General features: G+C 39.7%; 2 protein-coding genes and 1 long non-coding RNA gene across 4 annotated transcripts; 2 read left to right on the top strand and 1 right to left on the bottom strand.

Annotated features, from left to right (window-relative positions):
* Positions 1 to 13,240: 13,240 nt before the first annotated feature.
* Fabp2 (fatty acid binding protein 2) lies at positions 13,241 to 17,800 on the top strand. The gene is made up of 4 exons (XM_070022513.1): positions 13,241 to 13,323; positions 15,636 to 15,808; positions 17,038 to 17,145; positions 17,488 to 17,800. Exons 1-4 carry the CDS (start codon positions 13,257 to 13,259, stop codon positions 17,536 to 17,538), a joined length of 399 nt encoding a protein of 132 aa, XP_069878614.1. The 5' UTR covers positions 13,241 to 13,256; the 3' UTR covers positions 17,539 to 17,800.
* A 17,565-nt stretch (positions 17,801 to 35,365) lies between these two features.
* Positions 35,366 to 44,918, top strand: LOC138827016 (uncharacterized). The gene is made up of 2 exons (XR_011371924.1): positions 35,366 to 35,575; positions 42,991 to 44,918. It is a non-coding gene; the product is annotated as an uncharacterized lncRNA (long non-coding RNA).
* Positions 44,919 to 45,878: 960 nt separating this feature from the next.
* On the bottom strand, positions 45,879 to 108,919 carry Usp53 (ubiquitin specific peptidase 53). 2 transcript variants are annotated; one of them, XM_070022511.1, is made up of 16 exons: positions 108,708 to 108,919; positions 92,102 to 92,773; positions 85,957 to 86,049; positions 81,380 to 81,514; positions 77,899 to 78,012; positions 77,739 to 77,821; positions 74,622 to 74,727; positions 71,939 to 72,085; positions 70,943 to 71,092; positions 68,067 to 68,229; positions 67,474 to 67,626; positions 65,103 to 65,249; positions 62,785 to 63,514; positions 61,288 to 61,364; positions 50,784 to 50,889; positions 45,879 to 49,727 (listed from the first exon to the last, which is right to left on the bottom strand). In XM_070022511.1, exons 2-16 carry the CDS (start codon positions 92,243 to 92,245, stop codon positions 48,776 to 48,778), a joined length of 3,300 nt encoding a protein of 1,099 aa, XP_069878612.1. In that variant the 5' UTR covers positions 92,246 to 92,773; positions 108,708 to 108,919; the 3' UTR covers positions 45,879 to 48,775. The 2 variants fall into 2 exon arrangements, with proteins under 2 accessions (XP_069878612.1, XP_069878613.1); XM_070022512.1 differs by lacking the exon at positions 92,102 to 92,773.
* Positions 108,920 to 111,449: the final 2,530 nt, after the last annotated feature.

Below are 111,449 nucleotides of genomic sequence, written 5' to 3'. Positions count from 1 at the left end.
AGTCAATAGATTTCTTTGAGGTTTGTTTTATTGTCGAGTTGGCCAAACTGACCCTTTGTTAACAATAAACTCTTTTTTCCTCCAAAATATACATTCATGCATACATACATACATAGACTTATATTCATATGTATATATTATATGTATATACACATATGTATATTTTTTATTCACCCTCCATTGTAGGGCATCTAATCTGTTTCTATAACTTGACCAGCACTGAGTAACATAGCAGAGAAAATGGAAGTGCAAATGTCCACATTTTTCAAAAACGCTGATACTTGGGCTTGAACTCAGAGCCTCTTGCTTTTGCACAGTTGCTGCTCTAACACTTGAGACACCTCTGCTGTTAGGAAACTGAGTCCCAAGTGTTAGGAAAGATTGAGCTGAGAACGAAAGGAGAAGAAGGCAGACACCTCAGCAGACCAGAGCTGGCTTCCATCATGGCTGCAGAGGGTCAGAAATAGAGAGCCAAGGGAGTGGGAGGGGTTTAGGTTTTTTATATTCTAAGTGAGACTCATCTTCTTTGGAATTTCTTTGTCCTGTCCTGTTGTTTGGGACCTATAGGGCAAACTGTCCTGTTGGGATTTTATGGTGGGGGTATCCTCCTGCCTCTGAAGGTCTTGAACTTTCAGGTAAGATCAGGAGTGGAGTTTCCTGAGAACAAGGAGGGGGCCTGGGGAAAGGTGGTCAATGGGCCCTGGGTACAACATGGACTCTTGAGCAGATTCCCATCATCCTCTGTTCCAGATCTGTATTCTTGTGCTTTAGATGATAAAACTGGAGCCCAATGGGGTTAGATTCCTTTTTGCAGGTCATCTAATGAAATACATGTACAGGAAAAGCTACAAATTAATACAATCATGTTCATCTTGATAATGAAGGGAGAATATTTGATCAAAGAATGTCTTAACAGGAAGTGGTGCAGTGGCTCAAGTGGTAGAGCACTAACCTTGGGCTGAAGAGCTGAGGGACAGAGCCTAGGCCCAGAGTTCAAGCCCCACGACCAACAACAACAACAAAAAAGAATTCTGATAAGCAAACATAAATGTTTTACAATTGTAGGCCCAGATTAAATTTCAGAAAACGAGAAATAAGCTGCACACTGGTGGTTTACACTTGTAATCCTAGAGATTGAGGCTGGAAAACTGAGGTACAAAGCCAGCCCAGGCAGAAAAAAAAATCACAAGGTTTTGTCTCTGATTAACCAGAGATATTCCAGATTAGAGGCCTGGTTCGAGTGGTAGAGCATCAGCTGCAAGCAAGTAAGCCAAGTAAGAGCATGAGACCCTGAGTTCCAGCCCCAAATGAGAAATAATATGTTTAGTTTGGATATGCATCATAGTAGATATGGGGTAGGATAGAGCAAACTATAGGAGTTTCAGTCAGCACCAAAGTTTAGAGCAAAATAAATCCTCTCCATGCTATCTCTTTAATGGTCCCTGGGTGGCCTTACACACAGTCAGCTTTCTGTAGTTAGAAATAAATATAAACCTTAATATGCAAACCCTATTTCCACAGTTTCTCCCAAGTGACATGCGGGGTATTGAGGTAGATAAGAGCTTTAAGAAATATCCAGAGAAAAATATATTTATAAAGGTGTAATTTTTCATATTCTTCCATAAATTAAGATCATAGATTTTTTTTGTATCAAATGGGAAAGGATCAGCAACAGCTGGGGATGGGTTACTTGAAAACTAAGTCTTACTACTCAGATACAGGAAGCCACAACTTACTTCATGGGAAAAAGTATTCACAACATATCAAATATGTGACAGAAGGAGGAGAATTATAAAACATAATTGGAGCATCATCCTACTTTTGTGGGAAAAAGAAAACCCATGACTCAAATCTCAAATCTTGACAACTTTACTGTAACCTGGTCAGGACCCTGGTTGACAAGAGTCAAGTCACCATTGTGACTTGAAATTTGGTTTGGAAATAGCTGGATATAGTCACAACTATGCAACTCACCAGGACACAGTCCCTACCTACTGGAGATATCTGGTAATATCTAGAAGAGGAGGTAATTCTTGGTATCTCTGATGTCATATATAGAGATCAAGAATGCTATATAGGGCTGGGAAGGTGGCTCAGTGGTAGAGTGCTTGCTTTGCATGCCTGAGGCCCTGGGTTCAATTCCTCAACACCACATAAGCAAAAAGAAAAAAGCCAGAAGTGGTGCTGTGGCTCAAGTGGTAGAGCACTAGTCTTGAGCTGAAGAGCTGAGGGACAGTGCCCAGGTCCAGAGTAAAAGCCCCACGACTGGACCCAAAAAAAAAAAAAAAAGAATGCTGCATAGTGTAAGACTTTTATATTTTTACCATGTGTGGGGTAACCTTTTTATAAAGGCATTATTTGCTCTAAAATATTAAAGTACCATGTTTTTAAAAATCTGTGTCAGGTGCTGGTGGCTCATGCCTATAATCCTTGTTACTCAAGTGGCCAAGATCGGAGGATCGTGGTTCAAAGCCAGCCTGGGCAGGAAAGGCCAGGAGACTCTTCAATTAACCACTGAAAAACTACAAGCAGAGCTGTGGCTCAAAGTGGAAGAATGTTAGCTTTGAGCAAATGAGCTCAGGGACAGTGCACAGGCCCTGAGTTCGAGACCCAGGACTAGCAAAAAAAAAAAAAAAAAGTATGTAAAAACCAAATCAAGACAAAATTTTAAGTTTTGACGAGTGCAGAAACAATGCTGAAAGCGCTACTCCAGGATGATGTGCAATCAAAATCAGAATGTGGGAGTAAACTTCCTGTGCAAGTGTCACGGAAGCCCATATCCCCTGCTTGTGTTGTACTGGTGCTTCTCCCAGTTAACACTTGGGGCTGTATTTGGGTAGGGGTCATAATGGGGTAGGCAAAAGCCCCTGCTTCAGTGAGGGTGAAAAGCCAAATATGTGAGTATGAGCTGGAAGTATAAAGATGGGCTTAAAATACAATGGTGAAGGGAACCCCTGATAGAAAGCACTTCAGCGGGTATGCCTGGCCACCCACTGCTGCTCTCCCAAACAAGTCCAAGTGCCTAGGTGCCCTGCAATCGGTGAGATTGTGGCACCTATACACAATAGAATTCCACACAGCCATGAGAAAGAATACGGTGATGTCATTTGCTAGGAAATCAGTGGACCTAGAACAAAGCATGTTACGTGAGGTAAGTCAAGCTCAGAGAGATAAACGGCTCATGTTTGCTCTCCTATGCGGAAGCCAGATCTGAAATATACAGGGACATAATAGATTATGAAGGCCTCTAGGCATTCACACACAATGAACCTGAAGGAGGATACTGATGGGAATCTGCTCTGTTCTCATAACTCCATGTTGCTTCCATGGCCCACGGATCACCTTTCCTCCATGGACCCCTCCTAGTTGTCAGGAAAACTTCACACCTGACCTCATCTCAAAGTGCATGATGCTGGTGTCAGGTGGAAACTCCCACCATTAAACCTACCAAACTGAACCGTTCATTCAATAAATCCCCAACAGGACAGGCAAGGAAATTCCAAAGAAGCAGAGTTTCACCCTAGAATGTATAAAAATTAACCCCCCTTCACCCCTGACCAACACACACACACACACACACACACACACACACACACACACACACACACACACACACACACACACACACACTCCCAGCTTTTTGTTTCTGACCCTGCTCCGTGTTACATGGAGTCCCTCTGCAGCCACAATTGAAGCTTACTCTGTCTGCTGAGGTCTCTGTCTTCTTCCTCTCTTTTTATCCACTTGATCTTTCCTAACACTCAGGACTCAGTTTCCTAACAGATTCTCTTAGGTGAGGACCACAAAGGCACAGTGTCTATGTGCATCTGATCATACAAAATAATATTTATTGAAATGAACTCCAGCAAATGGAAAAGAAGAGATTTTTATTTTATTTTTATTTTTTGTTTTCCTTTTGTCCTGTTTACTAATTTATCTGTCTTTGGAGAGAAATGGGGGCACAGGAATAGAGGGGAAAAAGGGTAAACAAATGCAGCAGTGGTATTCACTAGACACTACATTGAAAATGAACTATACAGGGCTGGCTGGGAATGTGGCTTAGTGGTAGAGTGCTTGCCTAGCATGCATGAAGCCCTGGGTTCAATTCCTCAGAACCGCATAAACATAAAAGCCCAGAAGTGGCACTGTGGCTCAAGTGGTAGAGTGTTAGCCTTGAGCAAAAGTACAAGAAGAACAGTTCAAACTCTGAGTTCAAACACAAGGACTGGCAAAAAAAAAAAAGAACTATACAACTTGTGGTTGAGGACTTGAGGGAAAAACTGGCAGAGAGCAAGGGAAGGGGTGACATCGTCCAAAAAGAAATGTACTTATTACCTGACAACCTCTCTGTACATCACCTTTATAATAACAATTTAAAAAATTAAAGAAGAAGTCTAAGTGGAAATCCATACAGCCTATGTGTGTTTAACACCAGCCACAAGCAAGCAATTTGAGTAAGGGTGAGGGTTCCAGGCAAACAAGCAAAGAAGAGTTTAATGCACACAACTCCTTTAATTTTACCTGTGAATTTGTGTTTAGGGCCTGCTTTGTGAGGGAGACCTATTTAGTAACTGTAAACCTTTTCATTTCACAGTCATTAGTTTAGTTGTTGTACTAGATTAACCATTAGCACTTGAAGATTGTCTTTATTCTCCTTCAAACTCAGTGGTTAGAAACAGATAGATAGATAGCTGGATGAATGGATGGATGGGTGTGTGGATGGGTAGATGGATGGAAAATTGAATTTGAAGATATAAAGTCTGAAAGTCTGACTAAAAAAATTTCTCCCAGCAAAGGATTGAGACAAAAATTAAGACAAAAACAAATAAAACCATAATAGTACTCACTCAACTTATGATTCGAGAAAGATGAGGGAAGAATGAATACAAGAATGAACAGATAATGGAAGGTCACTTTAAGTTATTAAAGAAAGTACTTCTCTTTAACTTAATCCATTTCCTTAACAGGAAATTGATCTGAGCAGCAAATTCCTGTAGAAAACAATGCAAACATTAACTGCTAGCAGATTCCACTGATGGGCTGATGCTCTTCAGACATTTTATCTGTATTTCAAAGGTTGATCGCCTACATAGATGAGCTAACTGAAAGTGACCAATATGCCCGATGCCCTTGGAGATACAGAACTCATCTGCAGAGGTAGCATCTGCCCTCAGGTGGGTGAAGTCACCTGGGGCATTGCCCTCTGGGGTTCCCTTTCCACAAGCCTGTTTGCACCATGTAGGTTGGTCCTCAGTTCTCAGTAAGCTATAGTTACATCTTATCATCCATCTCTTCCAATGTCTCTTTTTCCTCAAGGACAAAGCCTTCTAAATTACAAACCAGACCCAATGAATACATGTATGTGAGTATCTCTACATGCAGATGCATTTGCTTATTAATATGTAATTGCACATCTATAAATGGACATGGCACATGTGGAAGAATAAACATACCTTGCAACAGAATAATCATGCAAAACATACTGGAGTTTTGTCTTTACACCATTTTACGTTTGTTAACTTGTCTGCATTGACTGCTCATTAGCTTGTAATTTACTTCTTAAAAACATAGGGGAATTTAAAGTGAATGTGAAAATGTGGATACCATTCTTTATTTCTTTGTGTGTATTAACATGTATTTATCCGTCTATGAATATCATTTACATAAAATGATATACATGTGTATACATACCATAAGGTATATGTATATGAGTATGTATATATACACTTTACATATATACATATATAAACATATACATATAACTTCATAAATACATATATAAACATATATACCCATAGACACCTATAGGTACATATGTATCTAAACATATATATATATATATATATATATATATATATACTATGAGGTACCTATATGTATATTTATACATTTAGAATTTATAAATTCCAGTTTTTTAGGTGGTGAAGACAGATAATTTTCACTTTTCTTTGTGCTTTAGATCTATTTTTCAAAACTGTCTACAAAGACTATGTAGGCACATGGTAGCCTCGCTTTTAAGTTTGAATCTCTGAAGCAAGAGCATAAAGATAAAGGGTAGAGCAAAGCCAGTTGATGCTCTTTCTCAAATTAGTAATATGTTCTTGTTCCTCATGAGATTACGTCTACCATGCCTAGAAAGTAGCACTTTGACAACATCATTCTTTCATTTCAAGACAGAAATCTGCTTCATTTTCTCAAAGAACCAAAGTCCTCTTTTTTTTTCCTTTTAGCATCCTGTCAAACAGATGGCTTTTTTTTTTTTATTGTGAAAATACTGTACAGAGGGGTTACAATTACATGGGCAAGATAATGAGTACATTTCTTATCAAGCATCGTAGCCTCCTCCTTTGTTTCCCCTTCCCATCCCAAACAGATGGCTTTGGAGCCAGTTTTCTGCAATAACTTTTTGGAGCCAGTTTACTACAATTAACTTTTTGGAGCAATGAGCCTGCAAATGATGGCTTTTCAGTGAAGCTGCAAATCGGACAAAGGGCCAAAATTCTGCACTGGGGAAAGCCAGGTTCTTGCGCAATGGAAGAGAGCAATGCTCACTTAACTTCTTCAGTAAGGTAAAAGCTGACATTCTGCTCCCAAAGTAGGAAAGACTCCATTCTAGACAAATAAGTAGGTGAAAAAAAAGTTAATAGGAGTAGAGAGGTTAACTGCAAATAACTACGCACCTGAGAAGGCAAGTGTTGAGGGGCTGTCGTCTGCTGTTTTATTCCTCCTCTGAGAGCACCCTGCAAACCATCCGCCAAGGACACTGCCAGAAGGCTAGCATGGAATGATGAAAGCTATGGCACTGTGGGGAACCCAGCAGAAAATGGCTGAGACAAATACTGTCTTGCCAGGTAGGGCAGATGGTCAGGCTGGGACTAGACAACATTGAATGTGTTGTGGGCAAGACAGAAAAAAAAAATCAGAGCTTTGTACAGGCAAAATGACATTGGTTGGGTAGAGAAAAAAGGGCGGCCTCCAGTTTGAGGAGGAAAAAATAGAGGCAACAACTAACTAAAGTTCTTCCAAGAGGATAAGTGAGAGAGGGGAAAAAAGGGGAACTAAGAGGATAAGAAGCTGTGACAGAGACTGTGTGGGTATAATGCAGAGGGAACACTCAAACAACATGGAGTCACTGGGTAAAGTGAGTAAAGTGTGGAAATAAAAGCAGGTACAGGGCAGGTGGCATTGACCTAGGAGGTCAGAGTGAGAGGTGACTTTCCACATGGACTTTGAGGTCACCAGGATGTGACCTGGAGGATGACTAGAGGAGACAGTCTTGCAGTGATAGATGGCAGATAAAGCCAGATGAGGCCAGTTGCTAAATAGCCATGGTGAGATAGGATCGCAAGTGATATAGCCAAATGGGATTAGACTCAAAGGAAAAGGTTCTCTTTTGTTGTTGTTGTTTAAAGGCAGAAATAAAATAAGAAAAATAAGAAAAGAGAGGGAAAAAACCTAAATATTAAATTTTAACATCAATGGCTTGGATGTGTGGAAGGGTAGCTGTGATCATGAAAAGTCATCTTTTCTCTTCCTGTTGGATAGAAGACGAGTAACTTTCTATCTATATTGCCCAATGGCTGGACTTAGTCCAGCCATTGGACTATGATCACACAAGGAGTCAAAAATCCTTCAAAAAGATAATTCAGCTAGGTCAGGTATGTGGGTTATACCTGTAATCCTAGAGCTTTGATAACTGAAGTAAGAGGATCTGGAGGTTGAAGTAGGCCTGAGCTGCATAAGGAGACCCTGTCTTTAAAAAAGAATCATTCAGTTGGGTGCCAGTGGCTCACACCTGTCATCCTCGATCCAAGGATCAAGGTTTGAAGCCAGTCTGGACAGGAAAGTCTATGAGACTCTTACTGCCAATAAATTATCAAAAATGCCAGAAGTGGAAGTGTGGCTCAGGGTGGTGGAGCACTAGCTCAGAGCAAAAAAGAAAAAAAAAGCTCAAAGACAGAGCCTAGACCATGAATTTAAGCCCCCACCCCCAGCAAAAACAAAAAATTCAATTGACACACCTGAACCTCCAATATTGCTATTGTTAATGAGAACCATCAAATGATGCCCACCATTGTATGTGAGACACTTGCACACACCTAAATTCCTATAAGATGTGTGTGTGTGTGTGTGTGTGTGTGTGTGTGTGTGTGTGTGTGTGTGTGTGTGTGTGTGTGTGTGTGTGTGTGTGTGTGCCAGTCTTGAGGCTTGAACTTGGAACCTGGGCTTTTTTGGTGCTTAATTGGAGATGAAAGTTTCATGGGCTTTCTTGCCCAGGCTGGCTTTGAACCATGATCCTCCTAAGGAGTTAAGATTATAGGCATGAGTCATTGTACTTGGCTCTTCTATAGTTTTTTTTGACAGAAAACTGTCAGTCAGTTCAGGTATAAAGCCTAAAACACAATTGAACAGGTGCTAAAATTTCCATAACCTAGACACTAATTATTAAAACAGAATTGAGTATACTTTATTGGCAAACTTTAGACTGCTTTTCAATCTTCATTTGCTGCTAGGGTTTTGCCAGTAGCTATTCTAAGGCTTCGCTCAAAGACCTCTGCTTTTCTTTGACATAAAATCTGAACAACTTGCTATTTTAAAAAATAGGGCATGTAGTGTGTGTGTGTGTGTGTGTGTGTGTGTGTGTGTGTGTGTGTGTGTGTGTGCTGTCCTGGGGCTAGACCTCAGGGCCTGGGTGCTGCCCTTGAGATTGGGTGCAAAGCACTCTACCACTTGAGCCACAGCTCCACTTCCAGCTGTTTTTCCAGAGGAGGATATTTGTGGGAGATAAGAGTTTCATGGACTTTCATGCCTATTCTGGCTTTAAACCTAATCCTCAGATCTCAGCTTCCTGAGTAGCTAGGATTATAGGCATGAACCACCACTACTGGAATTTTTGAGGAGACTTAATTCCCTAAAATGCTATTTTCCATTCATAACATGTAAAAATAATATATTAGAAAAAATATTTCTTCCCCTCATACAGTAATCCTAAAAAGCTTATTCATTTGCAATGAAATTTGAACATCCTTTTGCCCTTGCTAGTATTGTCTCTGGACTTCATGATAATATCCCTTGCTTATCATGAATAAAAGGCCAACTGTGTCTTCTGAGCTACATACATTAAGACCTTTATCCCCTGGGGAAAGGCTGTCTAACACACCCTCACAGTTTAAAGCTCTTATTAAAGTCCTTCCTGAGCACGCTGAAGCCTGAAACAACAGAAGAATGGGCATGCAGAGGACTGGGAATTCAAGCAGTTTAAGATCTAGGTGTTGGAATGCACAGTAAGGGATGGGAAAAGAATGAATGCAAATAGTAATTTTTGGAAGCCAGGATAAAGAATATGGGTTGTACTTTTTCTTGGAGAAACAGCAAAGCCATCAGCAGGGGTTTTAGCTGATTGCTTTTTTTCTCAACTGCCTCATTGATGACATGGATGAGAGTCCCCAGAGTTTGTCCTGTACCTGAATCTGCAAGCTCATGCACATATATACTCCCCATACTGCAGGCCTCTACAGTGCAGGCATACTGGAAGAACAGGAATAAAACTGTCAGACTGTCTGTGGGGAAAAGGTTCTATTGCATTGTCAGACTGTCTGTGGGGAAAAGGTTCTATTGCACTATAGATTTGCATTATCTTCTCTAGATAGAGCACAGGTCAGTGATAAGAACTAGAGTACACTCCCACCAACAATGCAGTAAGGTTCCCTTCTGTCCACATCCCCACTAGCATCTGTTCTCATTAGAGTTCTTGCTTATAGCCATTCTAACTGGGGTGAGGTGGAATGATTTGCATTTCTTTTATGGCTAGGGAGGTTGAGCATTTCCTCATGTGTCTATTGGCCATCCTTCTTTCCTCTTCAGAGAATTTTCTCTTTAAGTCTTTAACCCACTTATTTATTGTCTGTTGTTTCTTTGAGGATTTGTTGTTGGGGGATTTAATTTTTTAAGTTCCAGGTATATTTTAGATATGAGACCCTTATCCGTTGTATGGCTAATGAAGATCTTCTCTCAATCCGTAGGCTTTCTACTGATCTTGCTAGCTATGTCCTTTGCCATGCAGAAGCTCTGCAATTTCATGCAGTCCCATTTGTCCAACCTTTCTTTAATTTGTTGTGTTTCCGGGTCTCTATTCAGAAAATTTCGGCCTGAGCCAAGGAGACCTAGGGTTTCTCCTATTCCATCCTGTAATGTTTTCAGAGTGTCTGCTTTGACTTCGAGGTCTTTGATCCATTTGGAGTTGATTCAGTTTCTCAAAAGACTCCACATAGAGCTCCCCTATGACCCAGCAATCCCACTTTTGGACATTTGCCCCAATGATCACAAACAAGACCATACTAAAGCTACCAGCACAACTATGTTTATTGCAGCATTATTTACCATAGCTAAGATATGGAACCAACCCAGATGACCCTCAGTAGATGAATGGATCAAGAAAATGTGGTATATATACACAATGGAATTCTATGCCTCCATCAAAAAGAATGACATTGTCCCATTTGTTAGGAAATGGAAAGACTTGGAAAAAATTATATTAAGTGAAGAAACATAGTTCCCATGGTTTCCCTTATTTGCAATAACTAGTATATGTCTGAGACAAGCAAAAATGGTCAGATAAGTTGATGTTAGGTAAAATGAACCCCAAGATAAGGATTCAAATGTTTTTTCTTTCTTGCAATTGTTTCTAACATGTAAGATTATTTTTTTGTTGTTTTGCATGTCCCTCCCCCATGGTATAACCCCTGTTTTCACTGTATTTGATGTTGGTATTGGTATACTTTGTGGAGGAGAAGAGAAAAAACTAATTGTTTAAATAGAGATACAGGTGGCCCCTTGCAACAATGAGATGTACAAGACGTTATGTCGAAAAATGACCTTTATAAATTTTTTTTGGGGGGGTGGAAGATGGGAAAGATGGAAAGGGATTGGAAGGGGAAACAAAGGAGGAGGCAACAATGCTTGATAAGAAATGTACTTATTGCCTTGCCCATGTAATTGTAACCCCTCTGTATGCTATTTTCACCATTTAAAAAAACTGTCCCATTGGAACAATGAGATGCACAAGACCTTATGTTGAAAAACAAACACTACAACTTTGGCGGGGGGGGGGGCGGGGGGGGAAAGGTGGGGGGGCAGGAGGGGAGATGGGAGAGCAGGGATGGGAAGGGGAAACAAAGGAGGAGGCAACAATGCTTGATAAGAAATGTATTCATTACCTTGCTCATGTAATTGTAACTCCTCTGTATGGTATTTTCACAATTAAAAAAAAACTTATTAAAAAAAAAAAAAGAACTAGAGTACAACTGTAACTGTGGCACCTGTGGCTCACGCCTATAATTCTGGCTACTCACGAGGCTGAGATGTGAGGATCACAGTTTAAAGCCAGACCTAGCAAGAGACTCTTTGTGCCCACTAACCATTAAAAAAGCTGGAAGTGGAGCTGTGGCTCAAGTGGTAGAGCACCATCCTTGAACAGAAAAGTTAAGTGAGAATGTGAGGCCTTGAATTCACCAGGCCAAATTTTTTAATGTCAGTGAGCAGATACTCCTAGTTTTAAATTTAGAAAATTGGACCCATCACCCAGAAGTTTCTCATGTCATGAATGATTACAAATAATAGATTCTCTAAAACTATTTAGTCATAGGCTATAGAGAAATCATAAACTCTATTTCCCTCCCAATTCAAAGTATAGGAGGGATAGTTCCCAATTAATGTTTCATTAATCTTTGGAAAAAGAGAGAAAAACACACACCAGGGAGACAAATATATAAAGGCTAAAGTTTTGAAAATATAGAACTGCCAATCTTTCCCCTGTGTGTCTTGAAAGCTTTTCTTTAGTAAAATGATGGAGCTAGGAGAAAGCAGTTTTATTTGTTTGTTTGTTTGTTTATTGTCAGTTCTGGGGCTTGAACTCAAGGCCTGGGCACTGTCTCTGAGCTTTTTCACTCAAGGCTACCTCTCTATTATTTGAACCACAGCTACCCTTCTGACTTTCTGGTGGCTAATTGGAGATAAGAGTCTCATGGACTATACTATCTGAGCTGGCTTTCCTCAGATCTCAGTCTCCTGAGTAGCTAGGATGACAGGCGTGAGCTGCCAATGGCAGCAGTAGTTTCCTTTTTAATGTGATTGCTTGATAAAACAGAAAGAGGAATGCCCAAAGCACACAAAATTTTAAAACATGACTCTGTCCCACATGGTTAATAGTCTTCTCAACAATTAACATGTGACATTAAACATCAAGACTGTGTACTTCATACTTAGTTCAAGTTTTCACGGTGCCAACTTCCAAGATGGCAGTTAAGGAAGGGAAAGGAATGACCTTCTCCATTCACTTTTCTACTCACCCCCTCTCTCTACCCCCACAAGCATATTGAACTGTGGCTTCTGAGTTTCCACTATTGGGGAGGAGAGAAAGGAGGAAGAGATTCAAGCAAAGCAATGGCTTAATTGTTAATATGGCTAATGGTTGGCTTTTGTTCTTTCTGAGCATGGGATGTTTAATGTTGATTCTTTCTCTTCTCAGAGCTTTTGTGTTATCCAAGATGGGCACTGGTAGCTCATACCTATAATCCTAGCTAGAAGTAGAGTTGTGGTTCAAGTGGCAGAACACTAGCCTTGAACAGAAAAGTTCAGGGAGAAGTGCCCAAGCCCCTGAGTTCAGGCCCAGGACCAGCATCCCCCAAACAATAAATGAATAGATAAATACATAAATAAATCACCCATATATTGAATTTATTATTTTATTTTAACTTAATAAAATAATATTTTAAAAACAAACCTCAAAATGGAAGTAAAAACTCAGCCTCAATAATGATTCTAACTTTAAGGTTTTAATTGTTGTTTGACCTAAAGTTGTACTTCACAAAGTAACTGCTACCATAAAATAAAAAAGGAAAGACCATTAACAGTGTCATGTCCCATATGAGTTCTACTCACTCCAATACAATATGTACTTCTAAACTGTATGTAGAAAACTGTCGGAAGTATGTGTTTTAAGTCTTAACATGTATGCTCTCACAAATTGTGGTTTCAAATAGAGTAAGTATGCTTATCAAGTTTTAACTCAGTTGAATCTTGGAAGAAGTTGTCAATTATGCAGAAAGAAAATTCAAGCATGAGAGTACTTAGGTAATCTCTTGAACTTTAAACTTCCACATCATAGTACGGGGTTCGATCTAAGATAAGACATGGAATAAATTCCCGTCTAAGATAAGACTGAATCAGTTTGCCTAGAGGTTGACACAACTGAGAACATGGCTTTTGACGGTAGCTGGAAGATAGACCGGAGTGAAAACTATGACAAGTTCATGGAAAAAATGGGTAAGGACTTTCTTCTTCGCTGGCTCTCTCTTTGCATGCCTCACAGCTGTTCTGGCTTAGAGACTGGTTCTGGGTCGTAGTGCTTCTGAGGAGAGGAGGGAAAACCAATCTTCTAGTCTCTTGCATTAGGAAGAATGCATTATTTCTCTAGGGGAAAGGAAGTTTCTCCCAGCACCTGTGAATGCACAGACATTGAAAGATTAATTAGACTTTGCCAGAGAACCAGGCAGACATACAGGTACAGAGAACAAAGAAAGGTTTATTGCCAGGAAAGGGGGCTGGCAAGACTGCTTCTCACAAAGGAGAAGTGAGAAGAAGCACCTGCTATTGTCTATGGTGACCTATATAAACTAGGAGGTCTAGGAGGGGCTAGAAGGGGCTAGGAGGTGGAGACCCTGGTGTGGACCTGTGGGCCAGGGGCTTCATCATGGCAGACTAAGATTTATGGTTGCTATTCAAATAGTAGATAAGGGTCCTGTAGCTGCCTGAACCAGAAGGTTACTTTAAGGGGCTCTTGTTGCCTTCTACGGTGGTAGCTGCCCCAAAGAAGTGCTATCCCAAGGTAAAGGGGGTTGGAAGTTGATTATTTACTGCCTTTACTATATGGACCTAGTGCTGCCTAGGAAGGGAGCATGTTAAGCTGTGGAGAAGGGAAGGAATGGACTAAGCTACGGGAAAGGAACTCATTCGCTAACAGACATATTCAGATATGTTTCCTTCATTCTTTTTGTTTGTTGGTGGTGACAGTCCTGGGGCTTGAACTCAGGGCCAGGGTACCATCCCTGAGCTTTTGTGCTCAAGGATAGTGCTCTTTCACCTGAGCCATAGCTCCACTTCCTGCTTCTTCTTTTGATAGTTAAATGTACATAAGAGTCTTACACGGCTTTGAATTGCAATCTTCAGATCTCAACCTCCTGAGGAGCTAGGATCACAGGTGTGAGCCACCAGCACCTACTGTTTCTTTCATTCTTTAACTACTGGTGGTACCTATGAAATTGAAAACTAATGTTTTGTTTAGAGAAACAAAATGGTAGTACCTAGTGAAAATTTCCAGATTTTTAAACAAGGTTTACAGGAAAAGCAAATACTATATAATAAAATAGTAGAAGTGTGTTCTATAAAAATTCACTTTAGGGCTAGGAAGGTGGCTCAGTGGTAGAGCGCTTGCCTTGCATGCATGAGGCCCTGGGTTCAATTCCTCAGCACCACATAAGCAGAAAATAAAAAAGCCGGAAGTGGTGCTATGGCTCAAGTGGTAGAGCGCTAGCCTTGAGCTGAAGAGCTGAAGGACAGCGACCAGACCCAGAGTTCAGGCCCCACGACCGGACCCCCCTCAAAAAAAATTCACTTTAAATAAATTAGATTTTATACTCTTCTCTGTTTTAGAAAACTCTCCGAAACAACCTCACAAAGCTATATATGTATTTTTTTTTGAGGAGGTTGACTTTAACTTGTATAAGTGTGCAATAATATTCTGGTATAAGTTGGGCAAACACATCTGTCATTTCCCCTAAGTAAACATCTGCATTTTTTATAGCCTATAGCTTTGGAATGCCAAAGGTTAAGTTTATGGAATTTGTATGTTCATGTAATAATGAATTTGGCCATAAATGTACTAAAGTTTCTGTTTGGAGTCCAGTCAGAAATTCCTCAAAAAGCAGATAATTGAGAAATTTAAACCCTAAAAGCAAGTTGGGTATGGTAACATACACCTGCAATTCAAGCACTCACAAGAATGAGTACATGGACAGAAAAGTGGTATGAACAAAAGAACATAGTGAATGTACAGAAGGAGTGCTGTCACTTTACAAAAAAGTAAACAGCTTTTACTACTTCATTTGGCTCTCCTGAAATGTGGTTTACTTTATACGGAAACAAAAAGTTTGCTGGCATTGGGGCTTCAACTTAGGGCTTTACACTCCTGATTTGGTTTAAGGCTGACATTCTATCATTTGCACCACAGGGTCAAAGATGAGCCTCACAGACTTTTTAGCCCTAGGATCTTTGGATCTCAGACTCCTAAGTATCTGTCTTACAGGTGTGAGCCACCAGCCCTCAGCAACTTTATTAGTCTTTATTAAAATTACTCCACTATCTAAGAGGATTTGTTTGGAAGAGTGCCTGGGATCAGTTCTGATCCAACTGTGCTTAACTTTTCCTCCACAATCTAGCCAAAGCTGAGGCAAAAACAATACTAATGGGACTTCCTCTCCACTCTCCAAATAAAATTTAACAAGAGTTTAAAATAGAGCTCAGAACACATGTTCTGTGGGATTTTAACGTTTTTGTTCTCTATCTCTTTCCCTTTATAGGTATCAACATGGTGAAAAGGAAGCTTGCAGCTCATGACAATTTGAAGCTGATAATTACACAAGAAGGAAATAAATTCACAGTCAAAGAATCAAGTACTTTTCGAAACATTGAAATTGTTTTTGAACTTGGTGTCATTTTTAAGTACAGCCTAGCAGATGGAACTGAACTCACTGTAAGAAGTGTGTGTGTGTGTGTGTGTGTGTGTGTGTGTGTGCCGATCCTGGGGTTTGAAGTCAGGACCTTAGCTGCTCAAGGCTGGCACTCTATCACTTGAGCCACAGCTCTACTTCCTGCTTTTTGTTGGTTAATTTCTTGCCTGGGTGGGTTATGAACCATGATTCTAAGTAGCTAGAATTACAGGGATGAACCAATGACTAGAAATTTTTATAAGCGACATATTCTTGGATTTTCCACCCAACACCAAACCAATCTGCTTTATTTCATTGGGTGGCTTAATTAGTAAAATCTGATGAAGCCAATGAAGTCTTTAAGTTTATGTTGCATGGATTCTTGGCATATTTAAATACAGTGTTTTTATTTCCATTTCCATGTGAAAAGAATCTAGAACAAACAAGAATTAGGAAAATTCCCTTCAAAGATCTGATTGTAAACCGATTCACAAAGAAATTTAAATATTTTTAACATTATATTCTGGTAGCAACAAAAAGCTTCTAGGATAACTACATAAAAGTTTTGTATGCCAGGCGCCAGTGGCTCATGCCTGGAATCCCAGCTACATAGGAGACAGAGATTAGAGAATCATGGCTTAAGCCAGCTAGGGAAGGAAAGTCCATGAGATTCTTCTGTTCAGTTAAACCACCAAAAAGCTGTAGGTGAAGCTATGGCTTGAGTAATAGAGCACAAAATCTCAGGAACAGCATCTAGGCTCAGAGTTCAAAACTCAGGACTAGCACCATTAAAAAAAAACAACTCAGCAGATGGCAATTATGGAGGAAGTTGTACAGAATGGTTGTACTACATGGATTGAAACCTGTCATCCTCACAAGATGGCTTTGAGTAAATTACTCTGCGTGTGTTTCCTTGGCTATAAAATGGAAGCAACAGTATCACTTCACAAGGTCAATGTGAAGGTTAAACAAAACATTAAATATGGGCTGGGAAGGTGGCCTAGTGGTAGAACGCTTGCCTTGCATGCATGAGGCCCAGGGTTTGATTCCTCAGCACCACATAAGCAGAAAAAGCTGGAAGTGGTGCTGTGGCTCAAGTGGTAGAGCAATAGCCTTGAGCTGAAGGGCTGAGGGACAGCACCCAGGCCCTGAGTTCAGGCCCATGACCAATAAAAAAATTAAATATGTTATCTATCCATATATTTATATGACTCAAAACAGCCTCTAAGATGCAGGAGACCCTAACAAATGCCACCATCTTATTACGGTGTAGGGGAGCTGGACCATTGAAGGAAACAAACTTGTTGGAAACTTCCAACGCGTGGACAACGGGAAGGAGCTGAAGGCTGTTCGGGAAGTCATGGGCAGTGAGCTAGTCCAGGTGAGCTATGAGAGGCAAAAAATGTTCCAGAGGTAAAAAGAAATGACACAATAGCAACTATTGTATCATGGCTGACTGACAGAGTTAGTAAATAGACGGTTACTTTTGTTCTTATAATACATACTGCTTTTGAAAAATAGAAACTTTTCATGTGTATTTATGGAAAAGAATTAGCCATGTAAATTCATATGTGTGTGTGATCCATAGCAACACCTGTTTTAACTACCAATCAACATTTTTAATGAGAGTATCCAGTACATGCCTAAAAATCTTCCTATCAAGTACAAGGACAATAGATCTATATTTTAACAGAAAATTCTTTTGTTTGTTTATGCTTCTCAGACTTATACATATGAAGGAGTAGAAGCCAAGAGGATCTTTAAGAAGGAATAAGCGTGGTTCTTGGGACACAGCTTAAAATACAAATTGGACAGAAGATCTATTTTGCACCCAAACTGCTTTTCACTCTCCACCAAAAATAAAGTTACCGACTGATTAGTCTTTTAGCAAACATTGGTATACTTCCAGGCTTGTCAAAGTAAAAGAAGTAAAAGTTAATTTGGACTTAATTTGTGTTAAATGGACATTTTTTGGTGCTTTCAAAGAATTTGTACCTCTTTTTAAAAACAGAGAAATAAATGTTATTCTCATACTGCTTTACAAGTAGCCTCTTGTTATAAACAAGCAGCTAAGCATGGTGTTGCACACTTGTAATCACAGCTATATAGAAGCATAAGTGGGAAGCCTGCATTGCAGTCCCAGGCAGGTTGGAGATCTCCCTACCTGCAAAATAACTAAAGCAAAAAGGGTAGGAGCGTGCTCCTGGGTTCATGCATGCTTGCCTGAGTTCAAACTCCTATGCTGGAAAAACAAAGAAAACAAAAAGCTTTGTGATATCAAGCCTATGTTCAATGTTTTCATATTTGTTTTTGTTTTCATATGTGGTAATCTAAAAGCGTAATTGCCTCTGAGTCTTCTCAACTGTGAGTGTCCATGATTTCCTTGGTAAGATCTATTCTTATAAAAGTAATATGTAATGACCCTCAGTAGATGAATGGATCAAGAAAATGTGGTATATATACACAATGGAATTCTACGCCTCCATCAGAAAGAATGACATTGCCCCATTTGTTAGGAAATGGAAAGACTTGGAAAAAATTATATTAAGTAAGTCAGGCCCAAAGAAACATAGGTCCCATGGTTTCCCTTATTTGCAATAACTAGTATATGTCTGAGTCAAGCAGAAAAGCTCAGATAAGTTGATGTTAGGAAAATGAACCCTAAGATATGTATTTAAATTTTTCTTTCTTTCATGCAATTGTTTCTAACACATTTGTAAGATTATTTCTTTGTTGCTTTGTATATCCCTCCCCCATGGTATAATCCCTGCTTTCACTGTATTTGATGTTGGTATCCTTGGTGGAGGGGAAGGGAAAAACAAATCATTTAAATACGGATACAGGTGGACCCATTGCAACAATGAGATGTATAAGTCATTATGTCGAAAACAAACTTTACAACTTTGGTGGGGGGGAGGAGGATTAGGTGGGGGGTGGGGGAAGGATGGGAAGGGATGGGAAGGGGAAACAAAGGAGGAGGCTACAATGCTTAATAAGAAATGTACTCATTATCTTGCCCATGTAATTGTAACCCCTCTGTACAGTATTTTCACAATAAAAAAAATAATATGTACTCAACCAAAAAATCTTTAGAAATAAAAGCAAATCCAAAAAGAAGTGTGTGCCTACTTGCACAATTCAAAGATGTTAGTCATTCTGATAGAATAAAATTTTTAGCCCTGCACCAGTGGCTAATGCCTTTAATCCTAGCTACTCAGGAGGTCGAGCTCTGAGGATCGAGGTTCAAAACCAGCCTGGGCAGGAAAGTCCGTGAGACTCTTATCTCCAATTAACCACCAGAAAATTGGAAGTGGTGCTGTGGTTCAAGTGGTAGAGCAATAGCCTTTGGCTGAAGAGCTGAGGGACAGCACCCAGGCCCAGAGTTCAAACCCCCCAACCAACAACAACAACAACATTTTTTTGATAATTTTGTCCCAGTCATCTTCTCTGGGTGTGAATTTTCCCAGTTCACACCATGTTGAATAAGATCATGGGACTCATATGTTGAGCTACATCAAAACTTTGTCGGACCAAAAGCCACCAAAGAAAGTCTGGTATCACATGGAGGCTGAACAACACACTGCTGAATCAAGAGTGGGTCATGGGGGGCTGGGAAGGTGGCTCAGTGGTAGAGCGCTTGCCTTGCATGCTCAAAGCCCTGGGTTCGATTCCTCAGCACCACATAAGCAAAAAGAAAAAAGCCGGAAGTGGCGCTGTGGCTCAAGTGGTAGAGCGCTAGCCTTGAGCTGAAGAGCTGAGGGACTGCGCTCAGGCCCAGAGTTCAGGCCCCACAACCGGACCCAAAAAAAAAAAAAAAAAAAAAAAGAGTGGGTCATGGAAGAGATTAGGAAGGAAATTCAAATGATCATGCTATTCAACAAAAATGAACACACAAATTACCAGCTCCTCTGGGACACAGCAAAGGCAGTACTCAGAGGCAAGTTTATAGCTCTGAGCTCCTACATCAACAAATTGGAGAGATCTGAAACTAGCAATTTAACGACACATCTAAACCTCCTTGAAAAAGAGCAGCAAGATAAACCCCAATCCAGTAGACGGAAAGAAATAATCAAAATTAAATCAGAATTAAATGAATTAGAATCCAAAAAAACTATAGAAAGAATCAACAAAACAAAGAGTTGGTTCTTCGAAAAACTTAACAAAATTGACAGACCCCTAGCAAATCTTATCAGAAAAAGAAGAGAACACACCCAAATTAATAAACTCAGAGATGAGAATGGAAACATCACCACAGAAACAACCAAAATTCAGAACATTATAAGGGAATACTTCTCAAAACTTTATGCTAATAAGTTTGAGAAATTGACAGAAATGGACCTTTTCCTAGCAAATATTGACATGCCAAAACTAAACCAAGATGAGTTAAACCAGCTCAATGGGCCCATATCAAGCATTGAAATAGAAACAGCAATAAGAGACCTCCCAGCTAAGAAAAGTCCAGGACCAGATGGTTATACAGCGGAATTTTACAAGGCCTTCAAAGCAGAGCTCACACCAATACTCCAACTCTTCAATGAAATTGAAAGAGAAAGCTCACTACCAAACACATTCTATGAAGCCATCATAACCCTCATCCCAAAACCAGGCAGGGACTCATCAAAGAAAGAGAACTATAGACCCATTTCTTTGATGAACATTGATGCAAAACTTCTCAACAAAATTTTGGCCAATCGACTTCAACAATTCATCCAAAAAATCATACACCATGATCAAACAGGATTCATTTCAGGGATGCAAAGCTGGTTCAATATACGCAAATCAATTAATATTATTCATCACATCAACAGGAGCAAGAATAAGAACCACATGGTTATCTCAATAGATGCAGAAAAAGCATTCGACAAGATCTAACACCCCTTTATGATGAAGGTTTTGGAAAAATTAGGAATCCATGGAACATTCCTCAATACAATAAAGGCTGTATATGACAAACCTACAGCCAGCATTATACTCAATGGTGAAAAACTAAAGCCATTTCCTCTTAACTCAGGAACAAGACAAGGATGCCCACTCTCTCCACTTCTCTTCAATCTAGTATTAGAATGCCTAGCTACAGCAATAAGACAAGATGCAGACATAAAGGGGATCCAAATAGGGAAAGAAGAAATAAAACTCTCCCTCTTTGCAGATGACATGATCTTGTATTTAAAGAATCCCATAGACTCCACTCCCAAATTACTCAAGGTGATTCAAAACTTTGGCAAAGTAGCAGGTTATAAAATTAACCCCCAAAAATCAATGGCTTTTCTGTATGCCAACAATGAGAAAAGTGTGGCTGAAATTAGGAAAGCAACTCCATTTGTAATAGCCCCACAAAAAATAAAATATCTAGGAATTAACTTAACTAAAGAAGTGAAGGACCTCTATGATGAAAACTTTAAAATCTTAAAAAAGGAAATCAACACAGAACTTAAAAAATGGCAAAACCTCCCCTGCTCCTGGATTGGAAAAATTAACATGGTGAAAATGGCAATTCTTCCCAAGGCTATCTACAAATTCAACGCAATACCTATCAAAATTCCAACCTCATTCTTCAAGGAAATAGAAGAGGCAATCCAAAAATTCATATGGAAAAATAAAAGACCCCGAATAGCAAAAACGCTCCTCAACGGAAAGAACACTGCTGGAGGAATATCAATACCAAACTTCAAACTCTACTATAAAGCCATAGTAATCAAACAGCTTGGTATTGGCATAAGAACAGACCTCAGGACCAATGGAATAGAATTGAAAACCCAGAAATGAACCTACAGACCTATAGCCATCTAATCTTCGATAAGGGAGCTAAAACAATAGAATGGAAGAAAGACAACCTCTTCAGTAAATGGTGCTGGCAAAATTGGTTAACTACATGTAGAAAACTTAAGCTAGATTCTTATATATCACCCTGCACCAGAATCAACTCCAAATGGATCAAAGACCTTGAACTCAAAGCAGACACTCTGAAAACATTACAGGATGGAATAGGAGAAACCCTAGGTCTCCTTGGCTCAGGCCGAAATTTTCTGAATAGAGACCCGGAAACACAACAAATCAAAGAAAGGTTGGACAAATGGGATTGCATAAAGTTGCAGAGCTTCTGCAGGGCAAATGACATAGCTAGCAAGATCAATAGAAAACCCACGGATTGGGAAAAGATCTTTACTAGCCATACAACGGACAAGGGTCTCATATCTAAAATATACTTGGAACTCAAAAAATTAAACCCCCCAACAACAAATCCTCAAAGAAACAACTGCCCAATAAATAAGTGGGCGAAAGACTTAAAGAGAAACTTCTCTGAAGAAGAAAGAAGGATGGCCAATAGACACATGAAGAAATGCTCAACATCCCTAGCCATAAAAGAAATGCAAATCAAAACAACATTGAGATATCACCTCACTCTAGTTAGAACGGCAAAAATCAAGAACTCTAACAACAACAGATGCTGGAGGGGATGTGGACAGAAAGGAACTTTACTTCATTGTTGGTGGGAATGTAAACTTGTTCAACCACTTTGGAAAGCAGTATGGAGGTTCCTCAAAAGACTTCACATAGAACTCCCCTATGACCCAGCAATCCCACTTTTGGGCATTTACCCAAATGTTTACAAACAAAACCACACTAAAGCTACCAGCACAACTATGTTTATTGCAGCATTATTTACCATAGCTAAGATATGGAACTAACCCAGATGCCCCTCAGTAGATGAATGGATCAAGAAAATGTGGTATATATACACAATGGAATTCTATGCCTCCATCAGAAAGAATGACATTGCCCCATTTGTTAGGAAATGGAAAAACTTGGAAAAATTATATTAAGTGAAGTAAGCCAGGCCCAAAGAAACATAGGTCCCATGGTTTCCCTTATTTGTAATATTTAGAATATCTATGAGTCAAGCAGAAAAGGTCAGATAATGTGATGTCAGGAAAATGAACCCTTAGATGTGTATTTTAATGCTTTTTTCTTTCATGCATGTGTTTCTAACGCATTTATAAGATTATCTCTTTGTTGCTTTGTATGTCCCTCCCCCACAGTATATATAACCCCTGCTTTCACTATATTTGATGTCAGTATAACTTGTGGAGGAGATGGGGAAAAACCAGTTGTTTAAGGATACAGGTGGACCTGTTGCAACAATGAGAAGTACAAGTTGTCATGTCCAAAACGAGCTTTACAACGTCGGTGCGGGGGGGGGGGGTAGGGGGGGCGAGGGGAAGGAGAAGGATTGGGATTGGGGGGAGGGGGGAGGCTGGGAAGGGATGTGAAGGGTAAACAAAGGAGGAGGCTGCAATGCTTGGTAAGAAATGTATGCATTATCCTGCCCATGTAATTGTAACTCCTCTGTACAGTATGTTCACAAATAAAATTAAAAAAAAAAAAAAAACTTTGTCAGCCAGTTACAGGTGTAACCCTAGCTGTAACGCTAGCTATTCAAGAGGCTGAGATCTTTGGATTGAAGTTCAAAGCCAGCCAGGGCAGGAAGTCCGTGAAACTCTTATCTTCACCTAACCATAAAAAAGTTGGAAGTAGAGCTGTGGCTCAAGTGGTAGATGGCTAGCCTTGAGCAAAAGAAGCTCAGGGACAGCGCCTAGGGTGAGTTCAAGCCTCAGGATCTGCACAACCCTCCACCACAACCCTCAAAGTTCAGTAACAAAAAAACACTCTGCCATATTTTTCTACACCACCAGTGATTCTCAAAAGTCACCGAAGGACAGAAAGTGTTTGTGTTCTTAATCTCCCCCATCATACTCCTAGGTCTGAGTCCTGGAAAGTAAAACCAAGAAATTCAGACAACTTTCTGGTGATTTTGATGTTTGCCTGCCCCATTTCTGTCTTTGGGAACCGCACATCTATAAAACATCAGATACTACTTCTAACTTCCACAACCTCTTCTCTATTTTTATAAACACATACATTGGCCAATTTGCCAGGACCCCAAATGTTCATTTTCCTTTTATTTCTATGGGATGCACTATTTCATGGGCTTCAAGTAGGAGACTCTGCATTAGAAGGAAATGAAAGAAGGGCAAATTAGAAGAACGAAAGGACAAATTTTTAAGCATTTGGAAATCTGTGAATCTGTTTGTTTGTCAGGTCCTGGAGTTTGAATTCAGAACCTAGGTGCTGTCCCTGAGATTATTTTGCTCAAGGCTAATGCTCTACCACTTAAGCCTCACCTCTACTTGCAGCTTTTAATGATTAAGTAGAGATAAGAATCCTATGGATTTTCCTGCCCTTGCTGGCTTCAAACTGTGATCCGCACATCTCAGCCCCCTGGATATCTAGGATTATAAGTGTAAGCCCCCGTCACCCAGGTGAATCTCTGTTTGGACAATAGTTAAGATGTAATTGTTCTACTATGTGCCAAGCACAGGCTTTGTATAGACATATGAGAAGGACATTATGAGAAGGGAATTAAGAAACTGGAAAAAAATGTGATCTTTAAAGGAAATAAAAAACTTAAATCCACTGTTCATTTTTTGACTTAATAAAAAAATCTTCAGATAAGAAATACTAATTAAGAGTTAGGAATGTGGGGGCTGGGAAGGTGGCTCAGTGGTAGAGTGCTTGCCTTGCATGCATGAAGCCCTGGTTCCAATTCCTCAGCACCGCATAAGCAGAAAAAGCCAGAAGTGGTGCTGTGGCTCAAGTGGTAGAGTGCTAGCTTTGAGCTGAAGAGCTGAGGGACAGCACCCAGGTCCTGAGTTCAAGCCCCAGGACTGGAGGAAAAAAAAAAGAAATACTAATTAATTACCAAGATTTTCACATGCTTCTTTCTTTATACAGTTTCAATGTATTGTCATGTCTCTCACCTTGTTAGTCTTGCAAATGTGAAACAGGAGAAGTGTGGGTTTTATCTCATTTGCAAGTAGAGAAAGTGAGGCACAGTTTATTCGCTTATGTCTTGTAGGCCAAGATGAACATAAGAACCAAGTGTAAGTCCTAACTTTCAGTCTGATGCATGGTGATATAATGCCATGACTCCGTCTATTTTGGGGGTGGAGGGGGTCCGGTTGTGGGGCCTGAACTCTGGGCCTGGGCACTGTCCCTCAGCTCTTCAGCTCAAGGCTAGCACTCTACCATTTGAGCCACAGCGCCACTTCCGGCTTTTTTCTTTTTGCTTATGTGGTGCTGAGGAATCGAACTCAGGACCTCATGCATGCAAGGCAAGCACTCTACCACTGAGCCACCTTCCCAGCCCCGACTCCGTCTATTATAAACAAAAATATCTTAGGGAAAATTTTCTCTTAATTTATTAGTGGCACCCAACAATAGCACTGCAAATAAATCAGGCCAAACTCTAACATAATGGCCATCCAATGGTTAATCATTTTTCTATTTCTAGCATCATTGAAGGCTTTCTTTTCATAATTTGTGTCCATTCTAGTATTAAATTTCCACTATTCATTAATATTGGAGAGCAGGAAATCATTTACATACTTCTCTTTAGGACAACTAAGCTTTGCATGGTGCCTCCCTGTTTGGCCAAGAGAGGGCGCCTGATCCAAGAGCAATCCTCATCTAGCCAGTCTTTTTTTCCTTGTTACTTAAAAATTTTTCTTCTAACGATGACATACAGAGGGGTTACTGTTGCATAAATCAGGTAATAAGTATATTTCTTTTGACCAGTGACACCCCTCCCTCATTTCGCCTGCTTCCCGCCCCCCTACTCCTCGACCCCCACCCCCAAGTTGTATAGTTCTTTTCTAACAGTGTCTAGTGTGTATCACTGCTAAATTGGTTCACCCTTTGTCCCACAATTACTGTGCCTCCTCTTTTCCTCCCCAAATCAAATAAACTTATGTACAAAACAAAGGGTACAGAAATAGAAAAGCGACAAAAGGAAAAAGGAAATAAAAAAGAACTGCAAACAATCTATAAGCAAAACCAATGGATAGTAAAAGACAAATAACTACATGATTAATTAAACAACACTCTAAACATTCACACAATAAGAACAAAGGAGAATATTCTTAAGAGAGGATCACAAGGGCTCCGTAGCTATGTGCAGATGATCATACAAAATGATGCTTATGTCACCAGTTTTAAGCTTTGGGAAAGGCACAAGACCTGCTCATTGAACCTAGAAGAATCTCTTTTTCAGAAGCTTGAATTTGAGAAATACCCAGTAGGCAGCAGGCTAGAAGAGGTTTTAAAGAGAATAGACAATAAGCATGTGTCAGCAATATGTGACTTGGAGCGCAGATACAAGCAGGGGTGTGTGAAAGCCCGTACTTTTCTTGGTATGTCATTCTCTTGCTTTGCTATCAAGAGTTCTGGCATCATGGAGTCAGAAAGTCTCCTTCATTTCTATCTTTTGGGGTGAGTTTAAGAAAGACTGGTATATATTCCTCTTTAAACGGTTAGCAGAATTCACCAAAGAAGTGATCTGGACTTGGACTCTTTGTCAGGAGGATTACTGATTCGATCTTCTGGCTTCTACAGAGATTTTTAAAATTTATTCTTGAGTCATTTTAGGTAATGGATATTTCCCTAGGAAAATGTCTATTTCATCCAGATTGTTGTAATGTCACAGTATTCTCTTCTGTTTTATTTCTATATGATTGATAGAATAATTAAAATTTATTTGAGTTTAGTTATATGTCTTTTTATTTTTTTTCAATCTAGAGAAGTATGTTTGTCAATTTTGTTGATTTTTTCCAAGGACAATTTTTTTCCTTTATTCTTTATTGTTTTTCTATCCATCATCTCATTTATCTCTGCTCAACTCTCTAATATCTTGCCTTGTCTAATAGTTTTTAAATTGGCTCCTTATATTTATTTAAGAGATAAAGTAGCTGATTTAAGACTTTGCATGTGTGTTGTACAAGCATGTGAGTGTGTGTATGTGTGTGTGTGTGTGCAGGTGTGCTCAGGGCCAGGGTGCTGTCCTGAGCTTTGTGCTTCATGATAGTGCTCTATCGCTTGAACCAAAGCTCCACTTTTGGCTTTTTTTTTTTTTCCTTTTGGTGGTTAATTGAAGAGTCTCAAAGACTTTCCTGCCTGGGGTGGCTTTGAACTGAGATCCTAGGTATTACCCTCCCAAGTAGCAAGGATTACAGGTGTGAGCAACCAACACCCAGCAAAACTTACCTTAATGTTCATTTTAGCATTGATTTCCTCTGAGTACAGTTCTTATTGCAATGAATCAAGTCTTGATACTATGCATCTCCCTAGTTTATATCCAAGTGTTCTCTACTTTTCCTTGCTATGTTTTCTTTGGCCTACTCGTTATTTTTAATTAAGATTTCCACATAATTGTGAATTTGCCGATTTTCCTTCTGTTATTGACTTCTGCTTTCATTTGACTGGGATCAGGGAAGATATGTTGTATAATTTCCGTCTACATTTAAAGAAACAGTATTATGGTCTAATATAGTTGATCTTAGAGAACGTTCCATGCACATTTGAGAAGAATGTGTATTTATTTGACTGCTGTGAGGCAGAGAGTTCCAGTGTATCTGTTAAATATAGTTGGTTTATAGTGCTGCTCAGATCCTCTGTTTTCTTACTGCTTTTCTGTCTAAATATTCAACCCATCAAAAGTGGAATATTGAAGTTGCAAAAATAATTTGTTTCTTTCTTCAATTCAGTTGCTTCCTATATTTGACTTCAGTATTTTCTTAGCCATTGAACACTTTAGTTTCTTTGAAAGGACAGGAGCTTGGAATTGTTATTCCACAATTTTGAACATGGTCACATTTTTACAGTTTTGGCAGTGCAGAAAAGAAATTTTCAGCGATACAAACACAAAAGCCACATTCCCTTTTTCATTCCACATCTGTCCTTGATAGTCCCTGGGGAAGCATAGAGCATAGAACTTCATGAAATTTGATTTGAAAAAACAAACCCTGGTTACAAACCATTAAAGAAAATTCTTGATATTCATTATATTTGTGATATGCTGTAAAAATGCTTAGAAAATTTTAGATTATATCTTATTTCCCAACTTGTTTTTTCTTAAATTTTCTTAAATTTTCTTAACTACCTGTAGTGAATGAATTTTCAATGAGAAAAATTAGAAAATATAGAGAAGCACAAAGAATAAAATTATGTGTGATCCCATTTTTCTAGAGCTCAACTGTCGTTAATAGACTGACATTTCTCACACTTAAGTATTACTAATTGTGGCCAATATTTTAGATATAGGAATTATCACCTTAACAGTCATTTTCTTATTCTAGATCATGCCGGTGCAAATGCTGTTTTATTTGTTCTTCAAATCTAGTATATATTTCCAGGATACATGGCAGGGCATGTGTTGCATAATCTTCCAGTCTCTCCTCTCAAGGCCAACAGCCTTCCATAAAACAAGTAACAGGTTGACTATTCATGATTAGATTGATTATTACCATCAGATTTCAAGATATTTATCTGTGCCTACCAATTAAGCTTTCAGCTACTGAAGTTGTTTTTAAACTTATTGCAGTATTATTTACCATAGCTAGGATATGGAACCTTGGAGTGGGTAACAATGTTCATTCAACCAGAAATATAGATAGATAGATAGATAGATAGATAGATAGATAGATAGATAGATAGAGATATATATACCTTACTCATGTATAGCATCTTTACAGTAAAATAAACTTTTTTTAAAAAGTAGCAAATGCCATCTTTATTTCAACACAAAATCTTATATAAAGCCTTAAAAAGTAAAAAACTGAATTCCTGTGGTTGAAGTGTGTATAAATAGAGGGAATAGCCCATAGTTCACTGCAAGCTCTGTTCAGCCTTCCAAACTCCCAGTTCACAATGCAGAATCTCTCAGCTTTGACAGAACTAGAAATGCCACAGCTCTGTTAGATTGCTGAGCTCAACCAGTGCTTCTGATGAGAGCAATATCTTCTGTACTTGCATCTTTTATGGCTCAACAGGCAGCGCCTGACACAATTTAGGTATTCAAAAAGTATTAATTAAATAAGGGAAACTTAGCAAGGAATAGATTGGCACATATTCCTTACTAGTACTCATGACAATCTCCTAGGGGCTGGGAATATGGCTCAAGTAGGAAATTACTTGCCTAGTAAGTGTGTGGCCTGAAGTTTAATCTCAGGCACACACACACACACACACACACACACACAACAATGATAAATCAGTAGTAAAGTGTTAGATCCTTATGGTATTATTGCACTATTATTATACTTTAGCAAGATAAATAAAAGAAATATTTTTCCCCAGTCCTGAGGCTTGAACTTTAGGCCTGGGTGCTGTCCCTGAGTTTTTGTGCTCAAGCCTAGCACTATACCACCTGAGCCACAGCTCCATTTCTAGGATTTTTTTTTGGGGGGGGGAAGGGGTATATTAATTCAAGATAAGATTCTCATGGACCCGCCTTCCCAGACTGGCTTCAAACCACAATCTTCAGATCTTAGCCTCCTGAGTTGCTAGAATTATAGGTGTCACCCTGGCTCCAAAAGTATTTTTCACCATAATTATGCTAGTGGTAATAAAAGATAACAATATATCATTGAATAAATATTAGATGTCTTTTATTTTCAGGGCATTGTTTGGGGGATGTAGGAGCTGCAAAGATGGTAGCATTATAATCCCTCATACAAAAGAATACTTAATACTCTAATAGAGAAGACAATTAACATTAAATTGATGCGAACCTGGCACAGTAGTGCACACCAGCAATCTCAGCCCTTCGGAGGCTAATGTAGGAAGATCAGGGGGCAGCCTGGGCTACACAGTGAGACACTATCTCAAAAAGAAACCAAACTGAAGATCTGAGAGTCGTGGTTCAAAGCCAGCCTGGGCAGAAATTTCACAAGGCTCTTACCTCCAATTAACCACCAAAAAGCTGGAAGTGGAGCTGTGGCTCAAGTGGTAGAGCACTAGACTTGAGCATAATATCTCAGAGACAATGTCCAGGCCTTGAGTTCAAGCCCTGATGGGTGTCTGAAATTCCTAAAATGCAAAAGTCCAGTCTCCCACCCCTCCTGATAAGAGGCACTTGAATTCCCTAAGCAGACCACACCTGGCTGAACCGGGACCTTCTCAGTGGGCTTCACAGCAATCTCCTGCAACCAGGCCTGAGTAAATTACTTCAGGCTGAACCCACAAACTTGCAGAGCACATCCCGACACTTTTTGTACTTTCTGACCACCTTCAACCCTACGTAAGTGTCTCCACCCCTGCCCCCATTGTGCCATGCCTTGTGTCTCCTGACTCTCTTCAGATCACCATGGTGTCCCTCTTCAACTCTCCATTAAAGTTGATCTAGTCTGTTGAGTTCACTTTCTTCTCTCTCTTTATTGTAATGCCCTCATGAGTCAGTTTCCTAACAAGCCCCAGGATTAGCACCCCAGAAAAATGGATACAAAGCCAGTTTGCCAGACAACATACCAGAAAATTGCAAATTTTTAGCTATAGAACTTTTTTTTTTTTGGTCCGGTCGTGGGGCCTGAACTCTGGGCCTGGGTGCTGTCCCTCAGCTCTTCAGCTCAAGGCTAGCACTCTACCACTTGAGTCACAGCGCCACTTCCTGGTTTTTTTCTTTTTTTGCTTATGTGGTGCTGAGGAATCGAACCCAGGGCCTCAGGCATGCAAGGCAAGCGCTCTACCACTGAGCCACCTTCCCAGCCCAGCTATAGAACTTTTGACAGATGTTCAATTTAATACATAGACCCATCAACAAGCAGGTTGTTGTGAAAAAATGCAGAAAAAAACAGGCGGTAAAGGAAATAAAAAACTATCAAACAAATATTTCTCTCCCTTGATTTTAAGAAAATAACCCAAGAATAAAGCACCCAACCTGTGAAACACCTGAAAATGAGTTACAAGTGATGTTTTTCCAATGGGTACATTAGACCAATTGGAATTATGTTATGCTAAGGGAAACTGTGAAGTTGGCATTTGACATGAGACCCAAAGGAAGGAAGGATCAGACAGGTGGGGAGAACAATTAACACTAAAGCACAGATGCTAAGAAAAGAGAACACCAGCACTGGATCACAGAGTCCAGGAGAAGAATCCCCACCAAGAACACTGAAGTAAGCAATCTAGATTAAGCAGAGGGCATTTGCTGGGAACCAGTCCAAGTTGAACATAAGAAGAAGCTATAGTCTAAAAAAAGGATGCCAGTCTGCTCAAATAAAGGAAATGATCATAGAACAATGATGATGACAGAAAAGTACAAATGGCTAAAATGACCCCGATGATGAAGACGAAACTATCACCAGTCAACAGGATGACTGGTGGGACACATACCCATCCAATTTGGAAGAAGATGAAAGAAAGATGAGAAATATATGATCAATTGCGCCATCTCAGCAATGTGTGGAACCATGGTGGCAGCATAATAATTCAATCTGTAGTTTCAGTTGAATGTATGGTTCAGAAAGATTCAAGAGGATTGGGAAAATGCAGAACTCACATATAATAATGTACTTGAATTTTTGTACAGTACTTTTTGTATGTGCATGCTGGTACTGGGGCTTGAACCCAGGTCCTGGACTCTGTACTTCAGCTTTTGTGCTCAAGGCTAGCATTCTACCACTTGATCAACAGCTCGCTTCCCTTCTGGGTTTTTTTGGCCGTTAATTAGAGATAAGAGTCTCACAGACTTTTCTGCCCAGGCTGGCTTTGAATTGCAATCCTCAGATCTCAGCCTCCTGAGTAGCTAGGATTACAGGCAGGAGCCACTGGTGCCCCACAGTACTTTTTAAAAAAATAACTTGTTTTAATTTAGGGACATAACCAGTACTCAACAAACTCCATATTCATTGCTGTCACGTAACCAGTGAAACTTTTACAAGGGAATCAATGGGACTCTGAGAGTGAAGTCTGAAGGATAGGATCATTCAACAGAATTTAATTTAAATGGCTTCCTCCTGGGCAGCCGCTAGTGACTCATGCCCATATCCAAGTTACTTGGGAGGTTGCTATCAGAAGATCAGGAGTCAATGCTAGCCCTGCAAGCGGTGGTAATAAATTTTTCTTGGACAATAACTGGGTGTGGCTGGCATTCTTCTACTTAGGATTAAGTTTCAGGGCTGGGAATGTGGCTTAATGGTAGAGTGCTTGTATAGCATGATGGAAGCCCTGGGTTCGATTCCTCAGTAGCACAGGAAAAAAAATAAAAAGCCAGAAGTGGCGCTGTGGCTCAAGTGGTAGAGTGCTAGCCTTGAGCAAAAGAGGCTCAGGTACAGTGCCCAGGCCCTAAGTTCAAGCCCCAGGAATGGCAAAGAAAATTGTTTCAGGCCAGCCTACGCAGAAAATGTTCACAAGACTTCATTTCCACAGAAGAGTCTGGGTGTGGCTGATACACCTGTCATTGCAGCCAGAGAAGGAAATGAATAATAGGTTGAGATGATATTCCAGGCACGTCTCTCCAGAGGAAACATGTCCCTACTTTCAAAGAAACCAGTCAGTACTGAAAGACCTAGAAATGTAGCTCAGTGGTAGAACACTTGCCAAACAAGTTTAAGTCCCTGGGACAGAACTCTAAACAAAGGACCAACCTCTAATTGCACTCCCAGTGCTGACAAATGGTCCTGGCTCAACAGATAAGACTTCGAGTACAAACAATTCTCCACATGTGGGACCCTGTGCCAAGCATAAGTTTCAAAACAGTTGAGAATGTTTTGAACTCAGCAAAAACCCAATGATGGATTTTTATCTCGCCAGTGAGAATGTTTCCAACTGTAGAGAAGCAGCAGTTTACTTACTCTTCTTTGTTTATGTAAAGTCTCCTAGTTTCAGTGAAGCCCCAGGGGCTTTTGAAATTTGCTAACAGCAGGTAATCTATAGTACAAAGAATGTATATATAATGAAATAATTAAAAAAAACATATACCTATCTTTGCCTTTAAATCTGACGGTAAATCAAAACAAGTTAGGCAATTTATTTTAGCAACCTAAGACAATTTGTGTCTCATTTTGTAAATCTATAAAATGGAGTAAATCCTCAGCTTAATTTTTTGGAGACTTAAGACATAGATTAAATGAATACCCAACTGCACACAGAGGCACTCAAGTGTGTAGATTTTTTTGGGGGGGGGGGTCCAGTCATGGGGCCTGAACTCTGGGCCTGGGCGCTGTCCCTCAGCTCTTCAGGTCAAGGCTAGTGCTCTACCACTTGAGCCACAGCGCCACTTTTGGCTTTTTTACTTTTTGCTTATGTGGTGCTGAGGAATCGAACCCAGGGCATCATGCATGCAAGGCAAGCACTCTACCACTGAGCCACCTTCCCAGCCCCAGTGTGTAGGTTTTTTTTTAATGCCATTATAAAGCTACAGTTACATAAGTAACTCTGGCAATGGTTACTATATGCTTTTATCTTCCGAGTAACACATCTTGTGGCAAAACAAGAGGACATTTGACATTGAGCCACTGGGTAAAAAACCTGTAAGTCATTTTTGTTCTTTGAGCATTCCAATCTTGCTGAGGCTCAAGGAGTAATAGCAAACTTGCATTATTCTTTGTTTTTGGTGCTGGTCCTTGAAGTGGACCCTGAGATGGGGCCCAAACTGGTATGATTCCATTTTGAGCTTTGCCTTTGTTTTAGGGATTTCAGACTTGATGGGCCTAGTTCCCAGAAAGAAAAAAAATGCATCTGGTTCCCCTCTCTTTAACAACCTTGATTGTTCAGTTAAAGACTGACCCATAAACAGCTAGATTTAGCTCCAACTGGCCATACCACATGCTTATGGTAAACCCTGACTTTTGCACATGCTTATGGTAGACTCCACCTTTTCCCCCACCAAAAGGTAGAACCATTTTAAACCAAGGTGATAGGCTGGTTTAAACAGCCATTACAAACTGTAACCTCATTGGCCACCTGCGTGTGGTCTGGTATGACTGTACAATCCTTTGTGTGGGTTATGATCCCATTGGTCACCTGCGCGTGATCAGGCTTGACCTCATGGATTTTGCCTTTAAACACCAAAGCGTGGGGGCCGCTTGGAGTCAAAGTATCACCTCCCCAGCTTGTGTGCTGCGGCCCTGGCTGGTCAGTGTAGGAACCTTCTCAATAGAGTTGCTTCTTTGTCAACAGCTTCCTTGTGTGGGCTCTGTCACTCCGGACACTAGGGGGGGTCTTGCCTGCCTGAGTAGGGGTCTTCCTACTACAGCCCCTGGGTTTAAACTCAAGGTCTGGGCGGCCCTAACTTTTTGCCCAAGGCTGTCACTTTACCTCTGCAGCCACAACTCCACTTCTGAAATTTTGTAGTTTACTGGATTCAACCCTCATCCTCAGATCTCAGCCTCCTGAGTAGCTGGGATTACAGGCCTGAGTGAGTCCTTGACGCCTGGCTTTTTGAATTACTCCTACATTTGCTCCAATGAGGTACCTATAAGACCAAACACACACACACACACACACACACACACACACACACACACACACACACATCATCATGACCACACACACACAATCACCAAGACCACACACACACCACCAAGACCACACACACACACACACCACCACCACCATCACCATGGCCACACACACACAATCACCAAGACGACACACACACACACACCACCACCACTACCACCACGACCACACACACACACACACACACACCACCACCACCACCACCACCATGACCACACACACACATCACCAGGACCACACACACACACACACACACACCACCATCACGACCACACACACACACATCACCAAGACCACACACACACATCACCAAGACCACACACACTCATCACCAAGACCACACACACACACCACCACCACGACCACACACACCACCACCACCATGACCACACACACACATCACCAAGACCACACACACACACCACCATCACGACCACACACACACACCACCATCACGACCACACACACACATCACCAAGACCACACACACACACATCACCAAGACCAAGACCACACACACACACACACCACCAAGACCACACACACCCGCACACACACACCACCAAGACCACACACACACGCACACACCACCAAGATCACACACACGCACACCACCAAGATCACACACACACACACACCACCAAGATCACATACACACACACACCACCAAGATCACATACACACACACCACCAAGATGACACACACACCACCAAGATCACACACACACCACCACCATCACGACCACACACACACACACACACCAAGACCACGCACACACACACACACACACACACACACACACACACCACCACCACCACCCCCCCCCCCCAACCAGGCGGACCTTCTGGGACGCGCTGGCCCAAGTATCCGGAGGGAAGCGGTGGCGGGAGGACCAGACCGCGACCGTCACCGGACCAGAAACCGCAACAGGGAAGTGACTTCCGGTCGTAGGAAGCGCTTTTCCCCCCCAAACCGGACGAACCCGCCTCGCATCCTCACCGAAGCGGCCGCGCCTTACTTCCTGGTCCGGGCCTCCAGCCCTGCTGTCTGTCACGGCGGCTGGGCGCTGGAGCGCCTGCGCGCTGGGCGGGGCTGTGGGGGGGGTCGTGCGGAGCCCACGCACGACGTAGGCGTCTGGCTCCACCCGGTGCTGCGCGCGGCGCGGGGCGGCAGGTGCGAGCGGGGCGGCAGGTGCGAGCCGGGCTCGGCCGCGGAGGCAGACGCAGCGCGGACGGCCGGGCGCGATGGAGCGGGGCGCGGCAGCGGCGGCGGAGCGACCCCACGGCGCCCGGGAGCGGCGGGGCCCGGGGGCCGCGGCCGGAGCCCCGGGGCTGAACCACCTGGAGCGCCTTCCGGCCGGCCCCAACGGCGTCCCGAAGCACTCGTACTGGCTGGACCTGTGGCTCTTCATCCTCCTGGACGTGATGCTGTTCGTGTTCTTCTATCTCTTGCCCTGGTGAGTGTCCCCAGCACACGCGGGAGACCGTGTGCTCCTTTATTTAGTGTCCTCCCTGAAGATTTCTGGGGCGCCCCGGGCTGCCCTGGTGGAGGTGGTGCTGGCCTTGGCGGGGTTTCGGGGGGACGGTGGAGGACCCGCGGGGAGGACCTGCCCCCCCCACCCCCCGAGTCTCCGGGAAGGCATCGAGAGCGAGCGAGCTCGGCTTCATCGTGATCGAATTAATAGTTCCCGCTGCAACCCCCTGGGAATGAGTCTCTGCACCACCAGGAAGGCACTGGAGAAACGATCCATTATTTTGATCCGGCAACCCAGACCCGCAAGAGATCGAGACACCTTTTTAGAGAGGATAAAGGACATGTATTGCCAGCGACCCGAACCAGGCTAGCGCCAGAAAGCAGCTCAGTTCCCTGGGCTTTATACCGACTGGTCACAGAAACAGGTGATTAGTCAGAAAGGCGATGGCCAGACGGGATGACGTCCGCTCCGAGCCAGGTGTGCAATTTCTACCTCCCTGGCTTTCTGTTGTGATCCAGATACTCCTACCTGGTGAGCCTGACACCCACAATCCGGTGGACAGCCCCTCACCTAGCCACTTCGCAGCACTTTTCTGGGAGCACAGTTCCTCAGGATCAGATTCCCTGTAATGTATTTAGTTTAATTTTATTTTACTTAGGGAGCTTGAACATGCATTCTTCCTTGCCTTTTTTTCAAAACTCAAGGCTGGCATGCCCTATCACTTGAGCTGCAGCTCTACGTCCAGCTTTTTGCAGGTTAGAATAAGGAGTCTCATGGCTTTTCCTGTCTGGGCTGGCTTCGAACTGCAGTCCCCAGAGCTCAGCCTCGCAAGCAGTGCAGCACCACACAGTTTGGCGGGCAGGTGAAATGTTAGCTCAAAGATGCGGCATTTTGATGATATGTAAGATATGTGATTGCAGCACATCCTCGAGATTAGCAGCTACCAGGGCATGTGTGGCTTCATCAGTCACAACATTGCCTTCTGCCAATCAGTGAAAGAGAATGTGCTCTAATATGACCCACATAACAGGGACAAGTCCTTTTCTGAATCACTTGTAACTGATGAAACAGGACATGGCTCTTCATCTGTTGTTGGACTAATCAGAGCCATTTCAATGGTTAATAGTACTTGATGCAAATACTATCAGAATAAAGATCAAAGGATGTGGTAGGAAGCAGGGAAAAGGCCAAAGTAACCAACTCAACTCTGCACAGAAGTGGACAGAACTTCATTAAGGGCAACAGTTCCTTCCTTGGATCTGTCCGTAAACACTGTAAGCACAGAGGGCAGAGGAGAGAAAAGAATTATTTTTAGGAAAATAAAAAGTGTAACCTTAAAAAAATTGCAATAGTTTATCAGGAGGATAATGAGAAGAAAGAAGGCCTGTGAAGGCTGCCAGGGCCATCTGCCAAGGCTGTGAGGATTCATAAAGCCACTGCACCTGCAACTGAGTGTGAGGATGAATAGCAAGGTCAGTTGACACTAGTTGACACAGTTTCTGCTGGCCCTTCACCATGAGCTTGCTAATTAAATGGTGATGAAGTAAAAGGACATGAGTTCCAGGTACAGGAAGAAACAGCCACTCTATGTTGCCAAAGAAATCCATGGGCATATAATCTGTGGGTAAAACAACTAGATAGATAGGCTCAATATCATCAATTCAAGTTAAATGAGTGCCATGCATTCTTGGTTAAGTAAGGCCTTGTGACCTTCTGGTGTCAGCTCTGGTTTTGGAAGTAGGATCAGGTCCCCAGAGCATGTCAAACAATGGCTTAAAGTCACCGATGGTTAACTTTAGATTAAGTCTAATCCAATTTCTGTCTCTCAATTTTTGAAAATTATTTAAAGTTCTTAAATGATTAGTTTTTAATACAGGTATTTATTACAGGTATCTGAGGGCGCATTGTTGTTTCAGATATAATATGACCCACATAAGAAAAGGGAGATGAAACTTGAGTTTTTTCATCAACAATACACAGGCCCACAAAACAAAGATGTTGCTTTAAAACTGTAAAACAAACCCTGATAATTTTGGATTCGAATGAGTCAGGAGAATATCATCCATGTAATGCAGGAGAGGCTTCTCTAAAAGGCTGAAACACAGCAGCAATAAACTTGTCACAAAGTGGGGCTAAGCTATGCCCTGAGGCAAGACTTTGCAATGGTATCATTGTTTGTGTGCTTGACAATTCATGCTTGAAACACTAAAAGCAAATTGAGGGCAATCCTTAGGGTGAAGAGGAATAGTTAAAAAGCAAGCAAACAACAACAACAAAAAAAACCAAGTATTTAAGATCAATAATAAGAAAAACTTCAAGGGAATAGCAGTTGGAGATGGCAAACCTGGCTGTAAGGGACCCATTATTTTTATTATAGTATTAATTGCTCTAAATCCTGTATAAGTCTCCATTGACCAGATTTGTTTTTTTTTATTAAGCAAATAGGGTTATTCCATGGACTACTGGTAGGTTCCATATGTCCTGCTTTTAGCTGATCTTGAACTAATTCACGTGTAAGGGACCACTGGTCCACCCACACAGGTTCCTTAGAAAGCCAAAGTAATGGAATCAGCAATCAAGGGTTGGATGGCAGGAAACATCAGGGCTCTTCCTGAAAACTTTCAAGCCTAATCCCAATCTGTTGGTCTTTTGATCAAACAGGAAATTTTCTGCTTTGGCCTCGTTTGCCCAGTCCTTGTCTAGGATCATAGTTCCGTTTTAACATCGTATTTTTGACATCAGTGGGGTTCATAGGCAGGACTTCCATTTCCTTCAGAATGTCCCTACCCCAGAGATTAACAGGCAAGCCAGGAAGAACATATGGGTGGGATATTTCAGTGTGCCCCTCATCTTCTTTCCAAGGAAAATATTGAGCGCTTTGTTGAGGCGAGTTACTTTGTCCTATCTCCTATAACTGTGTGACAGCAGGTGACAGCAGCCATGCAGCTGGCCAGTGATGGCTGGAAACAATGGAAACCATCGGTTATCAAGGGTCTCTCGAATGCCTTTTCATTACGGTGTAAAATCAGTTCAGGGGTTCCTGTCTTACTTGCTGAACCCAATAATCATGGTCAGAGGATCCAGAACCTCGAGTACCCCTCTTAGGTTTTATACACTTTCCCTGTATTAGGTATAATGGTCATGGAACTAGTTGAGCCAATATTGTCTTGGGAGAGATGGTCATTATATTTTTAATAGTTTGTATCACTATCTTCATTTCACCCTCATAGTCAGAATCTATTAATCCAGGAAATACTTGTAAGCCTTTCATGGTAAGTCCCGTTCTCCCTACTGTTCCTACAGGCAGCGTTATGCTAGGACTGCTTTCTTTCAGCCTGCTCAGCTGCCGGTTCTGATTTCCAAAGCAGAAAGACATCACCAAATAAGCAGGCAGGAAGCACGGTCCTCTAGTCGGCCCGGGGCAGGGCGTCCCTGGCGAGGCCTCTACAGCCCCCAGGAGCTCTGCACCAAGCCTGGCCTTCTCAGTTCTTCCCGAGTCTCGAGGGGAACTGGCTTGTGCAGTCTATCGTCCTGCTGGTCCTGCGCTCATGCTGCCTCTCTCTTCCCAGGTGGTAGGGCACTGCAATCCTTTGATCTGTCCTCTGTGCCCCTATGGCCCCCTGCCTAAGCCTTAGGTAAAGCTGTTTGCAAAGGGACATCCCGGCTATAGGGCTAAGACGTAGAGAACTCCTTTCCCTCTTCTGTGCTCCAAGTCACCGTCCACCGCAGCAGAGACACATTCCCCAGGATCAATGGGGGACAAGGCCTCTGCGCAGCCTCACCTATCGAAAACCTTTCCAAGCTCTCAAGAGAGTGGTGGAGGCCTCCTTCTGAAGAGCCCTTTGGATAATTCAAGTTGTGGAGGTTCAAGACGATCCTGAATTATATTGCACAAAGAGCAAGGTTTAGTAGGCACCTGTAGAGGACCCTTGGCAGGACAGCGAGGCTGGTCACAGCGCCACCTTCTCCCAGGTGTCCAGGCTAGCAGTCCCCTCCTCTGAGAAGCAAGGACAAACAGTCTGCCCATGACACAGTGTGAGGTCAGAACTTCAGTGAAGAGTTCCCACCCCCTGCTCGCACTTTGCCCCATTCTTCCCTCCAGCCCTTACCTTCTCAACTCACTCACTCACGCATCAAGTGCAGGTTTCTTCAACTGACTCCTTTGTATAGCCTTGTTTTCATGTCCCACTGGCGGGATACAGACTACTCCAGAACCTGGAAGAGACTGGTGGGGAGGGAAGGGAACAAAAGACAAAACATGGGGTTGGAAGGACCAAGTAGGCTGGCTGATAAACCAATGGCCAAGATCTTGGTCACCCAGTTTTATAGTCACACAAGCAGCATATTAACTTCCTCAGAAAACACAAAAGGTCAGTAGCAGCTGAAGATGACTTTTGGACAGTGGTTTTTCTGAGTACAAGCACATGTCACAGCTGTGGTTAGAACCGAATGTCTGCTTTGGTGCAAAGCATACCCGCCAGCACAGGTATACTGAATGAGGAAGAGAAGGTGAGCACTGCGAGAGTTGGCGCCTGGCCTTCCTCAGCAGCTACAGGACCCTGTCTGCAGCGTTAGCACCCACCCATTTGCCCTTCTTGATGGACAGTTGTGGTCTTCTCTCTCCAGCCCCTACATTTTGGGGAAGAATTTTTTTTGGTACGTTTTTTTATTGTAAAAATACTGTACAGAGGGGTTACAGTTACATGAGCAAGGTAATGAGTACATTTCCTATAGAGCATTGTTGCCTCCTCCTTTGTTTTTCCCCTACCATCCCTTCCCTCCCACCTCCACAGCAATGCCCCCCGCCCCTACCAAGGTTGTAAAGTTCGTTTTCATCATAGTGTCTTGTACGTCTCATTGTTACAATGGGTCAACCTGTATCCCTATTTAATCGTTTTGTTTTTTCCCTTTCCCTCCCCAAATTAGAGAAGTGTATATACAAGATGCAGGGTACCAACATCAAAAACAGTGAAAACAGGGCTTATATGGTGGGGAAGGAACACACAAAGAAACAAAAAATAATCACAAGGTACATTATAGAAACAGTAGCAAGAAAGAAAAAAAAAATTTGTGTCCCTATCTTGGGGTTCATTTTGCTTAACATCATCTTATATGGTCATATGTACATAGCTTTTGACCTTTTCTACTTGTCCCAGATATACTAGTTATTGCAAATAAGGGAAACCATGGGACCTATATTTCTTTGGGCCTGGCTTATTTCACTATGATATTTTCCAAGTCTTTCCATTTCCTAACAAATGGGGCAATGTCATTCTTTCTGATGGAAGCATAGAATTCCATTGTATATGTATATACCACATTTTCTTGATCCATTCATCTACTGAGGGGTATCTGGTTTGGTTCCATATCTTAGCTATGGTAAATAATGCTGCAATAAACATGGTTGTGCTGGTAGCCTTAGTATGGCCTTGTTTGTGATCGTTTGGGTAAATGCCCAAAAGTGGGATTGCTGGGTCATAGGGGAGCTCTTTGTGGAGTCTTTTGAGGAACCTCCATAGAGCTTTCCAAAGTGGTTGAACAAGTTTACATTCCCACCAACAATGCAGTAGGGTTCCCTTCTGTCCACATCCCCTCCAGCATCTGTTATTAAAATTCTTGATTATAGCCATTCTAACTGGGGTGAGATAGAATCTCAATGTTGTTTTGATTTGCATTTCTTTTATGGCTAGAGAGGTTGAGCATTTCTTCATGTGTCTATTGGCCATTCTTATTTACTCTTTGGAAATGTTTCTCCTTAACTCTTTAGCCTACTTATTTATCCGGCAATTGTTTCTTTGAGGATTTGTTGTTGGGAGATTTAGTTTTTTGAGTTCCAAGTATATTTTAGATATGGAACCCTTGTCCATTATATGGCTAGTGAAGATCTCCCAATCTATGGGCTTTCTATTGATCTTGCTAGCTATGCCCTCTGCCATGTAGAAGCTCTGCAGTTTCATGCAATCCCATTTGTCCAACCTTTCTTTGGTTTGTTGTGTTTCTGGGTCTCTATTAAGAAAACTTCGGCTTGTGCCAAGGAGACCTAGGGTTTCTCCTATTCCGTCCTGTAATGTCTGCTTTGACTTCAAGGTCTTTGATCCATTTGGAGTTGATTCTATGCAGGGTAATATAGAAGGATCTAGCTTTAGTTTTCTACAGGTGATTAACCAGTTTTGCCAGCACCATTTACTAAAGAGGCTGTCTTTCTTCTAGTATTTTAGCTCCCTTATTGAAGAGTAGGTGGCTATAGGTCTGTAGGTTCATTTCTGGGTTTTCAGTTCTATTTCATTGGTCTTCTGGTCTGTTCTTGTGCCCATACTAAGCTGTTTTGATTACTATGGCTCTGTAGTAGTTTGAAATTTGGTACTAATAATACTCCAGTACTATTCTTTCTGTTAAGGATTGTTTTTGCTATTCAGGGTCTTTTATTGTTCCATGTGAAGTTTTGGATTGCTTCTTCTATTTCCTTGAAGAATGAGGTTGGAATATTGATAGGTATCGCATTGAATTTGAAGATAGCCTTGGATAGTATTGCTATTTTCATGATGTTTCCTTCCAATCCAGGAGCATGGGTGGTTTTTCCACTTCTAAGTTCTGCTTTGATTTCCTTTTTCAGGTTTTAAAATTTTTCATTGTAAAGGTCCTTCACGTCTTTAGTTAACTCCTAGATACATTATTTTTTTGTGGGGCTATTACAAAAAAAAGTTGCTTTCCTCATTTCAGCCGTGCTCTTCTCATTGTTGTCATACAGAAAAGCCATTGATTTTTGATGGTTAATTTTATACCCTGCTACTTTGCCAAAGTTTTGAATCAGCTGGAGTAATTTGGGAGTGCAGTCCTTAATGGTGAAAAACTACAGCCATTTCCTCTAAACTCAGGAACGAGAAAAGGTTGTCCACTCTCTCCACTGCTCTTCAATTTAGTATTAGAATGCCTAGCTACAGCAGTATGACAAGATGCAAACATAAAGAGGATCCAAAAAGGGAAAGATGAAGTAAAACTCTCCCTCTTTGGGAAGAATTTGAGTAGCTTAAGCATCACTGTCCATGAATTCCTTGGGTGGTATGGTAGAATAGAAGGCAGAAGGTTGAATTGGGAGGGCAGTGAAAGGGATGAGTATTTTTATAAATTTCTCTTTCAAGCCATTTTAGTTTTTACCTCCACCTCATTTTTTGGTAGAGACAGAGATCTTGAATGATTTTTTTTTTTTTGATGACCTGATCTTTTTGTTGTTGTTGTTCTTCGTAAATAATACAAATGTGAAAAACATGGTCAAAGCCTGTTATTTTCCCTTCTCATCTGTGTCAGTCCTTTAAGGGTACATCAAGTCACCAAGATAATGAAGATTTTCAAACTTTGGCATAAGGGTTCCAATGTTCATAAATGCTTGCTTTTTGCAGACTGGCTTGCTGTTATATCAAGATGTCTCAAGAAGTCAAGCAAATTCTGGAAACAACAAACTTCTTGCATGAAGAAGGATTTCATGGCAGCAGAATTTCACACTCCGAGGGAACTTGTATGCATTTTGTTCACTCATTTGGAAAACAAACTCTCAAATGAGTAATAACAGGACTCTTTTTCACAGCTACATTTTTAAAATTAGACCCATTGGTTCATGTTTAAAAAACTCTTCAAATATCTGATGACTTTCCAAGGCACCAAATTAAAAAAAAATTTGTACTTAGAGGTTTGATATATTCATTAAAAAGTATAGTTTTTCTTTTAACATTTTAAGGGTTGATCAATGTTTTCTCTGTGCAAATAATACGTGCATTGAAATGAGGTATTGAAATATTCAAAAGTAACTTGTTCGAAAGCAAGTCAAATATTTTTGAGAGAGGAAACCAGTATTGTAGGTTGTCTAGAAATTTATATATAACCTCTCGCTATCTAGCTATATATAAATAACACAAAAGGTAACTGCAAATAGAGGCCACCTGTGTTCACTGTAGTGATCTCTGACATTGAGACTTGGGTAAAAAACAATCTTGGTTGACGGTGAGATATAGTCATTGAGAAAGTAATAAGATTTATAGTAGTGGAAAACTATGGAACGTATCCTCATACCACAGTCCCTTCCTTTAAACCTCCTAAAATAGCATTGTATGTTTCTAACCCAGTTTACCTTTAAAATTTTTCTGATCCCTGTGCTTGAACTCAGGGCATAGGTGCGGTCCCTGAGCTTTTTTTGCTCAAGGGTAGTACTCTACCACTTGAGCCACACCTCTTCTAGTGATTTTGTTTTGTTTTTTAAGTTTATTGGAGATAAGAGTCTCTTTAACTCTCCCAGACAAGAGTCTTTTTAACTTTCCTGCCTGGGGTTGGCTTTGAAGCCGAGTCTTCAGATCTCAGCCTTCTGAGTAACTAGGATTGTAAGTGTGAAATCATCACTGCCTGGCTTTTATTTGTATCTTAAGTATGCTTGTAGTAAAAATATTTGCACAATGCCTTGTGGTGTTTACTCATTCCACTCATTCCATATCACTTCTATCCAATCCCTGCCTTCATAAAGTTTACTTTCCCACTAGGTATTTTCTTTTTACAATTGAAAAAAAATTTTAACAAGAAAGAATTCACATTCCTGGTTAGTCAGCTAACATTTAATCAGAAGGGCCTCACTCCCAAAGAAGCTTCTATAAACACTTTGGGAGTTATTTCTATTGGCCCTGAAGGTTTTATACAATGGCTTTTGTAGTTGAAATCATAAATATTTGAGAGCTATTCCTTTACGATCAAGGCATAAGATCCAGTAAACTGTACATTCCCTACCTTTCCAAATGGCTCATGGCTAGAATCAGGTCTGAAATTTATTTTGGAGGATATTTTTTCTTTTGTGGCACTGGGATTTGAACTCAGTCTCAAGCTTAATAGGTCAGTTCCCACCACTTAACCAGATACCAAGGTTTTTCTTTTGCCGGGGGGGGGGGGGGGGGGGTCTGGTATCAGACCTTGATTCTCTTCTACCCAGCTGGCTGGGGCCATAAACACATACCACCACCCACGCTTACTTTTGAAATAAGGTCCCTAAGTGGGCTGTCCTTGAATCTGGATTTTCCTGCTTGTATTTCTTGAGTGGTTAGAATTACAGGTATTCATCTGTACTGTACCTGGCCGTTTTGCAGGATTATAATTGGCTTACTGACTATAAGCAGCTTAATAATGTCTTTATAGTATGGTTGCATTTGTCAAGAGAACCTTTTGTGAAAATTGTGGCTAAGAATCTAGACTCTAAAGCAACTCTAGAGCTGGAGTTAACCAGATTGTGTGGCCTGTTTTTGCATTGTTTGCTGGTCATTTCCTCTAATAAACTTTGGACTTATGTACTGTAGCTGTGTTTGGTTTTATTCTGTCATGTGGTGAAAGGTAAATTAGTAGTTCATGCATAGCTTATTTTTTGTGTGTGCTGCTCCCGAGGCTTGAACTAAGGATTTAGGGCACTATCCCTGAGCATCTTTTCTTTTGCTTAAGAGTTAGTGCCCTATCACTTGAGCCACAGCTCCCATTCCAGCATTTTTGGGGGGTAGTGTATTGGAGAGCCTCACAGACTTCTTGAGCTGGCTTTGAACCTTCGTCTTCAGCTCTCGGTCTCCTGAGTAGCTAGGATTACATATGTGAGCAATGTGTACCTGGTACACATAGCTTTAAAAACTTTAAAATAGCTTTAAAAAGTTGTACTGCCATTTGAGGTTAAAGTCAGCCCCAACTATCAGAGAGTACAGTGAAGATGTAGAGTTTGGGCTAAGGGATCAGAGAAAGCTAGTGAAACATTTATATGTAGGTATTTCCATGAGAGTGTTTCTGGAAGAGAGCAGAAGATAAGCAGAACCTAAAAGTGCAGAAGAGATGCAGTCTTCAGTATGGGTAAGCCTCATCCAATCATTTCAGGGCGAAGTTGAAATAGAAACACACAAATTCTTTGAGCCAGGATGCCTTTACTGGTTCTCTTGATTCGTGGGCCTTCAAACTTGGACGGGAGCCCTGATTCACAGGCATTCCTGTTTCCAGGGCTTCTGGCTTACAGTGGGCAGAACAGGGACTTAGGAACCTCAATAGTCACATGACCTCATTCCTTACAATTTCTTTTTGTGTATATATCCTGTTTCTCTGGGGAATCCTCACACATAAATGGGTGACTGTAAACCGTAATGGTGTGACTGTTGGATCTTTTCCTGTGCCATCGAACTGGGCCACTTTTTAGTGAACTGTTTACATTGACTATACTTTTGAAGGCTTTTAGAAGTACCTGAATGAAAACAAGAAAAGATAAAAACTTGTGACAACAAACATCAAGGGTAATTGAAATGATTTTAATCAGATAGATTCTGATAGAAATTTCACATACTTGATTTCATATAGATGAAATAATATTTTGAAATGAACTGGCATATTAGCAGTTGTAAGGAACAGTTTTTAGGGGTATATTAACTTGAAAGGTTTAGAGCTCCAATTACTCCTTAAGAGACAACGTGGGACTCCATCAAAACCAGATATTTATGTTGTGTGTTAAATGTAAATTGTACTTAAGACAAAATCAAATCAGGGCTAGTGGGCTAAATTTGGCTCAGTACCTTCACCTTTCTTTTCTTGCACTGGTACTGTGGTTTGAACTCTGAGCCTGGTAATGTCCCTTAGCTTTTTCAATCAAGGCTGGCATCTATCACTTGTGACACACTGTTTCTTTGCTTCTAGCTTTTTGGTAAAAAGCTAACAGTCTCACAGACTTTCCTTGCTAGGATTACAAGCATGTGTCACTTATGCACAGCATTACCCATATTTTATAAGGCAGGACTTTGAAAAAGAATGGTTTGTGTGTTTTGAAATGATTGGGGGAAAAAAAAATCAAGGCTTTCAGAATATGTCAAAATTACATGCAATCCAGATTTCAATATTGATAGTTTTACTAGAAAAAATACAGGCTCAGTTACTTACATATCCTTTAAGGCTGTTTTAATACAGCAGAAAGGTAGACATGAGGAATGCTAAATATTGTACAGCCTATCTGTCTCTAAAAAGTGTCAATTTCTTTAGGAGCTACAGTTTAGACTCAGAAGGGGCTTAACTCTTAATACCCCATGACAATGTTCTATGATCAGTGAAAGTTCAAGTAGGAGTGGGTCACAGTTTATGAACAGAAAGAAAAGGTCAACTATAATTCACTTTAATTTATCTTAACTGAACCAGAAGAAACTCATTTCACAGGAATATATTCCGAAGTTTTTGAAACAGAACAACTGTTGGTTGCATTATTTAAAAGGCTGAAGTTTGTAACAGATGGCAATAATAAATAAGCACCCTAGAAGTACAAAAATGCAGTTTACATATAAATGACAATCTACTGAATCTGTATTTGGAGTGTTGAAGCAACATTAAAAAGAAAATGGTCAGTTTCTACTTTGTGTATGCATTAAATTGCATAATTCAGGAGGCTTTGACCTGGAAAGGCAAAATCAGACATTTCTACTTTATGTGGAATTGAAGTGATAAATTTATGAAACAGCTGTTAAACATATAATTTGTTGAAGTGTTTCAAATAATGCATTTCCAACTAGACATAGTGACCAAACAGAAATGAGAAAACAAAAATCTACACAGAAAGTTTCTGAAAGCTAATAAAAATACCTGATGCCTATATTTTCTAGTATTTTACATTATGAAAGTAACAAAAAACCAGACATTTCAAATAAAATTTTACAGACTTTATAGTATTTACAAACTCTGTACTAAAAACTGAAAAATACTCTTAAAAGATAAAATTTAGCTGATGCTCAAATAATTCTAAATTAAGAGAATAAAAACATAATCACCAAGTGTTAAGAATTAGAAAAGGCTAGCAAAAAGTTAAAAGTTAAAGGTAGGTTAAAGATAGAATTTGGCAAGGATCTGATAGCTGGGGGAGGTTTATAAACACATTTTGGGACATTTGATCACCGTTTATGGAATTGAAGATACTAAATTTATTAGTTTATTGATTACAAAGTTATACTTATGAAATTTATCCACATTGGAATGTAAAGAAAGCATTTATCCTGTAGCTTAATTCTCTGGAGAGACATTATAAAACTATTGTAAATCACAATTTATCAGTCTATTACAAAATAAAATGAGAGTTATTGAATTAAGGCCATTTAAATGACATTTTCACTGGTAAATTCTCTCTGTGAAGGTAGTTGGAATAAAATAGTGATTTGTTTGAAGGAAAAAAATGTGAAAGAAGTTTAAATGAATTAAGTGTTTAAATAAAGCTCTCTATAAAATTTAACGTAGAAAATCAAATAGTAAATTTAATTGACAACCTTTAAGCAAATAAGACTAGAGCAGAGAAAACTCAGGCAATTTCTGAGTCAATCCCTCAGAGGACCCAAGATTGATTCCTAACACTGGTAAATATTAGCAGCCCAAAGTAAACCAAACCAAAATAAAAACTTTTACATTTCATATAAAATTAGAAAAATAATGTAACAAGATAAATAAATACGTTAAAAGTATTTTGACCTTTTAGCTTACATGGCTGAAGTTATATTTGTAAATACATATTGTCAAAGGCCTAATTTATGTTAACTAGATATTCTAAAGAAAAAAGTAGGAGCAAACACAAGTTCTGTCTAACATGGTAGTGTTGTTAATTTAGAAATTGTTCATCATTAAGGCATTCCTTCCCAAAAGCTATAGATTCCATGGGTCCACTATTTTTTAAGACACTTGAAGGGGTCATGTGATAGACTCTCACAGAAGTCAAAAATAAATGGGTACAGCCCTCTTCTGGTTACCCATTAGAAAGTGCTCTGCAAAAAAGCAAATACTGCTTTGACTAGACAGACAAACCAGGTTCCACCTAGCACTTTTCAATTAGTGTCATTTGCCAACCTACATATGGGTACTGGCTAAATATTTATAGATCTCTTAGCCACATGACAGGGGGGACAAATGTCATTTTTACTCAGCTATTCCATACAGCAAACAAATTACAATATACTCCCTGATTTCCTATTTTGTTTTGTTTTTTTTCAAAGCATGCCAAGATACTCAGAAAAAGTTTCTAAAATATCCCATAAATGGATCATCAACTATCTGTATATAAAGTGATCAAGGATTTTTTAAATGCCATGAATTTGATTTTGTAAATTACTAGATTTGGTCAGTTGGTATAATGGCCTTGGAGCAGCAGATGCTGGCCGATTTGATCATTTATCTATTACAATGTATGCTAGGTGTATAGCTTTGCTCAGAAGGACAGCTTGAACCAAGACTATTACGCAACACAGGTCCTTCCCTGGAAGGAAGTTCTGGAAAACAGAGCTTGGGTCTTTGATGGTATTTCAGTCTGTATGTATCAGTCATGCAGCTATCGACGGAAAAATAGGTGGTTAATGATATTGTCTCATTTGGGCATGCAACTCTAGAGTCTAGTTCTGGTTGGCAAAAGGCATCAACGGCTGCACCCGAGTTTGCCTGAAAGTCACTAGCTGAAGAGGCAGAGGAGTGGTTGGTTGTGTTGCTGCCACCCTGTTTGGATTGGATTGTTTCTTGACATCTTTCATTGTTCTTCTGTGAACTCACTTCAAAGCTGGTTTCTGAAGCTGTATGTAAACTGTGCGTTGAAAGATGAGAGGAATTTGCTTTCAACCCCTCTGTATGCTTCACATCAGGTAGAGACTCGTTTTTGTCTGACTGTGGCACAATGGGTATAGTGTATTTTTTTGGTGGCAAAGGGGGTGGTTGATTCTGGCAAAATTTTGGCATCTGAGCAACCTCAGACCTGCAGGTTGAATGAGTTGTGTGTTCCTTGGAGACAGAGTTCTCAGCAGAACATGGTTCTATTGTGTTTTGTTGTAGGACAAGGGGAGCAGTATCTGGCTTTAGCCCTACAGTTCTCAAGTGTGCAGAACACAATGAAGATGGAGACACTCTTTCACTGCTGTTCACTCTCTTTCCAGGCACAGAACCATCACCAACCTGGAATGGCAAACTCGTTCTCTCAGAGTTTTCTGTAGGAAGCCATTCAGAAAATCTGCTTCCATTTAGTTTTTCCAGTTTCTGTTCCTCTGGCTGGTGGACATGTTCTCTCACAGCAGGGTCCTTGAGGATGTGTGGACTGTATGAAGGAGGTAACTTCTCACTGGTTTCACTGGTGGGTGGCCTGGTATGTGAAAATAAAATAAAGCTAAAATACCAGATGCAAAGAGGCAAAACTGGGGAAAGCAAACACTTGACTTGTACTTTGATTTTCCCAATATGTGGTTTATATTATTTCTTCATCGTAAACAGAAATGGGAAGTATTTTGTAGTGACTAACATGTTCAGCTTTCTCTCAACCAAACATGGCTGCCAGGATACACAAATGTATCATACCAGAAACATTATTATTAGAATCATAGCTCATCGTGTGTGTGTGTGTGTGTGTGTGTGTGTGTGTGTGTGTGTGTGTGTGTGTGTGTGTGTGTGTGTGTGTGTGTGTGTGTGTGTGTGTGTGTGTGTGTGTGTGTGTGTGTGTGTGTGTGTGTGTGTGTGTGTGTGTGTGTGTGTGTGTGTGTGTGTGTGTGTGTTGCTGAGCAGTGAGTCCGTGGCCTTGTGTCTGCTAAGCATGTGCTCTACCACAACCAGAGCCTTCCACATTTCAAATCCAGTAATTGCAAATGGAATTTAAAAACTTATCTCAGATGAAAAATAAAACCCTGAAATTATACCTCTTTGTGGTAAAATATGGCATAGAATGTAAGGGAAATGGTACAAGCAAACAAGTTAATCTCCTAAAACATCTCCTTACCCACATTACAGTGTTAAAAGGCAATGGAATAGAGTTTGGTGTCACATCTCTAATTATAAAAGTTGTGGCCACAGAGAATAATAAGTGCTGGTTGGAGAAAACATCAAATTAGTGTACGTAGAGATGATGGGAAAACTCCATATAGGGCTTAGTACACTGTGCCTTCAGGCATCGATTGGATAGTTGGAACACAGTCCCTCCTGCTCTGGACAGTGGAGAGACCCCTTCACTACTACTACATTGTTGTATTACAACAGTGAGTTACTGATGTGGCCCTTTGTAGATTCTCTACCCTAGGGGCCAGGTCCTATTAATGACTGACAGCAACACAGACTTGATGAGACCATTGCTTTCAGGGTAGTAATTTATGCCCTTCTGATCAACAGAGTTCCTATAATACCAGAGTATTATGAGTATGTCTATGGTTACCTTTTTGTCAAATGATTTATTTGTAGATGTGATTCTGGGTGGAGCTCATGAGATTTACAGCTAATCTCCAAGTCTTTCAGTTCTTTTCTAAAGCCTGGGGTGGACACTGGGAAAGGAGAGGAAGAAAACAAAATCATTTCAATTATCTTGTAGCACTTATTCCCTCCTTTCTTTTCTCCCTCCCCCCTCCCTCCCTTCCTTCCTTTCTCTCTCTCTCTTTTTTTTTTTTGTGGGTCATGGGATTTGAACTCTGGGCCTGGTCACTATCACTCAGCTCTTCAGCTCAAGGCTAGAGCTCTACCACTTGAGCCACAGCACCACTTCCGGTTTTTTGAGTGGTTTATTGGAGATAAGAGTCTCATGGACTTTCGGGCTCTGGCTGGCTTTGAACCGCAATCCTCAGGTCTCAGTCTCCTGACTACAGGATTACAGGCGTGAGCCACCAACATCTGGCTCCATTTCTATTTATAGCTAAACAGTTTCCTGCAAAAAGGTGATTCTCTTCCAACTGAAAAATAAAATTTTAATTTTTCAATATGTAATTGACAATAACAGCCTTTAAAAACCTTTTTTGAACCAAAGCCTTTTTATACAAGATGAATGGTTCTCCATTTTCTCATTTTTGTGAGGGTGTCAGCCTTGCCAGGATGTGAGCATATTCTTGCAGAACTATACAAAACATGCAGCGAGGTAAACATAGATGGGAAGGTATAAGGGCAATATAGAATATATACACTCTTAATTAAATTATAGTTACTAATCACTCAACTTGTAAAAGGTTGTATTATTGCATTTAATATTCACAACAAACTTACACAGAAATTACTATCACCTGTATGTTTTAGGTGAGCCAACAGAGGTTTAAGAAGGTCAAGTAACTTCTCACAATGAGAGCTAGCAGAACGCGGTCTGCATGATTCACAAGTCCTTGCTCTTTGGGGAGATAAAACCCAGTGCCTCAAGTCTTGTGTCCTTTCTTTATTATTTAGCTTATCCTTAACAATAAGCACCAGTGAATTTATTTTTACTAAAAGACTTTTGAGAAAATTATGCTAATTTATAGTCTGTCCCTTGTTACTTCCAGGTCTTGGAGACTGTAAAATCACAGATTCTCCTTTCCACTCTTGCCCACTTCCCTCCTTCTAGGATTACAGCCTGAGGCCAGTATGGTTCCACATAAAGGACAGTCTGCTTCTATTTTCTCTGCAGACTATTTCTTGGACAGTTCATTGGAAGATCCTCAACAAGATAAATGTTTGGAGTAAAACTTCTGCAATATGGACATTTCCCTAAAAATGTTACTTTAAAGTAACTCTAATAGAGGGGGTAACAATGTTTGAAAAGAAATGTACTCATTACCTTACTTATGTAACTGTAAACCCCTATGACATTATCCTTACAATAAAGTTAAATTTCAAAAAAAATAGCTCTAATAAAAATGACTATCCCCCTCCAACTTTTAAAACCTCTTAAGGAGATTAATTTTCTGATTATAACTGAAATAGGCCCAACCTAAAAAGAAAAACCATAAAAGTTAAAAATTAGTTCACAGGATAAAAACTAAGAAAGGGGAATCAAGATGTATGCATTTTTCTCTTTCTCTCCTTCCTTCTCTCCTTCCTTCCTTCTTTCCTTCCTTCCTTCCTTTTTTGGTTGGTCACAGGGTTTGAACTCTGGGCCTGAGCACTGTCCCTCAGCATTTTAGCTCAAGGCTAGCGGTCTACCACTTGAACCACAGTGCCACGTCTGGTTTTCTAGTGATTTATTGGACATAAGAGTTTCACAGCCTTTCCTGCCCAGGCTGGCTTTGAACTGCCATCCTCAGATCTCAGCCTCCTGAGTAGCTAGGATTTCAAGCATGAGCCACTGGCGCCTGGCAAGACATATGTATTTTTACAGCAACATATCTAACATCATCCCAGTTTTTCATAGTCCCTCAAGGGAAAGCAAATGCTTTCTATATCTGAGAATCTGAAATCTACAGGAAACTTTCTCCTTTGCTAATAAGCAAAAGGGACCTGAGCCTCCACTACGCTGATCTCTCTCAAGCACTAAGGTACTGACAGAATACAGAAGCAACTTTGGAGTTGGCAAATCACCCTCTGAACAGCGCACTACCCACCCATTTTTTTTCACTCATGTCTCTACAACAACAAAACTACAATTTTCAGAATGTCCATGTGTTATTGTTCTACTTAAGTAGTTTTATGTTAAGGAAGTTCTGGAGGTCTCTTGAGACCTTTCCAGAGGGTCTATGAAGTCAAACTATTTCATAACAGTACTAGGACATAATTGATCGTTTTCAGTACGTTGACATTTACATTAATGACATATAAAACTGTTGGCATAAATCAAAGCTGTGACCCCAAATGTGCGTGTGTGTGTGTGTGTGTGTGTGTGTACTAGTCCCGGGGCTTGAACTCAGGACCTTGGCACTGTCCCTGAGCTGTTTTCACTCAAGTCTAGTGCTTTACTACTTGAGCCACAGTTCCAGCTCCACTTTGGGATTTTTGTTGTTGTTGTTTGCTTGGTTGGTTTTTGGTGCTTAATTGGAGATAAGAGTCTCATGGGCTTTCCTGCCCTGGTTGGCTTTGAACTGAGGTCCTCAGATCTCCTGAGGACTTCCTGAGAAGCTAAGATTATAGGCATGAGCCACCGGCACCAAGCTAGGACCTGTATTCTTGATTGACATAAAATCAAAGTTAAAAAATGAAGACTCAGGGCAGGTAAAGCCGAGTGACCATGGAGGCCTGAATGTGGTCACTGATGAGGTTCCCCATCAAAGGCAGTGAGGCTGGGGATGCCATCTACCTAGTCTACGACCATGACCTTCTGGAACCCAGTGACAAAAGCAAGGCCATTCTGAGGAGGGCTGAGGAGGTAGGGGTTGCCTCCAGCCATGTACCAGGTCAGCTAGTATGTGTGCCAGCAGACCGGCCGGCAGTTACCCCTGCTCCCAGAACCTCCAAGGATTAACTTTCCCATTGGAGAGTCCTGGAATTCAGGCATTGTCAAGGTGATGTCTGCCCTGTCGGGGGCCCCCAGCAAGGCTGCGAGTATGTGAAGGCTTTCACCACTTAGCCGGTCAGCAGAACAAGAACATAAACACCTCAGGCTCAAGACCCCACAACTGGGACCTCACTCACAACAGCTTTGCTGGCCCAATAAAGGACTTTGGAAGTAGGAAAAAAAGACTCAGTTTAAGTGTTTGATGAGGCAGCAAAAAAGATTTACATATCTTTTTATTATTTGGTATGAGGAAATGAGAAATATGCCTCTGCTGACTGACATTGATCAAGGTGTACTGTATTCATAAACTGATTTGTTGAGTGGTAAATCCTTTGTCTAACTACTTTCATCCTAGCTACTTAGGAGGCTGAGATCTGAGAAACATGATTTGAAGCCCTCCAGAGCAGGGAAGTCTGTGAGATTCTCCAATCAACCAACACAAAAACCGTAAGTGAACTATGGCTCAGGTGGTACAGTGTTAGCCTTTAGCAACAGAAGCTGAGGGACACTGCCCAGGCCCAGCACCAAATAAACAAACAACTAAATGAAAAATGTAGCAATAAAAAATAAATCATTCTTTATTACTCAGGCATGCTCCTGACGGGCAGCAGGCGGCAGCAGAGGTTGGATGGATCTGCCTTTAGCAGGCACTTAGCCAAAGGCTTTGACTTCAGAATTCCAACTTGCTTAAAAATAGATGTGTTATTTTCTCTGCTGCTGACACAGACATTCATGTTCTTTACACGGCCTTTTGGTTCCAAGTTCTTTGTAAATCTAACACAGTCCAATTTTAACAATTCTCACACAAGAAAACTCACTGTGCAAAGCAAGGAACTTGAATGCTAATTCTGATACTGTATTTTTTAAAAATCGGTAGGATAGTATTTGAGAAACTGAAATATTTCATTTGAAAAGATGACCTAAGTTTAAAACTCTCAGAGCACAATAAAACCCACTTGTGGGCCTAGACAATGCAATCTTCACTCAATTTCAAAATTATAGTGACAACCATTACAATTTTTATTCGTATAATGATCAATCCTAATTATTCAATAGCAGTAATCACAGACCTTGTTTATAAATATAATACATACAAGTAAAATTTACCTCAGAGAAGTCGTGAAACTTGGCTAAAAATAAATATTTCTAGATACATGGACCATATTCCACAAAGAACGGAGAGAGAATTGAACATATGATAATCTAAAATGTCTGATACCTCAATTTGGGGATGTTACAAAATAAAAATGCCACAAGTCATAACTTCTTGCCCTTGGTTGGTTTGGGAAGAAATGCGGTCTAAAAAATAGCTATAGCAGAAGGGCAGGGGGCACGGCTGTGGGAGTAAGGTGCCTACTTAACAAGGCCATGTTCAAATACCAGTAGCACCCCCTAAGTGTCCATTTTTCTTTTCTTTTCTTTTCTTTTGTGGGGGGGTCCGGTCATGGGGCCTAAACTCTGGGCCTGGGCACTGTCCCTCAGCTCTTCAGCTCAAGGCTAGCATTCTACCACTTGAGCCACAGCACCACTTCCGGCTATTTTCTTTTTGCTTATGTGGTGCTAAGGAATAGAACCCAGGGCCTCAAGCATGCAAGGCAAGCGCTCTACCACTGATCCACCTTCCCAGCCCCAAGTGTCCATTTTTCAAAAGGTTCAGTAAAGTTTAAAAGTTAAAGAAAAGCCGGGCACTGGTGGCTCATGCCTGCAATCCTAGCTACTAGGAGGCTGAGATCTGAGGATCGCGGTTCAAAACCAGCCCGGGCAGGAGAGACCGTGAGACTCCTATCTCCAATAAACCACCAGAAAACCGGAAGTGGCCCTGTAGCTCAAGTGGTAGAGCGCTCGCCTTGAGCTGAAGAGCTGAGGGACAGCGCCCAGGCCCAGAGTTCAAGTCCCACGACCGACCAAAAAAAAAAAAAAAAAGTTAAAGAAAAAAAAAATACCAAGAATACTTAAAGGTCTTTTGTCCAGAATAACCTAGTTTAACATTCTCCTCTTCTTTTCCTAAACTTTTTAAGAGTTAAGTTTCATACAATTTGGCCTTTTACTTCTAAATACTTCAACTCTACCTCAATTTTGTTTCTATTTCTAATATTCTTGGAATGCTGGTTTTACTAGATCACTGATGACTTACTTTTTTTATGACTTACTGTGAAATCAAACCGATTGATGCTTTATAAAAATTGGGTAAGAATTTAAAATGATTATTTACTTGTGAGTTATAAAGGAGATTGCAGAGGGGTTACAATTACATGAGTCAAGTAATGAGTACATTTCCTTTGTAGAGTGTCTTCTTGTACAGTAATGGCTTTTACTATGTTATTTCCACACATATACATAATGTATTTTGATCATATTCTCCACCTCTTTAAACTCCTTTTTCTAGTTCACCTTTGGTCATTCTTTAGCTTAAACCTCTCCATTTCTGGTTTATCTGTGTAACTTCCTCTCTTGTATTTTTATACCTTCCTGGCTATTCATATCTTTCTGTAGTTGCTTCTTCTTTCTAGCTTTGGCTCACCACCCTTCCTCAGCCCAGTTTCCCTATTTTGTCTATTTTTGTTCAGTGACTTCCATGGGTGATCTTGTCTATGTCCGTGCATTCAATTCCCCTAGGTGTTCATGGTTACCAAACCCACAATCGTTCTTATCTTCACGACTTATGTTCCTGATCACCCAATAAAATCTACTCACCTAGATGATGAATTTAACAAATTTAACAAACATAGCACCTATTCCTATTTTGGTAACTGGTGTATCTAGCTATGGAAGGCCTAATTATGGCCGTCCCTGTTTCCTTCCTTTCCCTCATTCCAACTGATTCTCAACGGCTTCTCTTTCCCTTGTATCTCTTTCCTTTGTGTTGCCTTAGTCCATGCCCTCATCCTTTCTCTTCTAGGTTTTAATAGTCATCTACCTCAGTATTTTCCTACTACTCAAAATGTATCCTCTAATACTGCCATTGTCTTTTCTAAGTTGTAGAGTACGCCTCTCTCCTGGTTCTTTGATGCCTCTCTACTTCCTGTAGGACTAAAAAACAGCACAAAGTTTCACTGTCATTAGGCTTCTATATTCCTCTTGGCATCATTTCTTGACACCCAGGTTTCCATGCCAGACTACCGTGCATCAGAATGTGCCACCTGCTCCTCCCCATGTGCTTCTGAGCCTGTCATTTCTTCAGTCACACCGCTTCTAACTTCTTGCAATGTAAGGCATTTGCAATTCCTTTCATTAGAAATTCACTAAAAGAAGAGCTCCAACATTTCCAATGGTGCGATGGCAATTTCACAATATGTCCTCCAAACAGCTCTAGGCAGTGTGAGAGTAGTGCCACAGGCAGACAAGCATACATAGAAATCTCTATTGTTGATAAAAACAAAACCATTACAATAGCATCATTATAAATTTTGTTTTTTTTTCATCAAATGTACTTGTATAGACTTGTATAATGCTTGTTGTTGATACAGCTCAGCAGTAGCTTAGGCAAGGGTCTATGTTCAAGTCCTTAGCACTGCTGCCCCTCCCCTAAAAACCCTGAAGTGTCAAACAGTATATGGAAAGAAAAGAAATCTAAAGTCTTGTACTTCCTGATAGAAAATGATTCTATGAATGGGTAGTGCTAGTGTACACTTAGTTAGTGAATGAGAAATGGAAGAGAACTGAAAGAAGTACATGCAAGTCAAAAAGGTTAAATTTTGTTTCACAATGGGTGGTAGGGACTAGGAACACAGGGCAATTTTGTAATTTTACGTAAAAACTACTGCTTTTCCACATTTTCCCAGTCCTAGACTAAGGAAGAAAAAGGTCTTAAGGCAAAGAATGGCATAGAAAAGCACAGGAGACTATGTAGTTTATTAAATTAAAAAAAACTTTAAAATAATGTATTTTATATAGTTGGGTTACCCAAAGCCATTATAAAAGACTTGAAACAACCAACCAAACAAACAAACAAACCATAACAGTACTGGTAAAGACAGACACATGGGGGCTGTTGTTTGGATGTAACAGCATACTGTTGCTGTCAAAAACCATGTGATGGTTCCTTAGAACATGAAACAAAGAACAGGCACAGGGTCTGGCAACTGCACAGCTGGGTAAAGGCAAAGATCTGAACAAAAATTTGCAAGCCAATGTTCACCACAGGCAGAAAGTAGCAACATTCCCGTGTTATCACCAGATGAGGAGATGAATAAGCCAGAGTGAAGCTCTGCAATGTCCTACAACATGGATGGCTTGTGAGGTCAGTATGCCGAGTGGAATAAAGCCAGATACAGACAGGATAACTATTGTATGATCTCACCTACATGAGGCACTAAAGCTCAGGGACAGAAAGAGGACTAGTGACCAGGGTTTGGGCGCAGAGGAGAGTAAGTGGTTTAATAAGTAGTTTTGTCTGAGAAATAAAATAATGCTGAAGTTCGATGATGGCGGTCATACAACAATGAGAAGTCATCAAACTGCAAACTTTAATTAGAATGAGCTGGATGTGACAGCTTTGTAATCTCAGCACTCAGGAGGTGAGACAGGAGGATTGTTAGTTTGAGACAAACCCAGGATACACAGTGAGTTTGAGGCAATTCTGGGTACATAGTAAGACCCTGTTTCAAAAATAATGGTTATGATAATAAGAAAAAGAGGAGAAAGAGATAGAAAAAGGAAGAGGAGGAGACAGTGATAAATCTGGTTATATATATTTTACCACAAGATAAAAAAAACTAAATGCATTATGTACCTATGTTTTTATACTAAATGCAAACACCCACTGAGAAGCTCTTGATAGCAATGCACTCTTGACCATGAAAGTCTTTATGACCTTGTGTTTTTACAAAGATCAGGAAGCAAGAACCATTTACTTAGCTTGCAGTTATTGTTCAATCTCCCGGGTTTCATCTGTGATTTCTGGCCAAGCCTTTACTCTTTCCTGTAATACTTGGTTACTGACTTTTATCAGGTTTTTCAAACAGGCGAGCGATTTTAATATTGGAAAGGAAAGTTACTTCCTTAATCTAAGTGTTTCCTTCTGATATTATACATTTGTTGGGAACAAAATAATAGTCACACTCAATGTCTGCAACCTGAAAAATAATCTCTTCAAGGATGATAAAGGCTAAAAATCTTCCCTATTCATAAGCTATTTTTTCCTCTGAACTCTAAAACCTAAAAATATTGTTTTTTTGTTTGTTTCTTCTTTTTGTTCCTTTTGTTGGTCTCAGGACTTGAACTCAGGGCCTGGGCATTGTCTCTGAGCTCTTTTGCTCAAAGCTAGCACTCTACTACTTTGAGCCACAGTGCCACTTCTGGTTTTCTGGTTGTTAATTGGAGATACTTTCCTGCCAAGTTGGCTTTGAACCAAGATCCTCAGATCTCAACCTCCTGAGTAGCTAGTATTACAGGGCATTGGTCATCAGTGCCCAGCTGAAAATATTGTTTTTTGATAACCTCTTTGTTGATTCTCTCCTCCCAAATTTCTCAGTACCTCTTTCCTTTCTTTTTTCTTTTTCTTTTGTTGTTGTCAGAGACTAGAACTTGAACTCTGTATCTGATGCTATGCCTCCAACCCCAACCTCCTTCCAATCACAATCCTGTACATATTTAAATAAAAAGTTTGCTTTGTTGACAGGCTGTGGTGTGTTGGTAGCTAACCACCTATAATAATGCCACACCCCTACACATGTATTATTCCCAACTAAACTTTTCTAGGAAGTTGTGTTATCAGTCTCTCTTAGTATGTGCTAAACCCTAGGGTAATTACTGGAGTTATTCACACATACCTGGATTCCCTTAGAGGCATTGGTGAAACTGCAAGTTCCCGCAGTCCTTGAGATTAGTTCTGAATAAAGACTTGTCATGGACAATGGGGGTGTGAGTGGAAGGGAATGTGTCAGTGATGCTATGAAGCTGTAAGAGCTTTGAACCTATTTTCTATGTTGGATCCTCCATCAAGTCCTTACCACTACCACCCCATTGTAGGCTTTCCCTGACACCTAAAAAGATGCTTCATCCTGACTGCTGCTGGACAGGTACTGTGAACAAGAAAAAAACTTGTGATAAGACACTGACCTTGGTCAGACACTGGTGGTTCACGCCTGTAATCTCAGCCACTCAGGAGGCTGAGATCTGAGGATATGCAGTTCAAAAAGCAAGCTGGGCAGAAAAATTCGTGAGACTCATCTCCAATTAACCATCAAAAAGCCAGAAGTGGAAACTTGGCTCAAATGTAAGAGTGTCAGCCTTAAGTAAAAAGCTGAGACAGCCCTAAGTTTAAGCCCCAGGATCATTAAAAAAAAACAAAAAACCAACAACAAAAAAGACACTGATCTTGGAAGTTGTTATGATTCTGTTATTTACCTCAGCTGATACCAATCTTCTCCTCTCACTACCTGAAGTAGCTCTTCCCATCCTTTAAAAACTTTTTGAGCATGAACTCAACTTCCTTTCCTCAAGTATGAATTACTCATCAACTATCAGTAAAAGGACCATTATCTACTTTATTCTTACTTCAGAAAAAAAAAAAACACCTTTTCTGTGCCTATTTCACAGCTCTGTTATTTTTTTTTAAATGGGGGAAGTGGGACAATTTCAGAAAAGCCAATAATCTACAGAGCAGTTTAGGAACTATGAGAATGTGACCTTTTTCTTTGCAAATATAGAAATGTACCACATCTTAAGTTAAAGTAAGTGTGAGCAAGATGCCACAGGTAGATATTCCTGCCTAGTTTGGTCCCAATTCACTGTTGTTAGGGTTAGTATAAAAACCATTGTGATTGCCCAAGGGTCTCTCAAGTAGAAATGCAAGCTGCTACTGGGGAAAAAAGATTCAGAGTTCAACATCTGAAAAAAGTAAGCATTATAAAGCTATTAGTAACATTATATTATGTATATATAATTATATAGTGCCTTACATACATATATATATGTGCTTTGCATGTATATGTACATATGTATTTATATATACAAAGCACATTTTATATATATGCTTTATAATAAAAAGTTACAAACTTAAAAACACGTTTAATGAAAGTGAAATACAAAACTAATGATAATTTTGTGAAGTAGACATGAAAAGTATAAATAATATACATATAAAAATGGCTGATCACTTGCTATACTTTACTACAAGATGTACATATTAACGTAAAAAGAAAATTCAGTTACTGATATTTTAAAGTTATTTTCATATTCATAGGATGTCTTATGTACAACATAATAAGAAACAATAAATTACTGTAATTCTTTTTTTTTTTTTTTTTTTGTCAATTGTGGGGCATGAACTCTGGGCCTGCGTGCTGTCCCTCAGTTCTTCAGCTCAAGGCTAGCAATCTACCACTTGAGCCACAGCGCCACTTCTGGCTTTTTCTGCTCATGTGGTGCTGAGAACTTGAACCCAGGGCCTCATGCATGCAAGGCAAGCACTCTACCACTGAGCCACCTTCCAGCTCCTGTAATTCATTTCTTACTAGCAACTATTATAGCATATTTAGAATAGAATATTTACCTTCTGAGTGGTTTTTGCTGGGATGGGAGGTATAGTCCCCAAGTCCTGTACTCAAGTTATTCATCCTAACTCGATCACTAGAAATTAAAAGAAAACACATAGAAACACATTAGCTATTATGGACTGTCTTATTCTAAGTGAAGGGAAATAATACTGTTTACAGCTTACTGTATCTAAATTTATATCTCACAATACTTAAAAGTAGATTTGATCCTCACCTCACAATACGAGAGTAAAACTTTGAAAGTCAAATTTATTTGCCCAATAATTAAAATTCAAATCTATTTGTTTACAAAGTCCTGTTCTTTCTATAACTGTAGGCTTCTTGCTTTTAAGAAGTGTCATGAGATTACACTGCCAAAAAAAAAGCTTCCTTAATTCTTTATGGAAACTACTTTGAATAAAATGTGACCAGCTCTCTTTTGCAAATCTAGCTTTTTAAAAACAAATAGGGTCAAGAATCAACTAATATCAAGTTAAAATATTTTAGGAGGACCAAGAGTTAAAAAAGTGGTAAGATTGACTGAGGAAATTAGCTAGTATGCTGTGCACATATTTTAGAGATCACACAGAAGTCAAAAATTATTGCAAACAGTAATATAAGTTCACATATTCAGAATTAACTGAATACAAACTTAGTCATTTGAATTCTTCTGTTTTTGCTAAATATTTAGAACACTATCTCTTCCACAGAACTGGATGGTGACCATAGGTAATAAACCTAATGTTAAGGTACAAAATAGGACACAAATCTAAGATCATGAATCACACAGACTGCAGAAAACTGGTAAGAGATATATGTCTACACTTTCAAACCTGGAATAGAAATCAATGGCTGATACTTATGGAAACCATGGCAATATGCCCCTGTTCTTTTCAAATTTCTGAAGAAATTAAACCAGTTGCTACTGTTAAGAGTCAGGGAACAGGACAGTGCTGGTGGCTCACACTTGTAATTCTAACTATTCAGGAGGCTGAGATCTGTGAATTGCATTTCAAAGTCATCTTGGGCAGGAAACTCCATGAGACTCATCTCCACATAACCACAAGAAAACCTTTTGGGGAGCTGTGGCTCAAAGTGTAGAGCATTAACTTGAGCAAAAACACCCAAGGATTTTTTTTTTTTTTTTTTTTTTGGTCTGCTGTGGGGCCTGAACTCTGGGCCTGGGCACTGTCCCTCAGCTCTTCAGCTCAAGGCTAGTGCTCTACCACTTGAGCCACAATGTCACTTAGGCTTTTTCTGCTTATATGGTGCTGAGGAATCGAATCCAGGGCCTCATGCATGCAAGGCAAGCACTCTACCCCTGAGCCAACTTCCCAGCGTCAGCCAGAACTGATTTAAAAACAACAACAACAAAAACAGGATATCTGAAATATTGAATAAACTACAACCTCCATGTTTCTTTACTCTAAGCTCATGATGTTTCCACTATACATAAAGGAGCCCAAAGTTAAAAGATTACTTCAGTTAGGCAGAGGATGCTGAGTATGTATTACCTGGAGGATGCCAATTCTTTACTACTGCTCGTATCCATTCCTGTACCACTTCCCTCGATGACGGGTGAGTCCAAGTTCGCAGACCCGTTACTGATATGGTCACTGCTTTCATACCCAGACTCCGTCCTTTGCATCTGCCAATTGTCACCATGACCTTTACCCTCCACGAGGCCTTTTGCTTTCTCTGCTTTCCCATTTGACTCAAGGGAAGTTCTGCTTCCTATTTCTTGCTTTATTTCATCTTCATATATGGTCATTAAGCTTTTCTGCTTCGGATTTTCTTTGGGCCAGTTATTCAAACTCTGATCTTTGCCACATTTAGGTTTGTTGGTGAGACACGCCTTGTGTCTTGGGCTATGCTGCCTCTTCTCACTCTCACTAAAAACACTATCCACATTTAACGTTTCCCTCATAGGTTTCCAACCTCGGTTCCGGCTTTTACTGCTATTGAAGCTGCCTCCTTTCTCCCTGGAATCTTGGCTGCTGTCTGTGTCGTACCCAGTGGCACTGTCACTCTTAACACGGCCTAGTATTTTCTCTCCTGGATTAAGAATGTGGGATTTGCCTGAACTTGTTTGTCCAGAAGCTCGACTTTGATGTGCAACCCGGTCATGTTTGATGGGTCCTTTTCCTTGACTATGATAAACATGTGGATTCCCACATTGCCTGAAACCATTTGGGGCAGAAGGTGATCCGGACTTCAAGTGTGAGAGGTCTTCATCCATCAAATCTTAAATACAGTAATAATAATAATTAAAGATACAATAGAACCACTCCTCAGAGCAACCTGGTAGTCATAAGTTGAACAACTTGTGTAAGAAGAAATGCTAAGTAGCATAGGTAAACAATAATAACAAAAAAAAAACAACTAAATTGTGCTGGGTGCTGGTAGCTCAGATCTGTTATCCTACTTACTCAGAAGCCTGAAATCTGGGGACGAAGGCTCAAAGCCAACACAGGCAAGAAAGCCTATGAGACTCTTACCTCCAATTAACTACCATAAAATTAGAAGTATAGGTTTGGCTTAAATGGTAGCTGCACTAGCTTTGAGAAAAGAAAGTTAAGGGGCAGGGTAGGGTCCTGAGTTCAAGGCCCAGTACTAGCCTTGAAAAAAAAATTTTTTTTTTTTTTACTGGGCAAAAAAAAAAAAAAATTAAATTGTATCAAGTACTGTCTTGATTTTGAAAAGTGTTTTATCTGTCCCTACTTACACTTAATTAGAGGCCTTTATAAATGAAATGGACTTTTAAAAAGCATCTCTAAGGTATAAGTTTATCTCTAAAAGTGTTTTGTTTTTTTTTGTTTTGTTTTTGGGGTCCGGTCATGGGGCCTGAACTCTGGGCCTGGGCGCTGTCCCTCAGCTCTTCAGCTCAAGGCTAGCGCTCTACCACTTGAGCCACAGTGCCACTTCTGGCTTTTTTCTTTTTGCTTATGTGGTGCTGAGGAATCGAACCCAGGGCCTCATGCATGCAAGGCAAGCGGTCTACCACTGAACCACCTTCCCAGCCCTGAAAGTGTTTTTTTTTAATAAACATGCTATCTCATTCATAACTAACAAAATCCCTGTACATATCATGTGTTCTTCATGTTTTAGGTTGTTAAAGATTTCAGTTTGCTAAGTCCAGTTAGTGCTGAAGTAATCCTATGGTCATGGTGGTGGGACAGGCTCATTTAGTCTTTCAGAGCTAAATCAAAAGTAGAAATAAACAAGCCCTGTTCAGTAAGTTCTCTGGAAGAGTTTTATGCTATTCTTGTACATAAAAAAAAATATTCAGAGGTGTATGTGAAAGGTATCCTTGCAGCAAAAATATCAGGTCAGTGTGTAAAGGCTACGAGATCAGTTACACCATGTCCATAAAAAGGCAGGAAACTATAGAAAGTCATTGTTAGGATATACTGAGAAGCTCCGTGTTAGGGAAACTCAGAAGCTGAATGGAAAAAAGCTCATCACTTCCTTCTATACCCAGGAATGAACCTGGGTAGACCAGATGAACCCACTGTACTAATAAATGAAAGGTAAGTGAAAATATCAAAATGTACACACTAGTATCCCAGGTTAGAATTAAGTGGGAACCTGGCAATTGTTTACATTTATTATATTTATTTTATCTAAAAAAACTAATAAATCTAAAACATTTATCTAATTTAATAAAAATCTATCTAACAAATCTTTCTAATGAATATATTTTTTTAGATTTAATTGTGTTAAAGAAACAACATTGAGAAAGGTGTAAGTACATAAAATATAACATTTAATTACATTAAAGCTATAAAACTCCATGAAAAATATGAATTTCAAGTAAATGCTCTGAACTTACCTCGGTGTCGGCCTACATCTTTCCTTTGTCCCTTTTCTAAATCTTTCCTTTGTGAAGAAAGTAAATTCTTCTGTTCAATGGCTTTCAGAGCACATTCTCTGGAAATGTCCTTTATCTTTTCCCTCTGGTCACTGTGGCTTAATTTAACTGTTAAAAAAATTATTCATACAAGGGTGTAGAATACCTCTATAATTTTAAAAAGCAACATAAAGTATATAATGAACTTCTTTTAATGTGTACTAGATCTCAATATGGTGTTTTCCTTGCACTGGGAATATTGTTGTTGTTAATCCCTAAAGCATGTTGGGAACAGAAAGAACCCTGCTGCCAAAGCAGTAAGAGGTAAGAGTCACTGCATGGTTGCTATTTACCAACCACTGTTGCCACTGTCTCTAAGATGGGTACAATGATTATTTACACTTCAGGTAAGGAAACTGGGGCTTTAGAAACAAGCTCAAGTATACACTGCTTCTAAATGTAGAACTGGGCAAATGAAGCCAGCTGTCTTGTTCCAAAGCATACATACTGCTTCTGTATTTAAAAGTAAGCATCTCTGACAAATATAAAATTTCTAAATCGAATGACAATATTAACAGCTATTATATAAGACAGAAAAAAAAAACAAAATACAGCATTTCATGAATTTTTTTTTCTCTTTCTCTGCAGTGCTGGTGACTGAACCTAAGGCTTGTGGATGTTAGATAAGTACTCTTCAATGAGCTACCTGAGCTACAACTCGGCACTAATGTAAATCTTTATTGCAGTTCTTTGTTAATAATTGTTCATTCTGGCTGGCTCTTAATGTTCTTGACTAAGCAGATTACTTTATGGTTAGATATCATCTAAGTACCATTTTTAAAAATTGCTGGTAAGTTATCTTGAACACCTACACAATTATGAGTTTTGTATATTTTTGAACCATAATACCCACAGTACTAAGATATCTCACGTTGTGACTTGTGAACATTAAAAAGTCATGGGATGACAATAACAGGAGTTGAATAAAAAAATGAGGTTAAGAACAAACTATAGGTAAAGCAATTTTGAACCAATTACTGGTGTACTCATGAAAGATGAATTTTGGCACATAAGCCAAATTTATTAACATGTTTTTCTAAGTTGATTATTAACTTCCCAAAGGAAAATCCATTATAGCTTTCTTTGGCAACAATCAACACATAGCATGAGTCCTATAACAGGTCAGAGTGCACAAGGAAAGTCAACTTATCAAATCCCATTAGTCAGTGCTCACTAAATCACATTCATCAAAAGACTATTTTCTCAGGTGCCAGTGGCTCAAGCCTGTAATCCTAGCTACTCAAGGAGGCTGAGGTCTAAGTATCTCAGCTTAAAGCCAATCCAGGCAGGAAAGTTCATGAGACTTTTATCACCAATTAAACACCAAAAATGAAAGAAAAGAAAAGAAGAGAAGAGAAAAGAAAGAGAGAGAGAGAGAGAGAAAGAAAGAGAGAGAGATAGAAAGAAAGAGAAGAAAGAAAAAAAGGAAGGAAGGAAGGAAGAAAAGGAAAGAAAAGAAAAGAAAAGAAAAAAGGAAGGAAGGAAGGAAGAAAGGAAGGTGTAAGGTCCATTCCTGGATGGCGAACAGACCTCGCCCAGTACCTGCGTTACCTAGGCAACTGGGACACCTGGAAGAGGTCACATCTGCATCCGCTGAGGTCGCATCTGAATTTGATGTGGCCACACCTTTCCCCGCCCATACCCTATATAAGGCCTAGCCCAGGCCCAGATGCTCTCTTGCTGCTCTTTTCTTGCACCCTCTGTTCTATTCTAGCTCTCTCTGTTCTTTTCTTGCTCTCTCTCTTTCCCAGCCACGTGGAGTGCCAACCTTGCCTAGTCCCAGCAGGTCTACCCCTTACCTGAATACCACGTGAGTGCTACTGTTCTTACCCCTCTCTCTGCTCTTTTCTGGCTCTTTTCTCTCTCTTTCCTCTCTTCCCAGCTCTCTCTCATTCCCAGGCCTTTCCCAGCCACGTGGGGTGCCAACCTTGCCTGGTCCCAGCAGGTCTACTGAATAAACCTACCCCTTACCTGAATACCACGTGTGTGCTGGTGCAGTTCTTACTCGGCTACCTCTTTCTAAAAACCTAACAGAAGGAAGGAAGGAAGGAAAAGAAAAGAAGAGCTGACAGTGGAGTCATGGCTTAAGCAAAAAACTCTGGGACAGCACCCAGGCCCCAAATTCAAGCCCAAGGACTGGCACAAAAAAACAGATCATTTTCTTTTCCTGGTATCAAGAAAAGCTAGTTAAACATCCTCCTTTTGTATGGGTCTGACCCATACAAGTTTGGGTTTAGTAACTGCAGAAAAAGCACTGCTTAAGGACAATGTAAATAGTAATTTAAACACAAACCCGGTCCTCTCCCTCCACTTGTCTGAATGTGGTTCCGACTGAATGATGGAAGGTTATTGGTTTGAAGTTTTTGATTTTCCTTCTGTTTTGCTTGATCACTGAATCCATTTTCTTTGGAATTATCGGCTTTATAAACTGCAGACTTTTCAAATCCTTAAAAAGATGATAAGCAAAACCACATCATCCTCTTCCTTTCTATTAGGTGAGACCTGTGAGTCATCTTTGCAGATGTTTTAAATATAGACAAATTACTTACAACTTGGGGTCAGACATCACTTAAAGCTTTCTACATGCTGCTTGTAATGCACCCAGTATTAGCCTGGCTGCTTCAGACTTTTACAGTTTACTAAACCATTTTAAATTCTCAAAGCTTACTGTTGAAAAGAGCTACCAGACAAGCAGCATCTTTGGGGCTGTGTGACTGTGAAAGGTGCTTCTCAGGCCACCAAACATTACTGCAAAATCTTCCTGAATTCCACTTTGCCAATATTATTATTTTTTATTTTATTTTTTTTCCTCAGCATTGACTTTTATATTCAGTTTAACAACTCCCAGTTAATTTAATAATAGGGAAAAAAACACAAAACAATTACCGATATTTTCTGCCACCGATTTGTAATGTGACCAGTGGACAATCTGCCTGAGCGCATCCTCGGTAGAGACAGCTGTGCCATCTGGATTCGCATAAAACAAAAGCAGAGGCTGGAAGTGACATCGGACACACTTGGAGACCACATCTTTCCATTTAGTTCCCACCTTAAAACAAACAAAAAATCACAATGAATAAAAACAAGTGAAAATCTGGTAATCAATGCATTGTATATACCAAATTAACCTGAATTTTAGTATTTTTAAATACCAAGATGCAAGCTGTTCAACTATCATATTACATGGTTACTTTTACTTAATAACTTAGTCTAAAAACAAACTTATTCACATATTGTTACAACTTTAAAAAGTGATGGGCAAAAATGCTAAGTCTTCCTGTAAGGAGATTAATTACAGAATTTTTAAAAAAGCGTTCTACATACTTGGTTGACTGACTCTTGACAGAGATTCAAGAACAATTCAGTGAAGAAATATAAGAATCTATAACAATGTTGCTGGAAAAACTGGAGAGCTAAAATAGAAAAATAACTTTCTCCTCATTACCTATAAAACATAAAAATTAACTCAAAATGAGTCTTACATTAAAACCTATAAAATATAGAAGAAAATCTTTCAACTTTGAAGAAGGCAAAATTTCTAAGGATACCAAACAAACTGTAGAAGAAAAATTAACTTATGAATTTCTTCAAAATTAATCAATAACTTTGCTCAATCAATAACTAAAAGGTGAATTCTAGGTGCATTACAAAGCAGTATATAGAAAGCCTTAAGTGATGTTTGACTCCCTAAGTTTTAAGTAATTTGTCTACAGTATTTAAAACATCTGCAAAGATGATTCACAAGTCTCTCCTAATGGAAAGGAAGAGGATGATGGGGTTTTGCTTATCATCTCATGATAGTTCTAAATAAGCAACACAGATGTGGTAAAGGAATAGTGAACAAAATAAAGAATTTCTACAAGTTATAAATAAGAAGAGAATTCAATTTACAACAGTAGATAAACATCTGACTATACATACACACACAAAACACACACACCAATAATGGCCAACATGCACATTCAAAAAAATGCTTGCAAAAAGTATATGACGTGTAAAGGAAAAGCAAAACCACAGTGAGATATTAGAACACATCCACTACCAGAGGTAGAAGTGAAAAGACTGTAGACATGGAATGCTGCTGAGTATGTGGGATAATAGGAATTCTCACACTCTGATGGTAGGGAGGTAAATGAGTACTACTCTGAAAATGAATTTGAATTTGGCCATTCCCTGCAAAGTTGAACATCCCTTACCACAATCTGAGTACTAGAAGAGCAATAAAAAAATGCTTTTTTTTAAACCTCAATAGATGAAAGGATAAATGTTTACTGCTATAACGTGAAGTAACAATAAAAATGGATATTGTGTTGAGGAAGCAAAATAGCAGTAACAGTGATTTGCCTGGCTCAGGGTAAGAAGGGAGACCTTATAACACAAGCACAGGAGACAATTTTTCTAAGATTGTAGAATATTCTCTATATAGGACTGGGTGTAGCTCTGTGTTGGAATGTTTGCCTAACGTGTGCTTTTGAGTTCCACCCCAGCAATGCTAATAAAAAAATTCTACATACTAATTATGGTAGTTATTTACATGTATATATTCATTAAAATTCAAAATGGTACATTTTAATGTTTCAAAATTATACCTTTTTAAAATTGACTTAAAAATAAAAACAAAACCAACTAGCCAATCAGATAACACATAATCTTCTAACATGATGATTTCTGCAAGGAAATACCTTTTTTGAAAAATTTCCAAGAATCTTTTCTAAACTACACATACGGGTTATTTACCTTCTTTGCCTAGAACTCTGAAAATATACCAATTGGCAAACAAAAAAATCTCACAGATTAACATGCTTAATTCCTCTTCCAAATTTTGACGATTTAAACGATGTAAATACAAAGTATGAGCTCTAAAACCTTGCTGCCTGTGAACTTAAGAAAGGACTTCTCAAAAAATTCCTACACCAGGGGCTGGGAAGGTGGCTCAGTGGTAGAGTGCTTGCCTTGCATACGTGAGGTCCTGGGTTCAATTCCTCAGCACCACATAAGCAAAAAGAAAAAAGCTGGAAGTGGCACTGTGGCTCAAGTGGTAGAGGGCTAGCCTTGAGCTGAAGAGCTGAGGGACAGCGCCCAGGCCCAGAGTTCAGGCCCCACGACCGGATCCCCCTTCCCCTCAAAAAAAATTCCTACACCAAAGCACTAGGTAATTCAAGCAAAGTGCAAGACTCCAAGTCTGAATGTCAGTGCCATAAAAAAATCAATAAATTAATGGTTTTCTTTACAATATAAAAATGGTTGTAAAAAATTTAAGATAAAACATATATATTTAATTTCTTATAGCACATGTAAGTTTTATCTTTTGAAAAAAAGGTACATTAAAAAAAAGCATGTTTTCATCATTGCTTACACAAAGCAACTGTGAATCATCTACAAGGAGTTGTAGAGAGTCACAGTGATCAGAACACAGGGAATATCACTGATAGTTATAGTGATGCACTTTTTAGTCATTTTCTTTATTCTAGCTTTGGGATATAACTCAGTAGTGTATGCCTAGCTTATGTGAGGCCTTGGGTTCAATCCCTAGCACTGTTTCCTGCCCCCCAAAAACAATTCTAGAAATGGATTTGCCTTAAAAATGACTTCAAAAGAAGTCAAATTTCAAAAATAAAACCTGTGATTTAATGAGGCTATTTTATCTTTACATTCATTGCAGCTTTATATAGTTGTATCATTTCATCTATTAGCATATCATTTATTCCTAAAGAACAAAGAAAAGTTACAATGATTGTTTCAGTTAATGAAGTTTCACTTGCCTCTTTCACATTTGCATCATCAAAAAACACCCACTTGGAACTCTTAGTATGAAAGGCAAAGGCACAATAATGTCGGCTGGTATAGCAGATCACACCAACAAGGTGAAGTTCACTATTTTTGGCATTTTCATCGGTAACCCTGTAAAAAAGCTGTTCAAAAGATTAAAAAAGTACATTTAATACTGTATCTTAAAACATGAGGAACAGTGGTATGATGAATCATGTGTCTGACTTATTGAAAACCAGTCAAAAGCACAGTGCTCCCAACCCAGTATCATGGTGCTATTACTGAAGATTCTGCTGACACTGAACCCTTAGCATTTCTACTTTTAATTAGTCCACAAAACTTAAAGACCAGTAAAATGAATAAATTAATTATAAAATAGAAAAGTAGTACAACGTCTCTAATGGCACACGATTGATACCCTGTAACAAATACTCAAAATGTGACATCAATTACATATTTCTGATACACCTCTTTTGAATCACAATTTGAATATACATTAGATTATTATCTAAAGGACAATATCTAAAATCTCCAATGTAATATAAATCAATTCAGAACATTAACAATTAAGTACATCAACAGAACTACAAATTAATGCTAAATCTTAAACACTTATACAGATTAAATATCATATATACTTATGAGAAATGCTATATGTATATATATACATACAATACATGTACAATATATATATATGTATTATATACATAATACATATATACACATGTATAAAAACCACTCTGTCATTATCATCACTGCCGAGTGAGAAATAATGAGATAGTCTCTCACTGACAGATGATGGGAAAAGCATTCCACTTAGCCTGGTCTAATTAAATTCATCTCGTAATACAGAACACCTGAATATTATTATTATCAAATTAAAAAAATTAGGCTCTGGAAAAGAAAAGCTACATGTATTATAACATATGGAAGTATCTCAAAGAATTTTTAAATAAAAGGAAAAAAAAGCATGCAAACAGCTAAGATACCCCAGGAAGATAGAGATGTGTTGCCAGGTTCCGGACCACATCTTCCGTCAGGTCTGAATGTTCGGAATCCCACACTAAACCAATTGTGACGATCTCTGGGCAATTCATTAAAACACGGCGGATTTTTATTTTTTGACCACAGTTACTCTACAGAAAAGCACAAAAGGCAAGTTTTGAAATTATCCAAACATCTACCACAGGTAAAGCTTTGTACAGTTAAAACAAGTTTAAGATATATTGGGAATGTGTTTCTTCAGTTTATCAGAAATTGACTTCTAACCAGCTATTTGTCTTAAATACTGCTTAAACAGTAAGTAGTCAGTCGCTTAAACAAATTAGTCATTGGGTTTATTTATTTTTTATTGTGAAAATACTGTACAGAGGGGTTATAATTACATGGGCAAGATAATGAGTACATTTCTTATCAAGCATTGTAGCCTCCTCCTTTGTTTCCCCTTCCCATCCCATCCTCTTCCCGCCCCCCCCAACCCTCCTCCCCACCCCCCCACCAAAGTTGTAAAGTTCCTTTTCGACGACTTGTACGTCTCATTGTTGCAATGGGTCCACCTGTATCCCTATTTAAATGATTTGTTTTTTCCCTTCCCCTCCACAAATTATAACAACATCAAATACAGTGAAACCAGGGGTTATACCGTGGGAGAGGGACATACAAAGCAACAAAAAAATAATCTTATGGAGGTTCCTCAAAAGACTCCACATAGAGCTCCACTATGACCCAGCAATCCCACTTTGGGGCATTTACCCAAATGTTCACAAACAAGACCACACTAAAGCTACCAGCACAACTACGTTTATTGCAGCCTTATTTACTGTAGCTAAGATATGGAACCAACCTAGATGCCCCTCAGTAGATGAATGAATCAAGAAAATGTGGTATATATACACAATGGAATTCTATGCCTCCATCAGAAAGAATGACATTGCCCCATTTGTTAGGAAATGGAAAGGCTTGGAAAAAATTATATTAAGTGAAGTAAGCCAGGCCCAAAGAAACATAGGTCCCATGGTTTCCCTTATTTGCAATAACTAGTATATGTCTGAGTCAAGCAGAAAAGGTCAGTTAAGTTGATGTTAGGGAAATGAACCCTAAGATATGTATTCAAATGTTTTTTTTCTTTCATGCGATTGTTTCTAACACATTTATAAGATTATTTCTTTGTTGCTTTGTATTTCATTGTTATTTTTATAGATCTATTAAAACAAGAATCCATCCTTTAAAAAAGCAGAAAGCACCAGGCACTGGTGGCTCAAGCCTATAATCCTAACTACTCAGGAGGCTGAGATCTGAGGATCTCCATTCAAAGCCAACTATTGCAGGAAAGTCTATGAGACTCTTATCTCCAATTAATTACAGAAAAAGCTGAAAGTGGTGCTGTAGCTCAAGTGGTAGAGTGTTAGCCTTGAGCAAAAGGAACTTAAGGACAATGCCCAGGCCCAGAGCAAAGCTCAGGAGCAAAAAAAAGTAGAAAGCTCTTGAAATAATTAGCAATTATAGGTGAGAAAAGAGTATTATTCATCATGAGTATCTAAAGAAAAAAAAAATACTTAGGAGGCTAAGATCTGAGGATCTCTGTTCAAAGCCAGCTGGGGAGGGAGAATCTTATCTCCAATTAACTACCAGAAAACCACAAATGGTGCTGTTGCTTAAAGTTGTAGAGTACTACCCTTGAGTGAAAAAGCTCAGGGACAGCACCCAGGCCCCATTCAAGTCCTCTACTGACCCAAAACCCTACAAAATCCTTGTTAGTTGATACATTTCAGAATACTGAAAAAAATTCAATCAACATAAATAAGCTTAAATCCCTCACAAATTTATGAATTTTCGTGTGTGTGTGTGTGTGTGTGTGTGTGTGTGTGTGTGTGTGCCCGTGTGTGCCCGTGTGTGCCCGTGTGTGCCCGTGTGTGCACGCGCTGGTCTTGGGGCTTGACCTCAAAGCCCTGGGCACTGCCCTTGAGTTTTGTTTTTTGGTTTCTTTGTTTTTGGCCAGTTCTGGGACTTGAACTCAGAGCTTCTCTTGCTAAAGGCTAACACTCTACCACTTGAGCCACAATGCCATTGCTGGCCTTTTCTGTTTATGTGGTACTGAGGAGTCGAACCCAGGGCTTCATGCATGCTAGCAAGCACTCTACCATTAAGCCACATTCCCAGCTTGAGCTTTTTGGTTTAAAGCTAATGCTCTACCCACTGAGCCACAGCTCCACTTAAGGCTTTTTTGGTGCTTAATTGGAGATGAGTCTCACAGACTTTCCTGCCCAGCTTGGCTTCTAACCACGATTCTCAAATCTCAGCCTCCTGAGTAGCTAGGATTACAGGCATGAGCCACCTGCAACCAAATATTTTGTTTTGTGTTTGAAATGGGGTCACATTATGCTGAGCAGGCTGCTCTTAAACTTGTATGTTCAAATGATCTTCAATTCAGCCTCCCAAGTAGCTCAGACAAGAAATAGATACTACTATCCCCAAATAAGTAGGTGTTTTTAAAGAAGCACTGCTAAGGTAAACAATTCACATGGTATAAAGCTACCCAAAATAACATTAAGAAAATATAAATCCTGAAAGTTATTTCTACATATAAAAATAATATTTACTGATAATATCTGAGTGCCTATTTTCAAATTTACAAACATAAATTTATCCTAGTATTTTCCAAAGTATACTTACAGGACATTTCCTGTAGTCATCTGTTGTATTTGCTGCTTGAAGCAGTTCTGCAAACATTTCTGGTTTAAAGCGTTCATGCCTTTCCATCATTCTCTCAACTTCATTGCTACCAAAAAAATTTTAAAAAGCAGTCTCAATATAGGCCACGAACTTAAAAACAAGTCTAATGAATTACACGTGAAAACATTATCAATATATATTAATAGATTGCCTCACTTCTTCTGGTTAAAACATGACTATATCTGAAAAATTAACTATAAATCGACATAAAGTGAAAAATTAAGTTTGGCAGGCATATGATGAAAATGTAGTACAAGTATAGAATAACACTGCAATTGTGCTTTGGTTTGGGACTACCTGAATGAAGGTAATATGTCCTGTCTGAAGCAAAGGCATGAAGCAAATGATTCTTTTATTCAATTACTTAATAATTAGAGACTTGAATGTGAACTCTCTACTCTAAAAAAAGGAGGAAAAAAATTGTAGGACAGGTTTTTTTTCTCTCTGGCTCAAAGTTCTCAGAAGTTTTGATTTCTTCTAGAATTAAGTGCAGAAGTCACAGCCAAAGTTATTCAAGATGGACTTGTGCCTTTGTTCCTATTACGTATGCCAATTATTGTTCTAGAGCAGAGGCTGCATTTTGCACTCATTACTGGGGAACTCTGTCACTCTATTCACTTCCCCAAGAGTCCCACTAGTACACTTCAAGGCATTAGAAACCTTTAAACAATGACTTAAAGATTTTCAAAAGGAAAGCTGAAACACAAATTGCCAGTCTAGAAGTCCTGCTTCTGCTCAACAGTAATGTAACTGTCCTGGATATGTTCAGTAGTGTAATAGTTTATCTATAGAATTCAAAAAGTATAAGCATCCTCTGACACACTTCACACTTCTGTTAGAACGCACCAAATCTGATGATCTCAAATAGCATTTCACAGAATATTTTTACAAAATGGAGCATGGGAGCACTGGTTAACTAGACCGACAGTGCAGTCAATCCAACTTGGATTGGAATCCTCATCCAGACAAGGTAGGGATATCTGGGCCTTGAAACCATTTGGTACATAACAGAACAGACATGCTTGTGTCTTGTCAGCTGTCCACAGACCATTTAGCTATATTGATAATTCTGTATGGCCTGCAAATGATGTTAGAAATATCCAAAGGGCCCTGAGCCCTGAAATGTCTTCTGAGATCATAAAACCTATTTTCTTTTCTTCTTTGTACTGGTCCTGGTGCTTGAACTTAGGGCCTAGGCACTGTCCTTAAGCTTTTGTCTTCCAGTGCTCTACCACTTGAGCCATAGCTTCACTTCTGGCCTTTGGGTGATCAACTGGAGATAAGAGTCTATGGGCTTTCTGGTGTGACAAGGTAACTTTGGAGAAAAAAAAATATATGCATATATATCTCACTCCACATATCTCACAGAGCTATGGGGAGCAGCCACATTGAGAAGGTGCTACTGTTCAAGACTGTAAATCCCTGACACTTGAAACTTAGGTGTGTTCATGGCTTAGGTAGTTTGGGTGAGAGGCAGCCATGAATGGAGGCTGTACAGAGGAAGAGGGTCTGATGAGGATCCAATGAAAGGTTCAAGAAGTGAGATCGTGGGCAGTATAGAATTCAGGGTTCAGTGGCCTCTACCTTCCCAGACCGGTTAAAATTCTGCAGCTGGCTATCCGTTTCAAATACCATCCCCACTGCCATATGAATTGAAAATAAAAAGTAACAGCTGATTACACTTGACTGAAATTTAGAATAACATTAACTCCACACAATGGTTATTATACAAAAATCTTTACAAATAGGGCCTGGTATGGTGGCTATCACCTTTAATCCTGCAAAGGTAGGAGAATCATAGTCTGAGATCAGCTTACAGTCAAAAAGCATGGGACCCTATCTGAGAAGGAAAGCAAAAAGGGTTGTAGATATGGTTCAAGTAGTAGTGTGCTTTCCTAGCAAATGTAAGAGCCTGAATTCAAAACTCAGTACTGAGAAAAATAAAATGAAAGGAAGGGAAAGAAAGAGAAGGATAGGGGAGGAGAAGGAAGAGGAGAATGGAGAAGGAGAGAGGAAGGCAGGGGAGATAAGGAGTGGGATGGGATGGGAAGAAAGGGCAGAAAAAGGAAGAATGTTTCAAATTTTTTCTTTCTTTTCTGCTTATCCTAGCTTTTATCACTGTGAAGGGACTCAGGGGAGCTAATAGGAAATCCAGCCACTTATAAAGGGAACATGGGGTTACAAACTAACAAGATGAATTTTCCACAGCTCCATTTACATAGTCTCTCATTTCAAGCTCCACAGTCTATGCCTAAGTAGAAAATCTGAAAATTTGCACCATTTTGTACTATTTTGTCCACTTTGCAAATGTACAGGTTAAGCATCCCTAATCTGACATTTTAAAGTTTGGAATGCTCTGAAATGTAAAACTTTTTGAGCACCAAAATAATATCACAAACAGAAAATTCCAAACCTGAGTTGATCACATGGGGCATGGTCAAAATTAAAACACAACATGAAATCACCTTCAGGCAAAATGTACAAGTTATGTATGGAACACAAACTTTATTTATTTATTTATATTTTTTTGGGGTCCAGTCGTGGGGCCTGAACTCTGGGCCTGGACGCTGTCCCTCAGCTCTTCAGCTCAAGGCGAGCACTCTACCATTTGAGCCACAGCGCCACTTCCGGCTTTTTTTTTCTTTTTGCTTATGTGGTGCTGAGGAATCGAACCCAGGGTCTCATGCATGCAAGGCAAACGCTCCACCACTGAGCCACCTTCCCAGCCCGGAACACAAACTTTAAACCTGGGTCCCATCCCCTGAAGAGCTCATTATGAATATGCAAATATTCCCAAATCTGAAATTCAAAACACTGTTCCTCCTGAGTGCTTTAGACAAGGAAGGAATGATAACCTATGTTAAATGACACACATGCAACCAATTCAGACTACTGAGATAGGTATCTCCTAGGACCCTTTTCAGAAGGGTATTTGCAGGCCTCAAACAGTGAAGGGGAGAAATTCCTACATGTTCTTGTTTTACAGAAAAAAAAAATGCTCCATGTGCTTAAGTGTGTGAATAACATCTGGGTTAAATACACTTGGTCGATTCTTACCATAGGGCTGTTGTAGAAATGTAGCGTACAAACTCAGTAAAGGGGAGAGGGTCTGATGACGCCCCACAGCTACGACACACACACTGCAGGTAAAAGCAAACATTTAGTCCACTGTCCACCAAGCATGAGCAACGTCTCAAAAATAAGTAAGCCTCTTCACCTGTTCATACAGGGTCATAGCAAACTTCTGGTGAGGGATACAGGATTTAGAGGTACACATGTCTGCATCTCTGCTTGGCACTAGGTGAAAGTGAATCCTTTCCAATATATTTTCCTAATTCAAAATAAGAAACAAACAAAAGAAGAAATGAATTGCTGATTGTGCAGAAAATACTTCATAATACATCTTTTCTTTACTGAACATTTTGCCACATGTACATTTAGGAATGTTACATGTACTATTTGCTTTTCAGTTTTCTGCTGTAATCAACACTTAAAATGGTCAACTATTCAGCTTTCTGCAGTGCTAGTTAAAAAATACTGTTTAATGCAAGAAACATAATGTAACAGGAGTTACCATAAGCAGAAATAAAATCATGATTAGATATTTTAACAACATTAGGAACAATTAATTTTCAGGCACGGTAGTGTTACTGTTTTTAGACCCTGTCTTAGTAGAGGTACTTATCAACTTAGTTGTGGATAAAACTAAATAACCTTAGAGTTGCTTTAAAATCTACTTGTGGGTACAGCAAAATTGGGGAAAGAAAACAGAGATGAACCAAAATTGGTCATACATTCATAACTACTAAAGGTGCATTATAGGATATGGAGGTTCATATTCTATGCCCACCGCTTTAAATTTTTCAAAATAAAGCTTTTAAAAGAGTTTTAAAAATAAAACTATTATACCTAGTTATACCCTTGAAATATCTGAAGGACTATTATGCTTAGATTGGTTAAATACCTATCTTTGTCTTGAGACTTGTTAGTCAGAGCTCAAAGCAATGAATAGTGATTAAAAAGAAGCAGAACTTAGCTTAGGATGCAGACATCTAATGTTACTAAAGCCGCCTGACAATGAGATGGAAACGTGAAGAGAGAATCTGCTGCACTTTGCTACAGGGGTTCAAACTGAAGTCATATGCTCACTTGAGGATGCAACCGAGGTATCAAAACATTGGATGAAAGCAGGGCTAGGGGACAGACCTGTGATCAGCATTAATTTTACACTATGTTCAAAAAAGTACTTTGCAAGGTAATGAGTATAACAGAGAAAAAAAAATCCTCTCTCAAACCAGTCCTCAGGGGCTCATATCTACAGATTAATATTAGGAAAAATAGTTTCCTATATTCTTATACCAAGAAAAAGACAGTAACTTCTTTAAAATCCTGCTTAAACCAACTAGATTATCTAAACTTAAAATAGCAATGATATCCAAACTTAAATGATAGCTAAACTTAAAATATCTAAACTTATACTATACTCCAGAGAGGATCCTGCATTATTTAACAAACCTCAGACAATTTCAGATTTGAAATGCAGACCAATAGGGAAAATCAATTTCTGAATAAACCTTTTCTTAGCAGAGTTTAACCAATAAATTCTATTTTATTCTTATTTTTTTTAGCAATAAGAGATTGAACTTGGGGCCTTGACACTTGCTAGTCAGGTGCTTTACTACTTGAGCCCAGCCCTTCTCCCTTTAGTTATGTTTTTGCTTTTTGCCCAGGCCAGACTTGAACTATGACCCTACTCCCAGCCTTCTGCTGTAGGTGGAATTATAAATATGCACTATCACACCTAGTTTGCTTATACAGGGTCTTGCTAATATTTTGTCTGTACTGGCCTCAACTAGCATCCTCCAGACCTCTGTCTATTAAGTAGCTTGGGTTACAGATCTGCAACCACTGTGTCAGCCAACCAATGGATTCTTTTTATAACTTTCCCCTTCTCTGCAACAAGACATTTCAAATCACTGTTATTTAAGTCTGGATGTCAAGGTATTTTATGAAGTATAATTAGCACACATGAATACATTTCATTTAAGTCTAAGTAAAACTATAAACTTCAGAACTGGGAAAAGCACATGTATGTTTTAAGCAAGAGATCAATCATAAAGAGAAAAAATATGAAAAATGAATCGTATGAATGTATGTGCTGCTACTGGCACATTCTAATCTATACAGAAGTATGCCAAGCAATGTACTAGAGTCAAGGAGCTTTCCAAGTTCAGAAGGAAACCATAAAGATACTCATTACATAAAATATTGCTAATAATGCATAATGTCAAGTAAATTTTACAGACTGAATTCTACGGAAAGCCAGGGAACTAACTAGAGCAGTTTGGTCATACATTACCTGATGGAAATGACTTAATTTGATCCTTGACAAAAGAGTAGTTTGAAAAGTTTTGAGTATTTCAGAAACTTGAGCAAAGGCTGTTAAGCAGAAATACAAAAGATGTGTGAGAAACAGAATGGCAACTATCTCACGATGAAGGAAAATTCAGAAAGGAAGCAAAGAGATACATTGGAATTTAACTAGAAAAGGGCCTTAGAGGTCAGAATAAAAAGTCTTGATTTGAATCACCACAATATTTGGAAGATCAACCAAACATCAAGAAGAAAATATGTGAATCTGGCAGACAGATTAGAGACCCTAAAGGCACAGGACAGATGGACAATAGTCAGGAGTCTTACAGATGCTGAGAGCAGAGGACTAAAGTAAGAAGAAATGGAGGTAAGGATATAACATGAAAATGTAGGCGGGCGCCAGTGGCTCATGCCTGTAATCCTAGCTACTCAGGAGGCTGAGATCTGAGGATCATAGTTCAAAGCCAGTCCTGGCAGGAAGAGTCTGTGAAACTCTTATCTCCAATAAAAACCACCAGAAAACTGGAAGTGGCGCTGTTGCTCAAGTGGTAGAGTGCTCGCCTTGAGCTGAAGAGCTGAGGTACAGCGCTCAGGCCCAGAATTCAAGCCCCATGACCGACAAAAAAAGACAAAAAAGAAAATGTAAGAGGGTTTGTGACAGAAGAAGTTAATTTGCTTAGTAGAAACAGCAGCAAGAGAAAATAAACAGCTGTTTCTTCATGTACTGAGACACTGAATAATCAACATACATAGCTAAGCAGGACAAAGTATCAAGGGGATATTCCAAATTGATTTGTATAGCAGTGACACCAGGCCTGGCAACACCAAGCCTTGATTGTCAAGCCACTGCTCCTGAGCTCTCACCAACCTCTACCCATAACCCCTGACCTGGAGACTGCACGTAAAGAAATGCTACAGCAGGGTCTGGGGTGCACATGGAGGACTTGTGGAAACAGAACCCTGAAATAAGGGATAAAATTTTAAAGTCTTTGGGCCTAACAAATTTTTGTTGTCCAAGATGCCATAAAAACTACACAACTAAGCCAAAGCAAAAATATTACACAAAATAGACTTAAATTGATAGATGGATATGGTAGGGTCCTATTGACAAGTTCTGATACTTTTCTATCTTAAAAAAATTTTTTTTTCATTTGTCTCAGCATCTGCATTATGGAAGGAATAAACACTATTACTGTGGCCTTTTAGGGATCATCTGAAATACAGAGCACTCTGCCTCTTAGGGATCATCAGAGATACTTCTGCCTCTTAGGAATCATGAAAAATACAGAGCATTGTGCCTCTTAGCAATCATCACAGATACTTACAAAGCATTCTGCAGCATCATCCATAAGGCCCAGTTGAAATCGCTGTTCATCTTTGAAGCTTTCTGCAAGAGCATGCCTGATGTTATCAGAGGGAAGTGCTTTTTCTCGGCTGTGTTGAAACTGTGCAAATATTGTCTGGAAATCAAAAGTGCATCAGTATGGTTAATGCCAACAACTTCAAATTACTTCAGTAATTTCATTACAAGATAGTCACTCTGAACATTCTACTTAGAAGCTAATACAGACCAGCTTTTTACACTCAATCTATATAAAAATAAACTACTCAGGTCAGTGAAATATGGGGTCAACTGGCCCAGCCTCTAAGTGCATAAAAACTGAAACAAAATCTCTCACATTCACCTTCAATGACTGATTAAAGAACATTCTAACTGTTGCCAGAAGAGTCTCAGAGAGGTTGTTAAAGGAAGAGAGGTTTTTGTTTGTTTGTTTGTTTTGTCGGTCATGGAGCCTGATCTCTGGGCCTGGGGACTGCCCCTCAGCTCTTCCGCTAAAGGCAAGTGCTCTAACACTTGAGCTACAGCACCACTTCCAATCTTCTGGTGATTAATTGGAGATTAGAGTCTCCTGGACTTTCCTTCCCCCGGCTGGCTTTGTACTGTAATCCTCAGATCTTAGCCTCATAAGTTGTGAGGATTATAGGCATGAGCCACTGACACTAGGCAGGACTAGAGTTTTGATAAGTTGCTTTAAATGTAAATGTATGCTATAGGAAATATTAAATCATTCCAGGCAAGGGTAAGGGTAAGGGTAAGGGTACAAAAAAATCACATAAAAAGTGGTAGGAATTCACTAGACTATTTTTAAAAGTTAAAGTTGACCAAAAGGAACTTTTAGGATTGTTTTTTTGAGAGGCCAAGCAAAAGTCAAAAACTAACAAAGTAAAAACAAAAAATAAGCCTTTAATATATTTACTATTTCCTATTACACTAAATTTGCTTTATAAAAATGCAAAAGCACATTTTAAAAGAAGACCTAATGATTACTTTTAAATTTTAAAGAAAAGCCCATTCCCCCAGTTACCAATTTTCCTCACTTGAATTACTTCTAAGAAATCACTAAATCAAAATTTGAGAATGAGATAGTAAGTATGAATCTGCTTTCTATTTTCCTTCTGAATAAAGCAAGGAAAATACTTTCTAGTAAGTTTCAGTTTAAAGACAATCATCTCCTGGGAGAGAAAGTAGGGAACAAAGGTTTTCAATGACAACCCACCACACAGAACCAATCAGATTGACGAATGTCAGGGGCTCACATAATCCTAGCTACTGAAAAGCCTGAGCTCTGAGGAAGCCAACCCAGCGTAGAGACTCCTAACTCCAAACCAGCAAAAAGTTGGAAGTGGAGCTGTAACTCAAGTGGCAGAGCACCAGCCTTAAGCAAAAAATCCAAGCAAGAGAGGCCCTGAATTCAAGACCCAGTACAGACACGAAAACATAATTTGCAAGATATATAAGAAATTAAAACACAAAAGTGCCAGTTGATATTATCCAAAATTATAATTATGTTATTCACTGTAATAGCTTAAAATACAAATACTAAAAGATGAATAAGTAATACTCAGATTTCATCTCTTCTTTAGCAATTTAATTTTCCAGGTGAAGTTTAAGCTACTAATAGGATACAAGACTGTTTCTTGTACTTTTTCCTTGATTAATACTTTCTTTGCTTAATAGTATTCTCTGTCAGGCATTGATTAACTCTAGAAAACACATGTCCCTGACTTTATGAGCCTTACACTATAATCCCAGTAACAAGAAGTAAGTAAGTAGGTGGCAGAATGTGTAAAGATATGTGAGAAAAGATCAACATACAGAATTGCAATCAAAAGAAAAGTAAAGCAGTGCAATGAAGAATGCCACAGAAGGATGATTTTCCTTTTACCTAGAGGAGTGAGGGAAGGCCTGGCTGATGGAAAAAGTAACATGTGAAGGCAAGCAGAAAGGAAATAAGGGTGTTGGCCTGAGGACCGCTGGAAGAAAAGCTTTTCACACAAAAGGAGCAGTGGAAAGACTTGGAGATGGGATCCAGCTCTGAGAGAGAAGGCAGGAGAGACTGATGTGGCAATGTATGTTTGTGAAAGGTGGGTTTTGTTTGTTTGTTTTGTTTTTTGGTGGGGAGAAAGCAAAGACAAAGGCAGAGGGGGAAACAGCAGGCAGACAGGTCATTGTGAAGTGTGATGAGAGAGCTGGAATGGAACACGGAGCGATTCTGATTTTTAAAATTGGGCAAAACACTCCCAATTTCCTGTGTGGCAAATAAAATGTGATACCACAATTTGATCCAGGTTTATTCTTCATCCTCTAACAATAGCACTATTGAACCATGTTTGAAAAGGATATTACGAAATTTCTTTTGGTGTTTTATGCAAACAACCTTTTCAGGAACATAAAAAAAATTAAGGCAGATAAATATATTTTGCTATTTTCCTAAATAGGCATGTATATTCATTAAGAATATTCAGGAATATAAAAGAATAAAAATTTTTATATATAAAATATGATGCTGGAGGTGGCTCAAGTAGTAGAGTTCAATTTAAAATGTGTTAATAAAACTTTAAATTCTTGGACAAAAATGAATGGCTAATACATACCAAACTCCCCTTTGGTTTTCGTTTCCCTTTTATCTATGCACATCTCAGTCGTGAAAAGGATCTAGTTCAAACTGATTATGTTACTCCTCTACTCTAAATAAGCTTGAAACTTCCTCAGTTGCTCAGAGAAAAAGCCAAGATTTTTTTCATAAAGACATAGAAGGTCTTCAGACTCTCAACTCCTGTCCCAGTTATTAACTGCCCTGGAACTAATCACCTCAAAACTTGGTCACCATAATTTGCTTATGCATCTGAAATATGGCAGAATGGCTCCTCTGCTCTAACTGTTGCCATTAGGTACTGTCTGACGCTGGGACCTAGAGTTATGTGAAGGTGGCTAGCAGTTGGCTATTGACTGAGACTTCGTCTGGTGCTGAGTGCAAGATGCATGTGGCCTTTCCCCATGGCTACTTGGTTTCCTCCAAGCATGCTAGCTGCCTTCCAAGAATAATAACCCCAAGAGATGGCACAAGAACTCTATCACTTCTGCTAATCAACTAAACTCAGGTATCTTGCAGAATCAGTTCTGTCTGTCAGCAATCAGTGGCTGTGGCTCACCATGCTCAGGAGTTACCCTGGAGAGGAAAAATGTAAAACACTCAGCAAACATGCTTCAAATCTCCAGCAGGCCCTGCCATACCTCTGAGCTCATCTCTCAGCACTCCCTCCCCTGCTCACAGAGCTGCTGGCTTTGTGACAGCCAGGATTTATTTGGTGTTCCTAGAACATGCTGAGTACTCCCACCTTAAAGGCAATTGTTGCTGCTATATCTACCTGGAAGACTTTTTTTTTTAAAGACAGAGTAACACTATGCAGCTTAGCTGGCCTAGAACTTGCTGTGTAGACCAGGCTGACCTCTGCCTTAGCCTTCCAAGTGCTAGGATTACAGTCATGTGCCACCAAGCTCAGATCCTGGAAAACTCTTCTACCACAAAGCCTCTTAGCTCATGTTTTCTCACTGAGGATTTTCTGGCCACTCAACACTCCCTGCTCGTTCCCCCTGACTTGCTTTTCACTCCTAGCCACTATCACCTAGCATGAGTAAAAGTCTCCTTACTTTACTGTCTTCTCAGTAAGAATACAAGCTCCTTGAAAACGGGGAGTTCTTCCTTTCTTTGAGACAAGTCTCACCAGGTAGCTCAAGCTGGCCTTGAACTTGAAAGCCACCTGGCTCAGCCTCCTGAGCTTTGAAGGGCAGAGATTTTTATCAAGTCTGCTCATCAGGAAAGACAATAGCACCCAGACCTAGTGGTAGCTAACAACCATTTGTCAAAATGATAAACAATTACTTTAAAATAAAAAAGATGCTAATAGTTAAGCTATTTTTTCACCTTTCTTATACCTAAGTGGAAGATAAACATATATATCTGAACATGCATTTAAGAATTTATCTTTAGGGCTGGGAAGGTGGCTCAGTGGTAGAGCGCTTGCCTTGCATGCTCGAGGCCCTGGGTTCGATTCCTCAGCACCACATAAGCAAAAAGAAAAAAGCCGGAAGTGGCACTGTGGCTCAAGTGGTAGAGCGCTAGCCTTGAGCTGAAGAGCTGAGGGACAGCGCCCAGGCCCAGAGTTCAGGCCCCACGACCGGACCCAAAAAAAAAAAAAAAAAAAGAATTTATCTTTAAAGTCAGGCACCAATGGTTCACACCTGTAATCCTAGCACCTGATGAGGCTGGAGGATCTCAGTTCGAAGCCAGCTGAAGTAGAAAAGTCCCTGAGATTCCATCTCCATAATAACCAGAAGAAAAAAAAAAAAACAGAAAAAAAACCCTGTGGCCCAAGTAGAAGAGCACCAACCATGAGTAAGCTAGCTAAGTGAGAATATAATGCCTTGAATTCAAACAAACAAAAATTCATCTTCGAAACAATAAATCACTTGATAATAAATTATAATTACAAAAAATCTGACCAGATACATCAATTGGAAAAATTAAATTTGGGGGAAATGATTGATAATTCAAGTTACCTTCAATGCACAGAATATGCAGGCATCTCCCTGACACACATGTCCAGTCAGAACTCGCAGGCTTCGTCTGAATATATCCAACTGCCATAAAACCTAAGAAACATGTGTGAAGGAAAAAGAAACAATTAAAATTTCCTCATTGTGCGAAATGGCAGACTTAAGACATTTTAAAAACTGCAGAATGTTAGTAACTTTGAAACTTCCTGTACATAATCACATATATATATATATATATTCATGTAAAAACTATTACATACATGTTGTATATGTATCAAAGATGGATTCAGAAGACATTTGTATTGATTCACATGAAAAACCAAGCTGGGCTAGATAGAGCAAGAAACATCTAAATCCTCAGTTAAGGATCTATTCTGAACAGGAACCAGGGGATACTAAATGGAAGACTTGGCAGAGACTTGAAAGAGGAAGTGATTGTAATACTTGGAACAAGCTGAAGTCTAGGAAGGAAATATAATTAGACTTTAAAGCTTGGGTATACCAAGGAGAGGTCAACTCATTGTGGCAGGAGGGAAGGGTGGCCAGACATGTGTGTGGTCACAGTATACTGAATGAGAAAACAGAATCTGTGTGGTAAAAGGGGTATGGCATGGTAAGCAGCAGCTAAGGAATAATCTGAATACATTTACTACAATTATCCCTTAACAGTCTGCTACAAAAGAGGACAAGCAACCAAAAAAGTGGCAGTTCCTAAAAATCAACTGTGAAGCCTAAATATACGGCAATAATTGTATCTGCCTCAAGACTTCTGTGAAGAATAATATATAATAACATGTAAAGTGTTTAGAGCAGGGGCTGGCACATAATTAGTACAAAGCAAACCCAAGCTATGATTACAATAAGCTAGTACTACTGCGAGGTTTCCCTTTTAACTTCTAGTTACTTCCTCAAATAACATCACTTAGGAAATCCATTTAGGACTGCTTACTTCTCCCTAGGTTAATGAAAACAAATTGATTTTCAACCACTCAATAGTAGACATTTCAGAACTTCCCTTTGAAAGTTGTTTTTCCTTAAGGCATAATAAGATCACTTGCTTATCATTAATGACTCAGTGTTTTGCAAAGTATTTGGTTGTGTTTAGTAACTTCCTTGCATATCCTGAAACATTACACTGAGACCTATTTTAAATAAATTCGATGAAGAAGATGAAAATGAAGGACACTGAAAGAACACCATAGTTGGTATTGGCTCTGAAGGTTACCAACATCCAGTGTTCTACCTCTTGCCTCACTTTGTACCAGCTCTCAGACTGATTTGGCACAATATTCTCTGCAGCTCAGTATCCTTAACAAACTGAGGATGACAATGGTACCTATCTCTTAGGTTTGTGTAAAGATTAAATTTGACAATCTACATAATGTCCACACAGTACATACTAAGAACCTACTGTTTATTATTAAATACAACTTAATTTCTAACTTAGAGAATTTTTAAACACTATACTCATATGTCAAACCAACTTAACTAACTATATTCTCACCAGATAAAATTTTAAAAAGAGTTCAGCTAATAAGATATGTCTGCCTTCTATAATCTGTTTATAAGGTTCGTGAAGCTTTTCAAATGCAACTCTTAATTTCTTTTCCTATCAGAAATTTTAAGTTACACTGGATTGAACTATAGAAAATTATTTTGTGATTTTTAGAAAACTTCTCTGTATATCATTGAATAGTACAAAGCTTTTTCAACATAATAGTACAAATCTCTATCACAAAATAATTCTACTTGTAATTAATACTTAATCGATTTCATTTTTAAAAGGTTGAGCATATTTCACCACCTACTTAAAAAAACAAACTCCAAGCATTTGTTGGACTAATTCATTTTCAAGAATATTTCCTGATGGGAAGGGGAAACAAAGGAGAAGGCTACAATACTTGATAAGAAATGTACTCATTATCTTGCCCATGTAATTGTAACCCCTCTGTACAGTATTTTCACAATAAAAAAAAAAAGAATATTCCCTTTTCATTATTTGCACATAGCAAATTCAACAAGAATCTAAACAAAATCAATAGGTTCCTCCATTTCTTTGGCTTATTATTTGCTAGGCCATAGCACTACCAAAATGATCCACATCTCCGGGCCATTTTGGCTTCAGTTATTTTCTGGATATCTCATATTTCTGCCTGTGGTTGATCTCTACCTCCCTTACCTATGCCTCCTGGGTAGCTAGAATCCCAGGCATGCTCTACTACTTCCAGCTCTGTTGATGGGGGTCTAGTAACTTTCTCCCTAAACTAGCTTCAAATTGCATTTGACTCTATCTCCCAAATAGCTGGAACTATCCAGGCACAAGCCAATACTGGAGCCTAATGCTTTTTAGTGGTTACACAAAATATTGACTAGTCTAAAACACATGTATTCACGTGCATTAGGTAAAGGAATACAAATCTTTGATAACATTCCTTGGTTCAGCATAATACAAAAAGAAGCTAAAATTAAGTTATGAGAAATGGCATATAAATTCATTTTTCTGACTTAATTAATCCTGTACTACTTTAATAATGTCTGCTTCTGAAATTTATAATTTCTTACAAGATGTATTTTGCAATTTATTTCTCAGCATTTAAAAAAATAGTATAAGCTGAGATTTTCACTGCAACATTTCTACTCATGTATACAATGTAATTAATCTCACCTCTTTTATCATTGCCCATCCCCAGCTTCCTCTCTTCCTAACATTTCAATTGATGTTCTTGTTCTATGTTCATAATATGAACCTCCTGTTTCGACAATACCAACCTCATTCCCTGCTCTCCTTAACCTAATCCCCTCCTACCGGTACCTACCCTACCAACAGAGCCCATTTCTCTTTCTCTCAACCCAAACTCCAGACTTAGCAATAGCTTTCACGGAGGTTCTTCACAGTGCTGCCTTTTAAAAATAATTAACCAAATTTCATATTAACATTGTGATTTTTTTTATAATAGTGTCATTTTCTGACAGAAAAGTCTAAACAGTTTTGTTAGTAAGGCTTGCATCTGAAAATCACCTTAGACATCTTCACATGGAGGGCAGGAGACACCCCAAAGCTGTGGGAGTTGGCAGCTGACCCCTGCGGGGGCCAGAGCCACACAGGGCCAATGCCATAGACCTGCACAGGGGCCTCTAGTAAGTACTGTGAGGAAATTATCCAAAACGGGCAACAAACACCCTAAAGAATGGCAGTATACAATATCCAGAGCTCACAGAGCCCTAGGACGGGGCCTGTGCCCAACAGCCAGCGTAGAAAACTTGAAGGCTCTGAAAAGATAAGCTCATCTTAAAAATGTAACTCTTATTACAGCCCAGTAAAGCTGACAAGTAAAATGGCCAAGCGATTTCCAAATAAATTGATCCAGTCCCACAATAAAGTTCACAATTATTTTTAGGAATACAAAAATATTATGAGTACAAAGGCAAAATTTGATTTCTAACCAAGCATTAAAGGAAAAGAAAATATAGTCTAGGATGCAGAAAATAAAAAAGTCCAAAATGGAAACTCAGTCAAAATTTATAGGAGCTAATGGGATCTGAGAACTGGCAACTCATGGCTGTAATCTTAGCTACTCAGGAGGATTCTGATGTGAAGTCAGCCTGGTCAAAGAAGTCCATAAGACTTAATTTCCAAAATAACCAGTAAAAAGAAGGCCTAGCGGTGTGACTCAAGTGGGAGAATGGGAGCCGAGCAAGCAAGGGGAACATATTCAAGCACTGAGCTGAAGAACTGGAAAATACTAGATAAAGGGAAACATAGTATAGAAGTACAAGAAAACAATTATTACAATGGTTATTTCACATACTTTAGAAGCCAGAAGTAAGACTGAATCTATTAAGCAGAGACATGAAAAAGATGTTAAGACTCCTATCAAACTAAAGATGAAAACTACAGTCTAAGATTTTTAAAAAATAGCAGCTTAGACATTACAAAAGAGATCTATAAACCTGAAGACATACTAACAGAAACCACACAAAATGGAATGGAAAAAGAGACCAGGCAAGATGAAGAGAACCATCAGTGAGCCTTGGACAATTGCAAACAAACAACTGTGCATGTAACTGGAGTCCCACAGAGGAAGTGACAGATGATGTAATTACTTTAAGGAATCATAGTCAAGAGTTGACAACTTTGATGAAAATTACCAACTCCCAGATACAACATGCTCATCAGACCCAAAGACGAGAGAAATGAAGAAAAACTGTGTCAAGATAATCGTAATTAGATCATTTTAAACCAATGATCAGAAGAAACTCTTGAAAAAAAACTCCCAGAATTGGAAATGTTACATACAGAAAAACAAAGAATAATGCTTTCATTAGAAATAATGCAAGCTAAAAAAAAATGTCAGGAGGCCCTTTTATTGTGTGAAAGTATCTTTCAGAAACAATTTTTTTTCAGATATACAAAAGGTAAAACAGCTCATCAGAAAGAGGCCAATACTAAAAGAATGCTAAAGCAGAGGGCGCTAGACGGCAACATGGAGCAAACCTGAGTGATGGGTACCATCTGGTGAAGCCCATGGAATGAATATATATATATATATAATATATATGAATATAATATATAATGAATATATAATGTAATATAATATATTATATATATTATATATATTATATATAATATATAATATATATAATATATAGATATATATACTTCCTAAAGAATACTACAATTGTTTTACTGTGATATCTTCCTTACTCAGGATTATCTTATGTTGTAATATGCTTTTTCCCCCCTCAACTAACTACAGTATTATAAGACCAAAAGAAAAAGAAACAGGGAAAAATGTGAGTGGAAAAGCCTTGATATGAAAAACCCTTTCTGATTGCCTGGTTCACTCAAAAACATTTAAGTCCAGGTTTGGGCATTTGCTGTTTCCTTATATACAGTGTTAATTCAGTAAATATTTTTCTCTGGCATTACATACACTAGTGGGATCTTTAAGCCTGAGCCAAACACTTACTGCCACTCAAGGATGCTATAGTAAACTAGCGTCACTGTTTTCCAATACCACTTGTCAAGTCCTACCTGTCTAGGAAAAGGACACCTGAGAACAATGTCTGAATCAGATGTGTGAGCACTTGACATACTCTATTTGGGTTTATTTATTAATAAAGTAAGCAATATTTGTACCTACTGTCAGTTTTTAGGAGGATAAAAATTGGAACTGATACAGAAAAGCCATATTATACACAAGGAAGTCTAAGGCAGAAAAGTAGCTTAATATACATTCGTTAAAGGATTTCAACACAGTTTGAATCCAGTGGATTAATCTTCAATTTATCCTAAATAATAATGGTCAAATGATTATTCCAGAGGTAACCTGAGGGATGTAGTGGAAGGTGAAGGGATCAAGTACTAAGATAAAAATATTCTGGAGAAAAACAAAGGAGGGGGTAATGACGTTCAACAAGAAATGTACTCATTACCTTACTCATGTAACTGTAACCCCCCTGTACAGCATCTTTACAATAATATAAAATTAAAAAATATTCTGCCTGCTTATTTTAATCCAAGTAGTTTCTTTCTTCCTTATCATGCCTAGTGAGATATACACTGGGTTTCAGTGGAGGGACATGGAAACAAATTAAAATACAGACAGTTCACATTTTAAGAAACATATTCTTAATTTAGTAAACATTTTAAATAAGGTTTATTTTTACATTAAAGCCATGAATCATCCTGTTGAAAAACTCTACTTCTAGTTATTATAAAAACCAAAATGTCCAGCCAAAGTGTTTGTCACCATTAAAAGTGATAATAAGAACTCATTTTAGAGCCAGGCACTAATGGTTCATGCCTGAAATCCTAGTTACTCGGGGGGGGGGGGGGGGGGGGGGGAGCTGAGATGTGAGGATCATGGTTTGAAGACAGCCTAGGCAGAAAAGTCTGGGAGATTCTTATCTTCAATTAAACACAAAAAGCCGGAAGTGAAGATGAAGTGGAAGAGCCTTGACATAAAAACTCAGGGACAAGGACAATGCCCAGACCCACAGCTCAAGCCCCAGGACTGGCAGGGGGAAAAAAAAAAAAAAAGTCTTTTTAGTTAAGATCTTTGTCTTAATTTAAAAGTCAAAGAAACATTATACAATGGATTTCCTAAAATATACTTTGAGATAGCAGAAGTAGTTAGGGTCTCACCTGCACCGCACTATTAAGAAAGCAGCTGTTTTGCCCTGGTTCATTTAACAAGCCTTTGGTAGGGGCCAGCGACAGCATACTTCCAGCTTGATAAGTTTTTCCAAGATTGCCACCAGGTTTCCTTAAGAATTTCACCCAAGCCATTCTCAAGCAACTTTGTTCGCATTAAAACTAAGAATTCTATGCTTATGTGGTATTTTGGACGGTAAAATGAATGATGTCTTGAATTGTCCACTGAAAGTCACTGCAGTCTATTGCAGGAATGTAAGTTTCCAAGTCCATAACTTTCTTAGTGTTAAAATTCTGGAAGACTTTGGCAAGCAGAAAATAGAACAAGTAAATGTTGAAGCTGAACTCTAAAAGCAAGGCCTTTCAAATTTTTATATGTTAAATCTTACACAAGATCTGTACACAATGATCAAGTAGTCTTTTAAAAACTGCTAAAAATAATATTGATGAACCGTTTGTTTTCTTTAACATACAAATCATAGGTCTTGATTGGCTAAAAAATACATATTAATGATACAAAAATATGTAGATTGAGCATTTGGCATGATTCCTCAGGGCATTTGTTTTCTTTATGGTTTTTTAATAAGAAAGAAGTTTGTCTCTTTCCCAGGTGACGTTATCAGGTGACTCCACATTTCATATCAATGTGACCTCAAAGCAAATCTACAAAAAAGAAAAGAAATGTTTAAATAAAAAATCAAAACTGACCAAGAACATTCCTATTTTATTACCTGAACACAAATATTTTAATATAGAATTAAAATGCATTATAAAAGGATTAGAACTAGTAATATCCTGAAATAGGAAAATGGGCATATTACTTCATCATTTAAGCTTTTTAAATGTCAATATGACATTAATCACTATCTAATCAAAGACAGCAATGTTCAAAGAATGGTATCATTAGGAAAATATTGCACAAAACAAATGCAAACTAAATTACATCTCAAGTGGCATACAATATATGTCAACATTAAATTGTTTTATTAAACCATTGCATACATATATTCTGTATTATTATGTATCCTCTATACAAAAATCATTTTTTCCCAAGAAGGTCTGATTTTACATAAACCAACAAGAATAAGAATGGAAAAGAACCATTTGTTAAAAAAAATCTTAGTAAACACAATTTCCTTCTTGTTTACAATGCATGCTTGTGATTTAATAAACCTTTAAATGTTAAACTGCTAAATTAAATACTAACAAATATTAACTAATAAAGTTTTGCTAAATGAACTCAATTTTCCTCCTGTATTTTTGTTATTTTATTTTGGAGTACTAAGGTCTGACCTCTAGGCCTCATCAATGCTAGGTACTTGAGCTACATCTCTAACTCTCTGGGTCTGCTTATTTTTGAGACAGGTTTTCAAGTTTTCCCCAGCTGGCCTGAACCTGTCATACAGCTAAGATGACACACATGTACCACCACATCATGTTGTTGGTTGAGATGAGGTCCCATTAACTGTCTGCCCAAACTGGCCTCAAACCACAATCCTCCAAATCTCAACTTTCTGAGCTACTGAGATTACAGGCATGTGCTACTAGTGCCTCGCTCCTTCCTGCATTTTTTTTTTCATTCAACAAACACTTTTTGAGCCATGTACTACCACAGTTTGGTTTTTAATATAATGACGAAAACCAGACAATATCACATATGATGACACCATATTAAATTGCAAAGTGTACTACAAGAGTATGCGGTAAAAGCCAGTGAAACCACTGAGGGAAAACGTGGGATGGGAGGCATATATGAAATTCAGGACCGCTTGTACTATTACGTAAGATAGTAAAGGTTAAACCTACACAGGACTGGAAGGAGAGAAACAAACAAAAAACACCCAAGGGGAGGAATTCCAGGACAGTGATATTGGACCATATTTGCTATAGTGAAGAAGTGGCAGGAGAAAGGCTGACAAGGAGCAGAGTAGATTAAAGGGACAGAGATACAGGGGCTTGTGAGCCTTCATAAGGATTTTTTTTAAGGGTCTTCTTTCAACAAATCAACTCCTACCTTTTAGGAGCTTAGTTGGTGAGGGACATTGACACAAACTGATAATTAAACAATATTGTGTTACTTCCCTCCCGCCCAACCCTGGAGATTATACAAAATAAAAGTATCTATGAAGAAGCACGGAGGAACTTTGGGGACACTGAAAGTGATGGCTTCCCGAAGGGAGAAGGAAATAGCATCTGTGGGATGGAGAGACCACGAAACACCTTTCTTGTTGTAGCCTGTTCCACCTCGGAGAACCTGCACCCTACCAGGAGTCCGATCTGGACATCCTGGGGAGTCTGGGAAGTGCTACAGAGAACTGGTGAAGTGTACGGCCCCCTTGGGTCCTGCCATCACCCCATTACATGGAGAATGACCTGGAGAACATCCCGCCTCTAACTCAAGCAACAAAGTGCTATTTCGGAATCAGCTCTTAAATTTCATCACCTCAATTCAAAACCTTCCACCACCACTACACCCCACTTCTTGAGATCAGCTGCTGACATACTAGTCAGAGTGTGGATTTTAACCCTTCTCCCCAGGTAAACGTGACTACTCCATAACACAGTCTTCCAGGGAAAGTATAACCAGACATGTGGAGAGTAGTAAGCACGACAATAGAGCGTAAATGACTTGTGTGACACAGGTAACAAGAAGAGTAGAGACAAATTTAAAATAGCTATCCTATCTTCCAAATGAGCATAGATAGATTTTTTCAATAACTACTGAAATAAAAAAAAATCCAATACTGACTTAACTAGCAAACTGAACAAAGGGGAAGAAAACATTAGTGAGCACTAAGTTCAGTTCAAGAAATTCTCCTATGAAACACTAAAAAAGAAATAGACACGGAAAACATAGCGTGCTTTAAAAAGCTAAGAGGCTTGGATAAAATCTAAAATTAGAAATATCTACCTCAGGGGCTGGGAAGGTGGCTCAGTGGTAGGGTGCTTGCCTTGCATGCCTGAGGCCCTGGGTTCAATTCCTCAGCACCACATAAGCAAAAAGAAAAAAGCCGGAAGTGGCTCTGTGGCTCAAGTGGTAGAGTGCTAGCCTTGAGCTGAAGAGTTGAGGGACAGTGCCCAGGCCCAGAGTTCAAGCCCCATGACTGGACCCCAAAAAAAACCCCAAAACAGAAATATCTACCTCATAGTATTCCTGGAAACACAAGAAAAAAATAAAGCCTAACTACGTCCATAAAGGATTGAGAATTTCTCAGAATTAGACTGAAGAAACCAGAGCAAACAAGATACATTTAAAATATCCAAACATAGAGGAAGGCAAGAACAAAAACTGTGGAACTTTGACTGAGATGGAGGGAATAAAACTAAATCTGCCAAAAGCTAATGACAACAGACAAAATCTTCACAAGCTAGATGAAGAAAGAAAGAAAAAAAAAAGAAATAGAAATAGCGATAATAAAAGAGAAGGGGTCAGATAGAGAGGCAACCACAACTGTCAAAGAATACCACTAAAATCTTATAGAAATAATATCAAAAATCTAAAGAAATCAATAATTTCCTAGCAAATGAACAACAGTAATCAAAGAAAAAGTATAAAACTGAAAGTAACTGACTAGGTGGGGAGACAAAAGGTTTCTCATTGAAAATGGTGTCTGGACCTGGATGACTCAAAGTCCAATTTTATCAAAGAACTGTTCCCTCCAAATGTTGAATTATTATTGCAGGCTGCAAGAGAAAATAAAATACAAAGTAACCTCACATCATCTCAAGAAGCTAATATCAAAAGGTGATAAACCACCAACCAACGTGACAATTATAAATGCAAAATATTACTCACAAAACACCAGCACACAATCTACCAATGTATCAAAAAAATAACATGATGAAAAGAATCATGATGAATAGAATTTATTCCAGGAATAAAAATGCAATCATATACTTATTCCTTTAATAAATATTTGGGAGGATGTGCACAACACAGCTAACACAGCATTATTTGTAATAGCCAAAAAGTGAAAACAACCCAAATGCCTAGCAACTGATGAATAAAACTCTTATATGTGTATGTGCGTGTGTATATTCATATAATAGAGTATTATTCAGCCAAAACAAAGAACAAAGTACTGATATATGGCATACCATGCATGAACACTGAAAACATGCAAAGTCAAAGGTAGTCACAAAAGACCACAGATTATATGTCATTCACATGACATATCCAGAGCCAGAGAAATCTACAGACACAGACAGGCAGACGATACATACATCTGTGGCATGATTGTTTAGGAGTAAAGTGGGGACGTTAGGGTAGGGAAGGGGAGCTATAGCTAAATGGTACAGGATTTCTTTGAGGCGATAAAAAGGTTCTGAAACTGTAGCAATGAAATGTAAGTTTCTGGGAACATAATAAAAACCACTGAATTGTAGCCTTTAAATGGGAAAATGCTATGATTTATGAATTATATTGAAAAGCAAAGCCTAAGCTAGCAGGCTTATGGGAACTGAAGATTTGGGGAGACTGACTTTTAGCACTGTGATTTATCCCAACACCTGCTTTCCTTCTAGAAGCTTAGAGGCTTGGTACTTTCCCCAGCAAGAGCGTGTGTAGGTGGCCTCTCTGCAGTAAGGTCACAGAGCACTGAGTCTCTGATGAGCTCCCTGGTAGACAGTATCTAACCAATGCCGTCTCATTTGCAGCTGGAAGGACCAGTGTGTCCTGCATGGCTCCACCCACAAAGCTGACCAGAAGCTCATGCTGTGTTTGCCTGCTTTGCTTTCACTGTAATAAATCATATCATGAGCACAACCAGATACTGAGTCCTGAGTGTTCCTACAGAATCCTCAAACCTGGCAGGTGGGAGGGACTTTAGGGATCTCCAGCCCAGAGGCATTGTGCTGCACTAGTCAGGACCTGCTCTGCTATCTATAGAGCAAGGAACACTGTTGGTGGAATATCAGGGGGGGGGGAAAAAGGTGCTTTCTTTTACTGCTAAAAACAAAACAATCTATACTACTGTGACATTTTCTAGTCATGTAAATCTGGCAATAACTGCTCAACTTAAAAGCTAAACATACTGCAACCCTCAAACCTCCAAACTGAGAATCTAATCCTCCAAAATGAAGTGCTATTTATTTATTTATTTTTGTCAGTCATGGGGCTTGAACTCTGGGCCTGGGTGCTGTCCGCTGTCCCTGAGCTCTTCAGCTCAAGGCAAGCACTCTACCGACCACTTGAGCCACAGTGCCACTTCCAGTTTTCTGCTGGTTAGCTAAAGATCAGAGTCTCATGGACTTTCCTGACCAGGTTGGCTTTGAACCATGATCTCAGTCTCCTGAATAGCTAGGATTACAGGCGTGAGTCACCAGTGCCTGGCATGAAGTTATTTTTATTGAGCAACATTAGGTAGTAGCAGTGAATTATAGGAAGCAATGTGAATGTCTATGGGTCATAAACACCTTCACCGTAAGTTGGTTTGTTGAGAAAGTTTTAAATTTCCCGTCACCTCTGCATTCATTTTCAATATAAGTTGGGCATTTCATATTAAAGCAGGGCGTGGTGACTCTGACAGTGTCTGGTTCTTAGTTCTCAATGTGGTTGATCCAGAAAACAATCTTACACAACTGCTTCCCAGTGGCTAGCTCTCCTTGTGGTGGATGAGTAACTTGATTCACCCTCTAGACCCAACCACACTGAAAGTGCTGTACAGACAGGCTGCAGTGATCCCCACTCAGTCTCAGCACGAGGCTCTAAACCTATCAATCACTGCTCTCTGCAGGGAAGGTTCCTAGCTAACACCCTGGAGCTAAGTAAAAGCTCTAACCTCGGGTCCTTGCTTCCTGTCTTGCTTACCACCTACAGGAGCAAGTGTGCTTGTCTTGCCTGTTGTTCCTATACTGTCTCACTGTCCTCTCCCCTCCAGGTCTGAAAGTAATAAATGCTTCTGCTTTCACCTCCTTTGACCAACACATTCAAACCTCTCTTCTTTCTGACAGGGTTTTTAGAGAGAATGGCTCTTGGTGTAGGATTAAAGTGGACAGGGATCAGATGAGTGCCACCGGGTATCTGTCAGAATTCGCAAGCTTCCAGTGAGAACACTTGCTCACAGGTCCAGTACACTTAGGCATTAGGTCAGATGTCAGAGGAGAAAGGCACATGGCAAGCACCCATGACCCAAATTGCCTGCAGCTATGTCAGGGCAGAGGTAGAACTTGCAGTGAATCACCAGAGACCTCAAGATTGCATCGAAAGAAATCACAGCAGTACTTTTGAGTAACAAAGGCAAAAATGTAGAAATTTAATAGCATCCCACTTACATAACATGATAAATGTGTGAAAACATGTTTCATATGGTCACCTGTGAAGCTACAAATGAATCTGAAACGGGGCTGGATAGTCAAGATAGAAGGTAAAAAGCCTGCGCTAACAAAGCAAAGCATCACTATAACATGGGTATGTAACATATAAATAACATATACACACATACACATTCACAAATATAAAAATAAAAGAGATATACCAGAGGGTGTGGGGGTATGGCTCAAGTGGTAGAGTGCTTGGAGGACCTGAGTTCCAATCCCAAGATCACACACACACACACACACACACACACACACACACACACACACACACACGGCTCAAGTGGTAGAGTGCTTGGAGGACCTGAGTTCCAATCCCAAGATCACACACACACACACACACACACACACACACACACACACACACACACACACGGCTCAAGTGGTAGAGTGCTTGGAGGACCTGAGTTCTAATCCCAAGATCACACACACACACACACACACACACACACACACACACACACACACACACACACACACACACACACACACACACCCAAAGATACACCAGGAAAGTATAAACTTAAAGAAATTTAACAGCAATTTTAAGCAGAATTAAATTGATAAAGTGAATATTAAGCTGTGTCTGTAGGAAAATATAATAAATAAAAAGAGAAATATAACAGAAAATATGAATATATGCACGTATATTTGTATAATTTCAGAATATGCCTAGAAGAAATGCAAAAATATCAAATGAAAACCATGGTGCAGATCTCAGTAAGTTCATTATCAAACAGTAGCATACAGATCATATTATCTATAAACTAGAATTGAATACAAAAATAAGAAAAGTTATTAAATACACAGAATTCAACAACAAAGCAATACACATTAACACTTACAAGAAGCTTCTAAAATACTACTTAGAGGAAAATTTAAAGTTTTGAATGTAACACAAAAAAAAGGGACCAAACAAAAAGAAGTACAACTCAACAGGACAAAAAATAAACAAGAAACCTCCTTCTCCCCAACAAAGAAATGAGATGAGAGTGATACCTAGCTGCAACCAACTGCTCATGAGAAATACACAGAATATACAGGAAACACTTGAAGATTACAGTTTTACAAGAGAAACACAGGCAAAGTCTAACTACCAACCAATGGAGACAATCACATAGCTAATAAACACACATTTGAATCTTGAAAGATTGTAAATTAAAGCATGCTAGTACTCTCTATGCATCACCTTGGCAACAATTCCCCCATGATTGTGGGGCTCTCTGAGGAGAGGAAGTGTGCAAGCCAAGGATGTGAAGAGAGGCTCAGGCCTTCCCTACAGGGGAGCAGAGTTATAGGACTAGGATGACAGGCCTCTCAGAAATGAAGTCATCAGCCAGAGAAGCAACTTCCCAGTTTTCTGCCTGGACCAGAAGAGGGATGCCTGCACCAACTTAGGCAGCAGAATGAGTTTTGTTTTGGCAAACAGTGGAGCTCCCTCCAGAACAGAATGCCTCAGCTTCTACACAACATCCAAAAGAAGTAGTCTAGTTGACATCCAAATAAACAACTTCATCTTGACATCTTTTCCAGGATTGTGATTGGGGCTGGACATAATGTTTGCAAATCATGAACACATAGAAGCATAACCAACCAAAGGACAGATGAAAACAGAAAGAAGGATAAAAGAAAGTCAGTCAAACCAGGCTTATGATAATGACAGTTACATTGGCGTCAAAAGGACAGTATTTTTCTTAGTAGTTATTTTATGTGACAGCACAACAGCTAGTCAGATAAATAAACCCACTGAAGCCACAATCTTCTATGTTTTGTGCAAATGCTACAATATTTAATAAGGCCTGGGGCTGAAGTGGCTCAGAGCATCCAACTTTATGACCTTCAGTTTTATGACCTCCTCGCTGGTAGCAGAAAGGGAAGTACACCAGAGGGAATCTAACCCTAAGAGAAAGTCTAGAAGTAAGAATACCAATTAAATCCTTCCCCCTACCCCCCTCCCTCTCTTTTGTTGGTTGTAGGGCTTGTCCAGGGCCTAGGTGCTGTCCCTGAGACTTTTTGTGCTCAGGGCTAACACTCTACCACTTGAGCCACAGTGCCACTTCTAGTTTTTTTGAATGGTTAATTGGAGACAAGTCTCACAAGGACTTTTCTGCAGGGGCTGGCTTGGAACTGCCATCCTTAGATCTCAGCTTCCTGTATACCTAAGATTACAGGTGTGAGCCACCAGCGCCCAGTCATGTCATTAGTGTTGATTTATTTTCTCAATTGGTATTTTTATATCCAGTTCTTTACAATTAACCAATTTTGCTGAAGTGTACATTGTGCTCAGCAAAACATCCCAATGCAGAGTTCAATGAGTTCTAACAAAACTACAGTCCTATAATCATGACCACAAGCAATCATTTCCATCACCAAGAAACTTCTAACAATGTCATAAGCAGAATGCTAAAACTATACCCACCCTGAGCCCCAGCTTTCACACTCTACTCCCTAAAACCTGTAAATGTGATGAATAAGTTGACATTTAAGTCCAGTGATTCATTCCTGAAATCCCAGCTACTCAGGAGACAGAGATTGGAAGGAATGTGGTTTGAGGCTAGCTTGGACAAAAAGTAGTTGTGAGCAGGGTAGCATATGGTCCCAGAGATGTAAGATGTTCCCAGGGATGTGAGAGGCATTAGACAGGATGATAATAGTTGAGGCCAGCTCTGGGCAATGAATGTCAAGACCCTACCTGAAAAATTAGAGCAAAAAAAGGGCTGAAGATGTGGCTCACGTGGTAGAGTTCCTCTAGTAAGTGTAAGGCCCTAAATTCAAATCCCTCCAAAGGATAAAAAAGATCAGTGGATTATTTAGTTGGCTCTACTGAAATCATGTGAGCCATTAAAAAGCAGAGATCTCTTCTCTCAGGCTGGAGCACTTTTGCAAAATGAGAAATACTTGATGTGCTACTACTACTGCTTTAAAGATAGAGAGGGGGTTCTCTATGAGAAGAAATGTGGGTGGCCTTTTGGATCAGAGAAAAGATCCTGTTTAGCAGATAGCAAAGAAGCAGGGGTCTGAGTCCTACGAAGAAATAAATCTGCCGACAGTGCAAATGAGCATGCAAGCAGGTTCTTCTCTTGGCCACCACCTAGGGTGGAGGCCAGTCCATTTGACCTTGACTTCAGCCTGTGGGAACCAGGTCAGGGAACTTCTTGAGCCCATCTGGATTTCTGACCTCCTAACTTTAAAGTAATAGATGGGTGTTCTTTTAGATTGTCAAATTCATAATGATGTTATGAATTGAACTCCCAGAAAATCCTGGTCTGTTTTCTGTCACTATCATTTCAACTCTTCTGGAATTTCAAACAAAATGAAACTCTACAATCTTTCTTGTTTGGCTCATTTCAATTGGGGTAATACTCTTGGGTTTGTATATCACTTGAGATTCTCTCTCTCTCTCTCTGTATCTATCTGTACCAGCAACTCTTCATTCTGTTTTATTACTAAGTAATATTCTGTGAGTGGTTTTGCCAAAATTGGTTTGTCCATTTACTAGAAGGGCATCTGCATTGCTTCCAATTAGGGGTTATAACTAAAGTAACTATCAATATTCAAGTATGAGTTTTCCTGAGGACATCATTTTCATTTCTTTTGGGTCTTAATCCTACATATTTCCTAGGGTTGTAGGGTTAAGTTTCTTCTAAAATTACATCATAATGTTCCTCTGCTCAAAATTTTGCAATGGATCCTTACAACATTCAGACTTTTTTTTTTTTTTAAAGAGACTTATAAAGGCTGAAAGACTCTTGTCTTAGATCTATAAGTAAAGGCTATGACAGCTGAAATTTCTTATAAGTAACAGAAATTTAATTGCCCATAGTTCTGGAGTCCAGGAAGCCCTAAATAAAGGTGTCTGGCGAGGGTTCACTTTCTGCATCACAGGTGGTATTTCCTTGAAGCAGCCTCAAATGGTAAGAAGAAATACACAGGCTTCCTCTAGCTTCATTGCTAAGGGCACCTATTCGTAAGAGCTTTGTCTTTAAGACCTAATCACCAGATACCTCTCCACCTCTCAAGACTAACGCACTGAGCATATAAATTTTAGGGAATCACATTCACACTATTGCAGCCTTACTATCTGCCCAGAATTCTCACCCCTAACTTCACTTCTAACTTCCTGACTTTTGGCTTTCTTCATTCTTGTCACCATGGCCCCCTGGTGATTCCTGAATACCATACAAGCTCCTGTTCAAGGCCTTTGCACCAGTGTTCTTCTGCCTAAAAATATAACTTCCTGAAACTCACATGGCTTTGCCCTGCCTCCCTTCATGATTACCTTGCTAAAAACTCACCTTCTAAACGTAGCCTATGTTTATCTAAAATGCCAAACCACCATGATCTCCACCCCATTCCATCTCTCCTGACTTCACTCCCCTTTTTCTTTTCTTCTTGTCTCTGTTTATCTTCAAATATACTGTATTTCTTATTTAATTTGAGAATGTAAAGTAAATCCCAAGCATCTGGAACAGTCCACAGCCCAAGGTAAGGGTACATATTCAATATTTATTGAACAAAGCTCAGGAAATGAGTTGAAATCTTTAACAAGTCCTCTGAAAGCTCCTAAAAAAAATTAGCAAGGCAGGCACTGCAGGTATAGGACAATTTCCTATAGCCAGCAGCTAGGTTTATGTCAGCACCACATGACAAAAAGGAACTTTATAGCAAGCCTATATGGCAGCAATGTATATGAAGAAAAGTCTCATAAGGGCTCAAACAACCTGGTCACCTAAGTGTAAAAGGACCATTAGTAAAAGGGCAAGAAGTTTACAATGCAAGCTGAGGAGTTTGAAAAAAGCCAAAGCATAAACTATCTGATGCTCAAAGGATGCCCAGAAGGGTTATTGACAAAGATGGAACCCACATTCGGATACTGACTTCAAGTTTCTATATTAATTCTATGTTGATTCTATTTTCTATATTAATTCCTCCTTTGATCAAGTCCCATCAACACATTAAGTCAACAACTGAGTCAGTAAAAGTATGTCAGCTTTATCACTTGTAATAAAAAAAAAATCTACATAAAAAAAGATGCACAGGGCTATGGTCAAAAGAAATACTCCAAATACAGTAAGTATGCAATTAATACAATCTAATTTACAACCGTGTAAACTGTTGTAAAATGTAAAATGATTCAAAAAATACAGACTTTAAAGTAAAAAGCTGGACGCCAGTGGCTCATAACTATAATCCTAGCTAAGATCCTAGGCTGAGATCTGAGGAATATGGTTCAAAGCCAGCCAGGGCAGTAAAGTCCTTGAGACTTTTATCTACAATTAACCACCAGAAAACTGGAAGTGGTGCTCTGGCTCCACGTGGTAAAATGCTAGCCTTGAGTGAAAAAGCTTAGAGACAGACCAAGGCCCTGAGTTCACTAATCCTATTTATGAAGTTATCTTGTAAGTGTACGGGGAAACCACTGCAAACATCTTTAGTGAAAATTTAATTCATAGAATAACATGATGATCCATCAGTTATAAGAATAACTAGAGGGGCTGGGAAGGTGGCTCAGTGGTAGAGCGCTTGCCTGGCATGCATGAGGCCCTGGGTTCGATTCCTCAGCACCACATAAGCAAAAAGAAAAAAGCTGGAAGTGGCACTGTGGCTCAAGTGGTAGAGCGCTATCCTTGAGCTGAAGAGCTGAGGGACAGCGCCTAGGCCCAGAGTTCAGGCCCCACGACCAGACCCAAAAAGAAAATTAAAAAAAAAAAAAAAAAAAGAATAACTAGAATCCCAAAATGCACTTAAATAGGGTTCATCAATCAGGTTCCTGAAGATGCTGTTTGGCTCACTTTACCATCCTTTGTCTCTTCAATATTCTTCCCAAACACTGTAATAACTCTCATGTTATTACCTTCAATATTCCCTTAGTTATTCTGATTTCCTATTATAGCAACATAGTATAAATCTCTAAGAGATACACAAAGTAACTTAAGAATGAAGTAATACACTGTCCTTTGTTGGTGTTGTGTGAGTGACTAGGAACTTGAAAGGAGAATGCGAAAAGAAGTAGAAACTTGCAAAGTGGAAGATACAATAAAAAACAGTTTTGGGGCTGGGAAGGTGGCTCAGTGGTAGAGCACTTGCCTTGCATGCTCGAGGCCCTGGGTTCGATTCCTCAGCACCACATAAGCAAAAAAAAGAAAAAAAAAGCCGGAAGTGGCGCTGTGGCTCAAGGGTAGAGTGCTAGCCTTGAGCTGAAGAGCTGAGGGACAGCGCCCAGGCTCAGAGTTCAGGCCCCATGACCGGACCCAAAAAAAATAATAAAAAAATAAAAAATAAAAAACAGTTTTACCTTTGAGAACTCAATGTACTTTGGAATTGGTAGAGCTGATGAGGCTTACAAAGGAACAAATTTTTTTTTGTGACTACTTAAACATCATCTTATTAGTTTTAAACCCTAGTGCCTAAGCAATTATGACTAGCCTACAACAGTAGGCCTAGAAATGTTTTTTAAAATAAATGTGCTATTCCAGAAACAAAACTAAACAAAAAGTAAAAAACTTCCAAATGACTAGTATTTCCTTTTTTTTTTTCCAAATTAGTATGGTCAAATAGAAGACTAGTGTAATTATCTTTGAAATACTTTAAACATACCTCAGATAATTGATTTTGTTCCTTAAAACTGTCAAAAGAGTCAAGTGAGAATTGTGCTGCACAAATCTTTATTTTCTGAAAAATAAGTATGAATACTTGAAGCTTTTCTACTTCATCCATGTCATGGACATTATTTTGTGGCCTAATAATACTTCTTCTGAGTAGTATTTTAGATGCCCAAAAGTAATAGGATTTTCTTTTTTAATAAAGAAAACCCAATAACATACAGAAAACCTATATAATCTCAACACTTGGGATGCCAAAGCAGAAGTAGTCCAAATTTGAGACCAGCCTGGACTGCACAAAGATGGAGGAGATGAATTAAACTTGGAAAGAAAACAGTACAAATGTTTTTGGCTAAATAGTTTATGTTTTTATATATTTATTTTTTTGTTGGTTGTGGGGCTTGAACTCTGGACCTAAGTACTGTCCCTGAGCTCTTCAGCTCAAGGCAAGTAGTGCTCTACCACTTGAGCCACAGCGCCACTTCAAGTTTTCTGGTGGTTAATTGTAGATAAGAGTCTCATGAACTTTCCTGCCCTGGCTGGCTTTCAACTGTGATCCTCAGCTCTCAGCCTCTTGAGTAGCTAGGATTACAGGCATAAGCCACTGACACCTGGCTTGTATATGTATTATCTATAATGTTCCAACTATTCATTTTTTAAAAACTCACCATAACTTGCTTCCCAAGGTTAAAATTATTTAATATTTAAATTACCATTGACTGGTTTTATCTGAAGAAATAAATATCTGTTGCATCCATGTGTTGCTCCTATAATGTGTATAGTAGCATTTTTCTAAAAACATTGCTTCTATATGAAATTTGTAATATACTAATGCTACATTTATATCATCACTAATTTCTACCTAGCTCTTCAAAAATGACATAAACCAGCACATGTCTTTCTTTCCTTAAAACAAGAACTCATAAGCCAGGTGCTGTGGCTCACAGTTGTAATCCTAGCCAGATTCTAGACCTCAAAAGACTGAGATCTGAGGTTACTGACTCAAAGCCAGCCAGAACTGTCCCTGAGACTCTTATCTCCAATAAATTACTGCAAAGCCAGAGTGGAACTATGGCTCAGGTGGTAGGGTACCCACCTTCAGCAAAAAAGCTCAGGTACAGTGAGTGCCCAAGACTTCAGTTCAAGTCCCACATACACACACATACATACACATTCATATACTCACACACTCACACACAAACACACACATCTAAGAGCTCATGAGCAAGAATTTTACATCTTACCAAATGTACTCAAAATGCTACAGAGGCAATAAATAAGCTTTCAAGCTACTGAAATTTGTCTCTGGAATCTATAATGTTAAAATGCATTACAATTGTCAAATAATAAGAGCTGCTAAGAATTTTAATAACCAAACATCTTTTCAAGTAGCTTAATCTTTTACTTTATAAAGAATATATTTTTTGCAAAGTCAAGCAACATTCCTTCAGCCCAGTACTTTCCCAAAAGGCAACTGATTATGCTTCTTAAAAGTGTTTATAAATTTAGCTGGGCGCCAGGGGCACATGACTGTAATCCTAGCTTGCTTAAAAAACTTCTAAAACCTATAGTATCAAAACTAGTTCTTGACAGTATAAAATATTTGACACTGAACAGTATGAAAGATCTTGAATCACAATACATACTGAAATCCTACAAGTGCTGGAAAGAATATTTAGTGTGTCAAAAGTAACATACTTTAAAAAAAAAACTACTTTTTGAGGGCTAAACGCATAACTTTTCCTACCAAATATGAAACCCTGAGTTTCAATCTCCAGTTTCCCTCTCCATAAAATTTTACTTTTGTATCTTTTAGAAAAAATAATATTAATGAACTGATTATCAGTGACAAGTTCCATGAATTGTTTGCAATCTACAATTTCACATTTTAGGTGACTGGGAAAAAGCCACTACCAGTTAATTTATGAACAACTTTAAATAAATCACCTTCATAATTTATAACCAGTAATTATAAATCTAAACAAACTCCAAGTGAGCTCTTTTGAAAGTAAAACAGTAAAATACAAATGTAAAACCAGGCGCAGGGAAGGTGGCTTAGTGGTAGAGCGCTTGCCTTGCATGCAGGAGGCCGTGGGTTCTATTCTTCAGCACCACATAAGCAGAAAAAGCAGGCAGTGGGGCTGAGACTCATGTGGTAGAGCGCTGGTCTACAGCTGAAGAGCTGGGGGACAGTGCCCTGGCCCAGAGTACAGGGCCCACCAGCCACACACACACACAAAAAGTAAAACCATACTTATTTTTCATAATGCCTACCTACAGCGAATCTATTCTGAATTCTATGACTGGAGTAAATAAGTCACATGTTACTTTTCGCAGAGTAAGTTTTGCTCATCTTTTCCTTCTTAAGGTTCTTTTTAACAAGATGGAGGAATCTTTGCGTAGGACCACCATCAAGAAAGGAAAAAGGAAAAACTGGGAGAGAATGATGGACGGGGGTGACATTTTCCAAAAAGAAATGTACTCAGGACCTGACTTATGTAACTGTAACCCCTGTTTACCTCTTTTATAGTAACACTTTTTAAAAACTTAAAATGTTAAAAAAGAGAAACTAAAAAGTACAGAAAACAAAGCTAACAAATATGTGTCAATTTTACCAAAAGTCCCTTTTACTATTCCTTTTAAAATAGTGAAAATTAGCAAGACTTCACAGAAAGCTAAGGAACTCCACAATTAAATGTCTCCCCAAAAGTAGCCTAAGGAACTCCACAATTAAATGTCTCCCCAAAAGTAGCCTAGAACATTCTTTAAGGAGTATATGTATGTATGTTTTTGTTTTCTTCTTAGGCAAGGGAACATTTAGAAAACTTAGCTGCCTAACAGATAAAAGGGGTGCAGAACGAACTCACTCAGTGAGCACCCAAGCCCCGCTTCAACAAACAAACCAACCTCGTAGTGGGATAACCTTACACTGCAAGAGTTTACACCTGGGCAAGCACTTCCCGTTCCCCAACACTGTTTAAAAGCAGTTGGTCGCGCTATTTGGACGCTAAACATTAACTTTATACCTGTCCCGCACCACCAAGAACACCACCAACCCCACAACGATTCTCGGGAATCCAGCCCCTTCTCCCCTCCCAAGAAGGGACCAGAGCGCGGGGAGAGGCCGGGGCGGGCGCCGAGGTAGCGCACCTTCCCGGATCCCCACCCGCCCCGAGGAACTGCGGCTGGATTCCAGAGTCTGCCCCATCCCCGCCCTCGGGCCCCGCGGCCACCACCTGGCCCTCCGGCCGGGCCAGAGGCCTGGGCTCCAGAGCCGCAGGAGGGGGCTGCGGGACTCAGGGATCCCGGCAGCTCGCGGGGTCTGGTGCAGACAGTCGCGGGGCTGCGGAAGGTGTTGAGGGATGGGCGGGGGTGAAGGTGCCCGGGTCAGACCCGGAGGGTGGCAGGTCTTGGGGGTCCCCGTCAGGCCCGGAAGGTGAGAGGTCCGGGGGTCCCCATCCAGACACGAGTTCCCGATCAGGCCCGGAGGGTGAGAGGTCGGGGGGGGGGTCCCCTCCAGACACTAGTGCCCAGCCAGGCCCGGGGGGGTGGCAGGTCTTGGGGATCCCATCCCGGTCAGGCCCGGAGGGTGGCGGGTCGGGGGTCCCCACCCAGACACTCGTTCTCGGCTAGGCCCGGGCCGGGGGTCCCCACCCACCACTACAGTTTGGGAGACTCACCCGGAGCTCTGGCTCCTCCCGGCGCCGCGAGCGTGCTGTCCAGGTAGCGCACCCGGGCCTTCCACTCCCACAGAGCTACCTCGCGCTGACCCCGCTCCGCCTCACGCCGACACCCGACTGACACCCCAACAGCCGTCACCGCGCCGGGGTGCTCCGGGAACTGGGTTCCGACCCCGCATGGAGCATGCGCACACGGCCCCGCCACCCCGGGGCCAGTCTGGGCACTGACACCTGCGATCAACAGGTCTCCAGAGTCCCGCCTTCCTGAGGCCCCGCCTTCCTGAGGCCCCGCCCCCTCGCCGCTGGGCCCACCCCCATCACGCAATGCTCTATTCCCGCGGGGGTTCGATGAGGGCGCGCGGTTCAATTGGCTTACTCCGGAGGCGCGAAATCCCGCGAGATTTGCGGCGTGCCAGGTTTCCTCGCCCCAGCGGGAGCGGGATGGGGTTCGTGGTTGGGGAAAGGTGGGTGTGGGCGAGGCGGCCCGGTGTCACGGAGCCGGAAGTCGGTTCTCGAGGAAACGCGGTGATTGCGTGCAGCGCGTGGTGACCGCGCGGGGGCCCGGCGGTGTTGCTGGGGAGGGGCGCGGGCTGCGGGCCTGGGAGCGCGGGTTCCCGGCCTGGGAGCGGCGCGCGGCCCGCCGGAGACGGCGCGGCCTCCGCTGCGGGGCCGATGCACCCCGGGCGGCGGTTCCGGGACCATTCATAAATGAGTCCGGTGAACTGGTGAACGGCTAGTTGTCAGGACAAATCGGGTGACCCGTGACGCGGTTTCCAGTTACCAGCCAAGAACTGAGCTGAACCTGTGTGTGTGTGTGCGTGTGCGCCGCAGTGATTTTGGTTTACTCTGGAGGCTGAGATCTGAGGATCGCTGTTGGAAACCAGCCCAAACAGGAAAGCCCATGAGACAGAAAGTTGTGAGGCCCTGGCTCAAGTGGTACAGTGCCAGCCTTGGGCAGAAAAAACTAAGGAACAGTGCCCTGGGTTTAAGCCCCCCCAGTACTGGCTCACACACAGACATACGTTATTAAAAGAAAAAAAAACTCACAATCGTTGGCATCAACAGCAATCAAAAGTGCATACTGATGAAAAAAAAAAGATTTAGGCATAAGTAAATCTTTATTTGATGAGCTAGGATGAAGAAATACTGGGGGTTGGTAGTAAACAAATAGGACTTTATAGTCCTTGAGACAATCTCTTAAGAGCTCATTGAGCATTTACCCTGTTCCCTTGAACTAGGAACTGAGGGAAATAAAATTAAGCTCTTCAGGTTAGACCCTTTGATTTGGATTTCACACAAACAAAATAAATATGTCCCAGATGGATATGGGCCTCTCAATGATCACTTTTAAAGTCAGGTCTCGCCCACCCCTCTGAAATGTACGTCACTTCCATTGTCTGTTTCAGATGATGGCATTGTCCAGGGCAGAAATCTATAAGTATGCCTATACTACTGTTGCACTATCCACACCAAACTTCGTTGATTCATCTACTATCTGTCTGATACATCCCTTTTTCACCTACATTCTCACTATCTTAGTCCTTCAAGTAGTCATCTCTTCTGACTCATGTCCCTTGGACTATCATAAAAGCCACATAATGTCCTCCAGTTCTTCCTCACTCCCATCTCCATGCTGTTAGTCATTTTTTGAATGTGAAACTGTGATCATGATACTCTTCTGCTGAAGATTTTTTTCATGCCCTCCATGATCAGGCCTTATGGGTTAACCTTAACCTGGTGTTTTTTCCTCATTTTCTCCACACTAGCTATCCTAAACTTGCTGTTCTGGGGTCCTACTAGTTTCTTTCAATGTTTCTTGGATCCTTTCACAGTTCTTGAGTCAGACTTGTCCTTCTTTTATCCATTTTGGAGTTATTTCTATTATAAAGTGTATATCATACTATAATTATTTCTCTGTAAATGTAACTGACAAAGCAATCACTTTTAGAAATAACATGAATTGTGGATAATAAAAACTCGTACTACCTCCTTACTCCCCTCGAGGTGATTACAGAATACTCATCCTTTAACTCAAAAATTTGATTCAGTCACTTTTTAAACTATAATTCTTGGCATATTTAAGTACTGCTCTTTAAATGATAGTGTCATAGTGGGCTCCAGTTTAAGCATCAAGGTGGCAGGGTTGAAAGCAAACATAAAAAGAAGGAATTTGATACCACACTCCCTACCAAGATAGGAATTGCTCCCAGAAAAGTTTGTGGTTAGGAAAGTCACAACACACAGTTTAAATACATTGCTTCTCAGAATGGCCTTTAGTCCTGGATGAAAAAAATTAAAAGTAAACCATCTGGAAGAAAGAAAGTAAAACAAATGGAAGAAAGAACGAAAACAAGAATAAGAACGCCAGAAAACAAACCCCTAGATTGGTTCTGTTGAGATCCAGCCAGAGTTCACAGCATCAGCATGCCTATGTGCTTAGCATTATTCTAGATTGATAACTGAGGCTTTTGGGAGCAGTACTACTATGGCTGGATTTCACCTTACCACTGATTACTGGTAGGAACAACTTCTGTCCTGAATTGCTATTATCCAATAGTGACAGGCAGCAATCTGCAGCTGTGGGTGGAGCAAACCATGACTGAGCTAGGAGGGAGTGCAGTATGGCACCCAGAAGTAGTAGCTAAGAAACTGACTCAGGATTAGATCTAGACAAAACCTGTTTTCCTAAGAAGCATATTAATGATGACACTATTCTAGTCCTAGAGAGCAGGGAGTATGGGA

Source organism: Dipodomys merriami, unplaced genomic scaffold (genome assembly GCF_024711535.1).
Source record: "Dipodomys merriami isolate MVZ:Mamm:240054 unplaced genomic scaffold, mDipMer1.0.p SCAF_15, whole genome shotgun sequence".
NCBI classification, from domain to species: domain Eukaryota; kingdom Metazoa; phylum Chordata; class Mammalia; order Rodentia; family Heteromyidae; genus Dipodomys; species Dipodomys merriami.
Note: the sequence above shows the minus strand (reverse complement) of the source record. Positions and strands in the feature narration are given on the sequence as shown.

What these genes read in the sequence shown, in the direction of transcription:
- Usp53 (XM_070022511.1), bottom strand. Translation starts at nt 92,245, where the DNA reads ATGGCTTGGGTGAAATTCTTAAGGAAACCTGGTGGCAATCTTGGAAAA. An exon ending in ATCGGTGGCAGAAAATATCG is followed by an intron (nt 67,627 to 68,066) that starts GTAATTGTTTTG and finishes CATCTTTTTAAG; the next exon opens with GATTTGAAAAGTCTGCAGTT. An exon ending in CAGCAAAAACCACTCAGAAG is followed by an intron (nt 50,890 to 61,287) that starts GTAAATATTCTA and finishes CTCCTTTCCCAG; the next exon opens with TGTCCACCCCAGGCTTTAGA.
- Fabp2 (XM_070022513.1), top strand. Translation starts at nt 13,257, where the DNA reads ATGGCTTTTGACGGTAGCTGGAAGATAGACCGGAGTGAAAACTATGAC. An exon ending in CAGATGGAACTGAACTCACT is followed by an intron (nt 15,809 to 17,037) that starts GTAAGAAGTGTG and finishes ATTACGGTGTAG; the next exon opens with GGGAGCTGGACCATTGAAGG. An exon ending in TGGGCAGTGAGCTAGTCCAG is followed by an intron (nt 17,146 to 17,487) that starts GTGAGCTATGAG and finishes TATGCTTCTCAG; the next exon opens with ACTTATACATATGAAGGAGT.